The sequence below is a fragment of the Anomaloglossus baeobatrachus genome, chromosome 1 (assembly GCF_048569485.1).
Source record: "Anomaloglossus baeobatrachus isolate aAnoBae1 chromosome 1, aAnoBae1.hap1, whole genome shotgun sequence".
Classification (NCBI taxonomy): domain Eukaryota; kingdom Metazoa; phylum Chordata; class Amphibia; order Anura; family Aromobatidae; genus Anomaloglossus; species Anomaloglossus baeobatrachus.
This window is the reverse complement of record NC_134353.1, coordinates 974,968,917-975,112,720: the sequence shown is the minus strand read 5'-3', so window position 1 is coordinate 975,112,720 and position 143,804 is coordinate 974,968,917. Positions and strand designations below refer to the sequence as shown.

Here is a 143,804-nt window from a genome sequence, read left to right as displayed (position 1 = left end):
GAAGTCTGAGTTTTCACTGGTCTTCCTCCTCTAGTTATCCAAAACTCTATGATGGCATGGTCACTGCTTCCCAGGGTCCCAGCCACCCTTACGTCCTCTATGATAGCATGGTCGCTGCTTCCCAGGGTCCCAGCCACCCTTACCTCTTCAACCATTTCCTCCCTGTTTGTAAGGATTAGATCCAAGGTAGCAGATCCCCTTGTTTTCTCCTCCACCTTTTGGAAGATGAAGTTGTCAGTAACAGAGGATAAGAATTTGTTGGAACTGTTACTTTTGCCTGAGAGAGATTCCCAACAAATGTCAGGATAGTTGAAATCTCCCATGATCACAACATCATATTTTTTTGAGAAGTTGGTCATCTGATGTATAAAGAGTTTCTCCATATCCTCCGCTTGTTGAGGCGGCCTGTAGTACACGCCTACAATGGTGTTCTTTCCCTTGTTTTCTCCGTGTATTCTTACAACTTCCACAGAACTCCCAGTCTCTGAAGCTTCAATCTCTGTGGAGATAGAGGATTTTCTAACATACAATGCGACACCTCCTCCTCCTGTCATGTGCATCGTTCCACCAAGTTTCAGTGATGCCAGTGACATCATATTTCTTTTCCTGAGTTAGTAACGCCAATTCTCCTTGCTTGTTGCCCATGCTCTGTGCATTTGTATAAAAACATTTTAGTTTGTGATTGCTTTTTCTTTCCCCCATATTTTCATTATTCTGATTTTTTTGTCTTAGTTCTTCCTTTCCATTTCTAGCAGCAGAGTTTTCAGTAGTATTTGTCACCTGTGGGGCTTTCCCTGGACTTTTTCTTCCCTTCCCACGCTGTTCTAGTTTAAAGCTCTCTGATGAGCGTAGCAAGGTGTAGTCACAAAACCCACAACTAAACACGGACAGGGGAGAAACCAAAAACCACGGCAAGGTATATCTCTATAGTGGCATTTCAAGTTAGTGTCCCAGTATATTGAGATCACCTTGCCGTGGTCACCGGGCTCATGTGCATTGGCCAATACATAAGCTGAATAGCTCTTTTTTTTTCAAATATTCCTATAGCAGTAATGCAATGCCAGAGTTTCCTTATTCATTGTTAGCATATTAGTGTGCAGCTGTATGTGTTTTTGTAGTTTTATTGAGTTCTCAGCTAGCACCTGTTCACATCTGTTGGATGTGCGGGTTAGTCTTTTTGATATATTTGTTGTCATATGATATCTTGCAGAGCTCTCTGTTGTGTGTGGAGATCTCTGGTGACGTGGTGGAGATCTCTGGTATGTTGTGGTGCTTTCTGGTGACGTGTTGTGGAGATCTCTGGTGTTGAGTGTGGAGATCTCTGTTGACGTGTGGAGATCTCTAGTGACATGTGGTAGAGATCTCTGGTGTCTTGTGGTGCTTTTTGGCAACGTGTGGTGGCGCTCTCTGGTGTCGTGTGTGGAGATCCCTGGTGTCGTGTGTGGAGATCGCTGGTGTCGTGTGTGGAGATCGCTGGTGTTGTGTGTTGAGATCTCTCGTCACATGTAGAGATCTCTGGTGATGTGTGTGGATATCTCTGGTATATTGTACCATTTTCTGGTGACGTGTGATGGCGCTCTCTGGTGTCATGTCTGGAGAGCTCTGGTGTCATGTGTGGAGATCTCTGGTATCATGTGATGCTTTCTGGTGATGTGTGGTGGTGCACACTGTTGTTGTGTGGAGATCTTTGGTGTTGTGTATGAAGCGCTGTGTTGTCATGTGTGGAGATCTCTGGTGTCGTGTGTGGAGATGTCTTATGTAGTGTGGAGCTCTCTGGTGTCATGTGTGGCACTCTCTGGTATTGTGTGGTAGCACTCTATGGTGTCGTGTGGTGGTCTGTGGTTTCATGTCTGAAGATCTCTGTCGTCCTGTGGCACTTTTGGGTGATGATTCATGGTGTTCTCTGGTTTCGTGAAGAGATCTCTGGTGTCTTGTGGTGCTTTTTGGCAACGTGTGGAGTCTCTATCCGGTCTCACGTGGCAGCGTTCTCCGGTTTCGGGCTCTAATCACGCAGCTGCACTCTGGCATTGGTGTTTCCGGTTCTGTATGGCGGCGCTCTCCGGTCACGTGTGGAATATTCATTCGGTTACATGCGTCAGAGCTCTCCAATTCTGCGTGACATCTCTCTCCAGTTTCAGCTCTCCGGTCACGTGTGTCGGCATTCTCACTCCGGTCCTGCATGGCAGCACACTTTGGATTCATCTCTCCGTCGCGTGTGGAGTCTCTTTCAAGTTACACACAACCCTCTGTTGTGTGGCAGCACTTTATCTCCGTTTCCATGTGGTTTCGCTCTCCAATCACATGTGAAATATCTATCTGGTTACATACGACAACGCTTCCTGTCACGTGAGGGGTTGCTCTGCAGTCACGTGTGGAGTATCTATCCGGTTATATGCAACAGCAGTAGCGCTCTCCGGTTCCGCGTGGGGTCATCTGGTCACATGTAGAAAACCTGCTTACACACGGCAGTGCTCTCTGGTTCTGCGTGACAGCGCTTTCCAGTTTTGGCTCTCCAGTCACGTGTCGTGGCACTCTCTTTCAGTCCCGCATGGGGTTGATCTCCTGTCATGTGTAGGGGTCACTCTCCTGTCACGTGTGGGGTTGCTCTCTGATCCTGTGTGACTCCGCTCTCAGGTCGTGTGTGGGGTTGCTCACCGGCCGCGTGTGGGGTCGCTCTCCTGTCGCGTGTGGGGTCGCTCTCTGGTCATATGCGTGATCGGTCTCCAGTAATGTGTAAGGTCGCTCTCCGGTCACATGTGGGGTCGCTCTCCAGTGATGTGTGTGGCGTTGCTCTCCGGTGATGTGTGGGGTTGCTCTCCGGTGATGTGTAGAATCGCTCTCCGGTCACGTGTGGGGTCGCTCTCCAGTCGCGTGTGGGGTCGCTCGTGGGGTCGCTCTCTGGTCACATGTGGTGTCGCTCTCCGGTGATGTGTGGGGTCGCTCTGTGGTGATATGTGGCGTTGCTCTCCGGTGATGTGTGGCGTCGCTCTCCGGTCACGTGTGGGGTCGCTCTCCGGTGATGTGTGCCGTTGCTCTCCAGTGATGTGTGGGGTTTCTCTCCGGTCACATGTGGCGTCGCTCTCCGGTGATGTGTGGCGTCGCTCTCCGGTGTTGTGTGGGGTTGTTCTCCGGTCATGTGTGGGTTCGCTCTCCGGTGACGTGTGGGGTCACTCTCTGGTGATGTGTGGTGTTGCTCTCCGGTCACATGTGGGGTTTCTCTCCGGTCATATGGGGGGTCGCTCTCCGGTGATGTGTGGCGTCGCTCTCCGGTGATATGTGGGGTCGTTCTCCGGTCACGTGTGGGGTCACTCTTCGATGATGTGTGGGGTTTCTCTCCGGTCACGTGTGGGGTTGCTCTCCGGTGATGTGTGGGGTCGCTCTCCGGTGATGTGTGGGGTCGCTCTTCGGTCACATGTGGGGTCCCTCTCCGGTGATGTGTGGCGTTGCTCTCCGGTGATTTGTGGGGTTGCTCTCCGGTGATGTGTGGGGTTGCTCTCCGGTGATGTGTGGGGTCGCTCTCCCGTGATGTGTGGGGTCGCTCTCCCGTGATGTGTGGGGAAGCTCTTCGGTCACGTGTGGGGTCGCTCTCCAGTCACGTGTGGGGTCTCTCTCCGGTCACGTTTGGGGTCGCTCTCCGGTCACGTGTGGGGTCGTTCTCCGGTCACGTGTGGCGTTTCTCTCCGGTGATGTGTGGGGTCGCTCTCTGGTCACATGTGGAGTCGCTCTACGGTCACGGGTGTGGTTGCTCTCCGATCACGTGTGTGGTCGCTCTCAAGTCACATGTGTGGTTGCTCTCTGGTCACGTGTGGGGTTGCTCTCTGGTCACGTGTGGGTTCACTCTCCGGTCACGTGTAGGGTCGCTCTCCGGTCACGTGTAGGGTCGCTCTCCAGTCACGTGTGGGGTCGCTCTCCGGTCACGTGTGGGGTCGCTCTACGGTCACGTGTAAAGTCGCTCTCCGGTGATGTGTGGGGTCGTTCTCCGGTCACATGTGGGGTCGTTCTCCGGTCACGTGTGGCGGCGTTCTCCGGTCACGTGTGGCGTTGCTCTCCGGTGATGTGTGAGGTCGCTTTCAGGTCACATGTGAGGTCGCTCTCCGTTCACGTGTGGAGTCGCTCTCCGGTCACGTGTGGGGTCGTTCTCTGGTGATGTGTGTGGGGTCGCTCTCCGGTGATGTGTGTGGGGTTGCTCTCCGGTGATGTGTGGGGGGTTACTCTCCGGTGATGTGTGGGGGGTTACTCTCCGGTGATGTGTGTGGGGTCGCTCTCCGGTGATGTGTGTGGGGTTGCTCTCCGGTGATGTGTGGGGGGTTACTCTCCGGTGATGTGTGTGGGGTCGCTCTCCGGTGATGTGTGGCGTTGCTCTCCGGTGATGTGTGGGGGGTCGCTCTCTGGTGATGTGTGTGGGGTCGCTCTCCGGTGATGTGTGGGGTCGCTCTCTGGTGATGTGTGGGGGGTTACTCTCCGGTGATGTGTGGGGTCGCTCTCCGGTCCTGTGTGGGGTCGCTCTCTGGTCCTGTGTGGGGTCGCTCTCCGGTGATGTGTGGGGGGGTCGCTCTCCGGTGATGTGTGGGGTCGCTCTCCGGTAATGTGTGTGGGGTCGCTCTCCGGTGATGTGTGGGGGGTCGCTCTCTGGCGATGTGTGTGGGGTCGCTCTCCAGTGATGTGTGGGGTCGCTCTCCGGTGATGTGTCGGGTCGCTCTCCGGTGACGTGTGGGGTCACTCTCTGGTGATGTGTGGTGTTGCTCTCCGGTCACATGTGGGGTTTCTCTCCGGTCATATGTGGGGTCGCTCTCCGGTGATGTGTGGGGTCGCTCTCTGGTCACATGTGGAGTCGCTCTACGGTCACGGGTGTGGTTGCTCTCCGATCACGTGTGTGGTCGCTCTCAAGTCACATGTGTGGTTGCTCTCTGGTCACGTGTGGGGTTGCTCTCTGGTCACGTGTGGGTTCACTCTCCGGTCACGTGTAGGGTCGCTCTCCGGTCACGTGTAGGGTCGCTCTCCAGTCACGTGTGGGGTCGCTCTCCGGTCACGTGTGGGGTCGCTCTACGGTCACGTGTAAAGTCGCTCTCCGGTGATGTGTGGGGTCGTTCTCCGGTCACATGTGGGGTCGTTCTCCGGTCACGTGTGGCGGCGTTCTCCGGTCACGTGTGGCGTTGCTCTCCGGTGATGTGTGAGGTCGCTTTCAGGTCACATGTGAGGTCGCTCTCCGTTCACGTGTGGAGTCGCTCTCCGGTCACGTGTGGGGTCGTTCTCTGGTGATGTGTGTGGGGTCGCTCTCCGGTGATGTGTGTGGGGTTGCTCTCCGGTGATGTGTGGGGGGTTACTCTCCGGTGATGTGTGGGGGGTTACTCTCCGGTGATGTGTGTGGGGTCGCTCTCCGGTGATGTGTGTGGGGTTGCTCTCCGGTGATGTGTGGGGGGTTACTCTCCGGTGATGTGTGTGGGGTCGCTCTCCGGTGATGTGTGGCGTTGCTCTCCGGTGATGTGTGGGGGGTCGCTCTCTGGTGATGTGTGTGGGGTCGCTCTCTGGTGATGTGTGGGGGGTTACTCTCCGGTGATGTGTGGGGTCGCTCTCCGGTCCTGTGTGGGGTCGCTCTCTGGTCCTGTGTGGGGTCGCTCTCCGGTGATGTGTGGGGGGGTCGCTCTCCGGTGATGTGTGGGGTCGCTCTCCGGTAATGTGTGTGGGGTCGCTCTCCGGTGATGTGTGGGGGGTCGCTCTCTGGCGATGTGTGTGGGGTCGCTCTCCAGTGATGTGTGGGGTCGCTCTCCGGTGATGTGTCGGGTCGCTCTCCGGTGACGTGTGGGGTCACTCTCTGGTGATGTGTGGTGTTGCTCTCCGGTCACATGTGGGGTTTCTCTCCGGTCATATGTGGGGTCGCTCTCCGGTGATGTGTGGCGTCGCTCTCCGGTGATATGTGGGGTCGTTCTCCGGTCACGTGTGGGGTCACTCTTCGGTGATGTGTGGGGTTTCTCTCCGGTCACGTGTGGGGTTGCTCTCCGGTGATGTATGGGGTCGCTCTTCGGTCACATGTGGGGTCCCTCTCCGGTGATATGTGGCGTTGCTCTCCGGTGATTTGTGGGGTTACTCTCCGGTGATGTGTGGGGTTGCTCTCCGGTGATGTGTGGGGTCGCTCTCCCGTGATGTGTGGGGTCGCTCTCCCGTGATGTGTGGGGAAGTTCTTCGGTCACGTGTTGGGTCGCTCTCCAGTCACGTGTGGGGTCTCTCTCCGGTCACGTTTGGGGTCGCTCTCCGGTCACGTGTGGGGTCGTTCTCCGGTCACGTGTGGCGTTTCTCTCCGGTGATGTGTGTGGTCGCTCTCTGGTCACATGTGGAGTCGCTCTCCGGTCACGGGTGTGGTTGCTCTCCGATCACGTGTGGGGTCGCTCTCCAGTCACATGTGTGGTTGCTCTCTGGTCACGTGTGGGATTGCTCTCTGGTCACGTGTGGGTTCACTCTCCGGTCACGTGTAGGGTCGCTCTCCGGTCACGTGTAGGGTCGCTCTCCAGTCACGTGTGGGGTCGCTCTCCGGTCACGTGTGGGGTCGCTCTACGGTCACGTGTAAAGTCGCTCTCCGGTGATGTGTGGGGTCGTTCTCCGGTCACGTGTGGGGTCGTTCTCCGGTCACGTGTGGCGGCGTTCTCCGGTCACGTGTGGCGTTGCTCTCCGGTGATGTGTGAGGTCGCTTTCAGGTCACATGTGAGGTTGCTCTCCGTTCACATGTGGAGTCGCTCTCCGGTCACGTGTGGGGTCGTTCTCTGGTGATGTGTGTGGGGTCGCTCTCCGGTGATGTGTGTGGGGTCGCTCTCCGGTGATGTGTGGGGGGTCGCTCTCTGGTGATGTGTGTGGGGTCGCTCTCCGGTGATGTGTGGGGGGTCGCTCTCTGGTGATGTGTGTGGGGTCGCTCTCCGGTGATGTGTGGGGGGTCGCTCTCCGGTGATATGTGTGGGGTCGCTCTCTGGTCACATGTGGTGTCGCTCTCCGGTGATGTGTGGGGTCGCTCTATGGTGATGTGTGGCGTTGCTCTCCGGTGATGTGTGGCGTCGCTCTCTGGTGATGTGTGGCGTCGCTCTCCGGTCACGTGTGGGGTCGCTCTCCGGTGATGTGTGGGGTCGCTCTCCGGTGATGTGTGGGGTTTCTCTCCGGTCACATGTGGCGTCGCTCTCCGGTGATGTGTGGCGTTGCTCTCCGGTGATGTGTGAGGTCGCTTTCAGGTCACATGTGAGGTCGCTCTCCGTTCACGTGTGGAGTCGCTCTCCGGTCACGTGTGGGGTCGTTCTCTGGTGATGTGTGTGGGGTCGCTCTCCGGTGATGTGTGTGGGGTCGCTCTCCGGTGATGTGTGGGGGGTCGCTCTCTGGTGATGTGTGTGGGGTCGCTCTCCGGTGATGTGTGGGGGGTCGCTCTCTGGTGATGTGTGTGGGGTCGCTCTCCGGTGATGTGTGGGGGGTCGCTCTCTGGTGATGTGTGTGGGGTCGCTCTCCGGTGATGTGTGGGGGGTCGCTCTCCGGTGATATGTGTGGGGTCGCTCTCTGGTCACATGTGGTGTCGCTCTCCGGTGATGTGTGGGGTCGCTCTATGGTGATGTGTGGCGTTGCTCTCCGGTGATGTGTGGCGTCGCTCTCTGGTGATGTGTGGCGTCGCTCTCCGGTCACGTGTGGGGTCGCTCTCCGGTGATGTGTGGGGTCGCTCTCCGGTGATGTGTGGGGTTTCTCTCCGGTCACATGTGGCGTCGCTCTCCGGTGATGTGTGGCGTTGCTCTCCGGTGATGTGTGAGGTCGCTTTCAGGTCACATGTGAGGTCGCTCTCCGTTCACGTGTGGAGTCGCTCTCCGGTCACGTGTGGGGTCGTTCTCTGGTGATGTGTGTGGGGTCGCTCTCCGGTGATGTGTGTGGGGTTGCTCTCCGGTGATGTGTGGGGGGTTACTCTCCGGTGATGTGTGGGGGGTTACTCTCCGGTGATGTGTGTGGGGTCGCTCTCCGGTGATGTGTGTGGGGTTGCTCTCCGGTGATGTGTGGGGGGTTACTCTCCGGTGATGTGTGTGGGGTCGCTCTCCGGTGATGTGTGGCGTTGCTCTCCGGTGATGTGTGGGGGGTCGCTCTCTGGTGATGTGTGTGGGGTCGCTCTCCGGTGATGTGTGGGGTCGCTCTCTGGTGATGTGTGGGGGGTTACTCTCCGGTGATGTGTGGGGTCGCTCTCCGGTCCTGTGTGGGGTCGCTCTCTGGTCCTGTGTGGGGTCGCTCTCCGGTGATGTGTGGGGGGGTCGCTCTCCGGTGATGTGTGGGGTCGCTCTCCGGTAATGTGTGTGGGGTCGCTCTCCGGTGATGTGTGGGGGGTCGCTCTCTGGCGATGTGTGTGGGGTCGCTCTCCAGTGATGTGTGGGGTCGCTCTCCGGTGATGTGTCGGGTCGCTCTCCGGTGACGTGTGGGGTCACTCTCTGGTGATGTGTGGTGTTGCTCTCCGGTCACATGTGGGGTTTCTCTCCGGTCATATGTGGGGTCGCTCTCCGGTGATGTGTGGCGTCGCTCTCCGGTGATATGTGGGGTCGTTCTCCGGTCACGTGTGGGGTCACTCTTCGGTGATGTGTGGGGTTTCTCTCCGGTCACGTGTGGGGTTGCTCTCCGGTGATGTATGGGGTCGCTCTTCGGTCACATGTGGGGTCCCTCTCCGGTGATGTGTGGCGTTGCTCTCCGGTGATTTGTGGGGTTACTCTCCGGTGATGTGTGGGGTTGCTCTCCGGTGATGTGTGGGGTTGCTCTCCGGTGATGTGTCGGGTTGCTCTCCGGTGACGTGTGGGGTCACTCTCTGGTGATGTGTGGTGTTGCTCTCCGGTCACATGTGGGGTTTCTCTCCGGTCATATGTGGGGTCGCTCTCCGGTGATGTGTGGCGTCGCTCTCCGGTGATATGTGGGGTCGTTCTCCGGTCACGTGTGGGGTCACTCTTCGGTGATGTGTGGGGTTTCTCTCCGGTCACGTGTGGGGTTGCTCTCCGGTGATGTGTGGGGTCGCTCTTCGGTCACATGTGGGGTCCCTCTCCGGTGATGTGTGGCGTTGCTCTCCGGTGATTTGTGGGGTTACTCTCCGGTGATGTGTGGGGTTGCTCTCCGGTGATGTGTGGGGTCGCTCTCCCGTGATGTGTGGGGTCGCTCTCCCGTGATGTGTGGGGAAGTTCTTCGGTCACGTGTTGGGTCGCTCTCCAGTCACGTGTGGGGTCTCTCTCCGGTCACGTTTGGGGTCGCTCTCCGGTCACGTGTGGGGTCGTTCTCCGGTCACGTGTGGCGTTTCTCTCCGGTGATGTGTGGGGTCGCTCTCTGGTCACATGTGGAGTCGCTCTCCGGTCACGGGTGTGGTTGCTCTCCGATCACGTGTGGGGTCGCTCTCCAGTCACATGTGTGGTTGCTCTCTGGTCACGTGTGGGGTTGCTCTCTGGTCACGTGTGGGTTCACTCTCCGGTCACGTGTAGGGTCGCTCTCCGGTCACGTGTAGGGTCGCTCTCCAGTCACGTGTGGGGTCGCTCTCCGGTCACGTGTGGGGTCGCTCTACGGTCACGTGTAAAGTCGCTCTCCGGTGATGTGTGGGGTCGTTCTCCGGTCACGTGTGGGGTCGTTCTCCGGTCACGTGTGGCGGCGTTCTCCGGTCACGTGTGGCGTTGCTCTCCGGTGATGTGTGAGGTCGCTTTCAGGTCACATGTGAGGTTGCTCTCCGTTCACATGTGGAGTCGCTCTCCGGTCACGTGTGGGGTCGTTCTCTGGTGATGTGTGTGGGGTCGCTCTCCGGTGATGTGTGTGGGGTCGCTCTCCGGTGATGTGTGGGGGGTCGCTCTCTGGTGATGTGTGTGGGGTCGCTCTCCGGTGATGTGTGGGGGGTCGCTCTCTGGTGATGTGTGTGGGGTCGCTCTCCGGTGATGTGTGGGGGGTCGCTCTCTGGTGATGTGTGTGGGGTCGCTCTCCGGTGATGTGTGGGGGGTCGCTCTCCGGTGATATGTGTGGGGTCGCTCTCTGGTCACATGTGGTGTCGCTCTCCGGTGATGTGTGGGGTCGCTCTATGGTGATGTGTGGCGTTGCTCTCCGGTGATGTGTGGCGTCGCTCTCTGGTGATGTGTGGCGTCGCTCTCCGGTCACGTGTGGGGTCGCTCTCCGGTGATGTGTGGGGTCGCTCTCCGGTGATGTGTGGGGTTTCTCTCCGGTCACATGTGGCGTCGCTCTCCGGTGATGTGTGGCGTCGCTCTCCGGTGTTGTGTGGGGTCGTTCTCCGGTCATGTGTGGGTTCGCTCTCCGGTGACGTGTGGGGTCGCTCTCTGGTGATGTGTGGTGTTGCTCTCCGGTCACGTGTGGGGTTTCTCTCCGGTCATATGTGGGGTCGCTCTCCGGTGATGTGTGGCGTCGCTCTCCAGTGATGTGTGGGGTCGTTCTCCGGTCACGTGTGGGGTCACTCTTCGGTGATGTGTGGAGTTTCTCTCCGGTCACGTGTGGGGTTGCTCTCCGGTGATGTGTGGGGTCGCTCTCCGGTGATGTGTGGGGTCGCTCTTCGGTCACGTGTGGAGTCGCTCTCCGGTGATGTGTGGGGTCGCTCTCCGGTGATGTGTGTGGGGTCGCTCTCCGGTGATGTGTGGGGGGTCGCTCTCTGGCGATGTGTGTGGGGTCGCTCTCCAGTGATGTGTGGGGTCGCTCTCCGGTGATGTGTGGGGTCGTTCTCCGGTGATGTGTGGGGTCGCTCTCCGGTGATGTGTGTGGGGTCGCTCTCCGGTGATGTGTGGGGGGTCGCTCTCTGGTGATGTGTGTGGGGTCGCTCTCCGGTCACGTGTAGGGTCGCTCTCCGGTCACGTGTGGGGTCGCTCTCCGGTCACGTGTAGAGTCGCTCTCCGGTGATGTGTGGGGTCGTTCTCCGCTCACGTGTGGGGTCGTTCTCCAGTCACGTGTGGCGGCGTTCTCCGGTCACGTGTGGCGTTGCTCTCCGGTGATGTGTGGGGTCGCTTTCAAGTCACATGTGAGGTCGCTCTCCGTTCACGTGTGGGGTCGCTCTCCGGTCACGTGTGGGGTTGCTCTCCGGTGATGTGTGTGGGGTCGCTCTCCGGTGATGTGTGGGGGGTCGCTCTCTGGTGATGTGTGTGGGGTCGCACTCCGGTGATGTGTGGGGGGTCGCTCTCTGGTGATGTGTGTGGGGTCGCTCTCCGGTGATGTGTGGGGGGTCGCTCTCTGGTAATGTGTGTGGGGTCGCTCTCCGTTGATGTGTGGGGGGTCGCTCTCCGGTGATATGTGTGGGGTCGCTCTCTGGTCACATGTGGTGTCGCTCTCCGGTGATGTGTGGGGTCGCTCTATGGTAATGTGTGGCGTTGCTCTCCGGTGATGTGTGGCGTCGCTCTCTGGTGATGTGTGGCGTCGCTCTCCGGTCACGTGTGGGGTCACTCTCCGGTGATGTGTGGGGTCGCTCTACGGTGATGTGTGGGGTTTCTCTCCGGTCACATGTGGCGTCGCTCTCCGGTGATGTGTGGCGTCGCTCTCCGGTGTTGTGTGGGGTCGTTCTCCGGTCATGTGTGGGTTCGCTCTCCGGTGACGTGTGGTCGCTCTCTGGTGATGTGTGGTGTTGCTCTCCGGTCACGTGTGGGGTTTCTCTCCGGTCATATGTGGGGTCGCTCTCCGGTGATGTGTGGCGTCGCTCTCCGGTGATGTGTGGGGTCGTTCTCCGGTCATGTGTGGGGTCACTCTTCGGTGATGTGTGGGGTTTCTCTCCGGTCACGTGTGGGGTTGCTCTCCGGTGATGTGTGGGGTCGCTCTCCGGTGATGTGTGGGGTCGCTCTTCGGTCACGTGTGGGGTCGCTCTCCGGTGATGTGTGGCGTTGCTCTCCGGTGATTTGTGGGGTTGCTCTCCGGTGATGTGTGGGGTTGCTCTCCGGTGATGTGTGGGGTCGCTCTCCGGTGATGTGTGGGGTCGCTCTTCGGTCACGTGTGGGGTCTCTCTCCGGTCACGTTTGGGGTCGCTCTTCGGTCACGTGTGGGGTTGCTCTCCGGTGATGTGTGGGAAAGCTCTTCGGTCACGTGTGGGGTCGCTCTCCGGTCACATTTAGGGTCGCTCTCCTGTCACGTGTGGGGTCGTTTTCCGGTCACGTGTGGCGTTGCTCTCCGGTGATGTGTGGGGTCGCTCTCTGGTCACATGTGGAGTCGCTCTCCAGTCACGGGTGTGGTTGCTCTTCGATCATGTGTGGGGTCGCTCTCCAGTCACATGTGTGGTTGCTCTCTGGTCACGTGTGGGGTTGCTCTCCGGTCACGTGACCGGGTCGCTCTCCGGTGTTGTGTGGGGTCGCTCTCCGGTCACGTGTAGGGTCGCTCTCCGGTCACGTGTAGGGTCGCTCTCCGGTCACGTGTGGGGTCGCTCTCCGGTCACGTGTAGAGTCGCTCTCCGGTGATGTGTGGGGTCGTTCTCCGGTCACGTGTGGGGTCGTTCTCCGGTCACGTGTGGCGGCGTTCTCCGGTCACGTGTGGCGTTGCTCTCCAGTGATGTGTGGGGTCGCTTTCAGGTCACATGTGAGGTCGCTCTCCGTTCACGTGGGGTCGCTCTCCGGTCACGTGTGGAGTCGCTCTTCGGTCACGTGTGGGGTCGTTCTCTGGTGATGTGCGTGGGGTCGCTCTCCGGTGATGTGTGGCGTTGCTCTCCGGTGATGTGTGTGGGGTCGCTCTCCGGTGATGTGTGGGGTCGCTCTCTGGTGGTGTGTGGGGGGTTACTCTCCGGTGATGTGTGGGGTCGCTCTCCGGTCCTGTGTGGGGTCGCTCTCTGGTCCTGTGTGGGGTCGATCTCCGGTGATGTGTGGGGGGGTCGCTCTCCGGTCCTGTGTGGGGTCACTCTCCGGTGATGTATGGGGTCGCTCTCCGGTCACGTGTGGGGTCGCTCTCCGGTGATGTGTGGGGTCGCTCTCCGGTGATGTGTGGGGTCGTTCTCCGGTGATGTGTGGGGTCGCTCTCCAGTGATGTGTGGGGGGTCGCTCTCTGGTGATGTGTGTGGGGTCGCTCTCCGGTGATGTGTGGGGTCGTTCTCCGGTGATGTGTGGGGTCACTCTCCGGTCTCGTGTGTGGGGTCGCTCTCCGGTGATGTGTGGGGGGTCGCTCTCCGGTCCTGTGTGGGGGGTCGCTCTCCGGTGATGTGTGGGGTCGCTCTCTGGTCACGTGTGGGGTCGCTCTCCGGTCACGTTTGGGGTCGCTCTCCGGTCACGTGTGGGGTCGTTCTCCGGTCACGTGTGGCGTTGCTCTCCGGTGATGTGTGGGGGTCGCTCTCTGGTGATGTGTGGGGGGGGTCGCTCTCCGGTGATGTGTGGGGTCACTCTCCGGTGATGTGTGGGGGGTCGCTCTCCGGTGATGTGTGTGGGGTCGCTCTCCGGTGATGTGTGGGGTCGCTCTCCGGTCCTGTGTGGGGTCACTCTCCGGTGATGTGTGGGGTCGCTCTCTGATCCTTTGTGTCACCGCTCTCTGGTCCTGTGTGGGGTCGCTCTCCGGTGATGTATGGGGTCGCTCTCTGGTGATGTGTGTGGGGTCGCTCTCCGGTCACGTGTGGGGTCGCTCTCCAGTGACGTGTGGGGTCGCTCTCCGGTGATGTATGGGGTCGCTCTCCGGTGATGTGTGTGGTCGCTCTCTGGTGATGTGTGTGGGGTCGCTCTCCGGTCACGTGTGGGGTCGCTCTCCGTTGATGTGTGGGGTCGCTCTCCGGTCCTATGTGGGGTCACTCTCCGGTGATGTATGGGGTCGCTCTCCGGTCACGTGTGGGGTCGCTCTCCGGTGATGTGTGGGGTCGCTTTCCGGTGATGTGTGGGGTCACTCTCTGGTGATGTGTGTGTGGGGTCGCTCTCCGGTCACGTCGGGTCGCTCTCCGGTGATGTGTGTGGGGTCGCTCTCTGGTGATGTGTGCGGGGTTACTCTCCGGTGATGTGTGGGGTCGCTCTCTGGTCCTGTGTGGGGTCGCTCTCCGGTGATGTGTGGGGGGTCGCTCTCCGGTGATGTGTGGGGGGTCGCTCTCCGGTGATTTGTGGGGGGTCGCTCTCTGGTGATGTGTGGGGGGGGTTGCTCTCCGGTGATGTGTGGGGTCGCTCTCCGGTGATGTGTGTGGGGTCGCTCTCCGGTGATGTGTGGGGGGTCGCTCTCCGGTGATGTGTGGGGGGTCGCTCTCCGGTGATGTGTGGGGGGTCGCTCTCCGGTGATGTGTGGGGTCGCTCTCTGGTAATGTGTGTGGGGTCGCTCTCTGGTGATGTGTGTGGGGTCGCTCTCCGGTGATGTGTGGGGTCGCTCTCTGGTGATGTGTGTGGGGTTGCTCTCCGGTGATGTGTGGGGGGTCGCTCTCTGGTGATGTGTGGGGGGTCGCTCTCCGGTGATGTGTGGGGGGTCACTCTCCGGTGATGTGTGTGGGGTCGCTCTCCGGTGATGTGTGGGGTCGCTCTCCGGTGATGTGTGGGGGGTCGCTCTCTGGAGATGTGTGGGGGGGTTGCTCTCCGGTGATGTGTGGGGGGTCGCTCTCTGGTGATGTGTGTGGGGGGGTCGCTCTCCGGTGATGTGTGGGGGGTCGCTCTCCGGTGATGTGTGGGGGGGTCGCTCTCTGGTGATGTGTGGGAGGGGTTGCTCTCCGGTGATGTTTGGGGTCGCTCTCCGGTGATGTGTGTGGGGTCGCTCTCCAGTGATGTGTGGGGTCGTTCTCCGGTGATGTGTGGGGGGTCGCTCTCTGGTGATGTGTTTGGGGTCGCTCTCCGGTGATGTGTGGGGGGTCGCTCTCTGGTGATGTGTGTGGGGGGTCGCTCTCCGGTGATGTGTGGGGGGTCGCTCTCCGGTGGTGTGTGGGGGGTCGCTCTCTGGTGATGTGTGGGGGGTTGCTCTCCAGTGATGTGTGGGGGGTCGCTCTCCGGTGATGTGTGTGGGGTCGCTCTCCGGTGAGGTGTGGGGTCGCTCTTCGGTCACGTGTGGGGTCGCTCTCCAGTCACGTGTGCGGTCTCTCTCCGGTCACGTTTGGGGTCGCTCTTCGGTCACGTGTGGGGTTGCTCTCCGGTGATGTGTGGGGAAGCTCTTCGGTCACGTGTGGGGTCGCTCTCCGGTCACGTTTAGGGTCGCTCTCCGGTCACTTGTGGGGTCGTTTTCCGGTCACGTGTGGCGTTGCTCTCCGGTGATGTGTGGGGTCGCTCTTTGGTCACATGTGGAGTCGCTCTCCGGTCACGGGTGTGGTTGCTCTTCGATCACGTGTGGGGTCGCTCTCCAGTCACATGTGTGGTTGCTCTCTGGTGACGTGTGGGGTTGCTCTCTGGTCACGTGACCGGGTCGCTCTCCGGTCACGTGTACGGTCGCTCTCCGGTCACGTGTAGGGTCGCTCTCCGGTCACGTGTGGGGTCGCTCTCCGGTCACGTGTAGAGTCGCTCTCCGGTGATGTGTGGGGTCGTTCTCCGGTCACGTGTGGGGTCGTTCTCCGGTCACGTGTGGCGGCGTTCTCCGGTCACGTGTGGCGTTGCTCTCCAGTGATGTGTGGGGTCGCTTTCAGGTCATATGTGAGGTCGCTCTCCGTTCACGTGTGGGGTCGCTCTCCGGTCACGTGTGGAGTCGCTTTCCGGTCACGTGTGGGGTCGTTCTCTGGTGATGTGCGTGGGGTCGCTCTCCGGTGATGTGTGGCGTTGCTCTCCGGTGATGTGTGGGGGGTCGCTCTCTGGTGATGTGTGTGGGGTCGCTCTCCGGTGATGTGTGGGGTCGCTCTCTGGTGATGTGTGGGGGGTTACTCTCCGGTGATGTGTGGGGTCGCTCTCCGGTCCTGTGTGGGGTCGCTCTTTGGTCCTGTGTGGGGTCGATCTCCGGTAATGTGTGGGGGGGTCGCTCTCCGGTCCTGTGTGGGGTCACTCTCCGGTGATGTATGGGGTCGCTCTCCGGTCACGTGTGGGGTCGCTCTCCGGTATTGTGTGGGGTCGCTCTCCGGTGATGTGTGGGGTCGTTCTCCGGTGATGTGTGGGGTCGCTCTCCGGTGATGTGTGTGGGGTCGCTCTCCGGTAATATGTGGGGGGTCGCTCTCTGGTGATGTGTGTGGGGTCGCTCTCCGGTCACGTGTGGGGTCGCTCTCCGGTCACGTGTCGGGTCGCTCTCCGGTGATGTGTGGGGTCGCTCTCCGGTCACGTGTGGGGTCGCTCTCCGGTGATGTGTGGGGTCGCTCTCCGGTGACGTGTCTCCGCTCTCTGATCCTGTGTGTCACCGCTCTCTGCTCTCCGGTCACGTGTGGGGTCGCTCTCCGGTGACGTGTGTCTCCGCTCTCTGATCCTGTGTGTCTCCGCTCTCTGCCCTCCGGTCACGTGTGGGGTCGCTCTCCAGTGACGTGTGTCTCCGCTCTCTGATCCTGTGTGTCACCGCTCTCTGCTCTCCGGTCACGTGTGGGGTCGCTCTCCGGTGACGTGTCTCCGCTCTCTGATCCTGTGTGTCACCGCTCTCTGCTCTCCGGTCACGTGTGGGGTCACTCTCCGGTCACGTGTGGGGTCGCTCTCTGGTGATGTGTGTCTCCGCTCTCTGATCCTGTGTGTCACCGCTCTCTGCTCTCCGGTCACGTGTGGGGTCGCTCTCCGGTGACGTGTGTCTCCGCTCTCTGATCCTGTGTGTCACGGCTCTCTGCTTTCCGGTCACGTGTGGAGTCACTCTCCGGTCACGTGTGGGGTCGCTCTCTGGTGATGTGTGTCTCCGCTCTCTGATCCTGTGTGTCACCGCTCTCTGCTCTCCTGTCACGTGTGGGGTCGCTCTCCGGTGACGTGTGTCTCCGGTCTCTGATCCTATGTGTCTCCGCTCTCTGCTCTCCGGTCACGTGTGGGGTCGCTCTCCGGTGACGTGTGTCTCCGCTCTCTGATCCTGTGTGTCACCGCTCTCTGCTCTCCGGTCACGTGTGGGGTCACTCTCCGGTCACGTGTGGGGTCGCTCTCTGGTGATGTGTGTCTCCGCTTTCTGATCCTGTGTGTCACCGCTCTCTGCTCTCCGGTCACGTGTGGGGTCTCTCTCCGGTGACGTGTGTCTCCGCTCTCTGATCCTGTGTGTCACCGCTCTCTGCTCTCCGGGTCACGTGTGGGGTCGCTCTCCAGTGACGTGTGTCTCCGCTCTCTGATCCTGTGTGTCTCCGCTCTCTGCTCTCCGGTCACGTGTGGGGTCGCTCTCCGGTGACGTGTGTCTCCGCTCTCTGATCCTGTGTGTCACCGCTCTCTGCTCTCCGGTCACGTGTGGGGTCACTCTCCGGTCACGTGTGGGGTCGCTCTCCGGTGATGTGTGGGGTCGCTCTCCGGTCATGTGTGGGGTCGCTCTCCGGTGACGTGTGGGTCACTCTCCGGTCACATGTGTCTCCGCTCTCTGATCCTGTGTGTCACCGCTCTCTGCTCTCCGGTCACGTGTCGGGTCCCTCTCCGGTCACGTGTGGGGTCGCTCTCCGGTCACGTGTGGGGTCGCTCTCCGGTGATGTGTGGGGTCGCTCTCCGGTCACGTGTGGGGTCGCTCTCCGGTGATGTGTGGGGTCGCTCTCTGATCCTGTGTGTCACCGCTCTCTGCTCTCCGGTCACGTGTGGGGTCGCTCTCCGGTGACGTGTGTCTCCGCTCTCTGATCCTGTGTCTCACCGCTCTCTGCTCTCCGGGTCACGTGTGGGGTCGCTCTCCAGTGACGTGTGTCTCCGCTCTCTGATCCTACGTGTCTCCGCTCTCTGGTCACGTGTGGGGTCGCTCTCCGGTGACGTGTGTCTCCGCTCTCTGATCCTGTGTGTCACCGCTCTCTGCTCTCCGGTCACGTGTGGGGTCACTCTCCGGTCACGTGTGGGGTCGCTCTCTGGTGATGTGTGTCTCCGCTTTCTGATCCTGTGTGTCACCGCTCTCTGCTCTCCGGTCACGTGTGGGGTCGCTCTCCGGTGACGTGTGTCTCCGCTCTCTGATCCTGTGTGTCACCGCTCTCTGCTCTCCGGGTCACGTGTGGGGTCGCTCTCCAGTGACGTGTGTCTCCGCTCTCTGATCCTGTGTGTCTCCGCTCTCTGGTCACGTGTGGGGTCGCTCTCCGGTGACGTGTGTCTCCGCTCTCTGATCCTGTGTGTCACCGCTCTCTGCTCTCCGGTCACGTGTGGGGTCACTCTCCGGTCACGTGTGGGGTCGCTCTCCGGTGATGTGTGGGGTCGCTCTCCGGTCATGTGTGGGGTCGCTCTCCGGTGACGTGTGGGTCGCTCTCCGGTCACGTGTGTCTCCGCTCTCTGATCCTGTGTGTCACCGCTCTCTGCTCTCCGGTCACGTGTCGGGTCACTCTCCGGTCACGTGTGGGGTCGCTCTCCGGTCACGTGTGGGGTCGCTCTCCGGTGATGTGTGGGGTCGCTCTCCGGTCACGTGTGGGGTCGCTCTCCGGTGATGTGTGGGGTCGCTCTCCGGTCACGTGTGGGGTCGCTCTCCGGTGATGTGTGTCTCCGCTCTCTGATCCTGTGTCTCCGCTCTCTGCTCTCTGTGTCTCCGCTCTCTGCTCTCCGGTCACGTGTGGGGTCACTCTCCGGTGATGTGTGGGGTCGCTCTCCGGTCACGTGTGGGGTCGCTCTCCGGTGACGTGTGTCTCCGCTCTCTGATCCTGTGTGTCACCGCTCTCTGCACTCCGGTCACGTGTGGGGTCGCTCTCCGGTGACGTGTGTCTCCGCTCTCTGATCCTGTGTGTCACCGCTCTCTGCTCTCCGGTCACGTGTGGGGTCACTCTCCGGTCACGTGTGGGGTCGCTCTCCGGTCACGTGTGGGGTCGCTCTCCGGTCACGTGTGGGGTCGCTCTCCGGTCACGTGTGGGGTCGCTCTCCGGTGATGTGTGGGGTCGCTCTCTGGTCACGTGTGTCTCCGCTCTCTGATCCTGTGTGTCACCGCTCTCTGCTCTCCAGTCACGTGTGGGGTCACTCTCCGGTCACGTGTGGGGTCGCTCTACGGTGATGTGTGGGGTCGCTCTACGGTCACGTTTGGGGTCGCTCTCCGGTGATGTGTGGGGTCGCTCTCCGGTCACGTGTGGGGTCTCTCTCCGGTCACGTGTGGGGTCGCTCTCCGGTCACGTGTGGGGTCGCTCTCCGGTCACGTGTGGGGTCGCTCTCCGGTGATGTGTGGGGTCGCTCTCCGGTCACGTGTGGGGTCGCTCTCCGGTCACATGTGGGGTCGCTCTCCGGTCACATGTGGGGTCGCTCTCCGGTGATGTGTGTCACCGCTCTCTGATCCTGTGTGTCACCGCTCTCTGCTCTCCGGTGACGTGTGGGTTCGCTCTCCGGTGACGTGTGTCTCCGCTCTCTGATCCTGTGTGTCTCCGCTCTCTGCTCTCCGGTGACGTGTGGGTCGCTCTCCGGTGACGTGTGTCTCCGCTCTCTGATCCTGTGTGTCTCCGCTCTCTGCTCTCCGGTCACGTGTGGGGTCGCTCTCCGGTGATGTGTGGGGTCGCTCTCCGGTGATGTGTGGGGTCGCTCTCCGGTCACGTGTGGGGTCGCTCTCTGGTCACGTGTGTCTCCGCTCTCTGATCCTGTGTGTCTCCGCTCTCCGGTCACGTGTGGGGTCGCTCTCTGGTCACGTGTGTCTCCGCTCTCTGATCCTGTGTGTCTCCGGTCTCTGCTCTCCGGTCACGTGTGCTCTCCGGTCATGTGTCTCCGCTCTCTGTTTTCCAGTGACGTGTGGGGTCGCTTTCCGGTGACGTGTGTCTCCGCTCTCTGATCCTGTGTGTCTCCGCTCTCTGCTCTCCGGTCACGTGTGGGGTCGCTCTCCGGTGATGTGTGGGGTCGCTCTCCGGTGACGTGTGTCTCCGCTCTCTGATCCTGTGTGTCTCCGCTCTCTGATCCTGTGTGTCTCCGCTCTCTGATCCTGTGTGTCTCCGCTCTCTGTTCTCCGGTGACGTTTGGGTCGCTCTCCGGTGACGTGTGTCTCCGCTCTCTGATCCTGTGTGTCTCCGCTCTCTGGTCACGTGTGGGGTCGCTCTCCGGTGATGTGTGGGGTCGCTCTCTGTCACGTGTGTCTCCGCTCTCTGATCCTGTGTGTCTCCGCTCTCTGCTCTCCGGTCACGTGTGGGGTCGCTCTCCGGTGACGTGTGTCTCCGCTCTCTGATCCTGTGTGTCTCCGCTCTCTGCTCTCCGGTCACGTGTGGGGTTGCTCTCCGGTGACGTGTGTCTCCGCTCTCTGATCCTGTGTGTCTCCGCTCTCTGATCCTGTGTGTCTCCGCTCTCTGATCCTGTGTGTCTCCGCTCTCTGATCCTGTGTGTCTCCGCTCTCTGATCCTGTGTGTCTCCGCTCTCTGATCCTGTGTGTCTCCGCTCTCTGCTCTCCGGTGACGTGTGTCTCCGCTCTCTGATCCTGTGTGTCTCCGCTCTCTGCTCTCCGGTGACGTGTGTCTCCGCTCTCTGATCCTGTGTGTCTCCGCTCTCTGCTCTCCGGTCACGTGTGGGGTCGCTCTCTGATCCTGTGTGTCTCCACTCTCTGATCCTGTGTGTCTCCGCTCTCTGCTCTCCGGTCACGTGTGGGGTCGCTCTCCGGTGACGTGTGTCTCCGCTCTCTGATCCTGTGTGTCTCCGCTCTCTGATCCTGTGTGTCTCCGCTCTCTGCTCTCCGGTCACGTGTGGGGTCGCTCTCTGATCCTGTGTGTCTCCGCTCTCTGCTCTCCGGTCACGTGTGTCTCCGCTCTCTGATCCTGTGTGTCTCCGCTCTCTGCTCTCCGGTGACGTGTGTCTCCGCTCTCTGATCCTGTGTGTCTCCGCTCTCTGATCCTGTGTGTCTCCGCTCTCTGCTCTCCGGTGACGTGTGTCTCCGCTCTCTGATCCTGTGTCTCCGCTCTCTGATCCTGTGTGTCTCCGCTCTCTGCTCTCCGGTCACGTGTGGGGTCGCTCTCCGGTGACGTGTGTCTCCGCTCTCTGATCCTGTGTGTCTCCGCTCTCTGCTCTCCGGTCACGTGTGGGTCGCTCTCCGGTGATGTGTGTCTCCGCTCTCTGATCCTGTGTGTCTCCGCTCTCTGATCCTGTGTGTCTCCGCTCTCTGCTCTCCGGTCACGTGTGGGGTCGCTCTCTGATCCTGTGTGTCTCCGCTCTCCGGTGACGTGTGTCTCCGCTCTCTGATCCTGTGTGTCTCCGCTCTCTGATCCTGTGTGTCTCGCTCTCCGGTGACGTGTGTCTCCGCTCTCCGGTGACGTGTGTCTCCGCTCTCCGGTGACGTGTGTCTCCGCTCTCTGATCCTGTGTGTCTCCGCTCTCTGCTCTCCGGTGACGTGTGTCTCCGCTCTCTTATCCTGTGTGTCTCCGCTCTCTGATCCTGTGTGTCTCCGCTCTCTGCTCTCCGGTGACGTGTGTCTCCGCTCTCTGATCCTGTGTCTCCGCTCTCTGATCCTTTGTGTCTCCGCTCTCTGCTCTCCGGTCACGTGTGGGGTCGCTCTCCGGTGACCGTGTGTCTCCGCTCTCTGATCCTGTGTGTCTCCGCTCTCTGCTCTCCGGTCACGTGTGGGGTCGCTCTCCGGTGATGTGTGTCTCCGCTCTCTGATCCTGTGTGTCTCCGCTCTCTGATCCTGTGTGTCTCCGCTCTCTGCTCTCCGGTCACGTGTGGGGTCGCTCTCCGGTGACGTGTGTCTCCGCTCTCTGATCCTGTGTGTCTCCGCTCTCTGCTCTCCAGTCACGTGTGGGGTCGCTCTCCGGTGATGTGTGTCTCCGCTCTCTGATCCTGTGTGTCTCCGCTCTCTGATCCTGTGTGTCTCCGCTCTCTGCTCTCCGGTCACGTGTGGGGTCGCTCTCTGATCCTGTGTGTCTCCGCTCTCCGGTGACGTGTGTCTCCGCTCTCTGATCCTGTGTGTCTCCGCTCTCTGATCCTGTGTGTCTCCGCTCTCCGGTGACGTGTGTCTCCGCTCTCCGGTGACGTGTGTCTCCGCTCTCCGGTGACGTGTGTCTCCGCTCTCTGATCCTGTGTGTCTCCGCTCTCTGATCCTGTGTGTCTCCGCTCTCTGCTCTCCGGTGACGTGTGTCTCCGCTCTCTGCTCTCCGGTCACGTGTGGGGTCGCTCTCCGGTGACGTGTGTCTCCGCTCTCTGATCCTGTGTGTCTCCGCTCTCTGCTCTCCGGTCACGTGTGGGGTCGCTCTCCGGTGACGTGTGTCTCCGCTCTCTGATCCTGTGTGTCTCCGCTCTCCGGTCACGTGTGGGGTCGCTCTCCGGTGATGTGTGTCTCCGCTCTCTGATCCTGTGTGTCTCCGCTCTCTGATCCTGTGTGTCTCCGCTCTCTGCTCTCCGGTCACGTGTGGGGTCGCTCTCTGATCCTGTGTGTCTCCGCTCTCCGGTGACGTGTGTCTCCGCTCTCTGATCCTGTGTGTCTCCGCTCTCTGCTCTCCGGTCACGTGTGGGGTCGCTCTCTGATCCTGTGTGTCTCCGCTCTCCGGTGACGTGTGTCTCCGCTCTCTGATCCTGTGTGTCTCCGCTCTCTGATCCTGTGTGTCTCCGCTCTCTGCTCTCCGGTCACGTGTGGGGTCGCTCTCTGATCCTGTGTGTCTCCGCTCTCCGGTGACGTGTGTCTCCGCTCTCTGATCCTGTGTGTCTCCGCTCTCTGATCCTGTGTGTCTCCGCTCTCTGCTCTCCGGTCACGTGTGGGGTCGCTCTCTGATCCTGTGTGTCTCCGCTCTCCGGTGACGTGTGTCTCCGCTCTCTGATCCTGTGTGTCTCCGCTCTCTGATCCTGTGTGTCTCCGCTCTCCGGTGACGTGTGTCTCCGCTCTCCGGTGACGTGTGTCTCCGCTCTCCGGTGACGTGTGTCTCCGCTCTCTGATCCTGTGTGTCTCCGCTCTCTGATCCTGTGTGTCTCCGCTCTCCGGTCACGTGTGTCTCCGCTCTCTGATCCTGTGTGTCTCCGCTCTCTGATCCTGTGTGTCTCCGCTCTCCGGTGACGTGTGTCTCCGCTCTCCGGTGACGTGTGTCTCCGCTCTCCGGTGACGTGTGTCTCCGCTCTCTGATCCTGTGTGTCTCCGCTCTCTGATCCTGTGTGTCTCCGCTCTCCGGTCACGTGTGTCTCCGCTCTCTGATCCTGTGTGTCTCCGCTCTCTGATCCTGTGTGTCTCCGCTCTCCGGTGACGTGTGTCTCCGCTCTCCGGTGACGTGTGTCTCCGCTCTCCGGTGACGTGTGTCTCCGCTCTCTGATCCTGTGTGTCTCCGCTCTCTGATCCTGTGTGTCTCCGCTCTCCGGTCACGTGTGTCTCCGCTCTCTGATCCTGTGTGTCTCCGCTCTCTGATCCTGTGTGTCTCCGCTCTCCGGTGACGTGTGTCTCCGCTCTCCGGTGACGTGTGTCTCCGCTCTCCGGTGACGTGTGTCTCCGCTCTCTGATCCTGTGTGTCTCCGCTCTCTGATCCTGTGTGTCTCCGCTCTCCGGTCACGTGTGTCTCCGCTCTCTGATCCTGTGTGTCTCCGCTCTCTGATCCTGTGTGTCTCCGCTCTCCGGTGACGTGTGTCTCCGCTCTCCGGTGACGTGTGTCTCCGCTCTCCGGTGACGTGTGTCTCCGCTCTCTGATCCTGTGTGTCTCCGCTCTCTGATCCTGTGTGTCTCCGCTCTCTGATCCTGTGTGTCTCCGCTCTCCGGTCACGTGTGTCTCCGCTCTCTGATCCTGTGTGTCTCCGCTCTCTGATCCTGTGTGTCTCCGCTCTCCGGTGACGTGTGTCTCCGCTCTCCGGTGACGTGTGTCTCCGCTCTCTGATCCTGTGTGTCTCCGCTCTCCGGTGACGTGTGTCTCCACTCTCCGGTGACGTGTGTCTCCGCTCTCCGGTGACGTGTGTCTCCGCTCTCTGATCCTGTGTGTCTCCGCTCTCTGATCCTGTGTGTCTCCGCTCTCCGGTCACGTGTGTCTCCGCTCTCTGATCCTGTGTGTCTCCGCTCTCTGATCCTGTGTGTCTCCGCTCTCCGGTGACGTGTGTCTCCGCTCTCCGGTGACGTGTGTCTCCGCTCTCCGGTGACGTGTGTCTCCGCTCTCTGATCCTGTGTGTCTCCGCTCTCTGATCCTGTGTGTCTCCGCTCTCCGGTCACGTGTGTCTCCGCTCTCTGATCCTGTGTGTCTCCGCTCTCTGATCCTGTGTGTCTCCGCTCTCCGGTGACGTGTGTCTCCGCTCTCTGATCCTGTGTGTCTCCGCTCTCTGATCCTGTGTGTCTCCGCTCTCCGGTCACGTGTGTCTCCGCTCTCTGATCCTGTGTGTCTCCGCTCTCTGATCCTGTGTGTCTCCGCTCTCCGGTGACGTGTGTCTCCGCTCTCTGATCCTGTGTGTCTCCGCTCTCTGATCCTGTGTGTCTCCGCTCTCCGGTCACGTGTGTCTCCGCTCTCTGATCCTGTGTGTCTCCGCTCTCTGATCCTGTGTGTCTCCGCTCTCCGGTGACGTGTGTCTCCGCTCTCCGGTGACGTGTGTCTCCGCTCTCTGATCCTGTGTGTCTCCGCTCTCCGGTCACGTGTGTCTCCGCTCTCTGATCCTGTGTGTCTCCGCTCTCTGATCCTGTGTGTCTCCGCTCTCCGGTGACGTGTGTCTCCGCTCTCCGGTGACGTGTGTCTCCGCTCTCTGATCCTGTGTGTCTCCGCTCTCTGATCCTGTGTGTCTCCGCTCTCCGGTCACGTGTGTCTCCGCTCTCTGATCCTGTGTGTCTCCGCTCTCTGATCCTGTGTGTCTCCGCTCTCCGGTGACGTGTGTCTCCGCTCTCTGATCCTGTGTGTCTCCGCTCTCCGGTGACGTGTGTCTCCGCTCTCCGGTCACGTGTGTCTCCGCTCTCTGATCCTGTGTGTCTCCGCTCTCTGATCCTGTGTGTCTCCGCTCTCCGGTGACGTGTGTCTCCGCTCTCTGATCCTGTGTGTCTCCGCTCTCCGGTGACGTGTGTCTCCGCTCTCTGATCCTGTGTGTCACCGCTCTCTGCTCTCCGGGTCACGTGTGGGGTCGCTCTCCGGTGACGTGTGTCTCCGCTCTCTGATCCTGTGTGTCTCTGCTCTCCGGTGACGTGTGTCTCCGCTCTCTGATCCTGTGTGTCTCCGCTCTCCGGTGACGTGTGTCTCCGCTCTCTGATCCTGTGTGTCTCCGCTCTCCGGTGACGTGTGTCTCCGCTCTCTGATCCTGTGTGTCTCCGCTCTCCGGTGACGTGTGTCTCCGCTCTCTGATCCTGTGTGTCACCGCTCTCTGCTCTCCGGGTCACGTGTGGGGTCGCTCTCCGGTGACGTGTGTCTCCGCTCTCTGATCCTGTGTGTCTCCGCTCTCCGGTGACGTGTGTCTCCGCTCTCTGATCCTGTGTGTCTCCGCTCTCCGGTGACGTGTGTCTCCGCTCTCTGATCCTGTGTGTCTCCGCTCTCCGGTGACGTGTGTCTCCGCTCTCTGATCCTGTGTGTCTCCGCTCTCCGGTGACGTGTGTCTCCGCTCTCTGATCCTGTGTGTCACCGCTCTCTGCTCTCCGGGTCACGTGTGGGGTCGCTCTCCGGTGACGTGTGTCTCCGCTCTCTGATCCTGTGTGTCTCTGCTCTCCGGGTCACGTGTGGGGTCGCTCTCCGGTGACGTGTGTCTCCGCTCTCTGATCCTGTGTGTCACCGCTCTCTGCTCTCCGGGTCACGTGTGGGGTCGCTCTCCGGTGACGTGTGTCTCCGCTCTCTGATCCTGTGTGTCTCTGCTCTCCGGGTCACGTGTGGGGTCGCTCTCCGGTGACGTGTGTCTCCGCTCTCTGATCCTGTGTGTCACCGCTCTCTGCTCTCCGGGTCACGTGTGGGGTCGCTCTCCGGTGACGTGTGTCTCCGCTCTCCGGTGACGTGTGTCTCCGCTCTCCGGTGACGTGTGTCTCCGCTCTCTGATCCTGTGTGTCTCCGCTCTCCGGTGACGTGTGTCTCCGCTCTCTGATCCTGTGTGTCTCCGCTCTCTGATCCTGTGTGTCTCCGCTCTCTGATCCTGTGTGTCTCCGCTCTCTGATCCTGTGTGTCTCCGCTCTCTGATCCTGTGTGTCTCCGCTCTCTGATCCTGTGTGTCTCCGCTCTCTGATCCTGTGTGTCTCCGCTCTCCGGTGACGTGTGTCTCCGCTCTCTGATCCTGTGTGTCTCCGCTCTCTGATCCTGTGTGTCTCCGCTCTCTGATCCTGTGTGTCTCCGCTCTCCGGTGACGTGTGTCTCCGCTCTCTGATCCTGTGTGTCTCCGCTCTCTGATCCTGTGTGTCTCCGCTCTCTGATCCTGTGTGTCTCCGCTCTCCGGTGACGTGTGTCTCCGCTCTCTGATCCTGTGTGTCTCCGCTCTCTGATCCTGTGTGTCTCCGCTCTCTGATCCTGTGTGTCTCCGCTCTCTGATCCTGTGTGTCTCCGCTCTCTGATCCTGTGTGTCTCCGCTCTCTGATCCTGTGTGTCTCCGCTCTCTGATCCTGTGTGTCTCCGCTCTCCGGTGACGTGTGTCTCCGCTCTCTGATCCTGTGTGTCTCCGCTCTCTGATCCTGTGTGTCTCCGCTCTCTGATCCTGTGTGTCTCCGCTCTCTGATCCTGTGTGTCTCCGCTCTCTGATCCTGTGTGTCTCCGCTCTCCGGTGACGTGTGTCTCTGCTCTCCGCTCTCTTGTGATTCTCGTCACCGCTCTCTTGATGGAGAAGCTGCGTCCTCTACTGGACGTATACAGAGCACCAGGATGGGGAGAACAGGTCACATGACACAGTAAGGCACTGCCCACACTAGACATGGCCGCTGCGTATCTCATCTCCTTCCCTGACAGGGAAAAGAGGCGTGACTGCGGACGTGGCAGTTACCAAAACTTCAGAAGAGCGGGGAGGAGATCGTGGAACTACATTTCCCGGCATGCAGCGCGACACTCAGGGAGCGAGGAGGAGGCGGGGTCTAGAGGGGAGGGGGGTGACGTCATTAGTGTTGTGTTGGATCCCGGAAGAGAAGAACAGAAGGAAGACGCGGAGCAGCGGCGACCCCCGAGATAAGCGAGATACACAGCGCCCCCTGCTGGGAGGTGAGGAACCGCACACAGCACCCCAGCGAGATACACAGCGCCCCCTGCTGGGAGGTGAGGAACCGCACACAGCACCCCTGCATGTCACCACTGCTCATATACCGGGAGCCACGCCCTCTAATCAGCATATCCCACCTATGACTGACAACATTAACATACTAATCTCCTGCCCCTTATTGGGCCACCTCGCCCAATATTATTCGCCCCGCCTCACCCCTCCCCCTTATTGGCCCCTGCCTCGCCACTCCCCCTTATTGGCCCCTGCCTCGCCACTCCCCCTTATTGGCCCCTGCCTCACCCCTCCCCCTTATTGGCCCCTGCTTCGCCCCTCCCCCTTATTGGCCCCTGCCTCGCCCCTCCCCCTTATTGGCACCTGCCTCACCCCCTCCCCCTTATTGGCCCCTGCCTCGCCCCTCCCCCTTATTGGCCCCTGCCTCTCCCCTCCCCCTTATTGGCACCTGCCTCTCCCCTCCCCCTTATTGGCACCTGCCTCGCCCCTCCCCCTTATTGGCCCCTGCCTCACCCCTCCCCCTTATTGGCCCCTGCCTCGCCCCTCCCCCTTATTGGCCCCTGCCTCTCCCCTCCCCCTTATTGGCACCTGCCTCACCCCTCCCCCTTATTGGCCCCTGCCTCACCCCTCCCCCTTATTGGCCCCTGCCTCGCCCCTCCCCCTTTTTGGCTTCTGCCTCGCCCCTCCCCCTTATTGGCCCCTGCCTCTCCCCTCCCCCTTATTGGCACCTGCCTCGCCCCTCCCCCTTATTGGCACCTGCCTCTCCCCTCCCCCTTATTGGCACCTGCCTCGCCCCTCCCCCTTATTGGCACCTGCCTCACCCCTCCCCCTTATTGGCACCTGCCTCACCCCTCCCCCTTATTGGCCCCTGCCTCGCCCCTCCCCCTTATTGGCACCTGCCTCGCCCCTCCCCCTTATTGGCACCTGCCTCTCCCCTCCCCCTTATTGGCACCTGCCTCTCCCCTCCCCCTTATTGGCACCTGCCTCACCCCTCCCCCTTATTGGCACCTGCCTCACCCCTCCCCCTTATTGGCCCCTGCCTCGCCCCTCCCCCTTTTTGGCTTCTGCCTCGCCCCTCCCCCTTATTGGCCCCTGCCTCTCCCCTCCCCCTTATTGGCCCCTGCCTCTCCCCTCCCCCTTATTGGCACCTGCCTCACCCCTCCCCCTTATTGGCCCCTGCCTCGCCACTCCCCCTTATTGGCCCCTGCCTCACCCCTCCCCCTTATTGGCCCCTGCCTCGCCCCTCCCCCTTATTGGCCCCTGCCTCGCCCCTCCCCCTTATTGGCACCTGCCTCACCCCTCCCCCTTATTGGCCCCTGCCTCGCCCCTCCCCCTTATTGGCCCCTGCCTCTCCCCTCCCCCTTATTGGCACCTGCCTCTCCCCTCCCCCTTATTGGCACCTGCCTCGCCCCTCCCCCTTATTGGCCCCTGCCTCACCCCTCCCCCTTATTGGCCCCTGCCTCGCCCCTCCCCCTTATTGGCCCCTGCCTCTCCCCTCCCCCTTATTGGCACCTGCCTCACCCCTCCCCCTTATTGGCCCCTGCCTCACCCCTCCCCCTTATTGGCCCCTGCCTCGCCCCTCCCCCTTTTTGGCTTCTGCCTCGCCCCTCCCCCTTATTGGCCCCTGCCTCTCCCCCTCCCCCTTATTGGCACCTGCCTCGCCCCTCCCCCTTATTGGCACCTGCCTCTCCCCTCCCCCTTATTGGCACCTGCCTCGCCCCTCCCCCTTATTGGCACCTGCCTCACCCCTCCCCCTTATTGGCACCTGCCTCACCCCTCCCCCTTATTGGCCCCTGCCTCGCCCCTCCCCCTTATTGGCCCCTGCCTCGCCCCTCCCCCTTATTGGCACCTGCCTCTCCCCTCCCCCTTATTGGCACCTGCCTCTCCCCTCCCCCTTATTGGCACCTGCCTCACCCCTCCCCCTTATTGGCACCTGCCTCACCCCTCCCCCTTATTGGCCCCTGCCTCGCCCCTCCCCCTTTTTGGCTTCTGCCTCGCCCCTCCCCCTTATTGGCCCCTGCCTCTCCCCTCCCCCTTATTGGCACCTGCCTCGCCCCTCCCCCTTATTGGCACCTGCCTCTCCCCTCCCCCTTATTGGCTTCTGCCTCACCTCTCCCCCTTATTGGCACCTGCCTCACCCCTCCCCCTTATTGGCCCCTGCCTCGCCCCTCCCCCTTATTGGCTTCTGCCTCGCCCCTCCCCCTTATTGGCCCCTGCCTCTCCCCTCCCCCTTATTGGCCCCTGCCTCGCCTCTCCCCCTTATTGGCCCCTGCCTCACCCCTCCCCCTTATTGGCACCTGCCTCACCCCTCCCCCTTATTGGCCCCTGCCTCACCCCTCCCCCTTATTGGCCCCTGCCTCGCCCCTCCCCCTTATTGGCTTCTGCCTCGCCCCTCCCCCTTATTGGCCCCTGCCTCTCCCCTCCCCCTTATTGGCCCCTGCCTCGCCTCTCCCCCTTATTGGCCCCTGCCTCGCCCCTCCCCCTTATTGGCTTCTGCCTCACCTCTCCCCCTTATTGGCACCTGCCTCACCCCTCCCCCTTATTGGCCCCTGCCTCGCCCCTCCCCCTTATTGGCTTCTGCCTCGCCCCTCCCCCTTATTGGCCCCTGCCTCTCCCCTCCCCCTTATTGGCACCTGCCTCTCCCCTCCCCCTTATTGGCACCTGCCTCTCCCCTCCCCCTTATTGGCACCTGCCTCGCCCCTCCCCCTTATTGGCACCTGCCTCACCCCTCCCCCTTATTGGCCCCTGCCTCGCCTCTCCCCCTTATTGGCCCCTGCCTCGCCCCTCCCCCTTATTGGCTTCTGCCTCACCTCTCCCCCTTATTGGCACCTGCCTCACCCCTCCCCCTTATTGGCCCCTGCCTCACCTCTCCCCCTTATTGGCCCCTGCCTCACCTCTCCCCCTTATTGGCACCTGCCTCACCTCTCCCCCTTATTGGCACCTGCCTCACCTCTCCCCCTTATTGGCACCTGCCTCACCTCTCCCCCTTATTGGCACCTGCCTCTCCCCTCCCCCTTATTGGCCCCTGCCTCTCCCCTCCCCCTTATTGGCCCCTGCCTCTCCCCTCCCCCTTATTGGCACCTGCCTCGCCCCTCCCCCTTATTGGCACCTGCCTCTCCCCTCCCCCTTATTGGCACCTGCCTCGCCCCTCCCCCTTATTGGCACCTGCCTCACCCCTCCCCCTTATTGGCACCTGCCTCACCCCTCCCCCTTATTGGCCCCTGCCTCGCCCCTCCCCCTTATTGGCACCTGCCTCGCCCCTCCCCCTTATTGGCACCTGCCTCTCCCCTCCCCCTTATTGGCACCTGCCTCTCCCCTCCCCCTTATTGGCACCTGCCTCACCCCTCCCCCTTATTGGCACCTGCCTCACCCCTCCCCCTTATTGGCCCCTGCCTCGCCCCTCCCCCTTTTTGGCTTCTGCCTCGCCCCTCCCCCTTATTGGCCCCTGCCTCTCCCCTCCCCCTTATTGGCACCTGCCTCGCCCCTCCCCCTTATTGGCACCTGCCTCGCCCCTCCCCCTTATTGGCACCTGCCTCTCCCCTCCCCCTTATTGGCTTCTGCCTCACCTCTCCCCCTTATTGGCACCTGCCTCACCCCTCCCCCTTATTGGCCCCTGCCTCGCCCCTCCCCCTTATTGGCTTCTGCCTCGCCCCTCCCCCTTATTGGCCCCTGCCTCTCCCCTCCCCCTTATTGGCCCCTGCCTCGCCTCTCCCCCTTATTGGCCCCTGCCTCACCCCTCCCCCTTATTGGCACCTGCCTCACCCCTCCCCCTTATTGGCCCCTGCCTCACCCCTCCCCCTTATTGGCCCCTGCCTCGCCCCTCCCCCTTATTGGCTTCTGCCTCGCCCCTCCCCCTTATTGGCCCCTGCCTCTCCCCTCCCCCTTATTGGCCCCTGCCTCGCCTCTCCCCCTTATTGGCCCCTGCCTCGCCCCTCCCCCTTATTGGCTTCTGCCTCACCTCTCCCCCTTATTGGCACCTGCCTCACCCCTCCCCCTTATTGGCCCCTGCCTCGCCCCTCCCCCTTATTGGCTTCTGCCTCGCCCCTCCCCCTTATTGGCCCCTGCCTCTCCCCTCCCCCTTTTTGGCACCTGCCTCTCCCCTCCCCCTTATTGGCACCTGCCTCTCCCCTCCCCCTTATTGGCACCTGCCTCGCCCCTCCCCCTTATTGGCCCCTGCCTCGCCTCTCCCCCTTATTGGCCCCTGCCTCGCCCCTCCCCCTTATTGGCTTCTGCCTCACCTCTCCCCCTTATTGGCACCTGCCTCACCCCTCCCCCTTATTGGCCCCTGCCTCGCCCCTCCCCCTTATTGGCTTCTGCCTCGCCCCTCCCCCTTATTGGCCCCTGCCTCTCCCCTCCCCCTTTTTGGCACCTGCCTCTCCCCTCCCCCTTATCGGCACCTGCCTCTCCCCTCCCCCTTATTGGCACCTGCCTCGCCCCTCCCCCTTATTGGCCCCTGCCTCGCCTCTCCCCCTTATTGGCCCCTGCCTCGCCCCTCCCCCTTATTGGCTTCTGCCTCACCTCTCCCCCTTATTGGCACCTGCCTCACCCCTCCCCCTTATTGGCCCCTGCCTCACCTCTCCCCCTTATTGGCCCCTGCCTCACCTCTCCCCCTTATTGGCACCTGCCTCACCTCTCCCCCTTATTGGCACCTGCCTCACCTCTCCCCCTTATTGGCACCTGCCTCTCCCCTCCCCCTTATTGGCCCCTGCCTCTCCCCTCCCCCTTATTGGCACCTGCCTCACCTCTCCCCCTTATTGGCCCCTGCCTCACCTCTCCCCCCTTATTGGCACCTGCCTCACCTCTCCCCCTTATTGGCACCTGCCTCACCTCTCCCCCTTATTGGCACCTGCCTCACCTCTCCCCCTTATTGGCACCTGCCTCACCTCTCCCCCTTTTTGGCCCCTTCCTCACCCCTCCCCCTTATTGGCCCCTGCCTTACCCCTCCCCCTTATTGGCCCCTGCCTCACCCCTCCCCCTTATTGGCCCCTGCCTCGCCCCTCACCCTTACTGGCCCCTGCCTCTCCCCTCCCCCTTATTGGCACCTGCCTCACCCCTCCCCCTTACTGGCCCCTGCCTCGCCCCTCCCCCTTATTGGCCCCTGCCAGCCCCTCCCCCTTATTGGCACCTGCCTCACCTCTCCCCCTTATTGGCCCCTGCCTCGCCCCTCCCCCTTATTGGCACCTGCCTCACCCCTCCCCCTTATTGGCACCTGCCTCACCCCTCCCCCTTATTGGCACCTGCCTCACCTCTCCCCCTTTTTGGCCCCTTCCTCACCCCTCCCCCTTATTGGCCCCTGCCTCACCCCTCCCCCTTATTGGGCCCTGCCTCGCCCCTCACCCTTACTGGCCCCTGCCTCGCCCCTCCCCCTTATTGGCCCCTTCCAGCCCCTCCCCCTTATTGGCCCCTGCCTCACCTCTCCCCCTTATTGGCCCCTGCCTCACCTCTCCCCCTTATTGGCACCTGCCTCACCTCTCCCCCTTATTGGCACCTGCCTCACCTCTCCCCCTTATTGGCACCTGCCTCACCTCTCCCCCTTATTGGCCCCTGCCTCACCTCTCCCCCTTATTGGCACCTGCCTCACCTCTCCCCCTTATTGGCCCCTGCCTCACCTCTCCCCCTTATTGGCACCTGCCTCACCTCTCCCCCTTATTGGCACCTGCCTCACCTCTCCCCCTTATTGGCACCTGCCTCACCTCTCCCCCTTATTGGCACCTGCCTCACCTCTCCCCCTTATTGGCACCTGCCTCACCTCTCCCCCTTATTGGCACCTGCCTCACCTCTCCCCCTTATTGGCACCTGCCTCACCTCTCCCCCTTTTTGGCCCCTTCCTCACCCCTCCCCCTTATTGGCCCCTGCCTCACCCCTCCCCCTTATTGGCCCCTGCCTCACCCCTCCCCCTTATTGGCCCCTGCCTCGCCCCTCACCCTTACTGGCCCCTGCCTCTCCCCTCCCCCTTATTGGCACCTGCCTCACCCCTCCCCCTTACTGGCCCCTGCCTCGCCCCTCCCCCTTATTGGCCCCTGCCCGCCCCTCCCCCTTATTGGCACCTGCCTCACCTCTCCCCCTTATTGGCCCCTGCCTCGCCCCTCCCCCTTATTGGCACCTGCCTCACCCCTCCCCCTTATTGGCACCTGCCTCACCCCTCCCCCTTATTGGCACCTGCCTCACCTCTCCCCCTTTTTGGCCCCTTCCTCACCCCTCCCCCTTATTGGCCCCTGCCTCACCCCTCCCCCTTATTGGGCCCTGCCTCGCCCCTCACCCTTACTGGCCCCTGCCTCGCCCCTCCCCCTTATTGGCCCCTTCCAGCCCCTCCCCCTTATTGGCCCCTGCCTCGCCCCTCCCCCTTATTGGCCCCTGCCAGCCCCTCCCCATTATTGGCCCCTGCCAGCCCCTCCCCCTTATTGGCCCCTGCCTCGCCCCTCCCCTCCCCCTTATTGGCCCCTGCCTCGCCCCTCACCCTTATTGGTTCCTGCCTCGCCCCTCCCCCTTAATTGCCCCTGCCTCGCCCCTCCCCTCCCCCTTATTTGCCCCTGCCTCGCCCCTCACCCTTATTGGCCCCTGCCTCACCCCTCCCCCTTATTGGCCCCTGCCTCGCCCCTCCCCCTTATTGGCTTCTGCCTCGCCCCTCCCCCTTATTGGCCCCTTCCAGCCCCTCCCCCTTATTGGCCCCTGCCTCGCCCCTCCCCCTTATTGGCCCCTGCCAGCCCCTCCCCATTATTGGCCCCTGCCAGCCCCTCCCCCTTATTGGCCCCTGCCTCGCCCCTCCCCTCCCCCTTATTGGCCCCTGCCTCGCCCCTCACCCTTATTGGTTCCTGCCTCGCCCCTCCCCCTTATTTGCCCCTGCCTCGCCCCTCCCCTCCCCCTTATTTGCCCCTGCCTCGCCCCTCACCCTTATTGGCCCCTGCCTCACCCCTCCCCCTTATTGGCCCCTGCCTCGCCCCTCCCCCTTATTGGCTTCTGCCTCGCCCCTCCCCCTTATTGGCCCCTGCCAGCCCCTCCCCCTTATTGGCACCTGCCTCGCCTCTCCCCCTTATTGGCCCCTGCCTCGCCCCTCCCCCTTATTGGCCCCTGCCTCGCCCCTCCCCCTTATTGGCCCCTGCCAGCCCCTCCCCATTATTGGCCCCTGCCTCGCCCCTCACCCTTATTGGCCCCTGCCTCACCCCTCCCCCTTATTGGCCCCTGCCTCGCCCCTCCCCCTTATTGGCTTCTGCCTCGCCCCTCCCCCTTATTGGCCCCTGCCTCGCCCCTCACCCTTATTTGCCTCTGCCAGCCCCTCCCCCTTATTGGCCCCTGCCTCGCCCCTCCCCCTTATTGGCCCCTGCCTCGCCCCTCCCCCTTATTGGCCCCTGCCTCGCCCCTCCCCCTTATTGGCTTCTGCCTCGCCCCTCCCCCTTATTGGCCCCTGCCTCGCCCCTCACCCTTATTTGCCTCTGCCAGCCCCCTCCCCCTTATTGGCCCCTATGTTGCCCCTCCCCCTTATTGGCCCCTGCCTCGCCCCTCCCCCTTATTGGCTTCTGCCTCGCCCCTCCCCCTTATTGGCCCCTGCCTTGCCCCTCCCCCTTATTGGCCCCTATGTTGCCCCTCAGCCTTATTGACCTCTGTGTGGCCCCTTCGCCTTATTGGCCTCTTTCTCGCCCACATCCCTCCCCCTTATTGGCCGATGTCTTCCCCACCTCCCTCTCCTTTATTGGCCGTTGTCTCTTCCCCTTATTGGCCAGTGTCTTGCCCACCTCCCTCCACCTCATTGGCCGGTGTCTTGCTCTTCTTCTCCCCCTTATTGGCCGGTGTCTCGCCCCAATCCTTTCCCTTATAGGTTGGTGTCTCACCCACCTTCTTCCCCTTATTGGCCGGTGTCTCGCTCACTTCCCTCCCCCTTATTGGTCCTGGTCTCGCCTTTCCTCCCTTTATTGGTCCCTGTATCGCTCTCCTATTGGCCCCGATCTCATCCCCCCTCATTGGTCCCAGTCTGGCCCCATCCTTCCCCTTATTAGACAGTGTCTCGCCCACCTCTTTCCACCTCATTGGCCGGTGTCTTGCTCCTCCCTCCCCCTTATAGGCCGGTGTCTCGCCCACATTCTTCCCCCTTATAGGCCGGTGTCTCGCCCACATTCTTCCCCCTTATAGGCCGGTGTCTCGCCCACATTCTTCCCCTTATAGGCCGGTGTCTCCCCCACATTCTTCCCCCTTATAGGCCGGTGTCTCGCCCACATTCTTCCCCCTTATAGGCCGGTGTCTCGCCCACATTCTTCCACCTTATAGGCCGGTGTCTCGCCCAGCTTCCTTTCCCTTATTGGCCAGTGTCTTGCCCCCTCCTTCCCCTTATTGGCTGGTGTCTCTCCCCCTCCTTCCCCTTATTGGACGGTGTCTCGCCCACCTCTTTCCACCTCATTGGCCGGTGTCTTGCTCCTCCCTCCCCGTTATAGGCCGGTGTCTCGCCCACATTCTTCCCCCTTATAGGCCGGTGTCTCGCCCACATTCTTCCCCCTTATAGGCCGGTGTCTCGCCCACATTCTTCCCCCTTATAAGCCGGTGTCTCGCCCACATTCTTCCCCCTTATAGGCCGGTGTCTCGCCCAGTTTCCTTTCCCTTATTGGCCAGTGTCTTGCCCCCTCCTTCCTTTTATTGGCTGGTGTCTTTCCCCCTCCTTCCCCTTATTGGACGGTGTCTCGCCCACCTCCCTCCACCTCATTGGCCACTGTCTCGATCCCCCTTATAGGCCGGTGTCTCGCCCACCCACCCTCCCTCCCCCTTATAGGCCGGTGTCTCGCCCACCCCCCCCCCTTATAGGCCGGTGTCTCACCCACCCACACTCCCCCTTATAGGCCGGTGTCTCACCCACCCCCCACTTATAGGCCGGTGTCTCACCCACCCACCCTCCCCCTTGTAGGCTGGTGTCTTGCTCCCCTTCTCCCCCTTATTGGCTAATGTCGCCCACACCTCCCTTCCCCTTAATGACTGGTGTCTTCCCAATCCTTTCACTTATTGGCTGGTGTGTCGCCCCCCCCTCCTTCCCTTAATGGCCGGTGTCTCGCCCCCCTCCTTCCCCTTATTGGCCGGTGGTCTCGCCCCCCTCCTTCCCCTTATTGGCCGGTGTCTTACCCCCCTCCTTTTCCCTTATTGGCCACTGTCTCGCCCCCCCCTCCTTCCCCTTATTGGCCGGTGTCTCACCCCCCCTCCTTTCCCTTATTGGCCGGTGTCTCGCCCCCCCTCCTTCCCCTTATTGGCCGGTGTCTCACCCCCCCTCCTTTCCCTTATTGGCCACTGTCTCGCCCACCTCCTTCCCCTTATAGGCCGGTGTCTCTCCCCCTTCCTCCCCCTATATAGGTCAGTGGGTGTGTCTCCTTCCTTCTTATAGGACAGTGTGCCTCCCCCTCCCTCCCCCCTTATTGGCTGGTGTCTTACCCACTTTCTTCCCCTTATTGGCCAGTGTCTCGCTCATCTCCTGCCCCTTATTGGCCAATGTCTCGCTCACTTCCTTCCCCCTTATTGGTCCTGGTCTCACTCCTCCTCCCTTTCTCTTATTGGTCCCAGCCTCGCCCTCCTCTCCTCCTCCTTTTTTATTGGCCCTGATCTCGCCAATCCTCCCTCCTTATTGGCCGTTGTCTTGCCCCTCCTACCTCCTACTTATTGGCTCCGGAATCGCCCCTCCTCCATCCTTTTTATTGGCAGGTGTCTCGCTCCTACTTATTGGTCTCGACACTCCTCATTAATGTTGGCCCCCTCCCTCCCCCCCCCCTCCCTCCCCCTTATTGGTCCCGGTCTCCTCCCACCCCCTTATTAGTCCCGGTCTCCTCCCTACCCTTATTGGTCCCGGTCTCCTCCCTCCCCCTTATTGGTCCCGGTCTCCTCCCTCCCCCCTCCCCCTTATTGGTCCCGGTCTCCTCCCTCCCCCTTATTGGTCCCCGGTCTCCTCCCTCCCCCTTATTAGTCCCGGTCTCCTCCCACCCCCTTATTGGTCCCGGTCTCCTCCCACCCCCTTATTGGTCCCGGTCTCCTCCCACCCCCCTTATTGGTCCCGGTCTCCTCCCCACCCCCTTATTAGTCACGGTCTCCTCCCTACCCTTATTGGTACCGGTCTCCTCCTCCTCCCTCCCCCTTATTGGACCCCGGTCTCCTCCCTCACCCTTATTGGACCCGGTCTCCTCCCTCCCCCTTATTGGACCCGGTCTCCTCCCTCCCCCTCCTTATTGGTCCCGGTCTCCTCCCTCCCCCTTATTGGTCCCGGTCTCCTCCCACCCCCTTATTAGTCACGGTCTCCTCCCTACCCCTTATTGGTACCCGGTCTCCTCCCTCCCTCCCCTCCCCCTTATTGGACCCGGTCTCCTCCCTCCCCCTTATTGGTCCCCGGTCTCCTCCCTCCTCCCTCCCCCTTATTGGTCCCAGTCTCCTCCCCCCCTCCCCCTTGGCCATATATGAAGTGTGTGGTGACTCTCTTACCCGCTTCTTTAGATGTCGCTCTTCGGAGGACTGGAGGAGATGGAGGACGCAGATTTCCTGGATGATCTGCTGGATAATATCTTCCCAGGAGTCTGTGCTGACAGTGCCCAGGATGTGGGGGGATGGGGAGCACTGGATGCCGAGGTAAGGGGACATTGTGTGTCATACCCCACAATATTTTGGCCTTTTCATCCCTGGAATGTCGGGGTGAAGAAGGAACCTCCCCTGCTCTGTGTCGGGGGGCGAGTGAGGGCGGCTCTGCGCTACATAGCAGAAAGTGTGTGTAGGATTCAAGTGGGGAGGCTCTCTGCACTGTGTGTGGTGGAGCGGGGGGCTCTCTGCACTGTGTGTGGTGCAATAGGGGGCTCTGTGTGCTGTGCATGGCAGGGTGGTCCGGGGGGCTCTCTACACTGTGTGTGGTGAGGCGGGGAGGCTCTCTGCACTGTGTGTGTGGTGGAGTGGGGAGGCTCTCTGCACTGTGTGTGGTGGAGCGGGGGGCTCTCTGCACTGTGTGTGGTGGAGCGGGAAGGCTCTCTGCACTGTGTGTTGGTGGAGCGGGGGGCTCTCTGCACTGTGTGTGGTGGAGCGGGGAGGCTCTCTGCACTGTGTGTGGTGGAGCGGGGAGGCTCTCTGCACTGTGAGTGGTGGAGCGGGAGGCTCTGCACTGTGTGTGGTGGAGCGGGGGAGGCTCTCTGCACTGTGTGTGGTGGAGCGGGGGGCTCTCTGCACTGTGTGTGGTGGAGCGGGGGGGCTCTCTGCACTGTGTGTGGTGGAGAGGGGAGGCTCTCTGCTCTGTGTGTGTGGTGGAGCGGGGGGCTCTCTGCACTGTGCTGTGGTGGAGCGGGGGAGGCTCTCTGCACTGTGAGTGGTGGAGCGGGGGGCTCTCTGCACTGTGTGTGGTGGAGCGGGAGGGGCTCTCTGCACTGTGTGTGTGGTGGAGCGGGGGGGCTCTCTGCACTGTGTGTGGTGGACCGGGGGGCTCTCTGCACTGTGTGTGGTGGACCGGGGGGCTCTCTGCACTGTGTGTGGTGGACCGGGGGGCTCCTCTGCACTGTGTGTGGTGGACCGGGGGGCTCTCTGCACTGTGTGTGGTGGAGCGGGGGGGCTCTCTGCACTGTGTGTGGTGGAGCGGGGGGCTCTCTGCACTGTGTGTGGTGGACCGGGGGGCTCTCTGCACTGTGTGTGGTGGAGCGGGGAGGCTCCCTGTACTGTATGTGGTGGAGTGGGGAGGCTCTCTGCACTGTGTGTGGTGGAGCGGGGGAGGCTCTCTGCACTGTATGTGGTGGAGCGGGGAGGCTCTCTGCACTGTGTGTGGTGGAGCGGGGAGCCTCTCTTCACTGTGTGTGGTGGAGCGGGGAGGCTCCCTGTACTGTATGTGGTGGAGTGGGGAGCCTCTCTGCACTGTGTGTGGTGGAGCGGGGGGGCTCTCTTCACTGTGTGTGGTGGAGCGGGGGGCTCTCTGCACTGTGTGTGGTGGAGCAGGGAGCCTCTCTGCACTGTGTGTGGTGGAGCGGGGGGCTCTCTGCACTGTGTGTGGTGGAGCGGGAGGCTCTCTGCACTGTGTGTGGTGGAGCGGGGGGCTCTCTGCACTGTGTGTGGTGGAGCGGGGAGGCTCTCTGCACTGTGTGTGGTGGAGCGGGGGGCTCTCTGCACTGTGTGTGGTGGAGCGGGAGGCTCCCTGTACTGTATGTGGTGGAGCGGGGGGCTTTCTGCACTGTGTGTGGTGGAGCGGGAGGCTCCCTGTACTGTGTGTGGTGGAGCGGGGAGGCTCTCTGCACTGTGTGTGGTGGAGCGGGGGGCTCTCTGCACTGTGTGTGGTGGAGCGGGGGGCTCTCTGCACTGTGTGTGGTGAGGCGGGAAGCTCTCTGCACTGTGTGTGGTGGAGCGGGGGGCTCTCTGCACTGTGTGTGGTGGAGCGGGGGGGCTCTCTGCACTGTGTGTGGTGGAGCGGGGGGCTCTCTGCACTGTGTGTGGTGGAGCGGGGGGCTCTCTGCACTGTGTGTGGTGGAGCGGGGGGCTCTCTGCACTGTGTGTGGTGGAGCGGGGGGCTCTCTGCGCAGTGTGTGGTGGAGCGGGAGGCTCCCTGTACTGTATGTGGTGGAGCAGGGAGGCTCTGTGCGCTGTGTGTGGTGGAGCGGGAGGCTCCCTGTACTGTATGTGGTGGAGCAGGGAGGCTCTGTGCGCTGTGCATGGCAGGGTGGAGCGGGGCAGGTGCTCTGCATGTTCGGGGGGTAGTCTGCACTATTACATATCGGAAGTGGAGCATGATAGAGGTTGTGACTAACTGCATGCGGTCATATCGCAGGTATTCAGTGACAAGGCGGTGGACAGCTTCCTGAGTGAGCTCCTCGGCAGTCCGCTGGATGAAGATCCGAGCTCTCCTCTGGCCAGTGACAGTGGAATATCTGAGGGCCTAGGCAGCAGTCCCGTCTCCTGGTAATTGGGAGCCAACTCCACCCGGCAGCCCCCAACATTGTACAGACAGAACACAACTACTCTTTGCTGCAGGAGATTGAAGTGGACGCTCTGCAGAGCGTGAGGTCGGAGACCTGTGATGGTGACGTGTTTATAGACCTGGGTAGGTTCTAAGCGGATAGCGTGACATGGAGTGTTCTCTACATTGTGTCATGCTGGATCCATCTGTAACCTACCATCATGTCTCTTCCATTTGAACCACTTGTCCGAAGCACCTCCTGATATCTAACCTATCCTTCTCTGATCTCTTCCCTCTGATTTTCTCACCATGTCCTCATATCTGCCCTGTTGTGTCCTGATATCCTACACTCTGATGTTCTCACCATCTCCTGATATCTGACCTGTCCTCTGATCTCCTCCCTCTGATGTTCTCACCATCTCCTGATATCTGACCTGTCCCTCTGATCTCCTCCCTCTGATGTTCTCACCATCTCCTGATATCTGACTTGTCCTCTGATCTCCTCCCTCTGATGTTCTCACCATATCCTGCTATCTGACCTGTCCTTCTCTGATATCCTTTCCTCTGATGTTGTCACCATCTCCCGACACCTGACCTGTCCTTCTCTGATATCCTTCCCTGTGATGTTCTCCCCATCTTCCGACACCTGACCTGTCCTTCTCTGATCTCCTCCCTGTGATGTTCTCACCATCTCCCGACACCTGACCTGTCCTTCTCTGATCTCCTCCCTGTGATGTTCTCACCATCTCCCGACACCTGACCTGTCCTTCTCTGATCTCCTTCCCTCTGATGTTTCTCACCATCTTCCGACACCTGACCTGTCCTTCCTGATCTCCTTCCCTCTGATGTTCTCACCATCTTCCGACACCTGACCTGTCCTTCCTGATCTCCTCCCTCTGATATTCTCACCATCTTCCGACACCTGACCTGTCCTTCTCTGATCTCCTTCCCTTGGATGTTCTCACCATCTTCCGACACCTGACCTGTCCTTCTCTGATCTCCTCCCTCTGATGTGCTCACCATCTTTCGACACCTGACCTGTCCTTCTCTGATCTCCTCCCTCTGATGTTCTCACCATCTTCCGACACCTGACCTGTCCTTCTCTGATCTCCTCCCTCTGATGTTCTCACCATCTTCCGACACCTGACCTGTCCTTCCTGATCTCTCTCCCTCTGATTTTCTCACCATCTTCCGACACCTGACCTGTCCTTCTCTGATCTCCTCCCTCTGATGTTCTCACCATCTTCCGACACCTGACCTGTCCTTCTCTGATCTCCTCCCTCTGATGTGCTCACCATCTTTCGACACCTGACCTGTCCTTCTCTGATCACCTCCCCTCTGATGTTCTCACCATCTTCCGACACCTGACCTGTCCTTCTCTGATCTCCTCCCCTCTGATGTTCTCACCATCTTCCGACACCTGACCTGTCCTTCTCTGATCTCCTCCCTCTGATGTTCTATCTCCTGCTATCCGAACTGTCCCTTCTCTGATGGCCTTCCTTGTGATGTTCTCACCATCTTCCGACACCTGACCTGTCCTACTCTGATCTTCTTCCCTCTAATGTTCTCACCATCTTCCGACACCTGACGTGTCCTACTTTGATCTTCTTCCTCTAATGTTCTCACCATCTCCCAACACCTGACCTGTCCTTCTCTGATCTCCTCCCTCTGAGGTTCTCACCATCTTCTGTTCTCTGACCTGTCCTCTTCTGATCTCCTCCCTCTGATGTTCTCACCATCTCCCAACACCTGACCTGTCCTTCTCTGATCTTCTCCCTCTTAGGTTCTCACCATCTTCTGTTCTCTGACCTGTCCTCTTCTGATCTCCTCCCTCTAATGTTCTCACCATCTTCTGACACCTGACCTGTCCTTCTCTGATCTCCTCCCTCTGATGTCCTCACCATCTTCTGTTCTCTGATCTGTTCTCTTGTGATCTCCTCCCTCTAATGTTCTCACCATCTTCTGTTCTCTGACCTGTCCTCTTCTGATCTCCTCCCTCTGATGTTCTCACCATCTCCCAACACCTGACCTGTCTCTTCTCTGATCTCCTCCCTCTGAGGTTCTTACCATCTTCTGTTCTCTGACCTGTCCTCTTCTGATCTCCTCCCTCTAATGTTCTCACCATCTTCTGACACCTGACCTGTCCTTCTCTGATCTCCTCCCTCTGATGTCCTCACCATCTTCTGTTCTCTGACCTGTCCTCTTCTGATCTCCTCCCTCTAATGTTCTCACCATCTTCCGACACCTGACCTGTCCTTCTCTGATCTCCTCCCTCTGATGTCCTCACCATCTTCTGTTCTCTGATCTGTTCTCTTCTGATCTCCTCCCTCTGATGTTCTCACCATCTTCCGACACCTGACCTGTCCTTCTCTGATCTCCTCCCTCTGATGTCCTCACCATCTTCTGTTCTCTGATCTGTTCTCTTCTGATCTCCTCCCTCTGATGTCCTCACCATCTTCTGTTCTCTGACCTGTTCTCTTCTGATCTCCTCCCTCTAATGTTCTCAGCATCTTCCGACACCTGACCTGTCCTTCTCTGATCTCCTCCCTCTGATGTCCTCACCATCTTCTTGTTCTCTGACCTGTCCTCTTCTGATCTCCTCCCTCTAATGTTCTCAGCATCTTCCGACACCTGACCTGTCCTTCTCTGATCTCCTCCCTCTGATGTCCTCACCATCTTCTGTTCTCTGATCTGTTCTCTTCTGATCTCCTCCCTCTAATGTTCTCAGCATCTTCCGACACCTGACCTGTCCTTCTCTGATCTCCTCCCTCTGATGTCCTCTACCATCTTCTGTTCTCTGATCTGTTCTCTTCTGATCTCCTCCCTCTGATGTTCTCACCATCTTCGACACCTGACCTGTCCTTCTCTGATCTCCTCCCTCTGATGTCCTCACCATCTTCTGTTCTCTGATCTGTTCTCTTCTGATCTCCTCCCTCTAATGTTCTCAGCATCTTCCGACACCTGACCTGTCCTTCTCTGATCTCCTCCCTCTGATGTCCTCACCATCTTCTGTTCTCTGACCTGTCCTCTTCTGATCTCCTCCCTCTAATGTTCTCAGCATCTTCCGACACCTGACCTGTCCTTCTCTGATCTCCTCCCCTGATGTCCTCACCATCTTCTGTTCTCTGATCTGTTCTCTTCTGATCTCCTCCCCTCTAATGTTCTCAGCATCTTCCGACACCTGACCTGTCCTTCTCTGATCTCCTCCCCCTGATGTCCTCACCATCTTCTGTTCTCTGATCTGTTCTCTTCTGATCTCCTCCCTCTAATGTTCTCACCATCTTCCGACACCTGACCTGTCCTCTGATCTCCTCCCTCTGATGTCCTCACCATCTTCTGTTCTCTGACCCTGTCCTTCTCTGATCTCCTCCCTCTGATGTCCTCACCATCTTCTGTTCTCTGACCTGTCCTCTTCTGATGGTCTTCTCATCTCTTCTTATTGATCTGGCCTTTGTAATATCTTGTACAGTGTTGCCCCTCTTCCATCTCGGTGCCATGTTGTCTGGTTTGTTTCCCCGCAGATGTGTGTGTGGAGGAGTCACATCTGGAGCTGATGGACCCAGTTAGTCTTTGTATGGAGGAGGATGAGGATGATGATGAGGATCAGATACCAGGCAGATCAGGTGAGCTGTGGCTCGCCGGCAGATGTCCTCTGTGTGCTCTGTGCTGTAGGTGAAACGTTTCGCTCTCTGTGACAGGGTCTGCAGTTGACAGAGGAGGAATGTCGGCTGCTGGGGGAAGGAAGGAGTCTCACCGTTACCTCAGCAACCTGCCCCTCACCAAGGTACTGATGGCCGCCATTCTATGACTGCTGGATGTGTAATGGGATGATATTCAGCCCTGGGGGCTTGGGGCAGTAGGAGCTCAGTAACTGATGTGCATTGTTTGGGCAGGCGGAGGAGCGTGCTCTGAAACGTGTGCGTAGAAAGATCCGGAACAAGCGATCGGCACAGGAGAGCCGGAAGAAAAAGAAGGAATATGTGGACGGGCTGGAGAACAGGTCAGTAGAGGATATGTATATAATATAGTGTACATCCACACCACCATGATAATAATAGATACCACAATTCATACAGTTTACCTAATGTGTGGTATATAAGGACCATGGAAAATCGCCCCAACAGACCCCAAAAACCAAAGACATTGCGATCAGACGTCCTATGTGAGTAAAGGATTGATGCATGGTGCAAAGTACAACTGACAGAAGAAGGGCGCACAATCCGGTGCGGACCACAAACATATAACTGAATAGAGAGGATGTATGGATCTCATCCACAAAATACAGCTTTATGAGCAGTACCCCATGTCACTATATGTGAGCAAATATCCTCCTATAGAGTGAGATCCATATGAGCCCCACGCGGGAGACAGCCAGATGATTACATATTAACCCCTTCAGCCCCGGGGCACTTTCCGCTTTTTGCGTTTTTGTTTTTTGCTCCCCCTTCTTCCGAGAGCCGTAACTTTTTTATTTTTCCGTCAATCTTGCCATATGAGGGCTTGTTTTTTGCGGGACAAGTTGTACTTTTAAATGAAACCATCCGTTTTACCATATGGTGTACTGGAAAGCAGCAAAAAATTCCAAGTGTGGAAAAATTGCAAAAAAGTGTGATGGCACAATAGTTTTTTGGGATGTTTTATTCACGGTGTTCACTATATGGTAAAACTGATGTGTGGGTATGATGCCTGAGGTTGAGTGCGAGTTTGTAGACACCAAACATGTATAGATTTACTTGTATCTAAGGGGTTAAAAAAAAAATCACAAGTTAGTCCAATCAAAGTGGCGCACGTTTTGCGCCATTATCAGAAACACGTAGCGTTCTTATTTTTTGGGATCTATGGCTCAGTGACGGCTTATTTTTTGCGTCTCGAGCTGATGTTTCTAATGGTAGCATTTTTGCGCAGATGCTACAATTTTGATCGCCTGTTATTGCATTTTGAGTAAAACTTGCGGCGACCAAAAAACGTAATTTTGGCGTTTGGAATTTTTTTGCCACTACGCCGTTTACCAATCAGATTAATTGATTTTATATTTTGATAGATCGGGCATTTCTGAACGCGGGCGATACCAAATATGTGTATATTTATTTATTTTTTAACCCTTTAATTTTCAATGGGGGGAAAGGGGGGTGATTTGAACTTTTAGGTTTTTTGTTTTCTTTTTTTAATTTTTTAAAACTTTTTTTTTTACTTTTTTTATTTTATTTTACTAGTCCCCCTAGGGGGCTATAGCGATCAGCAATCCGATTGCTGATCGCTATCTGCTGATCACAGCTACTACCGCCTGTAACAGCAGAAATAGTCCACTCTTCTTTTTTCCCTCTGCTCCGTGCCGAGGAAGAATGAAAATGAAACTTCATAGCATCAGGCGTCATCACATGACCCTGTGCTACGATGGCATCCACCGAACGTCACGGTGATCACCTCACGTGACGTCCGGAGCGGGGGCGGCGGTAAGTAAAAAACCATGGCCGCGCGCATCATAGATCTCGCTGCCAGACTTTGGCAGCCGAGATCTAAGGGGTTAATGTTCCGGGGTGGAATGCGATTCCACTCGGAACATGTAGGCACACATGTCCAGCTGTTGAAAGCAGCTGATATGTGTGCCGATCCACGCCGCCTGCCCGCGGCAGGGGGCGGGGCTTACCGGGACACGATCCATGACGGAAAGATCCGTCCATGGTTGTGAAGGGGTTAAAGCATGTGTATATATAATGATACTGCTTACCGATAGTTGTCTCACCGCACACACAGGGACGCACCCCACCCGACGGACGTGCGTTTCGGCAGATGCCTACGTCAGGGGTGGTGTCATGCCAGGAAGTGTGCAGGTATAAAAGTAGCCTGGAACCAATCAGTCGATGGTAATCCTATCAACGCATGAGCGTCCATAGCGACGGCCCGCCACATCCGCCGCCGCATCAAGAGCCAAGCGACACCCACCAGGTCACACGGACATCACATGACCAGGCGGGACGGCGCCGCGCCATGGAGATACGGCCGAGGCATGCGTGGAACACGACACCACTGGACGCGCATGCGTACAGTTACCAATGCGACACTTAGATGATTCAGATCGTCTGCTCAGCATAGATGAACATGTCAACGGGTACAATAGCCCGAAACGATATAGAATCATGGACATACTAATGTGAGCGTAAGATCATGCAGGTCAGCTAAGTACCCATCAAACTTCACCAAACAGCCTAGACTATAGATAATATAATGTATACATGGTCAATGGTGAACAGTATAATCCATCCCAAAAACATGGTCACCGCAAGCAACATACACATGAGGGCAGTATCATTATATCAATAAAGCATGAGTAACAATACAAAAACATAATTAACACTTGCTTGTATGGTGCAATGGAGCTGATATATGTGCCAGGCGAGAAAAACTGGGAGAAACCGATAATAGAAGAGAATATGATTAAAAACACATAAAAATGCAGGACTAAAAAAGTGATCAGAAAAAGGCAGAAAAAACAATATTTTCGTTTAAACCCAGAGGTTGTGCGGTTTTTAATGTCCAAATCCATTTGGCCTCCAAACGTGCCAGAATATTGCCAATTCTTCCTCCCCCGATGTTAGTCTCAATGGAATCGATACCGCGGAATCTCAACAGTGCCCCATTGGATTGATGATACATTCGGAAATGTTTGGGCAAAGTTTTTAAACAAGAAATATCCGTTTCATCCACCGCGGCATTAATTCCATTGATATGCTCCCTAATGCGAACCTTGAATGGACGTGTGCTCAACCCAACATATATTTTAAAAACAGAAGAAAAAAAAAAATCAGCTCACCGAGTTGCTGTGATCCGCTGTATATCCAGGGCTGCGCACGGAAGGCTAGGCTGCCATAGACGAATCAAGGAAGAAAAATTTCCAGCGCGGTCCAAATTCTCATATAAAAAGTCATCTTTATTGATCAATCCATAAAATAGGGGTTTACAGGCGGTCAGCAAGATATTGCATAGATATTATTCAGACCCGCACAAAGCTATGCGTTTCGACGTGAGTCTTAATCATGCTCTTGATTAAGACTCACGTCGAAACGCATAGCTTTGTGGGGTCTGAATAATATTCTATGCAATATCTTGCTGACCGCCTGTAAACCCCCTATTTTATGGATTGATCAATAAAGATGACTTTTTATATGAGAATTTGGACCGCGCTGGAAATTTTTCTTCTAACATATATTTTGGGACAAGGGCAGACTGCGTAGTACACAACCGCGCTGGTAGTACAGGTGATGGATTTTTTTATCTTAAAATTTTTTGTCCCTGATGAATCTAAAAAATGATCACAACGATCCATATTTGTGCACGCAATGCAAGGGTCCGCAGGGTCTAGAGCCAGCCAACCGTTTACCCACGTCGAGAAAAGATGGAATTGATTCTTTAACCTCATAGTGACTCCGCGACCAATAAATCCCGTAAATTATGAGACCTCCGTATGGAGATCAGTGGTCTTTCAGGTAGAATTTTGGATAATATAGAGTCGGTCAACAGAATGGGCCATGCTTTCTCAAGGCATTTCCTCATGTGGGGGAACCTAGAGTGATAGTTAGTCAACAAATCTTAATGGCTCTGAACCCGGAGATTTTTTCGGGGTATATAAGAGGGTATCTCTGGAAGCATGTTTGGCTTTATTGTAGGCATGCTTGATTGCCCACCTACTGTACCACCGTTCCAAAAATCTATCTTTTAACTCCTGTGCACGATGCTCAAACTCTGATCCAAACCGAACAGATCCTACGCAACCGCAGGAACTGTCCGGTCGGAACCGAGCCGATCATATATCGGGGATGGGCTGAGGCAGCGTGAAGCAACATATTGCAGGATGTATCCTTCCTAAATATATGTGTCTGAATCATATTCTGATTGTCCCTCCTCACCGCAACATCCAAAAAGTCCACAGCACTCGTACTATATTGATAAGTAATCCTAATATTCTTGTCCATTATCATTGAGTGTCACCATAAATTCCTTCAATTGACACTCAGACCCCCGCCAGATCAAGAAAATGTCGTCAATGTACCGTGTCCATAAAAGGACACAGCCCATTGACGACTGCAGATCAGATCCGGCAGGGAGAGGTCCCTCTCCCACAGCCCCAGGAACAGGTTGGCATAAGATGCCCCCATCGCTGTTCCCTGGAGCTGTATGTATGTATACCCTGTGCGCAGGATTATATGTATATAGTATATATACCCTGTGCGCAGGATTATATGTATATAGTATATATACCCTGTGTGCAGGATTATATGTCTATAGTATATATACCCTGTGCGCAGGATTATATGTATATAGTGTGTATGTATACCCTGTGTGCAGGATTATATGTATATAGTATATAGACCCTGTGTGCAGGATTATATGTATATAGTAGTTATATATAGCCTGTGCACAGGATTATATGTATATAGTAGTTATATATAGCCTGTGCACAGGATTATATGTATATAGTAGTTATATATAGCCTGTGCACAGGATTATATGTATATAGTGTGTATGTATACCCTGTGCGCAGGATTATATGTATATAGTTTGTGTATATATACTGTGACACAGTAAAGGGGATGGTGGTTGATGGGAGCTCTATTCCTCCTTGCGGTTTGCACTGGTGAGCAGCAGAGAAGAGGTTAATCCTGGCCGGGACCTTCTCTGCTAGTTCAGGTTGAGGCATCGCCGGATGTGCACAGGTGTATGATCAGCACAGCATAAATAGGCAGCCAGGACTTCTCCGTGTGTGGGTGGTTGGGCTGGAGAAGTTTTGGAGACTTTCTGGGGCACCACATCTGCATGGACCGTCATGTCTGGCACCGATGTTCTGCTGCTTCCGGGCCGGACTTTCCTGTGTTTCATGCTCTGCAGTCAGACGGTATTTATGGGTTTTTTGTGTCAGTACTTTTATTCACACACTGACCCTTTGGACTGATAGCCTGTGTGCGCCTCAATACTGCGCCCCTGCCATCGCCTACCACATTTGGTGGCTTGAAGCGGGCAAACGCAGCGAGACTGGCGCCATTTTTTTTTCTCTTTTTGCACTTCTGCGTGCCACTGTATGTCCTGGGTGATAGAACTGTCGGCAACCCAGTCCAGGTCATCTAGATGGAGGCTACGGTGAGAGCGCTGACGGAGGCCACTTGCCAGCAGCAGGAGGCTACTCATCAGGAGCAGATATTTAATCAGCAGCAGCAGGAGGCTACTCAGCAGGAGCAGATATTTAATCAGCAGCAGCAGGAGGCTACTCAGCAGGAGCAGATATTTAATCATCAGCAGCAGGAGGCTACTCAGCAGGAGCAGATATTTAATCAGCAGCAGCAGGAGGCTACTCAGCAGGAGCAGATATTTAATCAGCAGCAGGAGGCTACTCAGCAGGAGCAGATATTTAATCAGCAGCAGGAGGCTACTCAGGAGGAGCAGATATTTAATCAGCAGCAGCAGGAGGCTATTCAGGAGGAGCAGATATTTAATCAGCAGCAGGAGCAGATATTTAATCATCAGCAGCAGGAGGCTACTCAGCAGGAGCAGATATTTAATCAGCAGCAGCAGGAGGCTACTCAGGAGGAGCAGATATTTAATCAGCAGCAGGAGGCTATTCAGGAGGAGCAGATATTTAATCATCAGCAGCAGGAGGCTACTCAGGAGGAGCAGATATTTAATCATCAGCAGGAGGCTACTCAGCAAGAGCAGATATTTAATCAGCAGGAGGCTACTCAAGAGGAGCATATATTTAATCATCAGCAGCAGGAGGCTACTCAGCAGGAGCATATATTTAATCATCAGCAGCAGGAGGCTACTCAGCAGGAGCAGATATTTAATCATCAGCAGCAGGAGGCTACTCAGCAGGAGCAGATATTTAATCAGCAGCAGCAGGTGGCTACTCAGGAGGAGCAGATATTTAATCAGCAGCAGCAGGTGGCTACTCAGGAGGAGCAGATATTTAATCAGCAGCAGCAGGAGGCTACTCAGGAGGAGCAGATATTTAATCAGCAGCAGCAGGAGGCTACTCAGGAAGAGCAGATATTTAATCATCAGCAGCAGGAGGCTACTCAGCAGGAGCAGATATTTAATCAGCAGCAGGAGGCTACTCAGAAGGAGCAGATATTTAATCATCAGCAGCAGGAGGCTACTCAGAAAAAGCAGATATTTAATCATCAGCAGCAGGAGGCTACTCAGAAGGAGCAGATATTTAATCATCAGCAGCAGGAGGCTACTCAGCAGGAGCAGATATTTAATCAGCAGCAGCAGGAGGCTATTCAGGAGGAGCAGATCTTTAATCATCATCAGCAGGAGGCTACTCAGGAGGGCAGATATTTAATCATCAGCAGCAGCAGGAGGCTACTCAGCAGGAGCAGATATTTAATCATCAGCAGCAGGAGGCTACTCAGCAGGAGCAGATATTTATTCAGCAGCAGGAGGCTACTCAGAAGGAGCAGATATTTAATCATCAGCAGCAGGAGGCTACTCAGAAAAAGCAGATATTTAATCATCAGCAGCAGGAGGCTACTCAGCAGGAGCAGATATTTAATCAGCAGCAGGAGGCTACTCAGCAGGAGCAGATATTTAATCAGCAGCAGGAGGCTATTCAGGAGGAGCAGATCTTTAATCATCATCAGCAGGAGGCTACTCAGGAGGGGCAGATATTTAATCATCAGCAGCAGCAGGAGGCTACTCAGCAGGAGCAGATATTTAATCATCAGCAGCAGGAGGCTACTCAGGAGGAGCAGATATTTAATCATCAGCAGGAGGCTACTCAGCAAGAGCAGATATTTAATCATCAGCAGCAGGAGGCTACTCAGCAGGAGCAGATATTTAATCAGCAGCAGGAGGCTACTCAGCAGGAGCAGATAATCATCAGCAGCAGGAGGCTACTCAGCAGGAGCAGATATTTAATCATCAGCAGCAGGAGGCTACTCAAGAGGAGCAAATATTTAATCAGCAGCAGGAGGCTACTCAGCAGGAGCAGATATTTAATCAGCAGCAGCAGGAGGCTACTCAGCAGGAGCAGATATTTAATCATCAGCAGCAGGAGGCTACTCAGCAGGAGCAGATATTTAATCATCAGCAGCAGGAGGCTATTCAGGAGGAGCAGATATTTAATCATCAGCAGCAGGAGGCTACTCAGCAGGAGCAGATATTTAATCATCAGCAGCAGGAGGCTACTCAGCAGGAGCAGATATTTAATCAGCAGCAGGAGGCTACTCAGCAGGAGCAGATAATCATCAGCAGCAGGAGGCTACTCAGCAGGAGCAGATATTTAATCATCAGCAGCAGGAGGCTACTCAAGAGGAGCAAATATTTAATCAGCAGCAGGAGGCTACTCAGCAGGAGCAGATATTTAATCATCAGCAGCAGGAGGCTATTCAGGAGGAGCAGATATTTAATCATCAGCAGCAGGAGGCTACTCAGCAGGAGCAGATATTTAATCATCAGCAGCAGGAGGCTACTCAAGAGGAGCAAATATTTAATCAGCAGCAGGAGGCTACTCAGCAGGAGCAGATATTTAATCATCAGCAGCAGGAGGCTACTCAGCAGGAGCAGATATTTAATCATCAGCAGCAGGAGGCTACTCAGCAGGAGCAGATATTTAATCATCAGCAGCAGGAGGCTACTCAGCAGGAGCAGATATTTAATCAGCAGCAGGAGGCTACTCAGCAGGAGCAGATAATCATCAGCAGCAGGAGGCTACTCAGCAGGAGCAGATATTTAATCATCAGCAGCAGGAGGCTACTCAAGAGGAGCAAATATTTAATCAGCAGCAGGAGGCTACTCAGCAGGAGCAGATATTTAATCATCAGCAGCAGGAGGCTATTCAGGAGGAGCAGATATTTAATCATCAGCAGCAGGAGGCTACTCAGCAGGAGCAGATATTTAATCATCAGCAGCAGGAGGCTACTCAAGAGGAGCAAATATTTAATCAGCAGCAGGAGGCTACTCAGCAGGAGCAGATATTTAATCATCAGCAGCAGGAGGCTACTCAGCAGGAGCAGATATTTAATCAGCATCAGCAGCAGGAGGCTACTCAGCAGGAGCAGATATTTAATCATCAGCAGCAGGAGGCTACTCAGGAGGAGCAGATATTTAATCAGCAGCAGCAGGAGGCTACTCAGCAGGAGCAGATATTTAATCAGCAGCAGGAGGCTACTCAGCAGGAGCAGATATTTAATCATCAGCAGCAGGAGGCTATTCAGGAGGAGCAGATATTTAATCATCAGCAGCAGGAGGCTACTCAGCAGGAGCAGATATTTAATCATCAGCAGCAGGAGGCTACTCAAGAGGAGCAAATATTTAATCAGCAGCAGGAGGCTACTCAGCAGGAGCAGATATTTAATCATCAGCAGCAGGAGGCTACTCAGCAGGAGCAGATATTTAATCAGCATCAGCAGCAGGAGGCTACTCAGCAGGAGCAGATATTTAATCATCAGCAGCAGGAGGCTACTCAGGAGGAGCAGATATTTAATCAGCAGCAGCAGGAGGCTACTCAGCAGGAGCAGATATTTATTCAGCAGCAGGAGGCTACTCAGAAGGAGCAGATATTTAATCATCAGCAGCAGGAGGCTACTCAGAAAAAGCAGATATTTAATCATCAGCAGCAGGAGGCTACTCAGCAGGAGCAGATATTTAATCAGCAGCAGGAGGCTACTCAGCAGGAGCAGATATTTAATCAGCAGCAGGAGGCTATTCAGGAGGAGCAGATCTTTAATCATCAGCAGCAGCAGGAGGCTACTCAGCAGGAGCAGATATTTAATCATCAGCAGCAGGAGGCTACTCAGGAGGAGCAGATATTTAATCATCAGCAGGAGGCTACTCAGCAAGAGCAGATATTTAATCATCAGCAGCAGGAGGCTACTCAGCAGGAGCAGATATTTAATCAGCAGCAGGAGGCTACTCAGCAGGAGCAGATAATCATCAGCAGCAGGAGGCTACTCAGCAGGAGCAGATATTTAATCATCAGCAGCAGGAGGCTACTCAAGAGGAGCAAATATTTAATCAGCAGCAGGAGGCTACTCAGCAGGAGCAGATATTTAATCAGCAGCAGCAGGAGGCTACTCAGCAGGAGCAGATATTTAATCATCAGCAGCAGGAGGCTACTCAGCAGGAGCAGATATTTAATCATCAGCAGCAGGAGGCTATTCAGGAGGAGCAGATATTTAATCATCAGCAGCAGGAGGCTACTCAGCAGGAGCAGATATTTAATCATCAGCAGCAGGAGGCTACTCAAGAGGAGCAAATATTTAATCAGCAGCAGGAGGCTACTCAGCAGGAGCAGATATTTAATCATCAGCAGCAGAAGGCTACTCAGCAGGAGCAGATATTTAATCAGCATCAGCAGCAGGAGGCTACTCAGCAGGAGCAGATATTTAATCATCAGCAGCAGGAGGCTACTCAGGAGGAGCAGATATTTAATCAGCAGCAGCAGGAGGCTACTCAGCAGGAGCAGATATTTAATCAGCATCAGCAGCAGGAGGCTACTCAGCAGGAGCAGATATTTAATCAGCATCAGCAGCAGGAGGCTACTCAGCAGGAGCAGATATTTAATCATCAGCAGCAGGAGGCTACTCAGGAAGAGCAGATATTTAATCAGAAGCAGCAGGAGGCTACTCAGCAGGAGCAGATATTTAATCATCATCAGCAGCAGGAGGCTACTCAGGAAGAGCAGATATTTAATCAGAAGCAGCAGGAGGCTACTCAGCAGGAGCAGATATTTAAAGGGAACCTGTCACCAGATTTGTGGCCTGTGATGGTGGGATATGGAGGGAGGTGTATCTTGCTGTACAGATTCCTATATTAAGCTTGGTTCACTGTTTTATTTGTACTGCTTCTGTGTACATTGTACTGTTTGTAAGTAATCACCCCCTATCGTGCAAGGTTATAGCCTCTTGAGGTGCTTCCGTCCCTGGGTGTGGGGGAAGGTAGGGCCTAGAGACCTTTTTGATTACCTGGGGTAGTCTGTTTGTTTGAGAACTTGAAAGAAGAAGGATTGATCCTCTGGGAGAAGCTGAGACGTCTCAGAGAGACGGGGACATTTAGGCCACTACTGGATAATTTTTCCCTTTGTTTTGTGGATTATGTTATGGACCATTTGATTTGCTTGGAATAAATGCTCTTTGGAGTGTACCGCCATCACTGGCTCTGTTGATTGTGTGATATGGGAGAAGACCCCGTGACAGGGCCTATAAACTGCGGCCACCACCAGTAAACTCCTATATACATCATTTCTAACATGCTGTATACAACCCCTGGCAAAAATGATGGCCTCCCCTGGCTGTGAGGATGTTCATTCAGTTGTTTACTTTTGTGTATAAAAAGCAGATCACAGACGGCACAAAACTAAAGTAATTTCAAATGTCAACTTTCTGGCTTTAAGAAACACTAAAAAAAATCCTGAAAACAATGTGCAGCCAGTAACTGTTACTTTTCAAGACCAAACAGGGGGAAAATAATGGAATCACTCAATTATGAGGAAAAAATTATGGAATCACCTTGTAAATTTTCATTCCCAAAACTAACATCTGCATCAAATAAGATCTGCTCGTTAGTCTGCATCTAAAAAGGAGTGATCACACCTTGGAGAGCTGTTGCACGAAGTGGACTGACATGAATCATGGCTCCAACACGAGAGATGTCAATTGAAACAAAGGAGAGGATTATCAAACTCTTAAAAGAGGGTAAATCATCACGCAATGTTGCAAAAGATGTTGGTTGTTCACAGTCAGCTGTGTGTAAAATCTAGACCAAATACAAACAACATGGGAAGGTTGTTAAAGGCAAACATACTAGTAGCCCAAGGAAGACATCAAAGTGTCAAGACAGGAAACTTAAAGCAATATGTCTCCAAAACAGGAAATGCAGAACAAAACAAATGAGAAACGAATGGGAGGAAACTGAAGTCAATGTCTGTGACCGAACTGTAAGAAACCGCCTAAAGGACATGGGATTTACATACAGAAAAGCTAAACAATAAAAAGATGACTGCCTGAAGAGAAGATGTAAATTTTCACAGTCATTGATGATCTGGGTCTGCATGTCAGGTAAAGGCACTGGGGAGATGGCTGTCACTACATCTTCAATAAATGCCCAAGTTTACATTGACATTTTGGACACTTTCTTATCCCATCAATTGAAAGGATGTTTGGGAATGATGAAATCATTTATCAAGATGATAATGCATCCTGCCATAGAGCAAAACTGTGAAAACATTCCATGATAGAAGACGCATAAGGTCAATGACATGGCCTGCAAATGCTTCCGATCTCAATCCAATTGAAAATCTTTGGTGGAAGTTGAAGAAAATGGTCCATGACAAGATCCAACCTGCAAAGCTGATCTGCAACAGCAATCAGAGAACGCTGGAGCCAGATTGATGAAGAGTCCACACCTCAGAGACTGCAAGCTGTTATAAAAGCCAGAGGTGGTGCAACAAAATACTAGAGATGTATTAGAGGGTTCTTGTGTTTGTTTTGTTTTTCATGATTCCATTATTTTTTCCTCAGAATTGAGTGATTCCATAATTTCCCCCTGTTTGGTCTTGAATAGTAACCGTTACTGGATGCACATTATGTTTTCAGGATTTTTTTAGTGTTGCTTAAAGCCAGAAAGTTGCCATTTGAAATTACTTTAGTTTGGTGCCGTCTGTGATCAACTGAATGAACATCCTCAGAGAAAGGGGAGGGCAGAATTTTTGCCAGGGGTTGTATAAGAGCCCAGGCCGCTGTGTAGAACGTAAAAATCACTTTATCATACCTAAACGGTCGGTGCGGTGCAGACCGGTCGGATGGGTGTCTCTGTTCTCCGGGTCCGGCGCCTTCTCTTTCTGCCATCTTTGTCCTCCTTGTGAAGACGGCGTGCATGACGCGTCCTACGTCATCCACACTCGCCGGCATTGAGGTCCTGCGCAGCCGTATTACTGATCTGCCCTGCTCACTTGTGTTTGAAAGAGGCTCACTATTAGCCGAAACGCATTATTTACACCTGTATGCTTATATGGAATAAATTCTGATAAATTCCAGAAGATCTGGAGTGCTGGTCCTTTGCTCAAGACATACATACATACATACATACATACATACATACATACATATATACACAGTACAGACCAAAAGTTTGGACACATCTTCTCATTCAAAGAGTTTTCTTTATTTTCAGGACTCTAAAAATTGTAGAGTCACATTGAAGGCATCAAAACTATGAATTATCACATGTGGAGTGAAATACTTAACAAAAAAGTGTGAAACAGCTGAAAATATGTCTTATATTCTAGGTTCTTCACAGTCGCCACCTTTTGCTTTGATTACTGCTTTGCACACTCTTGGCATTCTCTTGATGAGCTTCAAGAGGTAGTCACTGGAAATGGTTTTCCAACAGTCTTGAAGGAGTTCCCACAGATGCTTAGCACTTGTTGGCCCTTTTGCCTTCACTCTGCGGTCCAGCTCACCCCAAACCATCTCGATTGGGTTCAGGTCTGGTGACTGTGGAGGCCAGGTCATCTGGCGTAGCTCCCCATCACTCTCCTTCTTAGTCAAATAGCCCTTACACAGCCTGTTGAAAACTAAAGGATGGTCCAACTAAACGCAAACCGGATGGAATAGCACGCAGCTGCAAGATGCTGTGGTAGCCATGCTGGTTCAGTATCCTTTCAATTCTGAATAAATCCCCAACAGTGTCACCAGCAAAGCACCGTCACACCTCCTCCACCATGCTTCACGGTGGGAACCAGCCATGTAGAGTCCATCCGTTCACCTTTTCTACAAAGACACGGTGGTTGGATCCAAAGATCTCAAATTTGGACTCATCAGACCAAAGCACAGATTTCCACTGGTCTAATGTCCATTCCTTGCGTTCTTTAGCTCAAACAAGTCTCTTCTGCTTGTTGCCTGTCCTTAGCAGGGGTTTCCTAGCAGCTATTTTACCATGAAGGCTGCTGCACAAAGTCTCCTCTTAATAGTTGTTCTAGAGATGAGAAGGTGTGTCCAAACTTTTGGTCTGTACTGTATATTTATTTATATATATATATATACACACACAGTGGACCCTTGGATTACGAGCATAATTGATTCCAGGAGTCTGCTCTTAAATTAACTTACTCTTATATGAAAGCGAGTTTTTCCTATAGGAGATAACTGAATCGCAGACAATTCGTTCCACAATCGCACAATATTTCCTGTATTTATACAAACTAATGTCCTGTATTCATATAACATTATTACAGTCACTGATACATGACAACACAAGGCCTACCCATTAAATTAAAGACACCACACTTGAATAAAGTAAATGGCATAAAATGGCCGTGACATTTATTAAGGGTTACATAATAAATAAATTAATTAATAAATAATTAAAACCAATATTTTATTAAAATTCTTCCATAACCATATACCATAAATAACCAGTCCGCCAGTAAAACTGGCGACTTTACCCAATACTTTCAAAAAGAAGTCCATAACCAACCAGTCCACCAGTAAAACTGGCGACTTTCCCACTAACAAATGTCACGACGAGAGCAGTTCATGAAGTAGTCTTTCTCCAGGGGGGGAGGGTGGGTGTTCTTCTTGATCTTCAATTCTTCTGACAGCCAGCTGACGGAAGCAGCTACTTTTATAGTTAAAATTACCCGCACTTTCTCCCAGCTGATCCAATCAGCTGGCAGCAAAACAGGCGCGCAAAAACCAGACTAAACCTGTCAGAGCCAGAATACCTCAGAGCCACTGACTGAAAATTTGTTAACCCTTTCTGCACCTGAATAAAATGGAAACCAAATTCACAACCAAATAGTGAGGCCTGTGTTATCATGCGGTCGCTACGGCATACAAGATACCGTGCTCTGAACATGACAACACAAGGCCTACCCATTAAATTAAAGACACCACACTTGAATAAAGTAAATGGCATAAAATGGCCGTGACATTTATTAAGGGTTACATAATAAATAAATTAATTAATAAATAATTAAAACCAATATTTTATTAAAATTCTTCCATAACCATATACCATAAATAACCAGTCCGCCAGTAAAACTGGCGACTTTACCCAAACGCCAAGGACTAACAGTCCTTGGCCCACCCCCACTAACAAATATCACAGCCATTTCTCGATACAATTTTGGAGCCCTAAATTGAATATGTCCAATCCCACGTCTGACAGATGGACTAAATCATCCCTGTAAAGGCCACTCAGAAAACCTTCCAGATCAAGATGTCTGTAGGTTGACCCATTTATAACTGGTAAAAACCTTTCCATGGCACGGTTTATCCTTTTCCGAATCCGCTCCCGAAACCTCAGCCTGTCACAATGCCACTGCAAACGGGGAACGATTTCGGAAAAGACCAAACCCGCATCAGGAAACCATGACCTAATGATTGAAAGGTCTCTTCGCATGGCAGCAATCAGATCAAGAGTTTTCACTTTTCCAATATCATTCCCGCCCAAGTGCAAAATGATTAAATTTGGAGAAGGCCACAATGTTTTTAAACAGCTCATCTCCTTCATCAGTCCGTCCCATCTCATACCTCTAACGCTGTACCACAAAATGTTAAAATGTTCAATATTAATGGCTAAATTCTCTCCATATGACCTTCCTGATGCTCTTCTCTTGGCCCAAAATATGTAAGAGTGTCCCACTATCCAAATGACAATGGGACCTACAAAAAAGAAAAAGAAATTTTATACTAACAACCTTGGACGGACATAAATTTTGTAACGCTTTGACTCCCATCTCCCAATCCCCATAATTTTACTAGCCGGTAACCCCCTTATGGCTGCTTCTGTAGCTGCCCCTATACGAAAAGAATGGGATGACAGTTTAAGATGCTCTAGATTCAGTTTAATCAAGGATTTTTTAAAAACTGAATTAAACTGAAACACCGTCACCGGACTCCCATCCTGATGGATAAGAAACGCCCCATCAAATGGAGGTCTAATTTGAAGCCAATTGTTAACATTGGAGACAGGACAAATAACTGAATTCTTTATCCGAAATAACCTGACGTTTGATCCCAAACCATCCTGATCAGACTTAGACCTACCAATACAAATCCTCAACGACTTATCAGTAACAAAAACATCTGAAAACATCAATCCTGACAACCGACTCCTACTAACAGAAACTAACTCACTAATCCTAAAAGCTCCAAAATATGCTAAAACGAATGCCACCCTAAACACCATTGACTCAAAGTCATTAACGCAAATATATGGCAACACAGTCCACAATGAGAGCAATAACTTAAGCGAAATAGGTCTACGATTATCCGGCTTCCACGTCCTTTTCCTATAACCTTTCAATGCCTGTTGAACTGGGAAAAAACTCTTCAATGACAACAGACCATGCAATCTCAAGAAAAAAGACACACCTGAAAAAATATTAGAAATTGACCCCACCGCTAAATTCTTTCTCATCAAAAAATCCAGAAATTCAAGCGCTAAACCCACATTACTCTGAAAACAATCCACTTTATGAAAAACACAAAAATTCTGCCATTCTAACCATGCGGCCGAATACCTGGCCCATGTTGAATCAGCAATAGACCTCTTAATAGCCGAAACAACTAAGCCATCACTACATTCCATAAAGCTTCTGGGCACGGGCTCCCGAGAGAAATTGCCATCGGTTCCATACAAAAAAGTTCTTCCCGATCCTGCAGAGACAGAGCATTGTCCAACTTATTAACCCTGTCTGATTCCTGCTATCTGACACCAACAGCATCCTTTGATTTGACCACAACTTACCCCAGACCTCAACCAACCGCAAAACTGGAAATAAGGACATTACCGTACTATTGCCCGTCACAACAATAACCTTCCAATAATTGCGCCAAAACTCAAATAATTCACCTTGACAAAAAACACCAAAACCGTACTCACCCTGACCAAAAAACAACTACAAAACGTAGGAAAGTTCAAAACTCCCGCTGAAAAAGTACCGCCACATAAACTAATCTTCCTTAAGCTGATGTGCCAAACTAATATAAGAACCCGAAGATGATAATCCCTTAGTATCAGCCTTCTGTCTGTCTAGGTAGCGACCTAACCATCCCAGCATGTTTTGTAACCTCACTAGAATCGCCGCCTTTAAAAATGGGCTCTTTACTGTTGTGTTGTTGCTGGTTATTCTGATTCTGTTTCTTAAAGCATTTGATGACGGCATGATTGCCCCCGCAAAAGGAGCACTCATGCCGAAATCTGCAGTTAGATGCAAACTTACAATTTGATTCATTATAAGCGAAACAAAATCCTTTACTAACAGTAGAATTATTAATACTCTGTCTACCAAACTGGCTTCTCTGAGGAAGCATCAGATTCAGCCAAAGACCGATGTCTTTTTGACCCCACAGCATACTGCGATGGATGGCTAACTTCTGACGAAAACTCTCATCATAAGTCAGCCATGCCTGACCGCCGAAGCTGCGATAAGCTTCCAGTATGCTGTCAAGGTGCTGAAATAACCCCGAACAAACAGAAGGGTTCCTTTCCCCTAAAACAGAGGAAAAGATGCAAAATGCCTGCAGCCAGTTATGAAAAGATCCAAGGGGACCTTTCTTCCTATCATCCAACTCCGTCTTATCCTCTTTATTAACATTATCTCTGTTAGACGGAAGCAGAGAAAATAAATCAATAAATTCCCCCCTATAAATCTTTTCTTTAACTGGCTGCGGCAGATGAAAACCCAGGGGAGACAAGTCACATGTCACTGCCTCCTTAAATAAATAACCAGGCAATGACATGGACTCCTGACTACCAATAGGGGCTGCACTACCCCCCCTAGGCGTCCCTCCCCCTGCTAACAATTCTCCTAACACCTTCCTAACTACAGACTCCATACTAACAGATAGAGGGTCGACACACGAGACAGACAGGGGAACATTGAACATCTCACCCCTCCTTCTGCTCTGCGATCCTCGGCCCTCCTCTGGAATTCCAGCTTCTGCAGCTGAGCCACGCTGACGATCCTGTTCTCTGGCTCCAGCTGGCAGATCATCTTCTTCAGACGGGGAGTCAGACCAGGGGGCCCCCGTCGCTCTTCCGGCCTCCGGCACGCTCACACTTGCTGGTGCAGCCCTGCTCCTGCTAGGATTTTCAAATCCCTGGGTCAGCGCCGCGCTTTTACGACGGCGCTGACTAGATGATCCACTCTTCCTCTTCCTGGACACATGACCGGGTGCAGGAGGATGACGTGCTGAAGTCCCGGCAGACAAGATGGGCGGTGATAACTCCGCTCCGGCATTCCCCTCTTCTCTGGACGATGACGTCGGGGGGAGGAAGCTGCTGCGTCTCTGGGACCTCCTCCTTGCAGGGATTTCCTCAGTCAGCGCTGCCATCTCCTCAGGAGCGGTGAGTTGAATCACCGCAGCGTCGCAGTCCATCTCTTCCTCAGCTTCTGCTGGCCGCCTGGGCACCGCCAGGCATTGTTTAAGCCAGGCTTCTCCGCCGTCCTCGCTCGCCCTCTTCATGAACTCCTGTAGCAGGCTCTCCATCAGCTGTTCTTCTTGATCTTCAATTCTTCTGACAGCCAACTGACGGAAGCAGCTACTTTTATAGTTAAAATTTCCCGCACTTTCTGCCAGCTGATCCAATCAGCTGGCAGCAAAACGGGCACGCAAAAACCAGACTAAACCTGTCAGAGCCAGAATACCTCAGAGCCACTGACTGGAAATTTGTTAACCCTTTCTGCACCTGAATAATGTTAACCAAATTCACAACCAAATAGTGAGGCCTGTGTTATCATGCGGTCGCTACGGCATACAAGATACCGTGCTCTGAACAAATACTGTGCAGTAATTAACATATAAAGCAAATTACACTGCCCTTCAGCTTATAATAGAATTGCTGACGTGCGGGAGGTGCGCTATAGAGAAAAAATAATATATAAATATGACAATCTTTATTCTAGTAGGGGACACAAAACACCCCCCAAATCTATTCTCCCCAAAATAAGGGCAGAACTAAGCCAAATGTGGGGTAGGAATACTGCCCAGGCAGATTACAGTACAAGCAACGTGCTGCACCGGTTATCAATAAGTACAATACAGCATCCACAAATGCAAACTGATAGACATCCTATATAGTATATACTGTACTGTACAATGGTATATAGTATACGGCACATATGTGCAGAAAGTTACCTCCAGAGCGGGTCAGTGTGCGGTGACAGGACAGAACCGGACGTGTGCACGGTGAGGATTTGCTCTTATTGCAAAGCATTGCTCTTAAACTAAGTTACACATTTGTATAAAGCTTTGCTTGTCTTGCAAAACGCTCTCAAAGCAAGTTATTCTTACTCCAAGGTTCTACTGTACACAGCAATTAGTGATGTGCGGCCTCCACGTGGTGTCAAAGGGGCCCAGTGCCGGGCCTGGGCTCGGGATTCCCGGTATTGATCTGAAACCGGCACTGGAAAGTTTAAAGAAAATAAGCATGAAGCGAGCACTATATACTTACCGAGGCTCCCGCACGCAGCTGTAGGCCGCTCCCGCACAGTGCGGCTGTAGGCCGCTCCCGCACAGTGCGGCTGTAGGCCGCTCCCGCACAGTGCGGCTGTAGGCCGCTCCCACACAGTGCGGCTGTAGGCCGCTCCCGCACAGTGCGGCTGTAGGCCGCTCCCGCACAGTGCGGCTGTAGGCTGCTCCCGCACGCGGCTGTAGGCTGCTCCCGCACGCGGCTGTAGGCCGCTCCCGCACAGTGCGGCTGTAGGCTGCTCCCGCACGCGGCTGTAGGCCGCTCCCGCACAGTGCGGCTGTAGGCTGCTCCCGCACGCGGCTGTAGGCTGCTCCCGCACGCGGCTGTAGGCTGCCCCGCCGCTCATTATCGCTCATCCATATGCACTGTTTTCCCCGCCCACCGGCTGTCCTGGCATCTGTGATTGGTTGCAGTCAGACATGCCCCCAGCCTGTGTGAAAGCCGGTCTGTCTGCAACCAATCACAGGTGCTGTCTGCAGGTCAGTATCGTGGTATAAAAATAAATAAAACAATTGGTGTACAGTGCGCCAATATTATGATACCCATCACATATAAAGCCCATGGCTACAGGCTGCAGCCTTCAGCCGTGTGCCTATCTTGGCTGTGTATCAAAATAAGAGGAACCACATGCGGCTTTTTTTTTTTTTTGCTTTTTTTTTAAATAAATAATTTAAAAAACGGGGTGCTGTCCCCCCCCAATTGTGATACCCAGCCATCATAAAGCCCAACAGCTGGGGAAAGGTATCCTAAGCCTGGGGAGTCTATTTGTTATTGGGACCCCCCCAGGCTGCCCTGGGAATTGTCGTATCCATTAGATGTGACACTCCCGGCTCTTCCCGATTGCCCTGGTGCAGTGGCAATTGGAGTAATAGGGGTTAATGACAGTGCACAAGTGTCATCAAGCCCAGAATTAGTGATGGATTGTGCGATGAAGACGGTCAGATGAAGCGGTGGGGCAAGTGAAAATTTAATCAAGGTTGAGAAGCAAACCTTTTTATTTTCCCTCTAGTTGGCCAACTAGATTACTAGACCTCGTAATCCACACGAGGTCCCACGAGTGTCCTGGCTCTGCTACATCCGAGCCTGGAGAGACCGCAAATATGTCTGGTCTTTCCAGGCTCCGGGAAACACTGACAAGGGGGACCCGGCTGGCAGCAGTGACATCACTCAGTTCATCGGCGGTTGTACCCAGGTTCCCACAGTATGACCTCTGGTGACCTGAAGCTCTCTGGCTTGGAGTGTGGTCCTGAGCCCAAAACCCCGGCAGCCCCTTAACACTCACAGTACCGGCCAGGGTTTGGGGAGTGCAGGGATGCCCCGCAACCCCCTCCCTGACTGTCACTGTTAAAGTGCGGGGCCGTGCTCCGCACCCCACAATCCATTTATTACTGACAATGCCGGCTTTTCAGGGGCCTCCAAACACCGAAAAAATCCTTTATTTGGAATAAAAGACAAAAAAAACCCTTGTTCACCACTTTGGTGCTGAAATGTTTGTACCAGATTTCAGCACCAAATGTGCACCTCCTGCCAGAAAAAAGGAACTTTTTTTAAACGCATCAAAACTGCATGAGGGATGTGGTAGTGATGCAATTTTTTTTGCCGGGTGTAGATTGGGTGCAGGAATATGGTGTAAAAGTTTCAGCACCAAATCTGCATCTTTTGGCAAAAAAAAACGCTGTGAGTGCACTGAGTTTAATGAGGTCCTCTGAGGTCAGGTTACCGGCGGTCACAGGTGGAGGACTCCAGCTGTGACCGAAACTAACCTGAGTGACATCACCGCTCATCGCTGCGGCTCATTCATTCACTAGACCTCACAGAGGGCAGTCATAATCATCTGGTCCCGGTTATCTGTGAGTCCGCTCATCACTAATAGTAATATGGCCGCCCTCCTCCTCAGTGTGATCTATTGTCTTGCTCAATGGTGTTCAGCCTCCTCACCTCGGCCGTCTCTCCGCACTCATCACCTTGTTCTTCTGTGTCTTGCTCAGTGGTGTTGTTCAGCCTCCTCACCTCGGCCGTCTCTCCGCACTCATCACCTTGTTCTTCTGTGTCTTGCTCAGTGGTGATGTTCAGCCTCCTCACCTCGGCCGTCTCTCAGCAGTGGTCATGTCATGTAAAACTGTTGGAGGGTCTTCACCCCCCTCCCTTTTGCCATCAGCCACAGATCGTCATGACGCTTATCTGATCGGCCTGGAAGCTTGAGGTATTTACGACATGGGTGATGGTAGATCTACAGAAAACAAAAATGCAGAGAAAGACAATCCTTTGTCCTATTGGCGGGAAAACTTCCAAAGCAGTTTTTAAGTGCTATGTTAATGCTAGAAAAATGAAAACATATTGCCAGAATCCCTGTATCATGCTGAACCCAGCGCACCGTCTCGCTTCATGGGGAGATCACCGGTATCACGACAAATTAGTATTGGCCAGTAAAATCGTGCTAGAGGCATTGTGTTTGGTATCTATGTAAATGTAAAATCGAGATATAAAATATGACGCTAATATCTGTCACCTGTGTGGCCCAGGGGCAAAGATATGTGAAAAGCTAGAATTAAGAACGTTTGTGACCAACTCAGCACAGCCCACAAGAGACTGTAAAATTATGTCACAGAGAAGGGGGGTTACCTAAGGCATAAGAGAGACTGGCTCCTTTCTGGGGGGAGTCAGTCAGTTTGGAGGGCATCAGAAAGGGTGATGCTGGCCGATTTATAACATCTTCTTCTCTTGGAGCCCCTCCACTCCCTAAGTCTGGACTTCATTTCTATGGCACGAGTTTAGTAAGTTTCACGTTTATACCTTTTATTTTTAATGTAACTTTCTATACTGTATTTGTATTGTTCCCTTTTGTAAATTCTTGTATATTTTTTTAAGCACTGCCTATTTTCGGATTAAATATAAATAGTTTCTTTTTTCATGCTTTATATACGAATCCAAAACCCCGAAGGGCCTTATGCTATCTGAAACGGGTTCCCAGCTATCCCGAAAAGCTCGGTGGTGGCAGCATAATTGTTATTGCATAGCATTATTGGAGTGCTATCATTAAGGGTACCGAGGTATACATATATTCCATTAGCGGGAATCGGTGATATATACATTTACCCTTGCTGTGAGACCTCCAATATTTGGCATTATCAGCTCAGCAGCCTCATTCTGTTCATTGTCCTGCAGTACCAATAGTGGCCTGCAGACAAGGGGGCGCTAGAGAGTAGTCGTGTTTGTAACAAATCAGCGAACAGCTGCTGGATATCTGAGTGACTCCCCCGGCTGTTCATGACAGGTCACCTTGTTCTTCTGTGTCTTGCTCAGTGGTGATGCTCAGCCTCCTCACCTCGGCCGTGTCTCTCAGCACTGATCACCTTGTTCTTCTGTCTCCTTTCCTCCATAGGGTCACTGCGTGCACGGCTCACAATCAAGAGTTACAGAAGAAGGTTCAGCAGCTGCAGAGACAGAACTAGTGAGTGTCACAATGTGTCTGCCATATAGTCCCTCTACATATTGATGTCATGTGACCATGTCATGCCCCGCCCTCTTGTACCTTTCCATGGTGGGGGTTTACATGTGTCCAGTATTTATGGCTTCCCTATGTAAGTAATGGCGCCCCCTCCTGGTTTATGCGCTGCTCCCTTGGTGACTGGTGATTTCCATCATCCATACTGTAATGGCAGCTTCTGCTCTTCTGCAGCTCCCTCATCCAGCAGCTGAGAAACCTGCAGGCTCTGGTCAGCCAGTCTGGAGCCAAGACCACGTCCTCCAGCACCTGTGTAATGGTGAGTATGGCTTCTGGTGCATGCCTGCTCCTGGTGCAACTGCAAGTGTGCGCACCCCAGTCTTCATGCAGTTACACTGCAAGTGTGTTCACCTGATATTTGTGCCTCTGCGAGTGTGCGACCCCTGTCCTCCTGCAGTGCCTCTGTGAGCATGTGCACCTGGTGCGGTGCTGCTGTGAGTGTGCGCACCAGGTCCTGTGGTGCGCTGTGAGTGTGCGCACCAGGTCCTGTGGTGTTGCTGTGAGTGCGCACCAGGTCCTGTGGTGTTGCTGTCAGTGTGCGCACCAGGTCCTGTGGTGTTGCTGTGAGTGTGCGCACCAGGTCCTGTGGTGTTGCTGTGAGTGCGCACCAGGTCCTGTGGTGTTGCTGTCAGTGTGCGCACCAGGTCCTGTGGTGTTGCTGTGAGTGCGCACCAGGTCCTGTGGTGTTGCTGTCAGTGTGCGCACCAGGTCCTGTGGTGTTGCTGTCAGTGTGCGCACCAGGTCCTGTGGTGTTGCTGTCAGTGTGCGCACCAGGTCCTGTGGTGTTGCTGTCAGTGTGCGCACCAGGTCCTGTGGTGTTGCTGTCAGTGTGAGCACCAGGTCCTGTGGTGTTGCTGTGAGTGTGCGCACCAGGTCCTGTGGTGTTGCTGTGAGTGTGTGCACCAGGTCCTGTGGTGTTGCTGTGAGTGTGCGCACCAGGTCCTGTGGTGTTGCTGTGAGTGCGCACCAGGTCCTGTGGTGTTGCTGTCAGTGTGCGCACCAGGTCCTGTGGTGTTGCTGTCAGTGTGCGCACCAGGTCCTGTGGTGTTGCTGTGAGTGTGCACCAGGTCCTGTGGTGTTGCTGTCAGTGTGCGCACCAGGTCCTGTGGTGTTGCTGTCAGTGTGCGCACCAGGTCCTGTGGTGTTGCTGTGAGTGCGCACCAGGTCCTGTGGTGTTGCTGTCAGTGTGCGCACCAGGTCCTGTGGTGTTGCTGTCAGTGTGCGCACCAGGTCCTGTGGTGTTGCTGTCAGTGTGCGCACCAGGTCCTGTGGTGTTGCTGTGAGTGTGCGCACCAGGTCCTGTGGTGTTGCTGTCAGTGTGCGCACCAGGTCCTGTGGTGTTGGTCAGTTTGCGCACCAGGTCCTGTGGTGTTGCTGTGAGTGTGCGCACCAGGTCCTGTGGTGTTGCTGTGAGTGTGCGCACCAGGTCCTGTGGTGTTGCTGTCAGTGTGCGCACCAGGTCCTGTGGTGTTGCTGTGAGTGTGCGCACCAGGTCCTGTGGTGTTGCTGTCAGTGTGCGCACCAGGTCCTGTGGTGTTGGTCAGTGTGCGCACCAGGTCCTGTGGTGTTGCTGTGAGTGTGCGCACCAGGTCCTGTGGTGTTGCTGTGAGTGTGCGCACCAGGTCCTGTGGTGTTGCTGTCAGTGTGAGCACCAGGTCCTGTGGTGTTGCTGTCAGTGTGCGCACCAGGTCCTGTGGTGTTGCTGTGAGTGCGCACCAGGTCCTGTGGTGTTGCTGTCAGTGTGCGCACCAGGTCCTGTGGTGTTGCTGTGAGTGTGCGCACCAGGTCCTGTGGTTTTGCTGTCAGTGTGCGCACCAGGTCCTGTGGTGTTGCTGTCAGTGTGCGCACCAGGTCCTGTGGTGTTGCTGTGAGTGCGCACCAGGTCCTGTGGTGTTGCTGTCAGTGTGCGCACCAGGTCCTGTGGTGTTGCTGTCAGTGTGCGCACCAGGTCCTGTGGTGTTGCTGTCAGTGTGAGCACCAGGTCCTGTGGTGTTGCTGTGAGTGTGCGCACCAGGTCCTGTGGTTTTGCTGTCAGTGTGCGCACCAGGTCCTGTGGTGTTGCTGTCAGTGTGCGCACCAGGTCCTGTGGTGTTGCTGTCAGTGTGCGCACCAGGTCCTGTGGTGTTGCTGTCAGTGTGCGCACCAGGTCCTGTGGTGTTGCTGTCAGTGTGCGCACCAGGTCCTGTGGTGTTGCTGTCAGTGTGCGCACCAGGTCCTGTGGTGTTGCTGTGAGTGCGCACCAGGTCCTGTGGTGTTGCTGTCAGTGTGCGCACCAGGTCCTGTGGTGTTGCTGTCAGTGTGCGCACCAGGTCCTGTGGTGTTGCTGTCAGTGTGAGCACCAGGTCCTGTGGTGTTGCTGTGAGTGTGCGCACCAGGTCCTGTGGTTTTGCTGTCAGTGTGCGCACCAGGTCCTGTGGTGTTGCTGTCAGTGTGCGCACCAGGTCCTGTGGTGTTGCTGTGAGTGCGCACCAGGTCCTGTGGTGTTGCTGTCAGTGTGCGCACCAGGTCCTGTGGTGTTGCTGTCAGTGTGCGCACCAGGTCCTGTGGTGTTGCTGTCAGTGTGCGCACCAGGTCCTGTGGTGTTGCTGTCAGTGTGCGCACCAGGTCCTGTGGTGTTGCTGTCAGTGTGCGCACCAGGTCCTGTGGTGTTGCTGTCAGTGTGCGCACCAGGTCCTGTGGTGTTGCTGTCAGTGTGCGCACCAGGTCCTGTGGTGTTGCTGTGAGTGTGTGCACCAGGTCCTGTGGTGTTGCTGTCAGTGTGTGCACTAGGTCCTGTGGTGTTGCTGTCAGTGTGCGCACCAGGTCCTGTGGTGTTGCTGTCAGTGTGCGCACCAGGTCCTGTGGTGTTGCTGTCAGTGTGCGCACCAGGTCCTGTGGTGTTGCTGTGAGTGTGCGCACCAGGTCCTGTGGTGTTGCTGTCAGTGTGCGCACCAGGTCCTGTGGTGTTGCTGTGAGTGTGCGCACCAGGTCCTGTGGTGTTGCTGTCAGTGTGCGCACCAGGTCCTGTGGTGTTGCTGTCAGTGTGCGCACCAGGTCCTGTGGTGTTGCTGTCAGTGTGCGCACCAGGTCCTGTGGTGTTGCTGTCAGTGTGCGCACCAGGTCCTGTGGTGTTGCTGTGAGTGTGTGCACCAGGTCCTGTGGTGTTGCTGTCAGTGTGTGCACCAGGTCCTGTGGTGTTGCTGTCAGTGTGCGCACCAGGTCCTGTGGTGTTGCTGTCAGTGTGCGCACCAGGTCCTGTGGTGTTGCTGTCAGTGTGTGCACCAGGTCCTGTGGTGTTGCTGTGAGTGTGCGCACCAGGTCCTGTGGTGTTGCGGTCAGTGTGCGCACCAGGTCCTGTGGTGTTGCTGTCAGTGTGCGCACCAGGTCCTGTGGTGCATCTCCTGTTCTGCTCGGCGCTGACCTCTCACCAGCCGCCTCCTTTTCCTCTCCAGGTCCTGGCGCTGTCGTTCTGCCTCATTCTCTTCCCCAGTCTTTATCCATTTGGGCTGAACCTCGGTCAGCGAGACCTCCATGGAGGTGAGTGCAGGAGCTCAGGCCAACGTCTGCTCTGGGTGTGAAAATGTCTGTTCCAAGCGTTGTAGACCTTCACCAGAAAAGTCAAAACTTGTAATAAATGTCCTCACCCCCCCTCCCCCACACGCCCAGTGCGACTCCACTCCATAGTATATGCATCATATCGGGCACTAGGGGGCAGTATTGGTGCCCTATCATTCCCGCAGGGATGGACACACCAGGAGGGGTGGGAACCCTGCAATCCACAGGTCCCTATTCAGACTAGGAGAAACTAAATCTGACCCTGATTTGTCCCTGCTTGACAGCGGAGGTTGGCACCCTAAGATGTTGTAATGGCGCCCCCACTCCATGTCGGCTGTGCATTAGTGTCCTTAACTGCACCCTAAACTATAGTCCACTAAGTGTAACACAAAACAATAGGGGTGTAAGGGGAAAACTGACCATCCAGTCTGGCTGTCAGTGGTGGGGAGACGTATAGCTGCACCGCTCCTCTGGGAAATATTCACATGGTCTCTCCAGGGAGGAAGGAGACGAGCTCTAGCGCCACCTATTGGAGGTAGCAATCCTAAAAGTCACAAGTGGCCCTGTAACAAGCCTGGCATAAAGCCTAGGTCATATGAAAAGGCTCGTTACAGGGCCACTTTTGACTTTTAGGATTGCTACCTCCAATAGGTGGCACTAGAGCTCGTCTCCTCCTCCCTGAAGACACAAAAACGATAATAACCATAAATGAATGTCCTATTTGGACTGGCAAGTGACCGACACACGGCGTGGCGGAAGTGCACAGACTAACGACTGTCTGGCGCAGGTCGATATACACGGGTATCAACGGGGATGGTAACGGAGAGGAGGACCCTGACGATAGAGAGCGGGGGATGGATCATCTTCTCACACCAAACTGTGTCTTCTCCCTGAGCTCCCCTAACGTCTCTATGCGAGTCCTTCCCCTCATCACCATCACTTGCCTAGTGCCTTACTGTCCCTGAGCTCCCCTAACATCCCTATGCGAGTCCTTCCCCTCATCACCATCACATGCCTAGTCCCTTACTGTCCCTGTGCTCCCCTAACATCCCTATGCGAGTCCTTCCCCTCGTCACCATCACTTGCCTAGTCCCTTACTGTCCCTGCGCTCCCCTAACATCCCTATACGAGTCCTTCCCCTCGTCACCGTCACATGCCTAGTCCCTTACTGTCCCTGTGCTCCCCTAACGTCTCTATACGAGTCCTTCTCCTCGTCACCATCACATGCCTAGTCCCTTACTGTCCCTGAGCTCCCCTAACGTCTCTATACGAGTCCTTCCCCTCATCACCATCACATGCCTAGTCCCTTACTGTCCCTGTGCTCCCCTAACGTCTCTATACGAGTCCTTCCCCTCATCACCATCACATGCCTAGTCCCTTACTGTCCCTGTGCTCCCCTAACATCTCTATACGAGTCCTTCCCCTCATCACCATCACATGCCTAGTCCCTTACTGTCCCTGCACTCCCCTAACGTCTCTATACGAGTCCTTCCCCTCATCACCATCACATGCCTAGTCCCTTACTGTCCCTGTGCTCCCCTAACATCCCTATACGAGTCCTTCTCCTCGTCACCGTCACATGCCTAGTCCCTTACTGTCCCTGCGCTCCCCTAACATCCCTATGCGAGTCCTTCCCCTCATCACCATCACTTGCCTAGTGCCTTACTGTCCCTGTGCTCCCCTAACGTCTCTATACGAGTCCTTCCCCTCATCACCATCACATGCCTAGTCCCTTACTGTCCCTGCGCTCCCCTAACATCCCTATACGACTCCTTCCCCTCATCACCATCACATGCCTAGTCCCTTACTGTCCCTGTGCTCCCCTAACGTCTCTATACGAGTCCTTCCCCTCGTCACCATCACATGCCTAGTCCCTTACTGTCCCTGCGCTCCCCTAACATCCCTATACGAGTCCTTCCCCTCGTCACCATCACTTGCCTAGTCCCTTACTGTCCCTGCGCTCCCCTAACATCCCTATGCAAGTCCTTCTCCTCGTCACCGTCACATGCCTAGTCCCTTACTGTCCCTGTGCTCCCCTAACATCCCTATGCAAGTCCTTCCCCTCATCACCATCACTTGCCTAGTCCCTTACTGTCCCTGCGCTCCCCTAACATCCCTATACGAGTCCTTCTCCTCGTCACCGTCACATGCCTAGTCCCTTACTGTCCCTGTGCTCCCCTAACATCCCTATGCAAGTCCTTCCCCTCATCACCATCACTTGCCTAGTCCCTTACTGTCCCTGCGCTCCCCTAACATCCCTATGCGAGTCCTTCCCCTCATCACCATCACTTGCCTAGTCCCTTACTGTCCCTGCGCTCCCCTAACATCCCTATGCAAGTCCTTCCCCTCATCACCATCACTTGCCTAGTGCCTTACTGTCCCTGTGCTCCCCTAACGTCTCTATGCAAGTCCTTCCCCTCATCACCATCACTTGCCTAGTCCCTTACTGTCCCTGCGCTCCCCTAACATCCCTATACGAGTCCTTCCCCTCGTCACCATCACTTGCCTAGTCCCTTACTGTCCCTGCGCTCCCCTAACATCCCTATGCAAGTCCTTCTCCTCGTCACCGTCACATGCCTAGTCCCTTACTGTCCCTGTGCTCCCCTAACATCCCTATGCAAGTCCTTCCCCTCATCACCATCACTTGCCTAGTCCCTTACTGTCCCTGCGCTCCCCTAACATCCCTATACGAGTCCTTCTCCTCGTCACCGTCACATGCCTAGTCCCTTACTGTCCCTGTGCTCCCCTAACATCCCTATGCAAGTCCTTCCCCTCATCACCATCACTTGCCTAGTCCCTTACTGTCCCTGCGCTCCCCTAACATCCCTATGCGAGTCCTTCCCCTCATCACCATCACTTGCCTAGTCCCTTACTGTCCCTGCGCTCCCCTAACATCCCTATGCAAGTCCTTCCCCTCATCACCATCACTTGCCTAGTGCCTTACTGTCCCTGAGCTCCCCTAACATCCCTATGCGACTCCTTCCCCTCGTCACCATCACATGCCTAGTCCCTTACTGTCCCTGCGCTCCCCTAACATCCCTATGCGACTCCTTCCCCTCGTCTCCGTCACATGCCTAGTCCCTTACTGTCCCTGAGCTCCCCTAACGTCTCTATACGAGTCCTTCCCCTCGTCACCATCACATGCCTAGTCCCTTACTGTCCCTGTGCTCCCCTAACGTCTCTATGCAAGTCCTTCCCCTCATCACCATCACTTGCCTAGTGCCTTACTGTCCCTGCGCTCCCCTAACATCCCTATGCAAGTCCTTCCCCTCATCACCATCACTTGCCTAGTGCCTTACTGTCCCTGCGCTCCCCTAACATCCCTATACGAGTCCTTCCCCTCATCACCATCACATGCCTAGTCCCTTACTGTCCCTGCGCTCCCCTAACATCTCTATACGAGTCCTTCCCCTCATCACCATCACATGCCTAGTCCCTTACTGTCCCTGAGCTCCCCTAACATCCCTATGCAAGTCCTTCCCCTCATCACCATCACTTGCCTAGTGCCTTACTGTCCCTGTGCTCCCCTAACGTCTCTATACGAGTCCTTCCCCTCATCACCATCACTTGCCTAGTCCCTTACTGTCCCTGTGCTCCCCTAACATCCCTATACGAGTCCTTCTCCTCGTCACCGAAACATGCCTAGTCCCTTACTGTCCCTGCGCTCCCCTAACATCCATATGCAAGTCCTTCCCCTCATCACCATCACTTGCCTAGTGCCTTACTGTCCCTGTGCTCCCCTAACATCTCTATACGAGTCCTTCCCCTCATCACCATCACATGCTAGTCCCTTACTGTCCCTGAGCTCCCCTAACATCCCTATACGAGTCCTTCTCCTCGTCTCCGTCACATGCCTAGTCCCTTACTGTCCCTGAGCTCCCCTAACGTCTCTATACGAGTCCTTCCCCTCGTCACCATCACATGCCTAGTCCCTTACTGTCCCTGCGCTCCCCTAACATCCCTATACGAGTCCTTCTCCTCGTCTCCGTCACATGCCTAGTCCCTTACTGTCCCTGAGCTCCCCTAACATCCCTATACGAGTCCTTCCCCTCATCACCATCACATGCCTAGTCCCTTACTGTCCCTGTGCTCCCCTAACATCTCTATACGAGTCCTTCCCCTCGTCACCATCACATGCCTAGTGCCTTACTGTCCCTGAGCTCCCCTAACATCCCTATACGAGTCCTTCCCCTCGTCACCATCACATGCCTAGTCCCTTACTGTCCCTGCGCTCCCCTAACATCCCTATACTAGTCCTTCCCCTCGTCACCATCACATGCCTAGTCCCTTACTGTCCCTGAGCTCCCCTAACATCCCTATACGAGTCCTTCCCCTCGTCACCATCACATGCCTAGTCCCTTACTGTCCCTGAGCTCCCCTAACATCCCTATACGAGTCCTTCCCCTCGTCACCATCACATGCCTAGTCCCTTGTGACGGGGTGCATAGCAGAGCAAAGAGAGACAACAGGCCGAGGATGATCCAACAGGTTTACTAACAGGAATACAGGAACAGCACACGACAAGTCCAAATAAAACAGATTCGGGGGCACCTCCCGATAATCCAAAGTGCCAGATCACGACGTAATAGTCCTTTTCAGAGTCCCAGAAATCCCATACAATCCACTGGACGGCGAGATCTGTCCACAGAATCAGATCTCGCTCCCTTCCTCTTCAAAGCTCAGCTCCCAACTGCATTTAGAAACAGGAGTGTATTGTCTGAGCTCGTGGGCCCGCCCCTCAAGGGTAGGGGTCTATGCAATGGTTGGGCCCACTAGAAGATTCTAGAAGGTTGGCTCCGAGATGTCTACAGGTTTGTGTAGTTGGCGTTATCCACTGCTTACGAAACAATGGGAAGTTCCCCTGGCTGTGTGGACAAGAGATAATTGCATTATGGGCCCAGAGACACAGGAGATGGGGGGAAGGTATGGTTACTTACATCCCAAGACATTTCAAAGTGTTCAGTAAGTACAACCAAAGGAAAGTGACATCACATCCTGACATAGTATACAGCAAATACAGTGAGAAGGTAAAATACATCACATGGCATCTTATACAAGAAATATGGGATGGAGAAAAGTACATACATCATGACATCCCTTACTGTCCCTGCGCTCCCCTAGCATCCCTATGCGAGTCCTTCCCCTCGTCACCATCACATTCCTAGTCCCTTACTGTCCCTGCGCTCCCCTAACATCCCTATGCGAGTCCTTCCCCTCGTCACCATCACATGCCTAGTCCCTTACTGTCCCTGCGCTCCCCTAGCATCCCTATGCGAGTCCTTCCCCTCGTCACCATCACATGCCTAGTCCCTTACTGTCCCTGCGGTCCCCTAACATCCCTATGCGAGTCCTTCCCCTCGTCACTATCACATGCCTAGTCCCTTACTGTCCCTGAGCTCCCCTAACATCCCTATGCGAGTCCTTCCCCTCGTCACCATCACATGCCTAGTCCCTTACTGTCCCTGCGCTCCCCTAACATCCCTATACGAGTCCTTCCCTCGTCACCATCACATGCCTAGTCCCTTACTGTCCCTGCGCTCCCCAAACATCCCTATGCGAGTCCTTCCCCTCGTCACCATCACATGCCTAGTCCCTTACTGTCCCTGCGCTCCCCAAACATCCCTATGCGAGTCCTTCCCCTCGTCACCGTCACATGCCTAGTCCCTTACTGTCCCTGCGCTCCCCTAACATCCCTATGCGAGTCCTTCCCCTCGTCACCATCACATGCCTAGTCCCTTACTGTCCCTGAGCTCCCCTAACGTCTCTATGCGACTCCTTCCCCTCGTCACCATCACATGCCTAGTCCCTTACTGTCCCTGCGGTCCCCTAACATCCCTATGCGAGTCCTTCCCCTCGTCACTATCACATGCCTAGTCCCTTACTGTCCCTGAGCTCCCCTAACATCCCTATGCGAGTCCTTCCCCTCGTCACCATCACATGCCTAGTCCCTTACTGTCCCTGCGCTCCCCTAACATCCCTATACGAGTCCTTCCCCTCGTCACCATCACATGCCTAGTCCCTTACTGTCCCTGCGCTCCCCAAACATCCCTATGCGAGTCCTTCCCCTCGTCACCATCACATGCCTAGTCCCTTACTGTCCCTGCGCTCCCCAAACATCCCTATGCGAGTCCTTCCCCTCGTCACCGTCACATGCCTAGTCCCTTACTGTCCCTGCGCTCCCCTAACATCCCTATGCGAGTCCTTCCCCTCGTCACCATCACATGCCTAGTCCCTTACTGTCCCTGAGCTCCCCTAACATCCCTATGCGACTCCTTCCCCTCGTCACCATCACATGCCTAGTCCCTTACTGTCCCTGCGCTCCCCTAACATCCCTATACGAGTCCTTCCCCTCGTCACCATCACATGGCTAGTCCCTTACTGTCCCTGCGCTCCCCAAACATCCCTATGCGAGTCCTTCCCCTCGTCACCATCACATGCCTAGTGCCTTACTGTCCCTGTGCTCCCCTAACATCCCTATGCGAGTCCTTCCCCTCGTCACCGTCACATGCCTAGTCCCTTACTGTCCCTGCGCTCCCCTAACATCCCTATGCGAGTCCTTCCCCTCGTCACCATCACATGCCTAGTCCCTTACTGTCCCTGCGCTCCCCTAACATCCCTATGCGACTCCTTCCCCTCGTCACCATCACATGCCTAGTCCCTTACTGTCCCTGCGCTCCCCTAACATCCCTATGCGACTCCTTCCCCTCGTCACCATCACATGCCTAGTCACTTACTGTCCCTGAGCTCCCCTAACATCCCTATGCGAGTCCTTCTCCTCATCACCATCACATGCCTAGTCCCTTACTGTCCCTGCGCTCCCCTAACATCCCTATACGAGTCCTTCCTCTCGTCACCATCACATGCCTAGTCACTTACTGTCCCTGAGCTCCCCTAACATCCCTATGCGAGTCCTTCCCCTCGTCACCATCACATGCCTAGTCCCTTACTGTCCCTGAGCTCCCCTAACATCCCTATGCGAGTCCTTCCCCTCGTCACCATCACATGCCTAGTCCCTTACTGTCCCTGAGCTCCCCTAACATCCCTATGCGACTCCTTCCCCTCGTCACCATCACATGCCTAGTCACTTACTGTCCCTGAGCTCCCCTAACATCCCTATGCGACTCCTTCCCCTCGTCACCATCACATGCCTAGTCCCTTACTGTCCCTGAGCTCCCCTAACATCCCTATGCGACTCCTTCCCCTCGTCACCATCACATGCCTAGTCCCTTACTGTCCCTGCGCTCCCCTAACATCCCTATGCGACTCCTTCCCCTCGTCACCATCACATGCCTAGTCCCTTACTGTCCCTGAGCTCCCCTAACATCCCTATGCGACTCCTTCCCCTCGTCACCATCACATGCCTAGTGCCTTACTGTCCCTGTGCTCCCCTAACGTCTCTATGCGAGTCCTTCCCCTCGTCACCATCACATGCCTAGTCCCTTACTGTCCCTGAGCTCCCCTAACATCCCTATGCAAGTCCTTCCCCTCATCACCATCACTTGCCTAGTGCCTTACTGTCCCTGTGCTCCCCTAACGTCTCTATACGAGTCCTTCCCCTCATCACCATCACTTGCCTAGTCCCTTACTGTCCCTGTGCTCCCCTAACATCCCTATACGAGTCCTTCTCCTCGTCACCGAAACATGCCTAGTCCCTTACTGTCCCTGCGCTCCCCTAACATCCATATGCAAGTCCTTCCCCTCATCACCATCACTTGCCTAGTGCCTTACTGTCCCTGTGCTCCCCTAACATCTCTATACGAGTCCTTCCCCTCGTCTCCGTCACATGCCTAGTCCCTTACTGTCCCTGAGCTCCCCTAACGTCTCTATACGAGTCCTTCCCCTCGTCACCATCACATGCCTAGTCCCTTACTGTCCCTGCGCTCCCCTAACATCCCTATACGAGTCCTTCTCCTCGTCTCCGTCACATGCCTAGTCCCTTACTGTCCCTGAGCTCCCCTAACATCCCTATACGAGTCCTTCCCCTCATCACCATCACATGCCTAGTCCCTTACTGTCCCTGTGCTCCCCTAACATCTCTATACGAGTCCTTCCCCTCATCACCATCACATGCCTAGTCCCTTACTGTCCCTGTGCTCCCCTAACATCTCTATACGAGTCCTTCCCCTCATCACCATCACATGCCTAGTCCCTTACTGTCCCTGAGCTCCCCTAACATCCCTATACGAGTCCTTCCCCTCGTCACCATCACATGCCTAGTCCCTTACTGTCCCTGAGCTCCCCTAACATCCCTATACGAGTCCTTCCCCTCGTCACCATCACATGCCTAGTCCCTTGTGACGGGGTGCATAGCAGAGCAAAGAGAGACAACAGGCCGAGGATGATCCAACAGGTTTACTAACAGGAATACAGGAACAGCACACGACAAGTCCAAATAAAACAGATTCGGGGGCACCTCCCGATAATCCAAAGTGCCAGATCACGACGTAATAGTCCTTTTCAGAGTCCCAGAAATCCCATACAATCCACTGGACGGCGAGATCTGTCCACAGAATCAGATCTCGCTCCCTTCCTCTTCAAAGCTCAGCTCCCAACTGCATTTAGAAACAGGAGTGTATTGTCTGAGCTCGTGGGCCCGCCCCTCAAGGGTAGGGGTCTATGCAATGGTTGGGCCCACTAGAAGATTCTAGAAGGTTGGCTCCGAGATGTCTACAGGTTTGTGTAGTTGGCGTTATCCACTGCTTACGAAACAATGGGAAGTTCCCCTGGCTGTGTGGACAAGAGATAATTGCATTATGGGCCCAGAGACACAGGAGATGGGGGGAAGGTATGGTTACTTACATCCCAAGACATTTCAAAGTGTTCAGTAAGTACAACCAAAGGAAAGTGACATCACATCCTGACATAGTATACAGCAAATACAGTGAGAAGGTAAAATACATCACATGGCATCTTATACAAGAAATATGGGATGGAGAAAAGTACATACATCATGACATCCCTTACTGTCCCTGCGCTCCCCTAGCATCCCTATGCGAGTCCTTCCCCTCGTCACCATCACATTCCTAGTCCCTTACTGTCCCTGCGCTCCCCTAACATCCCTATGCGAGTCCTTCCCCTCGTCACCATCACATGCCTAGTCCCTTACTGTCCCTGCGCTCCCCTAGCATCCCTATGCGAGTCCTTCCCCTCGTCACCATCACATGCCTAGTCCCTTACTGTCCCTGCGGTCCCCTAACATCCCTATGCGAGTCCTTCCCCTCGTCACTATCACATGCCTAGTCCCTTACTGTCCCTGAGCTCCCCTAACATCCCTATGCGAGTCCTTCCCCTCGTCACCATCACATGCCTAGTCCCTTACTGTCCCTGCGCTCCCCTAACATCCCTATACGAGTCCTTCCCCTCGTCACCATCACATGCCTAGTCCCTTACTGTCCCTGCGCTCCCCAAACATCCCTATGCGAGTCCTTCCCCTCGTCACCATCACATGCCTAGTCCCTTACTGTCCCTGCGCTCCCCAAACATCCCTATGCGAGTCCTTCCCCTCGTCACCGTCACATGCCTAGTCCCTTACTGTCCCTGCGCTCCCCTAACATCCCTATGCGAGTCCTTCCCCTCGTCACCATCACATGCCTAGTCCCTTACTGTCCCTGAGCTCCCCTAACGTCTCTATGCGACTCCTTCCCCTCGTCACCATCACATGCCTAGTCCCTTACTGTCCCTGCGGTCCCCTAACATCCCTATGCGAGTCCTTCCCCTCGTCACTATCACATGCCTAGTCCCTTACTGTCCCTGAGCTCCCCTAACATCCCTATGCGAGTCCTTCCCCTCGTCACCATCACATGCCTAGTCCCTTACTGTCCCTGCGCTCCCCTAACATCCCTATACGAGTCCTTCCCCTCGTCACCATCACATGCCTAGTCCCTTACTGTCCCTGCGCTCCCCAAACATCCCTATGCGAGTCCTTCCCCTCGTCACCATCACATGCCTAGTCCCTTACTGTCCCTGCGCTCCCCAAACATCCCTATGCGAGTCCTTCCCCTCGTCACCGTCACATGCCTAGTCCCTTACTGTCCCTGCGCTCCCCTAACATCCCTATGCGAGTCCTTCCCCTCGTCACCATCACATGCCTAGTCCCTTACTGTCCCTGAGCTCCCCTAACATCCCTATGCGACTCCTTCCCCTCGTCACCATCACATGCCTAGTCCCTTACTGTCCCTGCGCTCCCCTAACATCCCTATACGAGTCCTTCCCCTCGTCACCATCACATGGCTAGTCCCTTACTGTCCCTGCGCTCCCCAAACATCCCTATGCGAGTCCTTCCCCTCGTCACCATCACATGCCTAGTGCCTTACTGTCCCTGTGCTCCCCTAACATCCCTATGCGAGTCCTTCCCCTCGTCACCGTCACATGCCTAGTCCCTTACTGTCCCTGCGCTCCCCTAACATCCCTATGCGAGTCCTTCCCCTCGTCACCATCACATGCCTAGTCCCTTACTGTCCCTGCGCTCCCCTAACATCCCTATGCGACTCCTTCCCCTCGTCACCATCACATGCCTAGTCCCTTACTGTCCCTGCGCTCCCCTAACATCCCTATGCGACTCCTTCCCCTCGTCACCATCACATGCCTAGTCACTTACTGTCCCTGAGCTCCCCTAACATCCCTATGCGAGTCCTTCTCCTCATCACCATCACATGCCTAGTCCCTTACTGTCCCTGCGCTCCCCTAACATCCCTATACGAGTCCTTCCTCTCGTCACCATCACATGCCTAGTCACTTACTGTCCCTGAGCTCCCCTAACATCCCTATGCGAGTCCTTCCCCTCGTCACCATCACATGCCTAGTCCCTTACTGTCCCTGAGCTCCCCTAACATCCCTATGCGAGTCCTTCCCCTCGTCACCATCACATGCCTAGTCCCTTACTGTCCCTGAGCTCCCCTAACATCCCTATGCGACTCCTTCCCCTCGTCACCATCACATGCCTAGTCACTTACTGTCCCTGAGCTCCCCTAACATCCCTATGCGACTCCTTCCCCTCGTCACCATCACATGCCTAGTCCCTTACTGTCCCTGAGCTCCCCTAACATCCCTATGCGACTCCTTCCCCTCGTCACCATCACATGCCTAGTCCCTTACTGTCCCTGCGCTCCCCTAACATCCCTATGCGACTCCTTCCCCTCGTCACCATCACATGCCTAGTCCCTTACTGTCCCTGAGCTCCCCTAACATCCCTATGCGACTCCTTCCCCTCGTCACCATCACATGCCTAGTGCCTTACTGTCCCTGTGCTCCCCTAACGTCTCTATGCGAGTCCTTCCCCTCGTCACCATCACATGCCTAGTCCCTTACTGTCCCTGAGCTCCCCTAACATCCCTATGCAAGTCCTTCCCCTCATCACCATCACTTGCCTAGTGCCTTACTGTCCCTGTGCTCCCCTAACGTCTCTATACGAGTCCTTCCCCTCATCACCATCACTTGCCTAGTCCCTTACTGTCCCTGTGCTCCCCTAACATCCCTATACGAGTCCTTCTCCTCGTCACCGAAACATGCCTAGTCCCTTACTGTCCCTGCGCTCCCCTAACATCCATATGCAAGTCCTTCCCCTCATCACCATCACTTGCCTAGTGCCTTACTGTCCCTGTGCTCCCCTAACATCTCTATACGAGTCCTTCCCCTCGTCTCCGTCACATGCCTAGTCCCTTACTGTCCCTGAGCTCCCCTAACGTCTCTATACGAGTCCTTCCCCTCGTCACCATCACATGCCTAGTCCCTTACTGTCCCTGCGCTCCCCTAACATCCCTATACGAGTCCTTCTCCTCGTCTCCGTCACATGCCTAGTCCCTTACTGTCCCTGAGCTCCCCTAACATCCCTATACGAGTCCTTCCCCTCATCACCATCACATGCCTAGTCCCTTACTGTCCCTGTGCTCCCCTAACATCTCTATACGAGTCCTTCCCCTCATCACCATCACATGCCTAGTCCCTTACTGTCCCTGTGCTCCCCTAACATCTCTATACGAGTCCTTCCCCTCATCACCATCACATGCCTAGTCCCTTACTGTCCCTGAGCTCCCCTAACATCCCTATACGAGTCCTTCCCCTCGTCACCATCACATGCCTAGTCCCTTACTGTCCCTGAGCTCCCCTAACATCCCTATACGAGTCCTTCCCCTCGTCACCATCACATGCCTAGTCCCTTGTGACGGGGTGCATAGCAGAGCAAAGAGAGACAACAGGCCGAGGATGATCCAACAGGTTTACTAACAGGAATACAGGAACAGCACACGACAAGTCCAAATAAAACAGATTCGGGGGCACCTCCCGATAATCCAAAGTGCCAGATCACGACGTAATAGTCCTTTTCAGAGTCCCAGAAATCCCATACAATCCACTGGACGGCGAGATCTGTCCACAGAATCAGATCTCGCTCCCTTCCTCTTCAAAGCTCAGCTCCCAACTGCATTTAGAAACAGGAGTGTATTGTCTGAGCTCGTGGGCCCGCCCCTCAAGGGTAGGGGTCTATGCAATGGTTGGGCCCACTAGAAGATTCTAGAAGGTTGGCTCCGAGATGTCTACAGGTTTGTGTAGTTGGCGTTATCCACTGCTTACGAAACAATGGGAAGTTCCCCTGGCTGTGTGGACAAGAGATAATTGCATTATGGGCCCAGAGACACAGGAGATGGGGGGAAGGTATGGTTACTTACATCCCAAGACATTTCAAAGTGTTCAGTAAGTACAACCAAAGGAAAGTGACATCACATCCTGACATAGTATACAGCAAATACAGTGAGAAGGTAAAATACATCACATGGCATCTTATACAAGAAATATGGGATGGAGAAAAGTACATACATCATGACATCCCTTACTGTCCCTGCGCTCCCCTAGCATCCCTATGCGAGTCCTTCCCCTCGTCACCGTCGCATGCCTAGTCCCTTACTGTTCCTGAGCCCCCCTAACATCCCTATGCGAGTCCTTCCCCTCGTCACCATCACATGCCTAGTCCCTTACTGTTCCTGAGCCCCCCTAACATCCCTATGCGAGTCCTTCCCCTCGTCACCATCACATGCCTAGTCCCTTACTGTCCCTGCGCTCCCCTAGCATCCCTATGCGAGTCCTTCCCCTCGTCACCATCACATGCCTAGTCCCTTACTGTCCCTGCGCTCCCCTAGCATCCCTATGCGAGTCCTTCCCCTCGTCACCATCACATTCCTAGTCCCTTACTGTCCCTGCGCTCCCCTAACATCCCTATGCGAGTCCTTCCCCTCGTCACCATCACATGCCTAGTCCCTTACTGTCCCTGCGCTCCCCTAGCATCCCTATGCGAGTCCTTCCCCTCGTCACCATCACATGCCTAGTCCCTTACTGTCCCTGCGGTCCCCTAACATCCCTATGCGAGTCCTTTCCCTCGTCACTATCACATGCCTAGTCCCTTACTGTCCCTGAGCTCCCCTAACATCCCTATGCGAGTCCTTCCCCTCGTCACCATCACATGCCTAGTCCCTTACTGTCCCTGCGCTCCCCTAACATCCCTATACGAGTCCTTCCCCTCGTCACCATCACATGCCTAGTCCCTTACTGTCCCTGCGCTCCCCAAACATCCCTATGCGAGTCCTTCCCCTCGTCACCATCACATGCCTAGTCCCTTACTGTCCCTGCGGTCCCCTAACATCCCTATGCGAGTCCTTCCCCTCGTCACCGTCACATGCCTAGTCCCTTACTGTCCCTGCGCTCCCCTAACATCCCTATGCGAGTCCTTCCCCTCGTCACCATCACATGCCTAGTCCCTTACTGTCCCTGAGCTCCCCTAACGTCTCTATGCGACTCCTTCCCCTCGTCACCATCACATGCCTAGTCCCTTACTGTCCCTGAGCTCCCCTAACATCCCTATGCGACTCCTTCCCCTCGTCACTATCACATGCCTAGTCCCTTACTGTCCCTGCGCTCCCCTAACATCCCTATGCGACTCCTTCCCCTCGTCACCATCACATGCCTAGTCCCTTACTGTCCCTGAGCTCCCCTAACATCCCTATGCGACTCCTTCCCCTCGTCACCATCACATGCCTAGTGCCTTACTGTCCCTGTGCTCCCCTAACGTCTCTATGCGAGTCCTTCCCCTCGTCACCATCACATGCCTAGTCCCTTACTGTCCCTGCGCTCCCCTAGCATCCCTATGCGAGTCCTTCCCCTCGTCACCATCACATGCCTAGTCCCTTACTGTCCCTGCGCTCCCCTAACATCCCTATGCGAGTCCTTCCCCTCGTCACCATCACATGCCTAGTCCCTTACTGTCCCTGCGCTCCCCTAACATCCCTATGCGAGTCCTTCCCCCTCGTCACCATCACATGCCTAGTCCCTTACTGTCCCTGCGCTCCCCTAACATCCCTATGCGACTCCTTCCCCTCGTCACCATCACATGCCTAGTCACTTACTGTCCCTGAGCTCCCCTAACATCCCTATGCGAGTCCTTCCCCCTCGTCACCATCACATGCCTAGTCCCTTACTGTCCCTGAGCTCCCCTAACATCCCTATGCGACTCCTTCCCCTCGTCACCATCACATGCCTAGTCACTTACTGTCCCTGTGCTCATCCTGGATAACGATAAGGCTGGTGAGTGAGACGTCTCAAGTACAGTAACCATAAACAGGGTATAGACAAAAGGATATACAAATTTCTTCACTGCTGCAACCGCCCAGGCTCCGAAATGTAGCACTGCAACAGCTAAGCTCCGGCAGCTCCAAGAGAACTTCCTCCCACCGCGGTGGTCAGAAACAGAATCACCTATTACTGCCATCAAGAAAAAACCCCAGAGATGTCAAGTTTCTGAAGCAGGAGAGACACTCGAGACAATACTTCCTTTTCTACCAGGAGCCTCAGGACACTCAAGGTCGGACTTGTCAGGATCACGCCTATGGAAGGAACGCTCCGACTTACTTACGTTCACTTCCATTGTCACATGGCCTGCAAGGTAAGCACCAACGCAAACCAGAGACAATGGTAATAACGTAGGCGCCTGAGACACATCTCCTGAGCGACGACCTGTGAAAATCGTTGAGCTACCTCAAGTATTGAGTAACATAAGCCGAAAGTTTGTGGAGTTAATCTTGTCCGCAACACTATACAGACCCATAAACCTCAAGCCCCGAGCCCCAGATGCACACTTCCCCCTGGACACCCATACGTAGTCATTCACATACAGCTCCGGACCTGAACGTTTACTAATATAAATTTGTTTGTTAGAAGGTGATGCCCTTGAAGGACCTAAAACAGGGGCATCACTTCGTGCCATCCAAACCTTGCACCAAGGAACAGGTGGCTCAGTGGGAACGAACACCCCTTCCTCCCCCTCGACCACAACTCCTGAGGTGATACAGAGGCCTAGAATTAACCTGTAGAGGTTAAGATCTCGCCCCTTCTTTCTGGCAGCAGCTTGGCCTCCTCGGCCTGGAAAGGAGTAATGAAGGAAATGTACACGCCCAGGTCGTCTCCCTCCACACGACTTGAGGGACGTGGCTTTTTATCAGATGGTACCTGCCTGGGAACAGATGGACAAATCGCAATATAATGACCCTTAAGACCACAATAAAAGCATGACCCCATCCCACGGTGAACCACAAGCGACCTAGTATGAGGGGAGGCGCCCTCCAACTGCGTGGGTTCATCAAGATGCACTTGTGAAACCTCCTCCCTAGGGAGGACAATGGGGCAGAATAACTGTAGATCTCTCCCTGAGGCATCTATCAACTCTGAAGGCAAGGACCATGGTGGCCTCCAGAGCGGCATATTGAGCCAGAGAGTCTCTAAGGCTACCTGACAACCCCTGACTGAAATTGCTTCTAAGCACAGGATCATTCCACTGGGTGTCAGAGGCTCACTCAGCCGTCCCCTGCTGGAGCCTATGAAGTTTAGACCTGGCAAAGGAGATGCAATCAGGGTCGTCATACACAAGGGCCAAAGCCAAAAAACTCGCCCACCAACCCTAAGGACTGCGAATCAGTCGACAGAGACAAGGCCTTGGACTGGGGCTCTGCCTGCAACAGGGAGACAACACTCCCCACTCGCTGTTCCTTACTCCTTGAGGAATGAGGGCGTAAGTTGAACTATAACTTCCAAGCTTCCCTAAAGAACATAAATTTGTCCCCTTCCCCCGCGCAATTTGTCATAACTGCTGCACTGCCTGAGACAGCAGATCTAACCTCCTGCGGCAGAGTCTGAAACAGGCATGCAAGAGCCACAGCCGGAGTCGCTGAGGATAATGTCACACTCACCCTGCTGAAGAGTGTCCGACACACAGCGTGACAGATGCTCAGACGCACGACAATACATGGGAATCAATGCGGATGGTAAAGGACAGGAGGACCCTGACAATGGGGAGTGGGGAGACGGACCACCTCCTGACACTATCCTATGTCTGCTCCATGAGCTCCCCTAACCTCTCTATACGAGTCCTTCGCCCTTGTCACTGTCACGTGCCTAGTTCCTTACTGTCCGTCAACTCACCCTAATGACAAGGCTGGTGAGTACGCTAGACGTCACCACTATGGTAATGACCTACGGGGGAAAGAGGACAAGCAGGGGGACATAGACAAAAGGATGTACAAGCAAACTTCACTGCTGCAGCCAGACACCAAGGCTGCAGCTGACTAGGCTCCAAAACGTAGCACTGCAAAAGCTCCAACATAACACCAACAGCTCCAAGAAAACGTCCTCCACGGTGGTCAGCAATAGCATGAGATTCTATTACCGGCATCAGGTGATGGATCATGTGACTATTTAAAAGAGAATGGAGTGGTCACAAACCGGCTGCACCTGAGGTGAACTAACCAGGAGCTAGTTACTAGCAAGGAAAGTGTCATTAACCCTTTCTGCACCAACAAAAAGCAAAACATTTATGAAATCACAAAGGAATGTGAAGCTCCGGTCCCAGAGTTGTCACAGAGACACTGGTGACAATGAAGTGCGCACAGGCAGAGGGTGAGACACCGGGCCAGGAACGTGCAAACACAGTCATACAGGAATGATGGAATATAAGAAACCAAACAGAATATGTGGAAAACCTCTCGAATCCAAACTGTAACAGAATGGACAGAATGCTGCGGGGAAGGGAAACTCCCAAACAAACTGCCGGAAAAAGCAAGAAAGATAATTCGGCAAAAATGTGTTTAACCCCTGCACACTCCGGCCATTTTCAGGGGTTTTTCGCTTTTGTTTTTTCCTCCTTTTCTTCCAAGTGCCATCACCTTTTCATTTTTCCGTCAATATAGCCGTATGAGGGTTAGTTTTCTGTGGGACGAGTTGTACTTCTGACAGACATCATTCATTTTTCCCATATACTATACCGTAAAACGGGAAAAAATTCCAAGAAAAGTGCAATTCAGTTTTTTATTTGGCATGCTCACTCCGCGGCGGGGATTTAAATGGCTGTGTCACATTTTGGCAGCGCCATTTAAGGGGTTAACAGGCACGGGCGGATAGCGAATCCTGCCAGGCACACATGTCAGCTGTACAAATCAGCTTACATGTGCGCGTATCCCCGCCGGCAGCAGCTGGGGGATTAGACTATGACCGCTTAGGACGTCATATTACTGCCTGCGGTCTTTAAGGGGTTAATTGTTTTATTTTCAATGGGACAAAAGAAGATGATTTGAACTTTATTATTTTTTTCTTATTTTTTAAAAACAAACTTTTTATTTTATTTACTAGTTTATTTAGGGGACTTGAAGCTGTGATCGTCTGATTGCACATGCTATACAGAGCAGTGCTTCAGCATCAGCTCTGCTCTATTGTCACGCACGGACTTGGGGAAGGTCCAGCGTGGGGCAAGACACACAACAAATAGGGGTTTCACCACAACAAACAAGGGGTACACTGGGGATACTTTAACAATGGTGGGCCTGGTTCTAGTGAGGGGGAAGATGGACACCTGCACTCACCAGCCCTCCTAGCCAGTCCTTATACTGGTTCCTCACCTGTAGCCGAGCAGGATACCTTAAGCCCTGATGGACCCTGTAGTAACTCTGGCTAGTGAGCTGGCAGATGAGGATCACTAGTCCAACACTTGCACTAATACAACAAGAAGGGAAGGTGCAACAGACTGGATAAAGCCTAGCTTCTTGGCTGTAGTCAGACACCAGGACTGCGGCCTACACCACTTCATACAACAAGGCCTCCAGCAGCTGCTTCCACCTTCCAGACCTAGCTACAGAATGGAATCAGAATAACCAGCACCTTCTACTGGGAGATGTGACCATATATAGGGGAAGGGAGTGTTCACCAACCAGAAGCACCTGAGGCCAGGGGTCAGAAGCTGCTGGAAAGCCATTAACCCTATCAGCGCCAATGGAAAGGGAATAAGAAGTCTCAGATGGCAAACAGAGACTCTGGCCCAGATCCTGTCACAAGTCTCTAGCAACAGAGAGACGGACGTGACAGTATTCACCACTTAACGAGGGACCTCCAGAACCTCACGCTCTGGTACACCCGAAAAACACCTCTGACAAATATGATTCAACCCACCCGCGTTCACACCAAATGTGAACTGACCTTCACGATTACCAGTAACTCACCACGATGCACATAGACTCAGGAAAGGCAACACATCTCCTGAGCGACGATCTGTGCACAACGTTATGGGCATATAGTACTGGGGGTAGCTCCAACCAAACCGCCATTTTATTAACAATGTCCGCTGCATTATATGGACCGAGGAACCTTGATCCCAGAGCCTCAGATGCACACCTCCACGTGATGGTTTTTGTGGACACCTATACATAGTCATTCACACACAGGTCTGGACCTGCACGTTTATTACCATTCATGAGTTTGCTGGAAGTTGGTAACCTCCCAGAAAGACCGACAACAGAAGAAACACCACAACCTTACACTCAGAAATACCGACCACCCCCCTCCGACCACTTCTCCAGGGGAGACATCAAGACCTAGTATTGATTTGAGGAGTGGGAAGGTTAATACTGTTTCTCTACAAATGAGCTTTCGAGACTTTGGAAGGGAAAACCGGTGTTATGGACTAAATATCCTCAACGCTACCTGTGGGAGGCGGTTTTTTAGATGAAATTACGGTTTTGGATTTAGGTCTGAGACACACGGCATGCGCTGCCCTGCCCCTCCTCAGAGCCGGCCCTCCCCTCCGCAGCGCCGGCCCGCCTCTCCTCAGAACCGGCCCGCCCCTTCGCAGAGCCGGCCCTCCCACCGCAGCTGAGGTCCGATCGCATGATCGGACCTCAGTCGCAGTGACACTCGCATGACACTCTGCTCCTGCTGTGCTGCCAGTGTGAACCGAGTGTCATGCGAGGATCGCACTAGTCCCCCGTGTGGCCCTGGCCTTAGATGGACAAACCGCAATGTAATGACCCTTGTGACCACAATAGAAACAGGCTTCTTCGGCGAACTGCAGGAGACCTAGCATTAGAGGAGGCACCCCCCAACAGTTTGGGTTCATTTGACTGCACCAGAGAAACCTCTTTCCGGGGAGGGAGTACAGGGAACTGGGTCACGGTTGGTCTTTCCCTGAGGCGTCTTATCTAACCTAATAGCAAGGGACATAGCGGACTCCATTGACTTTGGAGCAGCTTACTGAACCAGAGAATCCCTCAGCCGATAAGACAGACCCTGAAAGAACTGACTCCTGAAAGACAGATCTTTCCATTGGGTGTCTGTGGCCCATCTTTGGATCTCAGAGCAGTACTCCTCAGCCGGCCGCGCCCCCTGCTGGACACTGCGTAGGTTAGATTCCAAAACAGACGCCATCAGGATCACCATAGACCAGGGCCAAAGCCGCAAAAAACTCGTCCACCAACCGTATCACCAGAGAATTGGTCGTCAGGGAGATGGCCCAGTACTGGGGATCTCCACCCGCAAAAGGGAGACTACAATCCCCACTCGCCGTTCCTTCCTGAGGAACAAGGGCAAAGCTTGAAATATAATTTACAGGCTTCTCTGAACACCATAAATTTCAGGCCCCGCGAGAACCTTTCTGGGAGCTCGATCCAGGGTTCAGGCTATGTCGGAGCTGAGACCAACAGACCCGCAATATGCTGCAGTTGTCATAGATCTGTCACCTCTTGTGAAAGAGTCTGCATCAGGTGTGCCACCGCTGCACCCTGAGCTATGAGGTCTTAGCAGAAATGCTTGGGCTGGTTATTATGTCACGCACGGACTTGGGAAATGTCCGGTGTGGGGCAAAACACACAACAAGGGGTTCACCACAACAAACAAGGGGTACATCGGGGACACTTATACAATGGTGGGCCCTGGTGCTAATGCGGGGGAAAATGGGACACCTGCAATCACCTGCACTTCTAACCAGTCCCTATACAGGCTTCGCACCTGTTGCCGTGCAGGATACCTGAAGCCATGAGAGAACCTAGAATAATTCTCGCTAGTGAAGGATCACTAGTCCCAACACTGTACTAATACAACATGAAGGGAAGGTGCCACAGACAGGGGAAACCACAACGAATAAAGCCCACCTTCACTGCCGCAGTCAGACACCAGGACTACAGCCTACACTGCTTCACAGCAACAAGGGCTCCAACAGCTCCTTCCACCTCCACCTCAAGGCCTAGCTATTGAATGAATCAGAATAACCGACGCCTTCTACTGGGAGATGCGATCATATATAGGGCAAGGGAGTTTTCACCAAACGGAAGTACCCGAGGTCAGGAGTCAGAAACTGCTGGAAAGCAAAACTGACATTAACCCTTTCAGCACCAAAGGAAAGGAAATAAATTTAATATAAGGAATCTCAGATGGCAAAGAGAGACTCTGGCCCAGAATCTGTCACAAGTCTCTAGTAACAGAGAGACGGCCGTGACATCTGTATAGTTGAAATCATGATCTCCGATGAACACCAGCTTAGAGATTAACAGTGGGATTTAAATGGTTAACACCTGGGGCGGATCTCCAATCCATCCACGGCTGTTCTCCAATCTCCCCACGGCTGTTCTCCAATCTCCCCACGGCCGTTCTCCAATCCATCCACGGCCGTTCTCCAATCTCCCCACGGCCATTCTCCAATCCATCCACGGCCGTTCTCCAATCTCCCCACGGCCGTTCTCCAATCTCCCCATGGCCGTTCTCCAATCTCCCCACGGCCGTTCTCCAATCTCCCCACGGCCGTTCTCCAATCTCCCCACGGCCGTTCTCCAATCTCCCCACGGCCTTTCTCCAATCTCCCCACGGCCGTTCTCCAATCTCCCCACGGCCGTTCTCCAATCTCCCCACGGCCGTTCTCCAATCTCCCCACGGCCGTTCTCCAATCTCCCCACGGCCGTTCTCCAATCTCCCCACGGCCGTTCTCCAATCTCCCCACGGCCGTTCTCCAATCTCCCCACGGCCGTTCTCCAATCTCCCCACGGCCGTTCTCCAATCTCCCCACGGCCGTTCTCCAATCTCCCCACGGCCGTTCTCCAATCTCCCCACGGCCGTTCTCCAATCTCCCCACGGACATTCTCCAATCTCCCCACGGCCGTTCTCCAATCTCCCCACGGCCATTCTCCAATCTCCCCACGGCCGTTCTCCAATCTCCCCACGGCCATTCTCCAATCTCCCCACGGCCATTCTCCAATCTCCCCACGGCCGTTCTCCAATCTCCCGACGGCCGTTCTCCAATCTCCCCACGGCCATTCTCCAATCTCCCCACGGCCATTCTCCAATCTCCCCACGGCCGTTAGCTGCACATGTCGGCTCATCAGATCAGACGACTTGTGCAGGAAAAGATGCGGGCTCTGCATGCGAGTCTGCATCAACGCAAGGGACACAACATATGACATACAGTGACTTGCGATAATAATGAGTGCAGTTTGGGAATTTTTAGTGCTGTAGTGCACATTAGTGCTCGCTATCTTGATTTTTCTTCAGTGCCTTGCGAAAGTATTCGCCCCCTTGAATTTTTCAACCTTTTCCCACATTTCAGGCTTCAAACAAAGATAAAATGTTAATGTTCTGGTGAAGAATCAACAACAAGTGGACACAATTGTGAAGATGAAGGAAATTTATTGCTTATTTTAAACTTTTATAAAAAATAAATAACTGTAAATTGTGGCGTGCAATATTATTCATCCCCTGTAAGTGAATACTTTGTAGCGCCCCCTTTTGCTGTGATTACAGCTGCAGTCTCTTGGGGATGTGTCTATCAGTTTTGCACATGGAGAGGTGAAATTCTCGCCCATTCTTCTTTTGTAAACAGCTGGAGCTGAGTGAGGTTGGATGGAGGCGTTTGTGAACAGCAGTTTTCAGCTCTTTCCACAGATTCTCGATTGGGTTCAGGTCTGGGCTGTGACTTGGCCATTCTAACACCTGGATACGGTTATTTGTGAACTATTCCATTGTAGATTTTGCTTTAGGTTTGGGATCATTGTCTTGTTGGAAGACAAATCTCCGTCCCAATCTCAGGTCTTTTGCAGACTCCAACAGGTTTTCTTCAAGAATGGTCCTGTATTTGGCTCCATCCATCTTCCCATCAATTTTAACCATCTTCCCTGTCCCTGCTGAAGAAAAGCAGGCCCAAACCATGATGCTGCCACCACCATGTTTGACACTGGGGATGGTGTGTTCAGGGTGATGAGCTGTGTTGATTTTACACCAAACATATCGTTTGGCATTGTGCCCAAATAGTTCTATTTTGGTTTCATCTGAGCAGAGCACCTTCTTCCACATGTTTGGTGTCTCTAGGTGGCTTGTGGCAAACTGTAAACAACACTTTTTATGGATATCTTTGAGAAATGGCTTTCTCCTTCCCACTCTTCCATAAAGGCCAGATCTGTGCAGTGTACGATTGATTGTTGTCCTATGGACAGACTCTCCCCCCTCATCTGTAGATCTCTGCAGATCATCCAGAGGGATCATGGGCCTCTTGGCTGCATCTCTGATCAGTCTTCTCCTTGTGTGAGATGACAGTTTGGATGGACGGCCGGGTCTTGGTAGATTTGCAGTGGTATGATACTCCTTCCATTTCTATATGATCGCTTGCACAGGGCTTCTTGGGATGTTTAACGTTGTGGAAATCTTTTTGTAACCAAATCCGGCTTTAAACCTCTCCACAACAGTATCACGGACCTGCCTGTTGTGTTCCCTGGTCTTCATGATGCTCTCTGCGCTTTACACAGAACCCTGAGCCTATCACAGAGCAGGGGCATTATACGGGGACTTGATTACACACAGGGGCTTATATTTATCATCATCAGTCATTTAGGACAACATCGGATCATTCAGAGATCATCAATGAACTTCTGGAGTGAGTTTGCCGCACTGAAAGTAAAGGGGATGAATAATATTGCACGCCACAATTTTCAGTTATTTTTGAAAAAAGTTTAATAAATAAATTTCGTTCAACTTCACAATTGTGTCACTTGTTGATTCTTCACCAGAACATTAATTTTTTTTATCTTTATTTGAAGCCTGAAATGTGGGAAAAGATTGAAAAATTCAAGGGGGCCGAATCTTTTCGCAAGGCACTGTAAATATACATCATATGTCATGAAGGGGTTAACTGAACAGCTGGGAGTTCAAACATCTATCCATATAGGAATATAGCCAGCAATGAATATAGGTGCATGCTGAGAATAAATAGCCCCTCCCAGGATGTGATTGGGCAAACCTAGCGAGTAAATGAATACACCTGAATAGAAATATAAAGGAAAGGAAAGACCAGAGAACCATCAATAATAGGACAGAGATATAACAGGTTGTGGTTGACAGAGGGAAACGGGCCACACAATCAGAGGTTGCCGGATCGAGCCCCGGAGTCAAGCAATGACAGTTAGGTTATGTATGATGTCTGGGCTATTCCTGGTGAATGTCAGAACTGGGTGCAGAATACTGGTAGGAGGTCTGAATATTGGGGGTCTGTAATACAGGCTGTGAAGTTACATTATGCCATTCTTCTTTCAGGGGTTCATTCTCGTCAGCTGCGTGGAGTCCCCAATGCTCCCCCGTTGAGTGTTTCCCCCACAGAGGGCGGTGAGCAGGAAGTTCGTGTGGAGAAGGTTGTTCTAGAAAGGTCTCCGGTGGGACCCACTCAGGAGCCCCCTCGGCTGGACCTGTCCCACCAAGAGCTTCATCTGGAGCCGTCCCTTCAGGGTGCTCAGAATGACACCCCTGAAATCCAGGACATGGGAACTGCCGAATCTAAACCTTCTATCAACAGTAATTCCTCCTCAGACCTTGACCAAAAGAAGCCAGCTGGGGCCAAGACGCAGCCGGACCCTGTACCCACCCATTTCTCCGACCCACCAGAAGCACTGCCTGTCATACAGGACAAGGCAGTGTGGCTGGAGAAGGGGCGCAGCATCATTATTACTCCGCTTCACTCAGACGAGATGTAAATAGAGACTGCAGGGGTCCAGGCCAGACCTCATCCCTTAATGTGGGGATTTATCTTCTGCTGAGCCCAGAGGGGCAGGAACCCCCTCGTCATGGATGGTCGGAAACACTTTCTTGACATTGTGTCTGGGGGAGGCATTATGATTTACGTTGCACTGAGATTTGTATATATTTATATTCTGTGATGTAATAAAGCAGAGCTGTCTCCATAGAAATCTCCCAAATCTCTCATTCTATAGAACACCCATCCAAGCGGCCCCCGCCCAGAGTTATTTACAGGGTGCAGGAGACAGAAGAGACTGGGGGTAATGTGATACGGCCTTGTGTCTATGGAGGGATTTACAGTCTTTTCCTCACATAACCTTATTTCCACGGCTGGATCAGTACAATTAACTAATCATGGACCTGGTTAGAAGATGAGGAGCGCCACAAATCCTGTATGTGTGATTATAGACAACCTACCAACTGCTGCAGCCACACAGGAAAGACTGACCTCATCCACCCTGGGCGTCCTTACTATATCCCAAATACACAGCCATGATGAAATGTGGAGTCCTGCGTATCGTGGAAAACATGGAAGATCCAGAGCGCCTTCCTTGTACCGCAGAATGCACAAGAGAGGTGCAGCCCCAGCCTCGTATTACAGAAAGTGCGAGAGATCCACAGCCTAATCCTCGTACTGTAGAAAGCATGGGAGATCCATAGCCCTATCCTCTTACCACCGACAGCGTGGTAGATCTGCAGCCCCATCCTCGTACTGCAAACAGCGTGGGAGATCTGTAGCCCCATCCTCGTACCGCAAAGAGCGCAAGAGATCTGCAGTCTAATCCTGGCACTGCAAAAAGGACGTGAGATCCACAGCCCCATACCCATACCTCAGAAAACCCAGGAGATCCATAGCTCCACCCTCTTACCGCAGAAAACATGGGAAATCGGCAGCCCCATCCTCATACCTCAGAAAGCGCAGGAGATCCACAGCCCCATCTTCTTACCGCAGAAAACATGGGAAATCGGCAGCCCCATCCTCATACCTCAGAAAGCGCAGGAGATCCACAGCCCCATCTTCTTACCGCAGAATGCACGAGAGAGGCGCAGGCCATCCTCTAAGGGGTGCTTCACACACAGCGAGCTCGCTGCCGAGATCGCTGCTGAGTCACGCTTTTTGTGACGCAGCAGTGACCTCATTAGCGATCTCGCTGTGTGTGACACTGAGCAGCGATCTGGCCCCTGCTGCGAGATCGCTGCTCGTTACACACAGCCCTGGTTCGTTTTCTTCAAAGCCGCTCTCCCGCTGTGACACACAGATCGCTGTGTGTGACAGCGAGAGAGCGACAAATGAAGCGAGCAGGGAGCAGGAGCCGGCGTCTGACAGCTGAGGTAAGCTTGTAACCAAGATAAACATCGGGTAACCAAGGTGGTTACCCGATATTTACCTTAGTTACCAGCCTCCGCAGCTCTCACGCTGCCTGTGCTGCCGGCTCCGGCTCTCTGCACATGTAGCTGCTGTACACATCGGGTTAATTAACCCGATGTGTACAGCAGCTAGGAGAGCAAGGAGCCAGCACTAAGCAGTGTGCGCGGCTCCCTGCTCTCTGCACATGTAGCTGCATTACACATCGGGTTAATTAACCCGATGTGTACAGCAGCTAGGAGAGCAAGGAGCCAGCGCTCAGTGTGCGCAGCTCCCTGCTCTCTGCACACAGCGCTGGTAACTAAATGTAAACATCGGGTAACCATACCCGATGTTTATCTTAGTTACCAGTCTCCGCAGCTTCCAGTCGGCGGCTCCGTGCAAGCGCAGCGTCGCTTGCACGTCGCTGCTGGCTGGGGGCTGTTCAGTGGTCGCTGGTGAGATCTGCCTGTTTGACAGCTCACCAGCGACCATGTAGCGATGCAGCAGCGATCCTGACCAGGTCAGATCGCTGGTCGGATCGCTGCTGCATCGCTAAGTGTGAAGGTACCCTTACTGGAGAGAGCATAGGAGATCTGGAGTCCCATCTGTGATAACGCAGCGTCTGGCCACTTATGTGGAGGTGAACTGTTCTTAATTAGACGTATGAGTCCTATTGTTTGTTAATTCAAGAGAATATAACCATTGTCTCTTCCCAGACTGATCGGAGCCTTATTGTTTATAAATGTGGAATGCCTCAATCCATCTTGACTGCAGAGTTCAGAGGAAAATTATGCAGTCGGATTAAACTTGTGACCAATGAGAGAGCAGCCATCTCCAACCAATCCTATAAGAGAACTGAGTAGTTTTAAAGAGCCTTGCTCCTGTCACCAGTGTATTATTCTACATGCCCCCAGCTGAGGAACTTCTGTCCCAGCTGGGAATCACAGAACTTCACCAAGAGAAGGATTCTACATTATCTCAGTCAAGGAGCTTTGGTTCCGACTGAGGAAACACAGAGCGGCTTCCTAACCTTGCAGCTTATCTCTTCTCAGTGGGTGTCCGCCAAAATTGGGGTGCTGCTGGCTGGGATAGTGGCCCTGAAAGCCCTGAAGACTTTAATCCCGGTGGCCAGAGGAAGGGTGAGACTCTGTCACTTGTACCATCTTGTGTTCATGCTGGGAATGTACAATATGTCTTTGCTAGAGTTGAGCGCGGTTCGTGGTTCTCCAGTTCTAGTCTCGAGTGATTTTGGGGCATGTTCTAGATCGAACTAGAACTCGAGCTTTTTCCAAAAGCTCGATAGTTCTAGAAACGTTCGAGAACGGTTCTAGCAGCAAAAAAACAGCTAAATCCTAGCTTGGTTTCCGCTGTAATAGTGTAAGTCACTCTGTGACTCACACTATTATGACATTTCAGTGTATAGTGTGCGGGGACAGCGCCTTCAGATCACTGCTGTTTCTATAATGGCGATCGACATTTTTTTTTTATTCCTTGTCTTCCTTCCCTAAGCGCGCGCGTGTAGTGGGGCGGGCCAGCATGTCAGCCAATCCCAGACACACACACAGCTAAGTGGACTTTTAGCCAGAGAAGCAACGGCATGTGTGATAGGATGTCCATGTCACATGTCCCTGCATTATAAAACCGGACATTTTCCTCCAGGACGCCATTATCTCTTCTGCGTCTTTGGTGTCAGACATCACTGGCGCAGCTCCGTCCTTTGTCCTATCGCCGATACTGCTGTGTACGCTCCATACACAGCGCTGGACAGCATAGGGAGAGCACTTTCTATCAGTCCTTTTAAGGGCTCAAATCGGCAGGGTCAGAGCCATAGGTGACAGGTCCTGAAAACAGAGACAGCGTCTGTGTAGCCAAGGTCAGGGATTTCGTCGCTGCATTTCCCCATTAGGAGGGAATAGAAAGGCAGGCTTCCATTCCTCTACCCAGACCCACAACCCTGGCCCTGTACCCTCCTGTCCTCTGCACACTCCAACTCATTATAACTAAGCCATTATACTAGCAAACACTCAGTGTACCTAGTGGCATCCTAAACGTGGCTATTGGACTTTGCTATAGTCCCACTAGTGCAAAGACATTTGCAGCACCTCTACCTGCATTGCACACTCCAACTCATTATAACTAAGCCATTATACTAGCAAACACTCAGTGTACCTAGTGGCATCCTAAAGGTGGCTATTGGACTTTGCTATAGTCCCACTAGTGCAAAGACATTTGCAGCACCTCTGCCTGCATTGCACACTCCAACTCATTATAACTAAGCCATTATACTAGCAAACACTCAGTGTACCTAGTGGCATCCTAAACGTGGCTATTGTACTTTTGTCTACTCAAACTAGTGGAAAGATATTTGCAGCACGTCTGCCTGCATTGCACACTCCAACTTTTTTTAACTAAGCCATTATACTAGCAAACACTCAGTGTACCTAGTGGCATCCTAAACGTGGCTATTGGACTTTCTTTGTCGCTCCATTGGGAGACCCAGACAATTGGGTGTATAGCTTCTGCCTCCGGAGGCCACACAAAGTATTACACTTAAAAGTGTAAAGCCCCTCCCCTTCTGCCTATACACCCCCCGTGCATCACGGGCTCCTCAGTTTTTATGCTTTGTGCGAAGGAGGCACACATGCACGCATAGCTCCACATCTTAGTCAGCAGCAGCTGCTGACTATGTCGGATGGAAGAAAAGAGGGCCCATAACAGGGCCCCCAGCATGCTCCCTTCTCACCCCACTCTTGTCGGCGGTGTTGTTAAGGTTGAGATACCCATTGCGGGTACAGAGGCTGGAGCCCACATGCTGTTTTCCTTCCCCATCCCTTAAGGGTTCTGGGTGAAGTGGGATCCTAATCGGTCTCCAGGCACATGAGACCGTGCTCCCTCCGCAGCCCCTGGAGAATCTGCTGACAGGAGCCGAGTATCGACAGGGACAAGGCCCTGCTACTGTGAGGTACTCTGTGTCCCCGTGGGGACCGCGCATAGAGCGCTGATGCCACACACACTGCAGCACTGCTGGGTGTGTTAGTGCGCCGGGGAGTAATGCCACTGACAGCCGCGCCGGCCGCGCTGTGAGGTACTCTGTGTCCCCGTGGGAACCGCGCATGGAGCGCTGGTGGCCATATACACTTCAGCACTGCTGGGTGTGTTTGTGCGCCGGCGACTACCGCGCCGACCGCGCTTATATGCCGGCCGCGCTTATTACTTTAGTCCCCGGCTTTTGCGGCCTAGTATCGCATATTCCCGCCCCCAGGCCTGCCAGTCAGGGGAAGGGCGGGACGCTGCACAGGACGTTAGTGCTGAGGGTTGGAGCATACTTGTATCCTCCTCCCCCCTCATACAGCACACTGGGGCTCCAGATTCCCGCACTTTCTAGGGCACGCCCACGGCCCCCTCCTCTCCACAGAACGCCGGCAGCCATTCCTGTCAGCACTTCTAACGCTGGAGAGGAGAGAAAGCTCTGGGAGGCCCATGCAGGGATTCTGGTGATCACACAACCGCTTTGAGCGGTCGGTAAGCAGCACCTGAGGTGCTGGCCCCACTGAGTGCAGAAGTGTACATATATATATATGCTTATATGCTATACATTTACACTGTACTGTCGCACTGTTGATTTTTGGCTATATACCCTCCTGGATTGTCCTCAGAGGAGACAACAGCATGTCGTCTGCAAATAGCAAGGGTGCCAAAGCACAGGCTTACTTTGCAACCTGTACCTCATGTGCGGCTATACTACCGGCTGGTTCCACGGACCCTCATTGTGTGCAATGCTCGGCCCCTGTGGCACTTACTCAGCCGGAGCCTCTGCTACTGGTGGCCCAGGTAGAACCACCTGCTACCACTGTCCAGGTGACAGGGACGGAGTTTGCAGTGTTTGCTGACAAACTGTCTGAGACTATGGATAAATGGTCTGCTAGGATACTAGAAGCCTTACAGTCCAGACCGGTGACTCAGGCCCCGGGCACTGTTCAATCATTGACCCCAGGCCCCCCTCAATTGGAACTGCAGAGTGCTCCTGGGATGACCCATGGGTCCCAGGGTGAGGTCTCTGACATGGACCGCAGTCCCAGGCCGCCTAAGCGGGGGCGCTGGGAAATTCCCTCGACTTCATCACACTGTTCAGGGTCTCAGCAGGAAGACTCTCTGGATGATGAAGCGGAGTTAGCGAGTTAGCAGATCAGGATTCTGATCCTGAGACCGCGCTTAACCTGGATACACCTGATGGTGACGCCATAGTGAATGATCTTATAGCAACCATCAATCAGGTGTTGGATATTTCTCCACCAGCTCCTACAATTGAGGAGTCAGCTTCTCAGCAGGAGAAATTCCGTTTCAGGTCTCCCAAGCGTCCATTGAGTATGTTTCTGGATCACTCTGACTTCAGAGAGGCAGTCCAGAAACACCGAGCTTGTCCAGATAAGCGTTTTTCCAAGCGCCTTAAGGATACACGTTATCCCTTCCCCCCTGACGTTGTCAAGGGCTGGGCTCAGTGTCCTAAGGTGGATCCTCCTGTCTCCAGACTGGCGGCTAGATCCATAGTTGCAGTGGAAGATGGGGCTTCACTCAAAGATGCCACTGACAGACAGATGGAGCTCTGGTTGAAATCCATCTATGAAGCTATCGGCGCGTCTTTTGCTCCAGCATTCGCAGCCGTATGGGCACTCCAAGCTATCTCAGCTTGTCATGCGCAGATTAATGCAGTCACACGTACATCTGCTCCGCAAGTGGTGTCCTTAACCTCTCAGGCGTCGGCGTTTGCGTCCTACGCCATTAATGCGGTCCTGGACTCTACGAGCCGTACAGCGGTAGCATCCGCCAATTCGGTGGCAGTCCGCAGGGCCATGTGGTTACGTGAATGGAAGGCAGACTCCGCTTCCAAAAAGTTCTTAACCGGTTTGCCATTTTCTGGCGACCGCCTGTTTGGTGAACGATTGGATGAAATCATTAAACAATCCAAGGGAAAGGACTCTTCCTTACCCCAGTCCAAACCAAACAGACCTCAACCACGGAAGGTACAATCGAGGTTTCGGTCCTTTCGGCCCACGGGAAGGTCTCAGTTCTCCTCGTCCAAAAGGCCTCAAAAGGATCAGAGGAACTCCAATGCATGGCGGTCTAAGTCACGTCCTAAAAAGACCGCCGGAGGAACCGCTCCCAAGGCGGCCTCCTCATGACTTTCGGCCTCCTCACACCGCATCCTCGGTCGGTGGCAGGCTTTCCCGCTTTTGCGACGCCTGGCTGCCACAGGTAAAAGACCGATGGGTGAGAGACATTCTATCCCACGGTTACAGGATAGAGCTCAGCTCTCGTCCTCCGACTCGTTTTTTCAGAACATCCCCGCCCCCCGAGAGAGCCGATGCTCTTCTTCAGGCGGTGTGCACTCTGAAGGCGGAAGGGGTGGCGATCCCTGTGCCTCTTCAGCAACAGGGTCACGGTTTTTACTCCAACTTGTTTGTGGTACCGAAAAAGGACGGATCCTTCCGTCCTGTTCTGGACCTAAAACTGCTCAACAAACACGTAAAAACCAGGCGGTTCCGGATGGAATCGCTCCGCTCCGTCATCGCCTCAATGTCCAAAGGAGATTTCCTAGCATCAATCGACATCAAAGATGCTTATCTCCACGTACCAATTGCACCAGAGCATCAGCGCTTCCTGCGTTTCGCCATAGGAGACGAACATCTTCAGTTCGTGGCACTACCTTTCGGCCTGGCGACAGCCCCACGGGTCTTCACCAAGGTCATGGCAGCAGTGGTAGCAGTCCTACACTCTCAGGGACACTCGGTGATCCCTTACTTAGACGATCTGCTTGTCAAGGCACCCACTCAAGTGGCATGCCAACACAGCCTGAACATTGCTCTGGAGACTCTCCAGAGTTTCGGGTGGATCATCAATTTTCCAAAGTCAAATCTGACACCGGCCCAATCTCTGACATATCTTGGCATGGAGTTTCATACTCTTCCAGCGATAGTGAAGCTTCCGCTGGACAAACAGCGTTCACTACAGACAGGGGTGCGATCTCTCCTTCAAGGCCAGTCACACCCTCTGAGGCGCCTCATGCACTTCCTAGGGAAGATGGTAGCAGCAATGGAGGCAGTTCCTTTTGCGCAGTTTCATCTGCGTCATCTTCAATGGGACATTCTCCGAAAATGGGACAGGAAGTCGACGTCCCTCGACAGGACAGTCTCCCTTTCACGGGCAGCCAAGGCTTCCCTTCAGTGGTGGCTTCTCCCCACTTCTCTGTCGGGGGGGAAATCCTTCCTTCCCCCATCATGGGCTGTGGTCACGACGGACGCGAGCCTGTCAGGGTGGGGAGCGGTTTTTCTCCACCACAGGGCTCAGGGAACCTGGACTCCGACAGAGTCCTCCCTTCAGATCAATGTTCTGGAGATAAGGGCAGTGTATCTTGCCCTAAAGGCGTTCCAGCCGTGGCTGGAAGGCCAGCAAATCCGAATTCAGTCGGACAACTCCACAGCGGTGGCATATATCAACCACCAAGGGGGAACACGCAGTCGGCAAGCCTTCCAGGAAGTCCGGCGCATTCTTATGTGGGTGGAAGCCACGGCCTCCACCATATCCGCAGTTCACATCCCGGGCGTAGAAAACTGGGAAGCAGACTTTCTCAGTCGCCAGGGCATGGACGCAGGGGAATGGTCCCTTCACCCGGACGTGTTTCAGGAGATCTGTTGCCGCTGGGGGATGCCGGACGTCGACCTAATGGCGTCACGGCACAACAACAAGGTCCCAACATTCATGGCACGGTCTCAAGATCACAGAGCTCTGGCGGCAGACGCCTTAGTTCAGGATTGGTCGCAGTTTCAGCTCCCTTATGTGTTTCCTCCTCTGGCACTGTTGCCCAGAGTGCTACGCAAGATCAGATCCGAGTGCAGCCGCATCATACTCGTCGCGCCAGACTGGCCGAGGAGGTCGTGGTACACAGATCTGTGGCATCTCACGGTGGGTCAACCGTGGCCACTACCAGACCGACCAGACTTGCTGTCTCAAGGGCCGTTTTTCCATCTGAATTCGGCGGCCCTCAACCTGACTGTGTGGCCATTGAGTCCTGGATCCTAGCGTCTTCAGGGTTATCTCAAGAGGTCATTGCCACTATGAGACAGGCTAGGAAACCAACGTCCGCCAAGATCTACCACAGGACGTGGAGGATATTCCTATCTTGGTGCTCTGATCAGGGTTTTTCTCCCTGGCCATTTGCCTTGCCCACTTTTCTTTCCTTCCTTCAATCAGGATTGGAAAAAGGGTTGTCGCTCGGCTCTCTTAAGGGACAAGTATCAGCGCTCTCTGTGTTTTTTCAGAAGCGCCTGGCCAGACTTCCACAGGTACGCACGTTCCTGCAGGGGGTTTGTCACATCGTCCCCCCTTACAAGCGTCCGTTAGAACCCTGGGATCTGAACAGGGTACTGATGGCTCTTCAGAAACCACCTTTCGAGCCATTGAAGGATATTTCTCTTTCACGTCTTTCACAGAAAGTGGTTTTCCTAGTAGCAGTCACATCACTTCGGAGAGTGTCTGAGCTAGCAGCGCTGTCATGCAAAGCCCCTTTCCTGGTGTTTCACCAGGACAAGGTGGTTCTGCGTCCGGTTCCGGAATTTCTACCTAAGGTGGTATCCCCCTTTCATCTCAATCAGGATATCTCCTTACCCTCTTTTTGTCCTCATCCAGTTCACCAGTGTGAAAAGGATCTGCACTTGTTAGATCTGGTGAGAGCACTCAGACTCTACATTTCTCGTACGGCGCCCCTGCGCCGTTCGGATGCACTCTTTGTCCTTGTCGCTGGCCAGCGTAAAGGGTCACAGGCTTCGAAATCAACCCTGGCTCAGTGGATCAAGGAACCAATTCTCGAAGCTTATCGATCTTCTGGGCTTCCGGTTCCCTCTGGGCTGAAAGCCCATTCTACCAGAGCCGTGGGTGCGTCCTGGGCTTTGCGGCACCAGGCTACAGCTCAGCAGGTGTGTCAGGCGGCTACCTGGTCGAGCCTGCACACTTTCACGAAACACTATCAGGTGCATACCTATGCTTCGGCGGATGCCAGCCTAGGTAGGCAAGTCCTTCAGGCGGCGGTTGCCCACCTGTAGGAAAGGGCCGTGGTACGGCTCTATTACGAGGTATTATTTTACCCACCCAGGGACTGCTTTTGGACGTCCCAATTGTCTGGGTCTCCCAATGGAGCGACAAAGAAGAAGGGAATTTTGTTTACTTACCGTAAATTCCTTTTCTTCTAGCTCCAATTGGGAGACCCAGCACCCGCCCCTGTTCCCTTCGGGCTGTTGTTCTTTGTGTACACATGTTGTTCATGTTGAATGGTTTCAGTTCTCCGAAATTCCTTCGGATTGAATTTACTTTAAACCAATTTATAACTTTTACTCCTTCTTGCTTTTGCACCAAAACTTAAGCCATTATACTAGCAAACACTCACTGTACCTAGTGGCATCCTAAACGTGGCTATTGGACTTCTGTATAGTCCCACTAGTGCAAATCTATGTGCAGCACCTCTGCATGACAACCTCCTGCTCTGTTTTTAATAAGCTATAATGATAGCAAAAAATACTGCCATTTAGTGGCATCATAGAACTGGCTGTTGTATTCCATTAGTGCCCCACTGGTGACAAGCTATTTCTAGCACCTCTGCAGGACACCCTCATGCACATTTTGCTACGCTAATGTTATAGCAAACTCATGGAATTCATTGCTGCATTTGATAATTCGGAGGGATAGAAAGTCAGGCTTCCTTTAGCTTTTCCTTCTGTTCATAGACAGCATCTCCAAGAGCAATTTCCCCTCCACGTCTAAGTGTGGAGAGGCAGCTAGTGCGCATGCGTGTGCCGATTTACCCCAGCTGCAGCCTAACTACAGTGTTTCACCTAGTGAGTATGCTCAGACTGACTGTGCCATTCCTGACGCTAAGTCTTCATTTCGGGATACAGCGCATGCTCCCACACTAAGTGTGAAAAGCCTCTTTGCACAGGTACTTGCATTCCGTGCCGGGTCTAAGTCCTGTTTTGTGCCTAGACACCATGCTAAAGCTGATAGTCTTTTTTCAGAGACTGTATTTCATGCTACTGAGCATGCTCAGGCACTTACTGCATCAGAGACTAGGTCCGGTAATTAACTCTTTGGCCCTGCCCCTGATGTGGGGGTCCCATATAGACCACAGGGCATCAGGTGTCCTCCCAAATGGCTTGCAGAGGCCCACCCCTATGACTTGTCACCGCATTATTGATGGTCAGACGATGACTGGTGAGGTGTTTGGGTCATGGCAGCCATGAGGTCATCATTGAAGTTGCGGTTCCAAATAGGACGCTAGTTATGCCACTCATGACGTGTCACTCTGCTTTTGTCTCCAGGAGGTGCATTGTGGTTCACCCTGGTTTGGGGCGGACCCAGGTTATAAAAGGGGCTGGAGCCAACAAGGAGGTGCGCAGTCTTCTATTATGCTCCGAAAGAGCACACCTCCATGTGTTGAACCCATTGCGGCTTTAGGCCAGAGGTAGGCAGGGATAGGGTGGTGGATGCAGGCCACCACCACAGTTGGTAACGCAGAACGGTTAAGACCAGCTCCTGTCCTACAAGTCCTGCTTGTGCAGCCCAGTGGCATTAACAGGCCTGCTGCTGCTGATGCGCCTGCTGTCCACAGGTGTGCCCCTACGCACACGGTCAGCGTACTCAATGGCCCCTGTGTGGTTAACAGGGAGTTCCTGGGCTGGGTGGGCATGTGGACCCTGTGACGCTAACAGGGCTCCAGTCTCCAGATCCGAATGGCGTCTAACTCGGTTCAGGCTACTATTAGTTTCATAGCCACACAGATCTGTATCCTCCACCGAACCTTCCAGTTGCCAACCTCCCCTTTTCCATCTGGGAGCACGGTGGACACTGACTGCTGATGGGGATATATACCTTTCTCTTTCTTTTCTTATTAATTTTCGTTATATAGCGGTAACATAGTATATACCACTTTATCCAAATCTGCCAGTCCCACTGTAACAGATGGTGTTTCTTCAGCAAATGTTACTGTTGCTTAACCACCAAATCCACGGACCAAAACTTTTTTCCCCTTTCCAACACACCTGTTCCCCTTTCCACCAGCATCTGTCCTTTTTCAACTCAGTTTGTATATGACCAAAAGTGCAACTCTGCAGGGACACCGTACTCAACGCCATCTCAGCACAGCAGCCATCCCTCGGTCCCTCCGATGTGGACAAGTAAAAGACCATTTCCTCCTATCCATGACAAAGCGTTGAGATTCACTCTGTGCAGCACTGGTGTTTAGTGGAAAAGCAGATCTAAGATTGCGTACCACCTTCTGCAGATACTCCTGTATACGTGCGTCTATTTCTATGGCAGGAATTAGTTCGCCAAATTTTGTCTTGTACCGGGGATGTAACAGTGTGGCAACCCAGTAGTCAGCATTACTTTGAATTCGTACAATCCGAGGGTCATGTTGTAGGTAGTGCAGCAAGAAGGCGCTCATGTGTCTTGTGCATCCAGGAGGACCAAGTCCTTGGTGTGTTGGTGGCGGAGAGGTGAGAATCGTGCCTCCTTCCTCTGCCCTCTCCCCACAACCTCGCACAACCGAAATGTGAGCAAGCTCTCACTCATCTGCTGAGTCTTCCATGCCCATCGCCAGTTCGTCCTCCATTTCTTCATGGGCTCCTGCACCTTCCTCAACACTTTTTGCTGATACTATGCGCCCTTGTTAATCCCTCTCCCTCACCATGACTGCCGCATAGGTGCCGCTGACCATCTGGACCTCGTAGATCTTGTTATCCCTTCCGCATATGACTCCTCCTGTACTTCCTCCCCTTCCTCTTGTCCCAACACCTGACTCCGAATAATAATTACAGTGTGCTCCATCATGTAGATGACCAGAATTGTCACACTGAGAATGGCATCGCCAGTGCTAAACATCTTCGTCGACATTTGTAAACTGTGTAGCAGGGTGCATAGGTCCTTGATCTGACACCACAGCAGCGTGATCTGCACCACCTCTGGATCAAGTTATCCCAGGATATATGTCATAACGTATTGCAGCAGGGCTCTGCGGTGCTGCCACAGACGCTGCAACATGTGCAGATTCCAATTCCTGCGTGTCGGAACATCGCATTTCAGGCGTTTAACCGCCAGACCCTAAGACTTCCGGAGTGATGAAAGTTGTTGAGCTGCTGTGTGCGCACGATGGAAGTGAGCACATAGCGAGCGTGCCCACTGCACAAGGCCATGTAGGCCGTGATGGTGTTTTAAAAATTGCTGGAGAATTAGGTTCAACACGTGAGCCATACAAGGCACGTGTGTCACATTGCCCTGAGGATGGCCCGCAGCCAGGTTTGCATCATTGCCGCACACGGCTGTTAAGTCACCAACGGAGTCCGCTCCGTCAATTTGTACTCCGGTCGCCAGGTGACAACGTGTTCCTTTCATGAATAGTGCTGATGATGGGAGAGGAGTCGATGCCAGCGGCGCAGGTGGACGCAGGTTATGCTCACCCACTGGGCTGCATTACCTTGACAGATGCAGAATCTCTGGCTGAATGTAGCTGGTGGGTATCTCACAGATGAAGTACCATCATTCAGCTACAACCAATGGGAAGACACCACACCCTTTTTTATGCCCATCCTGTCTGCAGACCACTGCCAGACATAGCTATGAACCTCTGGTTACTTTTACCCCCAGTTCAGTTTTAGGATTTTGTGTGCTTGTTACCTGACTACTTTTCCTGCCTGCTGTTTATGTACCTTGTTGGCCGATACGCATTTCACCTCTGCTTGTTTTCTGATTAAGTCCTGGCCGTCCCATTGTGTTCCTGTTCCTCAATTAATGTTTTGACCCTGCCTGACTACTATTCTCTGGAACTTAGCCCAAGAAAAAATAGAGATATATTTTTTCAAAATAAGAGTACATAGTCCAATTCACATACAAATTAATTTTTTATTTAATGACAGCATAAACAAGAACACCACACTATTAAAAGAGATGCACACAGAATGAAATAAAATAAAACTGGGACCAGCGGCATGTAAAAATTGGCATCAAATTTCAATATCACCATTCCAAACTGACAACTGTTTAAAATATCAGATCAAGTAATGCAAGACAAAATCACCTATTCCTAACAAAGTGCATATTGTGCCTAATTGCATATGCATCCCAATGAGGTAGATAGGTAAATGAAAACAGCATCACTATGAGAAAAACTATTTGTCATGTGGGGACTTTAGACAATCAATAACTGCCACCTCCTACTAGTGCTGTAAGCTAGTAACCACAAGGAGTTATATGCACTATTCTACACATGTCAAGAACGAACAAGTGGGCCATCTAACCATACATAACGGCTTTCCGGATTATAGGCAGATCAACATACCCCATATACGAACCAAGTGCATGGCTATGTACGCACTCTCAACCAATGACACTCAACATGCTACGCCCCTTAGTGGTAAGATGGAAATACAGCAAAAGATTACCTGTACGGAGGATATGAAGATGCCACGGTCCCAAGGCAACCCGACGCGCGTTTCGCACCCGGCTTCGACGGGGGGCGTGCCGGGCAAGAGGGAACATGGGAACTAAATATTAGTGTCCCACCAATCGGAGGATAAACAGCGCTCACGTGATCTTTCACCATCCGGTTTAAAAACAACTTCCTGTCGGGCGGCTCTGGTACGCAACCTGCGTGTCAAGCACCGGAAGTTGTGCAGCGACGCAGGTTGGTCCCATCATATACGCCGTTCATTTGGTTCCGGAGGAGTCAGACCATAAGAGCGCATACCCCCGATGGTGTATATAATCTACAGATGTACTGACATGAATACTGTAATAGAAATAGAAATAGGAGGCCGGACTTTGAGCAGCTACAGGGCAACTTTTTTCCGCAGGATTACCCACATAATGCATGGAAAAGATTTTTTTAAAAATAAATGCATATATCGAATCACTAGAGAACTGCGCACTGCCCACCACTGTTATGATGTATTATGCACAATGCCATTGAAGATACATCGGTAGCCAGTATAACAATGCACACCTCTCCAAGGATACACACATACAACAAGTATCAATATAATCATAGCATTCAATAAATCCCGGTGTACCCTTATGGTGAGGAGGACAATCAGTCACCAACCCCATTTAGATGTAGCATATATCACAAAAACATCACGTTAAATTAATTTAAGCAATACTAAAATCCAACAGTTACTGATGGTTTAAACTATCACAAATCCCCTTGTAGGATATCCCATCTACGAGGGAAATTTATTCTTATTGCAGGGAAATGGATGGAATGTCTGGAAAACACATCACGTGGGTCATGATTTCTTCAAACCGCATGGATCAAGGTCTTTCAATATGCACACCCCATTGGTTGGGAACCCAGTCCTCTTTCTTTAGACATACTGGATACCTGATATTGGAAAATCTACAAAAAAAAAAAGGGGGAATTAGCCAAATAAAACAAAATACTTCATGAATAAACCGGCACCCCATTGACCATCCCTCATGGTTCCCAATTCCCCCCTGCCTGACACACTACGTAAATTAAAAACAATAAAACGCGCGTCGGGTTGCCTTGGGACCGTGGCATCTTCATATCCTCCGTACAGGTAATCTTTTGCTGTATTTCCATCTTACCACTAAGGGGCGTAGCATGTTGAGTGTCATTGGTTGAGAGTGCGTACATAGCCATGCACTTGGTCCGTATATGGGGTATGTTGATCTGCCTATAATCCGGAAAGCCGTTATGTATGGTTAGATGGCCCACTTGTTCGTTCTTGACATGTGTAGAATAGTGCATATAACTCCTTGTGGTTACTAGCTTACAGCACTAGTAGGAGGTGGCAGTTATTGATTGTCTAAAGTCCCCACATGACAAATAGTTTTTCTCATAGTGATGCTGTTTTCATTTACCTATCTACCTCATTGGGATGCATATGCAATTAGGCACAATATGCACTTTGTTAGGAATAGGTGATTTTGTCTTGCATTACTTGATCTGATATTTTAAACAGTTGTCAGTTTGGAATGGTGATATTGAAATTTGATGCCAATTTTTACATGCCGCTGGTCCCAGTTTTATTTTATTTCATTCTGTGTGCATCTCTTTTAATAGTGTGGTGTTCTTGTTTATGCTGTCATTAAATAAAAAATCAATTTGTATGTGAATTGGACTATGTACTCTTATTTTGAAAAAATATATCTCTATTTTTTCTTGGGCTAATTACCTATGTGTATGGGAGTGTCCGTATATATATTTGACCATCTTTTGAAAATATATTCTCTGGAACTGCAGCCTTTCACAGGTATTAATCACCTTGGGCCCTGTGCAATTCCTAATCCCTGTATAGGGGTTAAAGGGTTTCAGGGTTCTAGGGGTCCTGCTTGGTGAGTGGCTTCCCTCTAGCCTATCATTAACAGCCCATCTGAGTGTGTGGATCAAGGAAGGCGTTACACCGTGCTCTCTGCAGAAGGCCATGTGGTCCAGGATAGTGCTTTAAAAATTGCTGGACAACCAGGTTCAACACGTGAACCACACAAGCCATGTGTGTCACATTGTCACAGCGAAGGGCCGCACCCATGTTTGCATCATTGTCGCACCCGGCCTTCCCTGGCTGCTGGTTGAGTGGAGACAACCATTGATGAAACTCGGTATCCAGAGCTAACCGTCCACAACTTCTCAGCGGTGTGACTCACATTTCCCATACATTTCAAAGTAAAACTTTGACCGCCTGATGGCATTGAGCTCTGCTGCCAGCATAGTAAGGAGGTGTGTGGTATTCCTTGTGCGCAGTTGCAAGGAAGGGTGGCCTGACCACACAGGGTTTGTGCCAAGGTGGAGGACCCACACGAGGTTGAAGAGGCAGAAGCAATGTATTAACTTCTACATACAGAAGAAGGATTGAAACAACTCGTGGGGACGGCAAGACTTGGACAGCAGACCCTTCTCCATCTCTCACCATAGTTTGCCAGTGGCCAGTCAGTGACATGTAATGACCCTGTGTATGCTTACTGGTCCAAGTATCTGTGTTGAAATGCACCCTGTCGCACACAGAGTTTCTCAAGGAAGTGGTGATGTTGTGTGCGACATGCTGGTGTAGCGCGGGCATGCTTTTCTTGGAGAAGCAGTGGTGATTGGGCATCTTGTACTGGATCACAGCGACAGACATAAGGTCTCTAAAATCCTGTGTGTCCACTAGGCGGAAAGGCAGCATTTCGGTAGCCAACAGCTTACAGAGGGATAGAGTCAACCTCTTAGCTTTGTCATGGGTCGCAGGAAGTGGCCTTTTATTTGACCACATCTGAGGGACAGAGATCTGGCTGCTGTGTGTAGACGGTGTTGAGTAGGGTGTCCCTGGAAAAATGCAGGTTTGTGAGGAAAGTGCAGGCGGAGACATGATGTTGCCTTCATCCAACGTTGGAGCTATCGATGTCTGAGAGAGCTGTACACACTCACTTGTTTCCCCTTCCAAACCAACTGACGACCTACCAAGCAAACTGCCTGTTGCGGTTACAGTGGTGGAAGTTGTGGGTGGAAAAACAGGTGTGACAGCTGTCCCCACAGTCCTAGAAGATGACGAGCGCGCGGATGCACTGGAAGGGGCAGGCGGTGGATGGTTCGCTCCGCTAGGCCGCATTGCAGCACGGTGAGCTTCCCACCGGGCCATATGATATTTATTCATGTGACGATTCATGGAAGAAGTTGTCAAACTGCTGAGGTTTTGACCTCTACTAAGAGAACCATGACAAATTTTACAGATCACATAATTTGGGCGATCTTTTTCTATGTCAAAAAAGGACCAGGCTAGGCAAGGCTTAGAGGCCATGCGACCTGTTGATCCACCCCGAATAATGCTCAGAGGCAGAGTGGTGGCTGAGGATGCAGTTGTAGACGTGCTACCAGTGCTCCGACTCTGTCCAGGAAGGCGCAAGGTAACTTCGTCGTCGGTTGCATCCTCCTCCACCGCCTCTGTTGACCTCCTCGAGTGTCTGACTGTGGGTTGACAGTAGGTGGGATCTAGAACTTCATCATCAATTGTTGTGTTTGCACTCCCCTCCCCCTCAGAACGAGCCTCTTCTTGCCCTGACCGAATATTTAAGTTGTCATCCCAATCGGGTATCTGCGTCTCATCTTCATCAGTATGTTCCTCATTGTCTATAACCACAGGTGTTGGAAAGGCAGCATTTTGGTAGCCAACAGTTTGCAGATGCTGAAAGTCAACCTCCAAGCCATGTCATGCCCTTCTAAAAGCATGTAAAACACAGCGAGGGGACTCCAACCACAGTCTCCCTCGTTGCCACTAATTGGGCCACACACACCCCACTTGACTGACATCGGTTGACGCCCCTTTTCAAAATGAAAAAGATGCTTTGCATGAAGCACTCTCAAAAATACGCGTGCCTTTCCCGTCCCCTGGCTGACCCAGGGGAAGAAAAGTCCTCTGAGAGCCATGACTTGTTCATCTTGGTTCTTTTAGAAACACAGCGAGGGGACTCCAACCACAGTCTCCCTCGTTGCCACTAATTGGGCCACACACACCCCACTTGACTGACATCGGTTGATGCCCCTTTTCAAAAAGAAAAAGATGCTTTGCATGAAGCACTCTCAAAAATACGCGTGCCTTTCCCGTCCCCTGGCTGACCCAGGGGAAGAAAAGTCCTCTGAGAGCCATGACTTATTGATCTTGGTTCTTTTAGAAACACAGCGAGGGGACTCCAACCACAGTCTCCCTCGTTGCCACTAATTGGGCCACACACACCCCACTTGACTGACATCGGTTGATGCCCCTTTTCAAAATGAAAAAGATGCTTTGCATGAAGCACTCTCAAAAATACGCGTGCCTTTCCCGTCCCCTGGCTGACCCAGGGGAAGAAAAGTCCTCTGAGAGCCATGACTTGTTCATCTTGGTTCTTTTAGAAACACAGCGAGGGGACTCCAACCACAGTCTCCCTCGTTGCCACTAATTGGGCCACACACACCCCACTTGACTGACATCGGTTGACGCCCCTTTTCAAAATGAAAAAGATGCTTTGCATGAAGCACTCTCAAAAATACGCGTGCCTTTCCCGTCCCCTGGCTGACCCAGGGGAAGAAAAGTCCTCTGAGAGCCATGACTTGTTCATCTTGGTTCTTTTAGAAACACAGCGAGGGGACTCCAACCACAGTCTCCCTCGTTGCCACTAATTGGGCCTCACACACCCCACTTGACTGACATCGGTTGACGCCCCTTTTCAAAATGAAAAAGATGCTTTGCATGAAGCACTCTCAAAAATACGCGTGCCTTTCCCGTCCCCTGGCTGACCCAGGGGAAGAAAAGTCCTCTGAGAGCCATGACTTGTTCATCTTGGTTCTTTTAGAAACACAGCGAGGGGACTCCAACCACAGTCTCCCTCGTTGCCACTAATTGGGCCACACACACCCCACTTGACTGACATCGGTTGACGCCCCTTTTCAAAATGAAAAAGATGCTTTGCATGAAGCACTCTCAAAAATATGCGTGCCTTTCCCGTCCTCTGGCTGACCCAGGGGAAGAAAAGTCCTCTGAGAGCCATGACTTGTTCATCTTGGTTCTTTTAGAAACACAGCGAGGGGACTCCAACCACAGTCTCCCTCGTTGCCACTAATTGGGCCACACACACCCCACTTGACTGACATCGGTTGATGCCCCTTTTCAAAAAGAAAAAGATGCTTTGCATGAAGCACTCTCAAAAATACGCGTGCCTTTCCCGTCCCCTGGCTGACCCAGGGGAAGAAAAGTCCTCTGAGAGCCATGACTTGTTCATCTTGGTTCTTTTAGAAACACAGCGAGGGGACTCCAACCACAGTCTCCCTCGTTGCCACTAATTGGGCCACACACACCCCACTTGACTGACATCGGTTGATGCCCCTTTTCAAAAAGAAAAAGATGCTTTGCATGAAGCACTCTCAAAAATACGCGTGCCTTTCCCGTCCCCTGGCTGACCCAGGGGAAGAAAAGTCCTCTGAGAGCCATGACTTGTTCATCTTGGTTCTTTTAGAAACACAGCGAGGGGACTCCAACCACAGTCTCCCTCGTTGCCACTAATTGGGCCACACACACCCCACTTGACTGACATCGGTTGACGCCCCTTTTCAAAATGAAAAAGATGCTTTGCATGACGCACTCTCAAAAATACGCGTGCCTTTCCCGTCCCCTGGCTGACCCAGGGGAAGAAAAGTCCTCTGAGAGCAATGACTTGTTCATCTTGGTTCTTTTAGAAACACAGCGAGGGGACTCCAACCACAGTCTCCCTCGTTGCCACTAATTGGGCCACACACACCCCACTTGACTGACATCGGTTGACGCCCCTTTTCAAAATGAAAAAGATGCTTTGCATGAAGCACTCTCAAAAATACGCGTGCCTTTCCCGTCCCCTGGCTGACCCAGGGGAAGAAAAGTCCTCTGAGAGCCATGACTTATTCATCTTGGTTCTTTTAGAAACACAGCGAGGGGACTCCAACCACAGTCTCCCTCGTTTACACTAACTGTGCCACACACACCCCACTTGACTGACATCGGTTGATGCCCCTTTTCAAAATGAAAAAGATGCTTTGCATGAAGCACTCTCAAAAATACGCGTGCCTTTCCCGTCCCCTGGCTGACCCAGGGGAAGAAAAGTCCTCTGAGAGCCATGACTTGTTCATCTTGGTTCTTTTAGAAACACAGCGAGGGGACTCCAACCACAGTCTCCCTCGTTGCCACTAATTGGGCCATACACACCCCACTTGACTGACATCGGTTGATGCCCCTTTTCAAAAAGAAAAAGATGCTTTGCATGAAGCACTCTCAAAAATACGCGTGCCTTTCCCGTCCCCTGGCTGACCCAGGGGAAGAAAAGTCCTCTGAGAGCCATGACTTGTTCATCTTGGTTCTTTTAGAAACACAGCGAGGGGACTCCAACCACAGTCTCCCTCGTTGCCACTAATTGGGCCACACACACCCCACTTGACTGACATCGGTTGATGCCCCTTTTCAAAATGAAAAAGATGCTTTGCATGAAGCACTCTCAAAAATACGCGTGCCTTTCCCGTCCCCTGGCTGACCCAGGGGAAGAAAAGTCCTCTGAGAGCCATGACTTGTTCATCTTGGTTCTTTTAGAAACACAGCGAGGGGACTCCAACCACAGTCTCCCTCGTTGCCACTAATTGGGCCACACACACCCCACTTGACTGACATCGGTTGACGCCCCTTTTCAAAATGAAAAAGATGCTTTGCATGAAGCACTCTCAAAAATACGCGTGCCTTTCCCGTCCCCTGGCTGACCCAGGGGAAGAAAAGTCCTCTGAGAGCCATGACTTGTTCATCTTGGTTCTTTTAGAAACACAGCGAGGGGACTCCAACCACAGTCTCCCTCGTTGCCACTAATTGGGCCACACACACCCCACTTGACTGACATCGGTTGATGCCCCTTTTCAAAATGAAAAAGATGCTTTGCATGAAGCACTCTCAAAAATACGCGTGCCTTTCCCGTCCCCTGGCTGACCCAGGGGAAGAAAAGTCCTCTGAGAGCCATGACTTGTTCATCTTGGTTCTTTTAGAAACACAGCGAGGGGACTCCAACCAAAGTCTCCCTCGTTGCCACTAATTGGGCCACACACACCCCACTTGACTGACATCGGTTGATGCCCCTTTTCAAAATGAAAAAGATGCTTTGCATGAAGCACTCTCAAAAATACGCGTGCCTTTCCCGTCCCCTGGCTGACCCAGGGGAAGAAAAGTCCTCTGAGAGCCATGTCCACATTGTCAGTGGACAGACGCGTGTGCTTATCTGCCAGCAGACCCTCAGCAGCACTGAAGACAGGTTCCGAGAGAACGCTGGCTGCAGGACATGACAAGATCCCCAAGGCGTACGTGGCGAGCTCAGGCAATTTATCCAGATTGGAAGCCTAAAATGAGCAGGGCTCAAGTTGCACAATAATGGAATCGATGTTTCCTTGCATATACTCATATATCTGTGTGTCCTCCTCTTTTTCCTTGTCCAGCTGTTTTGTTTTGGCATGAGTATATGTCCTTGTCACTTTCCCATGTGTTTGTGTTGTGTTGTGAGTTGTTTGTCACCTTTTGGACACCTTTGAGGGTTTTCTAGGTGTTTTTCTGTGTTTGTGATTGCCTGCCATTGTTTCCTATGCGGTTCGAGTTCGGTTCGTCGAACGTTCGACGAGCCGAACTCGAACGGGACCTCCGTTCGGCGAACCGACCTCGAGCCGAACCGGGACCGGTTCGCTCATCTCTAGTCTTTGCCTGTTGGTGACCAATAAAGTCTCACCATAGTAGTGTTTTGCCCATGAGGAAGGAGTGCGGGTGTTCAGTGGGATGAGCCCTGGTCCGTGCACTCTTTATAAAAAGACAGCCAAGCCAGCGGAGGAGAGCACCCACTGACCCTCATGTCTCCACACCTCCTCTTACTGCAGAGCACGCGGGAGATCTGGAGCGCCATCATACTGCAGGATCACAGTAGATCCGCAGCCAGATCATTGAACTGCAGTCAGCACAGGAGATCGGGACCGATTCTCGTACCGCAGGAAATGTGGGAAACACACAGCTCCATCCTCATAACGCAGAGGGCACGGGAGAAACACAGCCCCATCTTCGTACTGCAAACAGCGCTGGAGATCTGCAACCCAATCATGGCATTGCAAAAAGCTCGGGAGATCTGCAGACCCAACCTTGTACGAGTGTAAGATTTTAATAATTATCTAAAAGTGTCAAATGCAAGAACAATCGGAGAAGAATAGGTGCATGAGCTGGTAATACATAACTGACCACGACCCATCTTAACACGTGTGGCGTTTTTAGCTCGGGTAGGTGTAGGCACGGACGCAGTGAAGAGGCAAACACGGGTTCTCAGTCCAAAAGCAGTGTTTTATTCATACTTGGTATTAAACAAAACTTAAACTATTATTCTTCAGACAGGACAAAAAAAAGAAAACCCAGTTTGGGAAAGGAGTCCACGATCTACCAGTCCAACGGTTTCACAAATGCAAATGTCCAGCAAATATAAACCTCCATTAAGTATTAGACTCCAGCAGCTCTCCAGCCCTACCACCCACAGACTGAGAAGTTCTGGCTGCCTTCTTATACTATCTTACTTATGCAACTGTGTACCAGAGAACCTGAGCTACCAGAGAAGATCCAGGCCAGGCGTCACTGCTGCTCACCAATGCACAGAGCACACACTAGGAGGGAAATAGTTCCTATTAATTACCATTCCCTTCACCACGTCACACTTGACACAGATAATAGAGTATACAAGTTACCTAAAGTGCCAAGTGCAAGACAGCATACAGAAAAGATTCCAAACAGTCACAAAAATCCCCATAAGGGCCTAGGGTCCCCTAACGCACGTTTCGCTAAGGATTCTTTTGCTTCATCAACGAGGAAGATCCTGCTGGCGTATGGGCATTTGTCATTTTATATAGCCCTTCAAACATAGTTAATGGCCGGCAGGTCATAAGTGGTTAAATGGTAAGCACAATGAAAGTGCTATACCAATACAGGGGTTACTTCCGGGTGAGCAGTGAATACGCATGCGCAGATGAGCACCCAGCGGGCAGGCAAGTCATCAGGCTGAAGAGTGCACACGCTGTTGCAGGGACATGTTACCCTAGCAACTGCGCACATGCCCCAGCACAGGTAGACCGTCAGACTGAAGAGCGAATGCGTGGTTGCTGAGATGCATCACCCAAGCAACTACGCACATGTCCAAGCACCACAGACAGCAAGCGAGCCAGCCAGGCAGGATAAAGCAACCATCAGTGCATGCGTACTCAGGCACAGGTGAGTATCACAGTGAATACTTGTATAAAGGACACTGTATGAAGAATATGTAGTATATGGTTGGTAAATGATTGTCATACAATATGGAGCAGTGTATTTCCAAAAAGAACAAATGTTACTCAGCCTGTATTCCCAAATAGGAAACAATAAATAAACAAAAGGACCGTTGCATATACAGCTCTGGCAAAAAATTAAGAGCCACTTCCAAAATGTCAGTTTTTCTGATTTTTCACTATTTTGGAGTAAAATGTTCTTTATTCTATAACCTACTGACGACGTCTCCGAATTTCCAAGCAATAAATTTTGTATTTATTTTCTGAAAATGAAAAATGGTGAAAATAACAGCACAATGCATGGCTTTCACCTCAAATAATGCAAAGAAAACAAGGTCATCATCATTTACACACAACAATATAATAATGTTTTACCTCACGAAGATTCAGAAATCAATATTCTGTGGAATAACCATGATTATTAATCCCAGCTTTCCTGCGTCTTGGCCGCTTTCCTCCAGTCTTCACACTGCTTTTGGGTGACCTTATGCCACTCCTGGTGCAGAAATGTAAGCAGTTCTTTGTTTGATGGTTTGTGACTATCCATCTTCCTCTTGATTACATTCCAGAGGTTTTCAATGGGGTTCAGGTCTGGAGATTGAGCTGGCCATGACAGGGTTTTGATGTGGTGATCCTTCATCCGCACATTGATTGACCTAGCTGTGTGGCATGGAGCATTGTCCTGCTGGAAAAACCAGTCCTCAGAGTTGGGTTACATTGCCTAAGCAGAAGGAAGCAGCTGTTTTTCCAGGATAACCTTCTATGCGGCTTGAGCCATACATCCTTATAAAACTATGTAACTAGGCAAATATACTGTATGTGAATAGTTATGAATAATCCTATATTCACATTTTAACAAAATCTTATTTTTTCTTCAAAAATTCTATTCAACTTGGCCATTTTACAACTGCAGCAATCTCTGAAAAGATCAAATAACTGCACTGTCCTCATCTTACATTGTATGTCCGTGAGAACATCGCTCTCATGAACCACCCGCCTCTGGGGGTCACGTTCCTTGAAAGTCATCTGTCTCTTTATCATATTATAAGGTTTATAGCTAATATACAAATTTCATACATTTTATCACAAGAATAACTTGATCTAGGAGTTTGATGCAGGAAAGTTCGATGCTGGTTTTTAGAAGATTTAACGCTGCCTGATTTTATACAAATAAGTATTTTCCCTTTTTCCTGATTTTGATGGTTTGTGACAAAATCTAGAAATGTTTTGCATTTGCATAAGGAATGTGTTTGTGATGCTATAGCACAAATGATAGCATTAGAAAACCTGCATTTGTTCACAGAGTGTGATCTGCCATTTTCAGTGACTGTTCAAATATGGACATAAAAGTAAATGTACATTGTTTTCTTCCAATTCGTAATTTCTTTATCATTTCAAAATTTTGAGAATTATCATTTGTTTTACACCAAATTAGTTCTCGCAGTCTGCCGATATCATGTGACCATACACGTGACTCACTATCACAAGATTTTGTCAATGCCAGGCGTCTGGTTAACGTTAAAGGCTGCCACATTTTAAAGATTTGATTTTTCTCATCACTGGTTAAATCATATTTATCAACAAAACAAATATTTCTGAATTTCTGCACACATGAAGGTCAGTGTCATATGCGGGGATCATTTTGCATACATTGAATACGTTTTTCCTGACTTCTAGCTGAGCCTCTTCTATTTTCTGTGTCTCCTCCTCCATCATCTCTTTTCACGTCTTTCTCTTTGCCATTTCCAATGTCCTCAGAGACAAGGTCACCTTCAGCAGAGTCTAAAGACACACGTCTCCCGCAATCTTGTTGACTTTCCTCATTACAAAGTCACTTATAGTATTTTCCAATACATCTGCCATATAAAGTCCTTCCAATAGAAGATTCTGGCTTCACCTGTAGTAGAAGCTTGATACTTGTTCAAGCTTCGAGATGTTAAATAAACTTTCTGTGAATATATTTTTAAATACAAAACTTATTAACCAGATGCAATAATTCAATGAAAATATCACAATACCATATACTGTATGGATTTAATGGATTTTCTCCAAATACCATTATTGTAACCTAATACAGAATATGTAAGTAGATGAAGTCCATTTTGTGGAGGCACGGGGCTCAGTGGGTGCTCTCGTCCACTAAAACCCGCCGCCTTTAGAAAGACGGCATGGCTCAGGGCTCGCTGCCACCAATTGTGGAGACACTGGGCTCAGTGAGTGCCCTCGTCCACTGAACCAGCCGCCTTTAGAAAGACAGCGTGGCTCAGGGCTCATCCCAACTGAACGCCGGCCTCCTTAACCGTGGGCGTAACACTACTCAGACAACACAGGGTGAGGGAACCACAATAATTAGACTTTATTGGATCCCCAAACAATTAACGGCACATAACACATAACCAGCAAAACACACAAATGTAACAGGCAACAGAGTCTCACCCTTCCGCTGGCTCACCAGTGATGTAGAATGTCCATGCCTCACAGGTTCCAGGGCTACTTACTCCAATCCAGCAGCACCCCGCTTTCGGCGGGCACCCACCGTGACTGGAATAACGCCAGATTTAGGAAGCTGGCTGAGGTCTGCAAAGTCTGTAACAGGTGACTGAACTGTCCCAACCTGAGTGTCCTCCTTAGGTAGTCCTGGTATGATGATACAATCCTGGCAGCCGGAGTCGAAATCCCTAGGCTGTGGATATGGTCTCCAACTGGAACCGGAGTCCCTAGATTGAAGCCATAAGATATCCTGATCCTCTAGTCAGCTCCTAAGAGCTTAGACTGGATCCATCAGCATCCATCAACCTTCATCAACCTGGTGGCTTAAAGAAATCCCTTTTATAGCCACAGCCTTCCACTTGGATACACTGCATCCTCATCGATTGGTTGGACAAGATCGCCTCTCCCATTGGATGAATCTCAAGCTGCATGGACAATGTTCATCCAAATGATGTCTACAGAAAGACTGAGGATATCTACATGAAGTCTGCAAGTCACAGACTCGACAATGGCTACTAAGGTAAGCACATTAGCAATACACAACTACATTACAATGATTGCTCCGAAGGGTCTGGTCCCAAACAATAGTTTAGCAAACATGAGTTAACACAAAAGAACAATACGTCTGGCTGAATGTTAAGAAACTTTAACCCATAAGAGTCCATGTCGTCACACATTTCTCTATTAAATCAGCAGATGTTTGCGTTTTCCTCACCCATCTTTGCTGCGATATGAAAGCAGTCAGCTCTTTAAGCCAAAGTTTGTAGATGTTGCAGGCAAGGCAGCATGTGTCCTGTGAAGACCCTTGAGTGAGTGACCCACCTAAGTGTCACGTGAAGAGATATATGTTTCAGTTATACCCGTGTCCATCTTGGAGATTCTGGCTTACATGATGCAACCACCAGAGCTAAATATACAGAAATACGTATATAATGTTAGCAGATATACAGTTGAAACCAGAAGTTTACATCCACTCTCTATAAAGACACATCTGCAGGTTTTTCTCACTATCTGACATAAAATGAGAATAAACCTTTCCCATTTTAGGTCAATTACGATTACTAAAATTATTTCTATTTCCCAAATGCCAGAATAATGAGAGAGAATATTTTCTGGCATTTTTATTACTTTCTGTAAAGTCAGAAGTTTCCATACACAAAGAGTACTGTCCCTTTAAACAATATGAGACCGCCTATATGGTGATGTCATGACTTTGGAAGTGTCTGATAGGTTTATTGGCAACATCTGAGTTAATTAGAGACACACCTGTGGATGTATTTTACTGCACACCTGAAAATCACTGCTTCTTTGTGTAGCATCATGGGAAAGTCATGAGAAATCAGGCAAGATCTCAGGAAGAGAATTGTGGACTTGCACAAGTCTGTTTCATCCTTGGGTGCAATTTCCACAAACATGAAGGTGCATAAGAACAAACACGATGGGAATGTCAAGCCATCATACCACTCAGGAAGGAGACGGGTTCTGTGTACCAGAGATGAATGTGCTTTGGTCAGACATGTGCAGATCAACCCAAGAACAAAAGCAAAAGATCTTGTGAAGATGCTGGCGGAAGCTGGTAAGAATGTGTCCTTATCTACAGTGAAACGAGTACTGTATCAACATGGGCCGGAAGGCCGCTCTGCCAGGAAGAAGCTATTACTCCAAAAGAAACAGAAAAAGCCAGATTAATGTTTGCAAATGAACACAGGAAGAAAGAGCTTAATATGTGTAGACATTTCCTGTGGTCTGACGAGACTAACATTGAACTATTTGGCCATAATGAACATCGTTACGTTTGGAAGAAAAAGGGAGAAGCTTTGAAGCCTAAGAAAACCATCCAAACTGTGACACGGGGGCTGCAGCATCATGTTGTGCGATTGTTTTTCTGCAGGAGGACTGGTGCACTTCACAAAATAGATGAGAAAAGAAGATTATGTGACAGGTCTTTTTTTTAAGTCCAGTTAGTCCTGGAGATCCTGAATATCTGCGAGACCGCTCATCACTAATCATGAGGAAAGAAGATTATGTGCCAATACTGAAGCAACATCTTAAGATATCAGCCGGGAACTTAAAGCTTGGGCATAAATGGGTCTTCCAAATGGACAATGACCTGAAGCATACTGCCAAACTGGTTACAAAATGGTTTAAGGATAACAAAGTCAATGTTTTGTAGTGGCCATCACAAAGCCCTAATCTCATTGAATATTTATGGACAAAGCTGAAAAGGCCGATATGAGTGGTGACCTCCTAACATGACACCAGAACACCAGTTCTGTCAGGAGGAATGGGACCAAATTCCTAAGAAAAGTAAAATTGTCTCTCCAGTAAAGGAGACAAACTCTAGCACAGCGCCACCTATTGGAAGTAGCGATCCTAAAAGTCACAAGTGGATTTTCTACAATCCTTTGCAATATGACTCAGGATATATAAGCCAGATCAGAATCCCAATTTGAATAAGAAAAGTAACTAATATAATAATAGGTAATGGTGCCCTTTCAATTACAATTTAAATAGAAGCAATAACCCCAAATATAAAAAGATATACTTTATTTATCATATTTAGGAAAGATATAGGGCATACGTTAGTGATAGCCTACCTAAAGCGGGGGTGCCCGTATTAATTAAGGTGGTCCTCCCCTACTTAGGTAGATAGTAAATGAGAAAAAGTAATAACCATCTGATGGGCTAATTGCATACCTTGGGGATTGATGGTATAATACCAGTCTATTTATGTCATGTTCTCATGTAATGTGTGGTTTGTTTTTTCTATGGGTAAATTTTAAATATGATGAATAAAGTATATCTTTTTAAATTTGGGGTTATTGCTTATATTTAAATTTGAGCCCAAATTCCTACCAACTATTGTAAGAAGCTTGTGGAAAGATATCCAAAACGTTTCCCCAAGACCTACAGTTTAAAGGCAATGCCACCACATACTAATGACATGGAGGGAAACTTTTGAGTTTGCAGAAAGTAATAATGCCTGAAAACATTCTCTCCCTCATTATTCTGGCATTTTGCAAATATAAATAGTTTTGGTTCCTTATTGACCTAAAATGGGAACGGTTGTCAGATAGTGAGGAAAAACTTGCAGATGTGTCTTTATACATAGTATATGTAAACTTCTGGTTCCAACTGTATATGAAAACAATGCAATGTATTCATTATTAAAATTGGGGGGTTTTAACAACCATCCACGTGGCCCTACCCCAGAGGTGGCAGAGACCGAGTGCACTGACGCTCAACCACTTATTGTGTTGGAGGATGATTCCATGAGAATCCATAGCCACAGTAAACAATGTTTGTGTTTCTCTTCACTTTAACCCCAATAATACTTCACTTCTACTTACCCCTTTGATCCCTACACCCAGTAAGGAACTGGTCATCTCTCCCTCCATCCTCCCCACCCACTTCACCTTCTCAGATCTGTTCCTCCACATAACACCCTGTATCTCCAGACACACACGACCACCTCATGGCCTCTCCTGCTCCCACCTACTAACACTCTCTCTGCTTCTCCTCACTGCTGGGGACATCTCTCCTAATCCTGGCCCTCCTCACCACATCCCTATTGTCACTTCTAACTGCCATCCACAATCTAAGACAAATTTTCGCAACCCTTCTAACGTTATACCCATTTACCCGGCCCCTGCTCCCCCAGTCCCACTAACAGGAGCTCTGTGGAACGCTCACTGTGTCTGCAACAAACTTGCCTACATCCATCATCTTTTCATCACTAATAAACTGTTCTTCCTTGGCATTACAGAAACCTGGCTCGCCCCATCTGACACTGCCTCTCCTGGCTCACCCCCTCTAATACAGCCTCTCCTGCTGCACATTCTTATGGTGGTCTCCATCTGTCTCACACCCCCCGCCCCAGTAACAAGCATGGTGGAGTTGGTTTGCTCCTGTCAGACCAATGCTCCTTTGCACCAATTCCACTGCCACCTTCTGTTACTCTCCCCTCTTTTGAGGTGTACTCTGTCCGCATCTACCCCCTTTCCAACCTCCAACTGGCTATCATTTACCACCCTCCAGGGCCAGCCACCGCCTTTTTGGACCATTTAATCACCTGGCTACTAGAGTTGAGCGCGGTTCTAGGTTCGTGGTTCTCCAGTTCGCGGCTCGAGTGATTTTGGGGGCTGTTCTAGATCGAACTAGAACTCGAGCTTTTTTGCAAAAGCTCGATAGTTCTAGATACGTTCGAGAACGGTTCTAGCATCAAAAAAACAGCTAATTCCTAGCTGGCTTTCCGCTGTAATAGTGTAAGTCACTCTGTGACTCACACTATTATGACATTTCAGTGTATAGTATGCGGGAACAGCGCCTTCAGATCACTGCTGTATGGATAATGGCGATCGCCATTTTTTTTTTCCTTGTCTTCCTTCCCTAAGCGCGCGTGTGTAGTGGGGAAGGCCAGCATGTCAGCCAATCCCAGACACACACACAGCTAAGTGGACTTTTAGCCAGAGAAGCAACGGCATGTGTGATAGGATGTCCATGTCACATGTCCCTGCATTATAAAAACGAGTATCTGCCCGTCCGGACGCCATTATCTCTTCTGTGTCCTTGGTGTCAGACATCACTGGCGCAGCTCCGTCATGAGTCCTATCGCCGATACTGCTGTATGCGCTCCATACACAGCGCTGGACAGCTTAGGGATAGCACTTTCTATAAGTCCTTTTAAGGGCTCATACCGGCAGGGTCAGAGCCATAGGTGACAGGTCCTGAAAACAGAGACAGCGTCTGTGTAGCCAAGGTCAGGGATTTCCTCCCTGCATTTCCCCATTAGGAGGGAATAGAAAGGCAGGCTTCCATTCCTCTACCCAGACCCACAACCCTGGCCCTATACCCTCCTGTCCTCTGCACACTCCAACTCATTATAATTAAGCCATTATACTAGCAAACACTGAGTGAACTTAGTGGCATCCTAAACATGGCTGTTGGACTTCTGTATAGTCCCAGTAGTGCACAGATATTTGCAGCACGTCTGCCTGCATTGCACACTCAAACTGATAGTTACTAAGCCATTATACTAGCAAACACTGAGTGTACCTAGTGGCATTCTAAACGTGGCTGTTGGACTTCTGTATAGTCCCACTAGTGCACAGATATTTGCAGCACGTCTGCCTGCATTGCACACTCAAACTGATAGTTACTAAGCCATTATACTAGCAAACACTGAGTGTACCTAGTGGCATTCTAAACGTGGCTGTTGGACTTCTGTATTGTCCCACTAGTGCACAGATATTTGCAGCACGTCTGCCTGCATTGCACACTCAAACTGATAGTTACTAAGCCATTATACTAGCAAACACTGAGTGTACCTAGTGGCATTCTAAACGTGGCTGTTGGACTTCTGTATAGTCCCAGTAGTGCACAGATATTTGCAGCACGTCTGCCAGCATTGCACACTCAAACTGATAGTTACTAAGCCATTATACTAGCAAACACTGAGTGAACTTAGTGGCATCCTAAACGTGGCTGTTGGACTTCTGTATTGTCCCACTAGTGCACAGATCTTTGCAGCACGTCTGCCTGCATTGCACACTCAAACTGATAGTTACTAAGCCATTATACTAGCAATTTATGCTGCCAGTTTAAGGGCCGTAGTTGCATTGTCAGGGATAATTATTCTTTATTATTCTGCTGTTAATGAAGCTAGACCACCGCTGAAATCTACACCACCTCTCAATTTTTACTACCACATTTTCAGTGCACAATCTTGTCGCAATCAACATGAGTGGCAAAATGACAGATGCTGGTGGAAAGGGGAAGAGGCGTGCTGGAAAAGGAAAAAAAGGGTTTGTCCGTGGGGAAGGTAGCAAAGCTCCATTATCATCTGCTGAAGATAGACCATCTACCAGCAAAAGTAAGATGTCTACTACTTACCGTGGACAATCCGATGTGCTCCCTTTTTTACAGACACGAACAACAGGAACAAAGGTAGATGATGGCCAAAAAAGGAAAATGCTTGAATGGATCTCAAGTGGTCCAACAAGTGCCCTCTCAGCCACTTCAAGTACCGCATCCAAAAAACACCAGTCCTCTGAGTTGTCATCCCAATCAAACTTGCTTTCTCCCAGCTCTGAAGTCTCCATCAGCCCTGCACAGTATGGTGGAACTGAGATGGCTGCGTCTGCAGAGCTGTTCAGTCACACTATAGCCTGGGAATCAGAGGTCTGCTCCCAAGCTACAGTGAGTACAGACCAGGAAATGGTCTGCAGTGATGCCCAGAACCTTTGTGACTCTGATTCAGGCCGTGAGGACCAAGTTTCTGAGCATAATGTTGACCCTTTGTCACAAACTGTAACACCTGTGGTTATAGACAATGAGGAACATACTGATGAAGATGAGACGCAGATACCCGATTGGGATGACAACTTAAATATTCGGTCAGGGCAAGAAGAGGCTCGGTCTGAGGGGGAGGGGAGTGCAAACACAACAATTGATGATGAAGTTCTAGATCCCACCTACTGTCAACCCCCAGTCAGGCACTCGAGGAAGTCAACAGAGGCGGTGGAGGAGGATGCAACCGATGACGAAGTTACCTTGCGCCTTCCTGGACAGAGTCGGAGCACTGGTAGCACGTCTACAACTGCATCCTCAGCCACCACTCTGCCTCTGAGCACTAGTCGGGGGGGCTCAGCAGGTCGCATGCCCTCTAAGCCTTGCCTGGTCATTTTTTGACATAGAAAAAGATCGCCCAAATTATGTGATGTGTAAAATTTGTCGTGATTCTGTTAGTAGAGGTCAAAACCTCAGCAGTTTGACAACTTCTTCCATGAATCGTCACATGAATAAATATCATAGGTCCCGGTGGGAAGCTCACCGTGCTGCAATGCGGCCTAGCGGAGCGAACCATCCACGGCCTGCCCCTTCCAGTGCATCCGCGCGCTCTTCATCTTCTAGGACTGTGGGGACAGCTGTCACACCTGGTTTTCCACACACAACTTCCACCACTATAACCGCAACAGGCACTTTGCTTGGTAGGTCGTCAGTTGGTTTGGAAGGGGAAACAAGTGAGTGTGTACAGCTCTCTCAGACATCGATAGCACCAACGTTGGATGAAGGCAACATCATGTCTCCGCCTGCACTTTCCTCACAAACCTGCATTTTTCCAGGGACACCCTACTCAACACCGTCTACACACAGCAGCCAGATCTCTGTCCCTCAGATGTGGTCAAATAAAAGGCCATTTCCTGCGACCCATGACAAAGCTAAGAGGTTGACTCTATCCCTCTGTAAGCTCTTGGCTATCGAAATGCTGCCTTTCCGCCTAGTGGACACACAGGATTTTAGAGACCTTATGTCTGTCGCTGTGCCCCAGTACCAGATGCCTAGTCGCCACTACTTCTCTAAGAAAGGTGTGCCCGCGCTACACCAGCATGTCGCACACAACATCACCGCTTCCTTGAGAAACTCTGTGTGTGAACGGGTGCATTTCACCACCGATACTTGGACCAGTAAGCATGGACAGGGACGTTACATGTCGCTGACTGGGCACTGGGTAACTATGGTGATAGATGGTGAAGGGTCTGCTGCACAAGTCTTGCCGTCCCCACGACTTGTGTGTCAATCCTCTGTCTGTCCAAGTTCCGCCACTGCTTCTGCCTCCTGCACCTCATCTGGGTCCTCCACCTCCGCCCCAAGCCTGCCTGGTCAGGCCACCAGCGTTCTCACTGCGCAGAAGGAATCACGCACGCCTCATTACTATGCTGGCAGCAGAGCGCAACGGCATCAGGCGGTCTTTAGCTTGACATGTCTTGGGAATAGGAGTCACACAGCTGAGGAGTTGTGGTCAGCTCTGCGGTCCGAGTTTAATAAATGGTTGTCTCCGCTCAACCTGCAGCCTGGTAAGGCCGTGTGCGACAATGCTGCAAACCTGGGTGCGGCCCTTCGCCTGGGCAAGGTGACACACGTGCCTTGTATGGCTCACGTGTTGAACCTTGTCGTCCAGCAATTCTTAACACACTATTCCGGCCTAGATGGCCTTCTGACCAGGGCACGAAAACTGTCTGCTCACTTCCGCCGTTCAACCACCGCAGCTGAGCGACTTGCATCTCTCCAGAAGTCTTTCGGCCTGCCGGTTCATCGCCTGAAATGCGATGTGGCGACACGCTGGAATTCGACTCTCCACATGTTACAGCGACTGTGGCAGCACCCTGGTGCACTACGTCATGACGTATAGCCTGGGCCAATGAGATGCAGAGGTGGGGCAGATCACCCTGATGGAGTGGTCTCAGATCAAGGACCTATGCACCCTTCTGCACAGTTTCGACATGGCGACGAATATGTTTAGCGCTGACAATGCCATTATCAGCATGACAATTCCAGTCATTTACATGCTGGAGCACACGCTAAACACTATTCGGAGTCAGGGGGTGGGACAACAGGAAGGGAAGGAACTACAGGAGGATTCATATGCGCAAGGGACAACAACATCACCAAGGTCCAGACGTTCATCATCACCAACGCAGCAGGCATGGGACCATGGGGGACAGGGATCAACAAGGACGCATAGTAGCAGGCGAAATGTTGAGGAAGGTGCAGGAGAACATGAAGAAATGGAGGACGAACTGTCCATGGACATGGAAGACTCAGCAGATGAGGGAGACCTTGGTCAAATTTCAGTTGAAAGAGGTTGGGGGGAGATGTCAGAGGAAGAAAGAACGGGTAGCACCTCTATGCCACAAACACAGCGTGGACTTGGTCCGCATGGCTGCGCAAGACACATGAGTGCCTTCTTATTGCTGCACTACCTCCAACATGACCCTCGTATTGTCAAAATTAGAAGTGATGATGACTACTGCATTGCCACACTATTAGATCCCCGGTACAAGTCCAAATTTTGTGACATAATTCCAGCCATAGAAAGGGACTCACGTATGCAGGAGTATCAGCAGAAGCTGGTACTCGATCTTAGCTCGGCTTTTCCACCAAACAACCGTGCAGGTGCAGGGAGTGATTCTCCCAGTTGTAACTTGACAAACATGGGACGGTCTCGTCATCTTCAACAGTCTACCCGTACCAGTAGGACCATATCTGGTGCTGGTAACAGCAATTTTATGGAATCTTTTCATAATTTTTTTAGACCCTCCTTTGCAAGGCCACCAGAGACAACAAGTCTGACACATAGTCAACGGCTGGAGAGGATGATACAGGAGTATCTCCAAATGAACATCGATGCCATGACTTTGCAAATGGAGCCTTGCTCCTTTTGGGCTTCAAATCTAGAAAAATGGCCAGAGCTCTCCAGTTACGCCTTGGAGATTTTGTCGTGTCCAGCTGCCAGCGTTGTCTCTGAACGTGTCTTCAGTGCTGCTGGGTGTGTGCTGACAGATAAGCGCACGCGTCTGTCCAGTGACAATGTGGACAGACTAACGTTCATCAAAATGAACAAGTCATGGATCCACCAGGAATTTACTACCCCTGTGTCCTCCTGGGGAGAGTAAATGCTTGTGGATTTGGAATGTGCTTGATGCAAATCAAAACATCCTGTTTGCAACTAGGGCACAACTGCTGCCACTGATAAGGTGTCTGTGTGGCCCAATTTTTGGAAAAAAAGGGAGACTCCGCTTGGAGTAACCCTTGCTTGCTGTGTTTTTTAAAAATGATCCAAGGTGAACAGAGCTGGGATCAGGAAAGACTTTGCTACCTACCCCGGTGTCATCCTGGGGACGGTTAAGTATGGCGTATTTTTGAATGTGCTTGATGCAAATCAAAACATCCTGTTTGCAACTGGGGCACAAGTGCTGCCACTGATAAGGTGTCTGTGTGGCCCAATTTTTGGAAAAAAGGGAGACTCCGCTTGGAGTCACCTTGCGGTGTTTTACATGATTTTAGAAGGGCATGCCATGCCTATATCTGTGTCTCGTCCTCTTTTTCCTCGTAACGCTGTTTTGTTTTCACATGAGAATTTGTCCTTGTCACTTTCCCATGTGTTTGTGTTGTGTTGTTTGTCACCTTTTGGACACCTTTGAGGGTGTTTTCTATGTGTTTTTATGTGTTTGTGATTGCCTGCCATTGTTTCCTATGCAGTTCGAGTTCGGTTCGTCGAACGTTTGACGAACCGAACTCGAACGGGAGCTCTGTTCGGCGAACCGACCTCGAGCTGAACCGCGACCGGTTCGCTCATCTCTACTGGCTACTACATTTCCTTTCCACTGACATCCCCACCATCATCATTGGTGACTTCAACATCCCCACTGACACTTCCCACTCATCTGTCTCTAAACGTCTAACACTCACTTCCTCCTTCGGCCTCACCCAATGGTCCTCTGCAGCTACTCACAAGAGATGGCCACACATTGGACCTCATCTTCACTCGCCTCTGTTCCCTATCTAACCTCTCTAACTCACCTCTCCCCCTGTTTGACCACAACCTAACATTCTCTTCCCTCTCTTCTCCAAGTATGCAACCCCCCTCCACAAACTATCACACCCTCGCAGAAATATCAAACACCTTGATTTACATTCACTTTCTCAGTCCCTTCTCCCTTTTGCAGACATTGCTTCTTTACACGATGCAGATGCAGCTGCCACTTTATACAACACCACCATCTCTGCAGCTTTCGAGTCAGTTGCCCAACTCACACACAACAATCAACAGGCAACCCTGGCACACGAGTCAGACTAAAGAATTGAGACGGGCTTCCAGTATTGCTGAGCGCAGATGGAAGAGATCTCATTTTGCTGTGCACTTCGTCACATACAAACAGGCCCTCACCACTTTCAAGTCTGCACTCACTGCTGCAAAACAAACCTACTTCTCATCTCTTATATCCTCTCTATCTCACAACCCTAAACAGCTATTCAACACTTTCCACTCTCTCCTCCGTCCCCCGGCACCACCTCCCTCTCCTCTCAGCTGAAGACTTTGCCTTTTTATTCAAGGAGAAAATTGACAACACCAGAGCAAGCTTTGGCCCACAATCCCCCACAGCCCCTCCTCACAACTACTCAGCCTTCTTCCTCCAAATCCAGCTTCTCCACCATGACAGGTCATCTTTCCACTCTACTCTCAAGATCACATCTCACCACCTGTCTGCTTGATCCACTCTCATCCCACTTCATCCCCAATCTCACCAGAGTCATCATCCCAACCCTAACCCATATCTTCAACCTCACTAACTGGTGTATTCCCTTCATGCTTTAAACATGCTTCCATTACACCATTCCTCAAAAATCCCTCCCTTGACCCTTCCTCTGTGTCAAACTATCGCCTCATATCACTTCTCCCCTATGCCTCAAAACTACTGGAACAGCATGTCCATCTTGAATTGTCCTCATACCTCTCTTCCTGCTCCCTCTTTGACTGTCTACAATCTGGCTTCCGACCACATCATTCCACTGAAACTGCCCTAACTAAAGTCACTAATGGCCAACTAACTGCCAAAGCCAAGCGACACTACTCTGTCCTCCTCCTCTTGGATCTGTCCTCTGCCTTTGACACAGTAGACCATTCCCTTCTACTACAAATTCTCTCATCTCTGGGCATCACAGACTTGGTGCTATCTTGGATCTCCTCATATCTAACCGACTGATCTTTCAGTCTCCCACTCTCGCACCATTTCCTCATCTCACTCCCTATCTGTTGGTGTTCCCAAAATTCAGTTTTTCGACCACTACTGTTCTCCATCTACACCTTTCAGTGTCACCTCTAGGCTGATGACACAGAGATCTACCTCTCTGGACCTGACATCACCTCCCTACTAAGCAGAATCCCACAATGTCTGTCTGCTATTTCATCCTTTTTCTCTGCTTGATTTCTGAAACAGAACATGGACCCTATCCTGGATCTCCTTATACTTAACCGACCGAACTCTCAGCGTCTCCCACTCTCACGCCACTTCCTCATCTTACCCCTATCTGTCGGGGTCCCCCAAGGTTCAGTTCTTGGACTCCTGCTGTTCTCCATTTACACCTTCAGCCTGGGACTGCTCATAGAGTCCCATGGCTTTCAGTATCATCTCTATGCTGATGATACGCGGATCTACCTCTCTGGACCTGACATCACCTCCCAACTAATCAGAATCCCACAATGTCTGTCTGCTATTTCATCCTTTTTCTCTGCTCGATTGCTAAAACTGAACATGGACAAAACAGAATTCATTATCTTTCCTCCTCCTCACTCAATCCCCCAACCTGAAACATTCATCAATGTCAATGGCTGCTCACTTTCCCCAGTGCCACGTGCTCGGTGCCTGGGAGTAATTCTAGACTCTGCTCTTTCTTTCAAGCTACACATCTAAGCCCGCTCCACCTTCTGCGACCTCCAACTCAAAAACATTTCCCAGATCCGTGCACTCCTTTCCCAAGAAGCTGCAAAAACCCTAGTGCATGCCCTTATTATCTCCTGCCTGGATTATTGCAACCTCCTGCTCTGCGGCCTCCCTTCTAACAGTCTCACACCCGTACAATCTATTCTAAACTATGCTGCCTGACTAATCCACCTGTCCTCCCCCCACTACTCCCTGACCTGTCTGCCAATCCCTTCACTGGCTTCCCATTGCCCAATGACTCCAGTTCAAAACCCTAACCATAACCTACAAAGCCATCCACAACCTGTCTCCTTCCTACATCTGCGACCTAGTCTCCCGGTACTTACCTGCACGTAACCTTCGATCCTCACAAGATCTCCTTCTCTACTTCCCTCTCATTTCCTCTTCCCACCATCGCATCCAAGATTTCTCGCGTGCCTCCCCCATACTCTGGAATGCTCTGCCACAACATATCAGACTCTCTCCCACCATGAAAAGCATCAAGAGGAACCTGAAGACCCACTTCTTCCGACAAGCCTACAACCTGCCGTAACCCTCAGTTTGATATAGCGCCGCACAACCAGTTCTACCCTAACCTACTGTATCCTCACCCATCCCTTGTAGACTGTGAGCCCTCGCAGGCAGGGACCTCCGTCCTCCTGTACCAGTCTGTGTCTTGTTTATGATTCTTGTTCTTGTCCCTATTTTGTATACCCTTTTCACATGTAAAGCACCATGGGATAGATGGCGCTATAATAATAAATAATAACAATAATAATAGGAGGTGCACATGGTCAGTGGACCACTATAGCACATCTCAGAGGATGACAAAACACAGGTGCCAACTGCTGCAGGTGTTCTGCACTATGCAGACCAGGAAGGAGGGCAATGGTGAGGAGTGAGTGCAAGATGATGCGATAGATGACGAGGTGCTAAACCCCACATTGAGCGATGGCACCAGATGAATAGTGCGCAGTTCGGAGGAAGAGGAGGTGTTCACGCAGACCAAATGTCACCACAACAACAGAGGGAGTAGGGGTCAAAAGCACAGTGGCCAGCACATAATCAGTACGTCAGTTGCTCTCGCCCACAGCATCATGGAGAAGCTCACACCGAAGCTACCTAAAAAGACCTCCCTAGCATGGCATTTTTTTGGGAAATGTGATAAGAGATGGCTTCATTGCACGCTGCGCCGTCAGATCTTGAAGTGAGGCAAAAATCCTCTTAACCGGAGCACCAAGTGCATGATGTGTCATCTGACTTCCAAGCACGAGCTGCAGTGGAGTAGTTTCCTGAAAAATCAGGAAATAATGGAGGCTCCTCCCTCTTCAGCCTCTTCCTCCTGCTCACGATCACATGATGTGCTAGTACCACCACCAGCAACATCTATCATGTATACACTGTCCCATGGGTGTCTCCAGCTCTCCATCCCCAAACACTTAATTGACAAAGAAACTACCCTCTCTACCAACCCACAAGCCCTCGCCCTGAAGAAAGCATTTCAAAATTGCTTGTCTTTCAAATGCTGGGATTCCAGCTGATGGAGACCAACAGTTATAAAAACTGATGTCGGTGGCTGTCCCGCAGTACATTGTTCACAGCTGCCACTACTTTTCCATGTGTACCATCCCTGCCCTGCACACACGTTGCGGACCAAATCTATTGTGCACTGTGGATACATGGACCAATAAGCATGGGCAAGGACATTATGTCTCCCTAACAGCTCACCGAGTATTAATGTAGTGGGAGCTGGGCCTGAGAAGGAAGGCGTTAGAGCACCCATCCTATCACCTTGGATCACTGTAAACATGTGTCAGTGTTGCCTCCTCCTCTGCTTCCTCCACCACCTCCTCATCTGGTCAGAGTAAGACCTGCACTACCAACTTCGGCACAGCCAGGGGGAAATGACAGCAGTCTGTCAAATCCCACACCATGCAGGAGCTGTGGACGAGCATTAAAGAACAAACATATGAGTGGCATGTGACAGGTGACGTAAAGCCTAGCCTCGTGGTATGTGATAACAGGTGAAATGTAGCAGCAGTGAGCCTAGGCAGTATGACAAACATCCCTTGCCTGGCACTTGTGCTGAATTTGGTGGTGCAGAGCTTCCTTAATTACCCACATATGTCAGAACTGCTGGTGAAAGTATGGGCAGTCTGTGAGCACTTTCTGCGTTCTCACCCTGCTGCTGCTCGCCTGTCTATGCTACAGAGTCACTTTCCCGGTCAATACCTCATATGCAATGTACCAACAAGGTGGGAACTCCACCTTGCATATGCTGGAGCGACTGTGCGAGCAGCAGCAGGCATAGTGGAAAGTTTCAGCTGTAGCACGCACGAGTAAGTCGTTCTGTGGAACACTATTTCACCTTTGAGTGGGCCTCCAATGCGGGACCTGTGTACTGTGTTACACTGTTTCGAATACTCAACCAAACAGGCAAGCACTGATAACACCATCATTAGCATTACTATACCTTTAATGGATGAGGTGGTGGGAAAGGAGGAAGAGTAGTATGAGGAACAGGTAATATTAATACCTTTATCAGGACTGTCGTCCACACAGGGCTCTGAGGTTGGGTTCCTGCCCCGACAGCTGGCGTGTCCCCAACTCTCCAGCCAAGGGACAGTTCTGTTGGAGGAACTGTCTGCACAGCAGGGTTGTAATGAAATGTACTCTGGGGCAGCACTGCAGCGTGGCTGGGAGACACAGAAGACCCAGCCCACACTCCTGTGATTGAGAACAGCTGGTTGTTGTCTCTGGCAGCCTGGCACACATGAGCCAATACATGCTGTTGAGAGTGCGTAACCAACAGCGAGTTGCCAGGACAGACCAGCGCCTACTACTGGGTGGCCACCCTGCTGGATCCACACTACAAAGACAATTGCTACTTTTGGCACTGGAGCCGGATCGCAAAATGCATGAATATAAGTGCACACTGGTAGAAGCTCTACTTATGGGGTTCCAACCAGTTTCAATGCAGTTTGTATAACACCGTGTGAGCAGACTGTAGTGTATGGTAGGAGAGGATGTATAACACACAGTGTGAGCAGACTAGTGTACGATAGGAGAGGACGTATAACATACACTACTGTTCAAAAGTTTGGGGTCACAATTTTGTCTTTTCCAAGAAAAATCATACTTTTATCAAATGAGTTTGCATATAATGAATAAAGAATATCGTCTAGACATTGACGAGGTTAGAAATAATGATTTTAACTTGAAATAATAATTGTCTCTTCACACTTTGCTTTCGGCACAGAATGCTCCTTTGCACAATTCCAGCTTTGCAGAGCTTTGGCATTCTAGCTGTTAATTTGCAGAGATAATCTGGAGATATTTCACCCCATGCTTCCCCCTCCCACAAGTTGGATTGGCTTGATAGGCACTTTTGGTACCATACGGTCAAGCTGCTCCCGCAACAGCTCTATAGTGTTGAGATCTGGTGACTGGGCTGCCCCTCCATTACAGATAGATACCAGCTGCCGGCTTCTCCCCTAAATAGTTATTAATAGAGCACCATTAATTCCATGGTGCTGTACATGAGAAGGGAGTTACATACAGAATACATATCCAAGTTACAATAGACAGACTGGTACAGAGGGAAGAGGACCCTGCCCTTCTGAGCTTACATTCTATAGGATTTTGGAGAGGAGACAGTAGGTGGAGTGTTGGTTGGGCGGCGGCTCCGCACAGTGGTGAGGCGGCGGCTGTTCCGCACGGTGGTGAGGTGGTGGCAGCTCCGCACGGTGGTGGGTCGGCAGCAGCTCCGCACAGTAGTGGGGCGGTGGCAGCTCTGCACAGTGGTGAGGTGGCAGCTGTGGTGGTGGTGAAGCAGTGGGGTCATTGAAGATTATAGGCATTCCTGAACAGATGAGTTTTCAAGTTTTGTTTGAAGCTTGCAAGTGTAGCAGCTAATCTGACGTGGTGAGACATAATTTGGAGGTGTGCTTTGGGTTATCGTCCTGTTGTAGGGTAAAATTGGCTCCAATCAAGCGCTGTCCACAGGGTATGCCATGGCGTTGCAAAATGGAGTGATAGCCTTCCTTATTCAAAATCCCTTTTACCTTGTACAAATCTCCCACTTTACCAGCACCAAAGCAACCCCAGACCATCACATTACCTCCACCATGCTTGACACATGGCGTCAGGCACTCTTCCAGCATCTTTTCAGTTGTTCTGCGTCTCACAACTGTTCTTCTGTGTGATGCAAACACCTCAAACTTCCATTCGTCTGTCCATAACACTTTTTTTCCAATCTTCCTTTGTCCAATGTCTGTGTTTTTTGCCCATATTAATCTTTTCCTTTTATTAGCCAGTCTCAGATATGGCTTTTTCTTTGCCACTCTGCCCTGAAGGCCGGCGTCCCGGAGTCGCCTCTTCACTGTAGACGTTTACACTGGTGTTTTGCGGGTATTATTTAATGAAGCTGCCAGTTGAGGACCTGTGAGGTGTGGATGTCTCACACTAGAGACTCTAATGTACTTGTCTTGTTTCTCAGTTGTGCAGCGCGGTGTGATACCAATGTGATATGGCTGAAGAATGAGTGTGATTAGATAGGAATCCTAATGAAAAGATAGTGATCATTGGTCTTATTTGATCCATCTAAACTCAGTATCAGAGAGGTACCTCTGGTTGACCCGATTTCACCATGATGAAGAGTACGTGTTAAGTAGGTCTTGAACAAACCACTATTATGAGGAAGGAACGCTTACAGTTCAACATATGCAGGAAACTCATAGTTAGTTAGAAACATGTGTAGGAAACTGGAGATGTAAAATTCACGGCTCATTGCAACATATGCAGGAAACCAGTGGTCAATTACCAACATGTGCAGGAAGCTACTGGTGCCCCCAACAGCGTGTGGTCAGGTTACATAACCATGACTCAGCAGTCACATGCTGGTCACCAATTGCAATACTCGGTGCACATGACAAACACAATTTGGTATAAAAATAGAGGGCTCGCTTAGTGAGACAGGGACCTTTCCAGGACGCTCAAGCGGACGCACTGAGCCTGTGATGCAGAGGCCGGGTTGTCTTCCTTCTCACTAATCGAGTCCCTCCGATGAGAAAGGAAGTGCTACAACATACGTTAATGTTGATGCATATTTTTGTTATTGTATAAGATTCTATGACTATAAAGTAGTGCTAATGCCTATGTACCATTGATTATTCATGTGCTATTAAAATAAATAATATCTTGCTATAAAGAATCTTAGTATTCATGCCTGATTAGGATATCAGTGAGCGCTTCGTACGTACGGGCTTTCAGCCCCTTTTTAGGAGAATTTAGCAAGACACGCGGCCTCCCACTTCTCTTTCTACTCTGGTTACAGCCTGTTTGTGCTCTCCTCTAAAGGGAGTCGTACACACCGTTGTAGAAAATCTTCAGTTTCTTGGCAATTTCTCGCATGGAATATCCTTTATTTCTAAAAACAAGAATAGACTGTCGAGTTTTACATGAAAGTTCTCTTTTTCTGGCCATTTTGAGAGTTTAATGGAACGAACAAATGTAATGCTCCAGATTCTCAACTAGCTCAAATGAAGGTCAGTTTTATAGCTTCTCTAATCAGCAAAACTGTTTTCAGCTGTGCTAACATACTTGCACAAGGGTTTTCAAGGGATTTCTAAACATCCATTAGCCTTCTAACACAGTTAGCAAACACAATGTACCATTAGAACGCTGGAGTGGTGGTTGTTGGAAATGGGTCTCTATACAACTATGTAGATATTGCATTAAAAACCAGACATTTGCATCTAAAATAGTATTTACCACTTTAACAAGGTATTGAGTATTTTTCTGTTTAATGTAAGGTTAGCGTCATTGAAAAAAAAATGTGTTTTTCTTTTAAAAATTAGGAAATATCTAAGGGACTTCATACTTTTGAACTGTAGTGTACAGTGTGAGCAGACTGTAGTGGATGGTAGCAGAGGACGTATAACATACTGTGTGAGCTGACTGTAGTGTATGGTAGGAAAAGACGTATAACATACAGTGTGCACAGACTATGTACGGTAGGAAAGGACGTATAAGATACAGTGTGAGCAGACTGTATAAAATATTTGAAACCAGCTCACCCAATCTGGAGAAAAAACACCATAGGAACCAGGACGGTGCACGGATAAGGTTTTCAGCTAGGCCAGGCTGAATAAAGCAAAAATAAGAAATTGCAAATCCAGCATCTAATTCCAGGATTATTTAAAACATCTTTTATTAGAAAAATATTATTAAAAAGTCAATTTTCCATGTCCATAAACCGCATTACAGCAGTGTGGCCCTCCTCAACACAGTGTGAGCTGACTGTAGTGTACGGTAGCGGAGTAGGTATAACAGTGTGAGCAGATTGTAGTGTATGGTAGGAGAGGACGTATAACATATAGTGTGAGCAGACTGTAGTGTACGGTAGCAAAGGACTTATACAATGTGAGCAGACTGTAGTGTACGGTAGGAGAGGACGTATAACATACAGTTGTTAGGGTGAACACTAGAATGTTCAGCAGTTGCCTGCTCCTGACATAATTGGTGTGGATCAAGTGCATGCATGAAAGAATTACACCAAAGGGTCAGATGTGAAGTCTCTCCTTAATCAGAAATTGTCCCCAAGAGCTTTATTCCAACTGAAACATATAAAACTAGGAAAAGGAGCATAGTTGGCTGTAGAGTGGGCGTGCCCAGATAGGTCCATTGGTCAGTGGGTTGGTCAATGGGCTAGTGCATTGGCTGATCTGTGGGCCGGTCAGGGGATTGGTCCGTGAGGTCTTCAATGGGATTGTTCCATGAGGTCATCAGTGGGGTGGTCTTCTAGGTTGGCCAGTGGTTTTTATTTTTTCTTTCATGGTGAGACTTCTTACATCTGGACATATCCTGCATACCAGAGCAAGGTGTAGAAAAACATTAAAGATGGCCGCCATTTAATGATCACATGATGAGATATTTGAACTATGTAAGTCGAAATAATACGTTTCATCACTGATTTCCCACAACCCCCTACTTCTCAAGGTTAATTATTTGATCCAATGGCCCTCCTCAACAGTCCCCCCGAAATACTTTATTAACCTTCTGAACCTACCATGGTTCGCTAGCCCATCAGTCTTGATACCTTAACTGCAGCTCTTTTCTTTTTGCTGCCCATTAGACGAGCAATGCTAAGCCTTTGCCCCCCTTTGTACAGTCTGTTGATCAGAGTCTGATGTATTCACCCTACTCTGACGGCCTAGCTGAGGACTGTAAAAGACTGAAAGGGGCCTAGCTGTTCTATATCTACAGAATAACTAACCTCTTGAGCTAAGAAAGTGGAACTGATGTTTATATTCCTTTCTGTATCATCCTCCTTACATAGGGAAGAACACTAGAAATAATAATAGCTGCTCAAACGTATACACTGATCACATCCCGCGCACACAGTTCACAAAGGCATAGGTAACATCCCAGTTCTTGGAACAGACTATATAATGCAGAATAGCTCACCCAGATTATGAGATAAATCGATCAGATAGAGTGACGCAATTGTCAGAAAAAGCTTCTTACCTTATGCTGCAGCTTTTAGCAATACTGTTTCTGAAAGACTGATTCTCAGTCGACATCCGACAACTATCCGTGTCCTCAGGACTTTCCTACCTAAATACACCTGATTGTATCATAACACTAATGGATCTCTTCTTGTCTTGGTTCCATAATCTACCAACAGGAGGTTTTTATCAAGATTTCCCTTACATATGGATTCGATTACCTTCAGTAACACAAAGTAGCACTTTCATGGCTTTAAATACCAACAAGTAAGACAATACCAGTTACATACAGGTGTGTGTTGTCCTTAAAAAGTCACTTAAATCCTTGAACTAATTAACTGGTTTAGGTCAGAAAATGTTTTTCCCACCATTAGTCATTATTTATGTAACACTATCAATCTCTTATTTTGGCTATTTCCCGTATATCAGCCCCAATCTAAAAATTTCCCATAAGGTCCTATGCGAAATAATCCAGCACTATGTGTGTTGTGACCCTCATTCTGCTGGTGATGTGACTCTTTGCATCGGCTGGTGTGTCCAGATGGGTTTTCCCTCAAGCTTCATGGACGTTTCTCTGGTTGGGAAAAGCTGGATCGACCCATCTGATCTTAACTCATGGCTCTTTCTCACTTGTCTTTTAAGATCACTTACTCTCCTGGCTTGAGACCACATGCTACTGCCACTGATTTAGGATCTGGTATTTGAGAATATACATGTTTACCACACTATATAGGCAGTTGTATAAGGCTCATACATCACTGGTCAGGATATCACACTGTATTTGTAGCATCTGTAAGAAATATAATCACGTTCTAGGTGCCGTGCCAAACCAAAAAATATATTTGAAAACTTCCACCATTATCTTGTGGGTTGTTACATTTTTGATGTTCCATTCAGCCTTTCCACAGCTCTGTTGAGGGTAAGGAGTGTGGAAACCAGCTAATTCCCAGATACTATAAGATTTCTATGACCTCTGCAATAAAATATGTACTTTTTACGACTTGAGGAAACCCATTTTTACATACCACCACCATGATGAGTTTTTCAGCATTAACGTTTTTCCGTACAGGATATATCTCAGATCAAGCCTGAAAAGAAAGTCACACAACACACAAATTCATATACACCTTCCCGTGGTAGATGTATATGACTAATCTGTAATCTCTGGAGCAGTAGAGCGAATGAGGGGTATGGTTCTGCGAGGTCTTCACAGTTTTTCTACCTTATATTAAGCACACGTCTTACAAGACTGGGTGAGTCTGGCCACTTGGATACTAAGCACTGGTGCCGCCTATATCTTGTCCACCACCACACTTATAACGGTCTTTGTCAGAAGTGTTAGTCCATGGGTTACCTGGGATATCACTGAGTAGAGAGCTTACGGTAGAGAAAGCTTCCCACCCTTTGTCCACAGTCCTTCCTCAGTCAGCTGGTTCCCTGCATCTCACACTCTGTTCCTTGCTGAATCGCTTGTTCATGTAGGGCTTTAAGAACGCAAGGATTGACAAATGTCACGGAAGTGACAGGTGCTACCGAGGTATGGTACTGGTCTGCATTGGTAAAATACTCAATTCTAGGCCCGTTCACTACTTCCTTTTCAGCTTCATCTGTGTGAGCATCTCCTCTGGCTCCATCAGTCAGCTCAGATGTGAGTTTTATCTCCACTGTGCCAGGCTCATTTGATAACAGGAGAGCCTCCATCTGGGCTCATACGCACTCTATGGTCTTTGTAGGTTTATCATGTCACACTGGAAAAGATTTGCTGCCTATATATATATTTGACCATCTTAGCCCTTTCCGCTCTACGTACCACAATGACTGCAAATCTTCATCTCATTCTCCTTTTCCGATGGGAGAGGAGGGAGTGGTTCAATTTATATTACCTCATATTGCGTAACCTCAGCATATCCAGTATAGAATCAACCAGCATCTTAGATCTAGCTTCATCATGGAAAAACTCAAAATCTGCATTAGCAATGAGCTCATCTGAGACATGTTCAAATCCTGCCATTTCTTGTCACATCAGAGCAATCAAGAGATATATGTATGTCTGCTGTATCCTCTGTTAGAGATAAAAATATAAAGAAAACTTAAAAGAAAAACTCAAATCGGTGAACAAATTAAAAACAGGTGTGACTTTCCACATCATCTTTCCCCCACTTTTTTAATCCATTATTCAAAGCATAACTGGATTCAAAAAGTGTGCGGCGCCAGAGTTCTACATTTGGGACATAAGAAAGTCACATTCTACCTAACTGGGAACACCATAAATATTGTGTTATCTGTAACTTTATAAAGGAAAACCATTTCAATGGCTTTTCAACCTTCCCTTGAACCACAGAAATCTGCATTGCAATCTTTCGTTCTACAAAAAAGAAAGCAGATGATTCAAGATATTAAATATCATAAAGACAGAATGCCATAAATCCTCCACATACCTTAAACTAAATTATTATAATGATTAATAAACTTGATTATTAATAAAGATTATTATAACTAACACAACACGTCTGGATATAGAGATGTCCATATTTGCAAAATTGAGGACATCATCAGCGAATTGTCGGCATCTTTGTGATAATGTATACTATAACTTCTCTATGTCCATGAAGGGAGAAAAAACTAGAACAAATTAATACTGGCCATCTGGGAACGGATGTATGAAATTAAAATTAATTTTCCGAGTAAATCCCCATAAAATGCTGATTTTCCATTGAAAACTATTTGAATAAACAGACTCCTATGCTCCAGTATCTATCAATAAATCTAAACATGTCCAAAATGAATTTATTCTGTTGGGATAGAATTAGTAAAATAAAAAAAACTAGCGTCAATTACTTTTTCCAATATCCTAAAGTGAGGGAAAAATAATTTACAATGGATTGTTAAATGTAGGGAACCCCCCCCCCCCCTTTTTTTCCTGTTGGCCCTTAGATTGCAACAAACACTAGAACCCCTTGTTCCTTCCCACTTCAGCCAAAAATCCTGCTCAAGTTTATGGAAGGTTGCTCGTCCCCCTCAGCCAAGGCACAATTTCAAAGACTGTCAGAACATGCATCTCCCAGACTTATTTACCCCATCCATAAATAGAAATATATTTTTTTATTTTCACATCTGTTTCTAAGGTACATTTATTTAAGGTTTTCTTTTATTGCTTTCTTTAATCTATCATATTCAATATTGCAATTGAATTTAACATATTGATCCGAGTCTCACACTGTACTGTAAATACTAATTTTTTCTAATTTCCTACTAATTAGATATTCCTTTTATGACTGTCCCGACTCCCAAATATTAGTTCTATTAATATGTGCAGTCCCCTCTTAGTCATTCACTTCACTCCACATTTACAAACTCGTCAGCCAAAACTATTTATTCACGTCCAAGAAAAACTTCAAATTAGTCAGATTTACGTCCTGCGCTTTGTTCTGAACTCTACAAAAACACAGACTCTACCTGGGCTCTAATGGCCTCTATGTAGCCCTGTACTCGGTCTCTATCTAGCCCTGTACCCTCGGAACCACAAAACTTAATGCAGGCAACAACCAACACAACTGAAAATCCACTTGTTCCCTTAACCACCAGTCAATCTCCCCTAAGACAACACATAACAGGCAGCAGGCAACTGAACACGTGACAGTTCTTCCACAATCAATATGGCTAACAGTTGAGAGACCCTTCTGTCGTCACATATACCTCGAAGATTGGACACGGTCAGGCAATCAGCGCAGCACTCCCCGAGATGCACAGGAAAGGCTACAGATTATGAATAATCAGCAGACTTAACGTGTTCTCGTTAGGAGTTGATCAAACTCCTGTCTCGGGGTGTCCGGCTCGTCGTGCCTTTCCAGTTGCCGATCCTCAGGGTTTAGGGTGTCTCCTTTGTTGGGCGCCAAAAACGTTAGGGTGAACACTCTTGAATATTCTGTAGTTGCTGGCTTCTGACCTAATTGGTGTGGTTCAAGTGCATGCATGAAAGAATTACACCAGACAAAGGGTCAGATGTGAAGTCTCTCCTTAATCAGAAATTAGCCCCAAGAGCTTTATTACAAATGAAACATGGACTTATATAAGTTAGAAAAAGGGGCATGGTCGGCTCTACAGTGGGCATGCCCGGATGTGTCATGGTCAGTGGAGGCTAGTCCATGAGCTGATCCTTGGGTCGGTCAGTGGGTTGGTCCGAAAAGTCATCAATAGGGTTATTCCATGAGGTCATCAGTGGGGTGGTTCTCTAGGTTGGCCAGTGGGTCTTTTTCCTTATATGGTGATTCTTCTTACATCTGGACATTCCCTGCATATCAGGGCAGGGTGTGGAGAACATTAAATGGCGGCCATCTTAAATGTGTCACATGAGGATATATTTGAACTGACTATGTAAGGTGAAATAATACTTTTCATCAGTCATTTCCCACACCCACCTACGTCTCAAGGTTAATTAAGTATTTGATCCAATGGCCCTCCTCAACGGTAGTGTACGGTAAGAGAGAACGTACAACATACAGTGTGAGCAAACTGTAGTGTACAGTAGGCGAGGATGTATGACATACAGTGTGAGTAGACTGTAGGAGTGCAGCCCCTGAACACTCGGCAGTAATGTTGGCAACATACTGTTTTTCAGCATACATAATTTTAGTTTTTCTCCATCAATCATAAATTAACGATGATTAACAATACAACAGGGGGCATTGGGCAG

General features: G+C 52.1%; 2 protein-coding genes across 2 annotated transcripts in view; one reads left to right on the top strand and one right to left on the bottom strand.

The window, feature by feature from the left end:
• The first annotated feature begins 26,805 nt into the window (after window positions 1-26,805).
• On the top strand, window positions 26,806-93,813 carry CREB3 (cAMP responsive element binding protein 3). The gene is given in 14 exon segments (XM_075344150.1): window positions 26,806-26,962; window positions 37,368-37,499; window positions 39,661-39,771; window positions 39,773-39,820; window positions 39,822-39,933; window positions 43,311-43,396; window positions 43,398-43,412; window positions 43,488-43,550; window positions 43,553-43,573; window positions 43,683-43,789; window positions 65,642-65,710; window positions 65,939-66,023; window positions 69,196-69,280; window positions 93,167-93,813. Coding segments are annotated over 13 exon segments (1,368 nt in total). The 5' UTR covers window positions 26,806-26,962; the 3' UTR covers window positions 93,601-93,813.
• Window positions 93,814-143,109: 49,296 nt separating this feature from the next.
• GBA2 (glucosylceramidase beta 2) overlaps window positions 143,110-143,804 on the bottom strand; it is a 165,392-nt gene continuing 164,697 nt past the window's right edge. Inside the window, 1 exon segment of the mRNA XM_075330500.1 lies at window positions 143,110-143,804. This exon segment is cut by the window's right edge and continues 462 nt beyond it. The gene's annotated coding sequence lies outside the window, so the exon portion shown is untranslated.